This window comes from Phragmites australis, chromosome 5 (genome assembly GCF_958298935.1).
Source record: "Phragmites australis chromosome 5, lpPhrAust1.1, whole genome shotgun sequence".
Taxonomy (NCBI): domain Eukaryota; kingdom Viridiplantae; phylum Streptophyta; class Magnoliopsida; order Poales; family Poaceae; genus Phragmites; species Phragmites australis.
The window spans coordinates 28,847,027-28,967,677 of record NC_084925.1 but is presented as its reverse complement, the minus strand read 5'-3'; the positions used below and the strand labels follow the sequence as shown (position 1 = coordinate 28,967,677).

Sequence of the window (120,651 nt, the reverse complement as noted above, 5' to 3'; positions counted from 1 at the left end):
CAGGAACCAACTCGTGCTTTATATAGTAGAGACTAGCTAACTGCCCATGCGTTGTAATAAAAATATAAATATTAAATACGGTAACAACAAACTCAAGGTATGGAGATGTGGATGCAGTACGGGTGCGTCCCCGAACGAATACGTCAGGAGTGATGTCATAGTTTGATTTCAGATGAGATCCAAGAAAGGAGGAGGAGATTATCCGCTAATTTCTCTTCTAATTTTTATTTACTTTTATTAGTAAAATAGCTCACATATCTGTATCCGATAACGAGGCGAGGAGGCTGGACGACGTGGGCTGATAGCAAAGTGGTTAAATTATTCAAATTTTAAGGGTTTTTATTAGATAAGATGAGAGTAGGGAAGAAGTGATGTGAGAACCAACTCTTGTTTTATATTTTAAGAAAAATTAGCTAAGTGCATGTGTGTTGCAACGAAAATATAAATATTGAACATGATAATATCAAGCACAAACTCGATGTATGGAGAAGTAGATGCGGCTAGGAGTGCCACCAAACAAATACGTCGGGAGTGATGGCATAGTTTGATTTCAGAAGGGATCCGAAAAAAGAGGAGATTATCCGCTAATTTCCCTCATATTTTCTTCATTTGTTTTCATTAGTAAAACGAGTCCAATATCTGTAGCCGGTAACGAGGCATGGAGGCTAGAGGATAAGAGTGGATGGTAAAAGAGGATAAATTATTCAAATTTTAGAGTTTTTATTAGATGAGAGAAGAGTAGATGGAAGAGATGACGCGTGAACCGACTCGTGTTTTATATAGTAGAAAATAGCTAAGTGCCAGTGGGTTGTAACGAAAATATAAATATTAGGCACGGTAACACCAAGTACAAACTAAGGTATGAAAATGTGGATACGATATAGGAGCACTGCCAAATGAATATATCAGGAACGATGTCGTAGTTTGATTTTAGATGAGATAAAGAAAAAAAGGAGATTATCAAGTTTTTTTCTCTTAATTTCTTTATTTATTTTTATTAGTAAAACGACTTCTATATCCATAGCCGGTAATGAGGCGAGAAAGTTAGAGGACGAGAGTGGATGGAAAAATAGGTAATGGGTAAATTATTCTAATTTTAGAGTTTTTTTATATTAAATAGAATAAAAATAGAGAGAAAATGTGACATGAGAACCGGCTCTTATTTTATTTTATGTAGCAAAGAAGAGACTTGCTTTTTTCATAAAACTGGAATTCTGCATTTTGAGAAAAACAAGTACGTCTGTTTTTTTAGGAAATCCAATCTAGAGAAAACTCATGGAACGGTCCAATGGAAAAAAAAAAGCTATCAAGTCGCGGTAGAGGCGCCCGCCGTTGAAGCATCAAGCATGCGCTCGTTGCATCCTTCCGGCGACGCCGGTAGCGGTTTCCACATTTCCCAACGTTACGTGATAATATTTGATGCTACAGTGATGATATAATATTACGTGAGCGGTGCTATTGCTATAATAATTAATGCTACAGTTTCCTTACTACAGTGTTCAACACTGTAATACTATTTATTATCTCATAGATTACTGTTCTATCTGACTTCACCAGGATTTGGACCCACATGTGGGTCCCGCATGTGCTGCTTGTGAGGGGAGAGACCGAGCGAGATCGCAGCAGGCTCGTCGGAGAGAGATCAAGATTATCTGCTTCTAACCTTTTTCCATTTTTATTTCTTTTTTGGCTGGGTGTTTTTGTCTTTTTAGAGTGGCACTTTCTCTTTTATTTAGTTCCACTTAGCTATATGTTTGTTTTTTTAATTCTTTTTCCTTTGTCTCTTCTTTTGCGATGGAGCTTTATGCTTGTATTTGCCTTTTATTTTCCCTTCTATTCTCCTTTTCTTAATTTAGCCTTTTTTTCTCTTCTTTCGACACAAATAAAATATAAAGCACAATTTTTTTTTCATCAGTCTAGTGGCCCTTTTTCATTGAATGAATCTAATGTTAGTTATATTCAATATTTTTAATGGTTGCAACAATTTTTATTAATTCAACATTTTTGTTAAATGTTTATTTGATTTTTTGGTAAGTGTAGATTCAATATTTTTTATTAATTCAATATTTTTGTTAAATGTGTTTGTTCAACATTTTTTGGTAAGTGTAGATTCAATTTTTTATTAATTCAACATTTTTTGTTAAATGTGTATTCAATATTTTTTGGTAAGTGTAGATCCAACATTTTTATAAGACTTGTTTATTGGTTGACCCGATATTTTTTTTTGAATTCTGACCATTTAATATTTCTTTTGTTGATTTCACATATTATCTAGACACCCACTGACTCATCATTTCTTTTTATTGATCAATGTTATTTTCTGAGACACATCGATTCAACATATTGTTTGTCGATTCGATTCACCATATTTTTTGTGAGACCTCCAAATTCAACATTACTTTTGTTTAGGGTTAAAAATTACCTACAGATTCAATATTTTTTGGGAATTGCTTCAAAGTTATATGGGCTTCTAGATTTTTAATTTTGCATTTTTTAACCGAATTTGAGAACTGCCTAGTGTATTAATAAGAAGAAAAACCCAACTGAGTGGGTTGCTCGATTAATTAAGAGAAAATCGAGCCAAACCACAATACAGCGACGTAAATAACATGGCTAAACTAGACCCAATGCACTATAGAAACGACCCAAAACTCTGGCAGACTACCTAGCTAAACTAAGTTGAAGATGATCCACAACGTTGTAGAGTAGAAGAAAGCTGGAACAAAACCGGCAACCACCTAAGAGCGTGGGGAAGGAAACTCACAGGAGATGCCTCCAAGGAGGGCACGACATCAAAGGCACCGCGGTCGCCCATTTCAAAAACTATAATTGGGTTTTTACTCAGAGAGTCTCCTGAAATAGACAGGAAACACCACAACACCGTCTCTAGAGAAAAAATGGCGCCTAAGGACGTTACCAGTGCTAGCATCGATCGGAAGCCGAACATAGCTCTCACCCGGTGCTCCCGCACCCACCAAGGTCGAAGGGGAGCCAAAATGTGGTCATGCCACGAGCATATGCTCAGTAGTAATGCCACAAAAAATTAGTCATAGGCTCCTAACCACCTCAAGTATTATAGAAATGTTTCTTAGAATTTCTAGGAATTATTTAGATGAAGAACAAAAATCCGAAAGTTAAATAAAAAATGCACACACACGTACAAACTATAGGTGGTTCCTGACCACCTAGCGGCCCAGCCTTCCTAGCACCGCGCACGCGCATGCAGGTCCACTTCCCGTGTCTACGCGATGCCGCCGCCCTATGCTGTTGCGAAGGCTTGGCTCCCCACCCACCGCAGCCACGCCTAGTCTCCACGTCGTCACCTCCGCTCGTCCTGACCGTGGGTAGCATTGGCAGACCAAAGGCTCGATGAACCTGGGCAGCTGCCTGGGCTCCGCCCCGGCTCGCACCTACACTTTAGTGTAGCCCAATAGAACAATTCCGATTTAGACTGAATAATTTTTGGACAAAGCCCATCCAAGCCGGCCTCTTGCCACCGCATCCCGCAGGCGGCAACCCTAGCCCAGCAGCCCGCAACGCCGCGCTCTCAGGTCTCAACTCCGCTCCGCATCTCCGTCGCCGATGTGCACACCGTCGCCGTCCGTCGCGGGGGCGAGGGGCCGACCAGCAGTCGCTGATCCAGGAGGCACTGAGCCACTGGGGCAGGAGCCCCATTCTGTCAGGCCATCACTGTGATGTGCCTCTACCGCCCGCCGCGCACATCATTGCCGCTCGCCTGTCCTTCCCTGCGGCTTGCACTTTCATCGTCCGTGCACGCGCATGCCAACCGGAAAGGAGGTGCCGTCCTGATTTCAGGAGGAGAAGGAGGCAAAGCGCCTACATCGGGTGCTCACCAACCGGGAGTCCGCGAAGCAGACGATCCTCTATTGTCAAGTGATCTCGACATGCTCCGCTAGCAACACTTCATTAGCAAGTTGCAAGTGTAGCAAATCCTATGATACGATCTCGATGTGATCTTTGTTTGGAGACTGACTCACATTTCCAGTTTTTTTTTTAACAGGAAGTTGTCCCTCAAAAATCAAAACTGTCAAGATGCTTCATGCTTGCTGATCAAATGGTATGCTGCATCGTTAAGATAGGACTAATTCACCAATTGTGATTTACTGATTTATGAATTGTACAACTGACTAACTGAGACAACAGATAGCTCACAGCTATCAATTGTGTTTTGTGAATTGTGCATTAGTAGCTGTAGATTCATTTATGCAAATGCTAAATGAGTGACTGAATTTGATTTATAATTTTTTTCCAGAGATGAGGAGATTCCTTGTTCAAACTGCAAGAAACAATACTGGTGCTAGCGGACGCGGTGAAAATCTGATAACTCAAGAAAGTGCACGTATACCACAAGGTGCAAAAAAAACTATGAATTTAATGCAGATGAAATTATAAGTGATCTTGCTCTTAGGAAGCAAATTTGTGAGTTTGCCCCTGAAATTTAAGACCAAGTTAGGAGGGCATATATATTGAAGGGTCCAACTCAACCCACTAATTGCATTTTTCTTCGACGCTTGCAAAGCATCAAGACTCAAAAAAGCAATTGCCTTGTAAATGTAGGCTTGTTTAGTTAGCATTTGCTTCATGTATATTTTATTATATACTTTTGAACATATTTTTCTTCTTTTGCAATTTTAATATTTAAATATTGCTTTATTAACTAGAGAATATTTTTATTCATAAAGTATTCCACTAAAAATCTATCCAGGCTCCCATAAATCTCTGGGACCGCCAGAGATGGGCAGCCTCCTATGTGCGTCGCTGAGCTGACTCCACCACCCTCCCTGCCTGTTCTCAGCAAGCATGTGGATGACAGAGAAGTAGGTGGTGCGGGGATACTCGGTCGGGCTGAACTGAGGTCATCGGGGGCGAGCGACAAGAATAAGATAGGAGAATGAAGAAGAAAGAGGTTCGCCTATTGTGGAATTGAATGAAGTTTCCATTTTGGGTGACCACTAGATGGGATTCTAGTGGTCGACCACTGTCAGTGACACAGGAACCAGAGGTCCCCAAGTCCCGAGGCCAGAACAGCAGAGTGCCATGTGGCGCCCTACCTCGGGGGTTACCTCCCCGAGGTCTGAAAAGACCAAGTCCCGGGAGAGGGTGCTCGGGGCCATGAACAGTGGTCCCCAAGTACCCGAGTTCTCCGATGATCCGAGAAGAGCCAAGTACCGGGAAGAGAGTGCTCGGGGCTGCGAACAATGGCCTCCGAGCACTAAAGTCCCCCGACGACGAGACAAGCCGAGTACTGGGAAGAGGGTGCCCGGGGCTGTGAACAGTGGCCCCCGAGCACCCGAGTCCCCCGAGGACCCAAGGGAACTCAGTTCTGGGAGAGAGTGCTCGGGGCCGCGAGCAGTGGCCCCCGAGCACTCGGTTCCCCAAGGACCCGAACAGTCAGTTCCGGGAGAGAGTGCTCGGGGCCGTGAACAGTGGCCCCCGAGCGCTCGGTTCCCCGAGGACCAAGAAAGGGTATATCTGGGAGAGAGTGCTCGGGGCAGCGAACAGTGGCCCCTAAGCACTCGGTTCCCCGAGGGCCTGAGAGGTCCTTCGCCGGTGGCCCCCATAGAGGCCCAACAGTGAGGTGTCAACCAGTGAAAGGCTCGATACTGCATTTAAGAGGGTGCGTGGCCTGTCACCTCCAACTGCTCCCCCACGCTTGCTGTCAGTCCCTGCCACGGCCTGGCAGGGAGGCGTGGGGACATTTAATGCACATGTCCCATCGCGCGACGTTCGGCGCGCCTAGGAATAACATCGCGAAGCCCAAGGCGCCCCGCCTGCTACCCTGCTGTGTCAGGCTTGCTCTAACCGGGCGGGCACGCCGGGCTGCTCGGTGGCTGCCCGGTGGGCCCTCCTCGCGGCGCCCGTTGAAGAACGGCATGATGACGAACAAGACCGGACGAGGGCGCGTTTTCAACCCACCCCGTCACCTCACGTAGCAGCCCATGATGGTTGCTTTCCATTTATGGCGCCTCAGAACTCGCGCCATCCTTTCTAGGCACGCCACCGTCCCGACGAGTATAAAGGCGGGGCGGGCTCCCAGGACCAGTGGGGACCAGATCGAATCCTCAGCAACCGACGACAAGCACAGAAGCTTAGATCGGCCGAAGAACAAGGAGCACGAAGCTCCAGACTAGACAAATGTTCTTGTAACTCAGCAGATACTCAAAGAGTCATTCTCTGAGCATTTATAGCATACACACAGGAGTAGGGTGTTACGCTCAGTGCGGCCCGAACCTGTCTAAAAATCCCCTGAGCATTTACTGCTTTCTGCATCCGATCTTTTCATTCCACCTGCATCTCATTTACGCCCATTTATTCCACCCACAAAACAGATTCAGAATCATCCCCCCAGCCGAATCTCGAAGGGGGTCTCTCTGGATCCCCGCTTGAGGAGTTCACCCTCCGACAACCACCGCCTAGCCCCCTGAATGATGGCAAAAGAAAGAGAGAGATAAATAGCGAATGAACTGTCTTGTTTTTGAAAGAGTACAAGGATTGGTTAATGTGGTCGATATATTGCATAGGGACTTGAGGGCCGAATATATAGAGCACATATGGTTTGTATATCAAGCAACGCTAGAGATAAGATGGAAACTAATCATATCCTACCATAACAACTGGATCCTTGTGTATCCTATACCATATACTTTAACATCCTTGCAGTCGCGGCGGGAATGTCGCAAACGATGAGACTGGAGAGGAAGACTAATGACATCCCCCATAGTCGAAACAGCACGATGCAGATGTTGTGACTGGGTTGAGTTGCTCATGCAGATGGTAGCCCTTTGTGCCGATGTCGAGGTAGCCGAGAACAAGGCAAGTAACCTTGGCTGAGGATGTCGTGCGTGAGATAGCTGTGGTAGACGTAGTCGAAGTCAGGGTTGCCGTGGTCGAGGGAGTCGCTCTTGAAGCCATGGACGCAAGGAGGCGCCAGGGAAGAAGAAGGTGACGCAGACGAGGCGATCGTTGAGAAGAGTTCGATGCTGAAGTCGACGTTGCTAAGGCCAGGAATGCATTGGGGATGAAAACATGCACCGGTTTGCCAGTACTAGGCGCGTGAAGGAAGGGAACCCAACCATACCCCAATGTTGGAGGGACCAGTAGAGAAGGCCTCAATGGTCTCAATGCGTAGAGCGGCGAGGAGGAGAAGGTGTCGATGCAGCCTACAGTTACCGGAGTAGATGAAGAGGTCGAGGAGTAGACTGCGACGTTGGCGACAAGGTTGTGCTGGCTGAAGACGGTATAGGGAGGCGGAACTAGTGGCCTAGAGCAGCGACACCAGTGTTTGAGAGAGCATGGCAACAATGCTCGAAGAAGACGACGAGGAACTCGAATAGCATGATGAAGACAAGGTGCACCAACGATTGAGGCGATGATACATTGAGAGAGGCGACGTCGGTCAACCAAAGTGTCGTAGCGTGTGGGGACGACGATGTAGGACGACTGCGAGAGCCTCCAGTCGGCTCGACCACGCTCGAGAGGGCGTGGCAGCGCTGCGGAGGCATAGATCATAGGCAACAACACTACTACCTGAAGGCGACGCAGCGGTAGCCCCGATACTCGGGTGGAGACATGCGTACTCATGGAGGACGGGGGCCACACCCGATCGGCTGGGATGAACCGCGCACGATCGGCTAATCAGACCGAGGGCGCACGAAGCGGTCGTAGCGGAGGTGTCCTGATTGGTGGAGGCGTGTCGATGGGTGGGGCAAACGGGAACAATTTCACATCACTATAGCGACTGTGGTACTTTAGTAGCCGTGAACAGTACTGGTGGAGTCAATGCCGATTTTAGTAGAGATACGAGGATGATGAGCGGCAGGTGATGCAAATTGATCTTGGATCAGAAAAACCAAAGAGAAACACCGATCAATGACCGACGAGAGAGAAAAACCTGATCAAGAGATCGAAAACGACTCTCTAGGGCATCCGATTAACACTATCGATGATGCGAACCCTTGGTACGGGCAGTGCTGCCCCCGACGGAGATCATGGAGATCGATTTCCCCGGGGGCACATGGTGTGAAAGCTGGCGACAACTAGGGTTTGTGGCCTAGGATCAGAACCTAAACTCGTGATACCATGAAAGAGTATGATGATTGGTTAATGTGGTCACTATATTGCATTGAGCCTTGATGGCCGAATATATAGAGTACATATGGCTTGGATATTAAGCAACCCTAGAGATAAGATGGAAACTAATCCTATTGTAGCATAACAAGAGGATCTTTGTGTATGTTATACCGTATACTCAAATAGTTTTGTTAGAAGTGATAAACAGACAAACATGGCTTATGCAAAACTAAATTTTCGCTTCACGTGACACAAACAAGTTGCTCTCAAAACCCAAATAATAGAATAGCCAACTAAAACTAGTTTTCCAAAAATTTCTAAAACTAATTTATATTTATGGAGATCCGAACAACCATTAAATTTGTTGACTAGCACTCCAAGTGACATGTGGAGCCCACAACGTGTTGTAGGCTTCATCTTCCTCTTTAGGTGTCACCATCTCTGCCCCTGCTCTCCACGCTATTTCCGACTCTTGGTGCACACCACCTCCATTATGAATCATGGCACCATCGTTTCCTGGCACCACAACCTTCACCACTGACTCTGGTGCGAGTAGAGATGGCCAAATGGGCCACTCGGGCTGGCCTGGCTCAACACAACCCAGCTACGTGAAGACCCAATTGGCCCAACTACTGTAGAGATCATGCCGTGTCGGCCTGCGTGCCACGCCATCGGCCCACGGCATGGCCCATCTGCCACCATGTTGTGTCGGGCCGATCCAGGAACTGTTGTGGCACGGTCGGCCTGATGGCCTAGAGGGCATGGCGGGGTGGCAGCGCAGGGGCGTGGCAGGGCGGCGCGGCAACATGGCAACAGGGCGGGGAGACCGGTGGTGGGGCGGCATGATGATGTGGCAGAGCGGGGTGGCTGGGTGAGGGGTGGGGAGGTCGGGGGCAGGGCGACCGGCGACGGGGCGGTCGGGCGGCGAGGCGGGGCGGGGCGGCCGACGGTCAGTGGGGATGCCAGGGGCGAGGCGACACAGCAATCGGATGGGGTGGCGAGATGGGGCAGCGAGCAACGGGATGGGGCAACTGGTGAGACGGCCAGGCGGGGTAGGTCATGCCCATGCCAGGTTGTGCCCATGCCGGCCCGTCTAAACGGGGTCGTGTCGTGCCAGCCCACCATGCCGAGGTGTCAGCCTAGGCACGGCCCAGCTAGCCGTGCCGTGCCAGTCTAGCCCACCTACCATCGGGCCATGCTGTGTTTGGGACGTGCCTCATGCCAACCCAATAGGCATGACCTAGTTGACCATATTTAGGTGCAAGAAACCCACCCTCTTCCATTTCGTCAAAAGAAGTAAAACTTCAAGTCAAAAGCTAGTTATTTTCAAAGCTTTCTCTACACTCATCTAATGATACAATGACTTGTCACACCATATGATATGGTAACTTGTTTTTCAAAGGGGCTTGTCTAGTTCAATCATCTCAAATCCTAGTCCTGGTATTTCTTGATGTCTTGGATCTTCTTCTAATCTATTAGATCTAGCTAAACTTAGTGCGTATAACCTATTTGGTAACTAACCTAAAGACATTATATCAAACTACTAAACCCAAACCTCTCTTCATAGTATGACCAAAGAAAATAAATCTATCTACACGAGTGATGTTCTCCATGATCACTTGTCTAAATAATATGTCGTTATATCTACATGAAGCTCTTTTTTGACCTTTATATTCACCCCTTCTAGGTGTTTAGAACTCCAAGTTTATCACATAACATCCATGAAACTAAACCTTTTGTATACTAGCAAAAATGTTAGTTACATTAGCTATGTTATCATTAATCATCAAAATCACACTGACCAAATGCTAAAGTCATTGATCTTTTAGCCAGCAACCCTCCCTCGTGAAAGTGTATCTAGGCCCCTATGTGAGTTTTGGCTTATTGATGACAAACGATTAAGAGACTAATGAGTTTGCTGAAGTTATGAACATGTTTTAAGTCTCATTGGTTAGGTTAAGTTAAGAGATGTTGGCGTCCCTAAAAAAGAAAAGAGAAGCGATGTGTAGTTGCTCAATAGACTTTAATTTATTTTATTTTGAATTTGAGTTAAGGATAGCCATAGTATCAAGAGGGATGCATGTTGATAGTCTTAAAGGTGTCTCAGTGCTCAAAATATCCTTTTAGAACCAAAAGTTGAGAGATACAATCACTCACGGACACCAGAAAATAGTTTTTGTTGTTTGAGCCCAGAGTCTCCGGGTGAACCCGGATACTCCGGACTCAGTTCAGTTGGTCGGAGTCTCCGGGTGAGACTCCGCCAGAGAGTCTCGGGTAAACCTTGTGTGCTTAACCCGGAGTCTCCGGGTTAGCCCGTATACTCCGGTGTTCTGTTTGTGGCCAGAGTCTCAGAGTGAGACTCCGCCAGAAAGTCTCGGGTAAGCCTTGTGTGCTTAACTCGGAGTCTCTGGGTTAGCCTGGATACTCCGGTGTTTTGTTCGTGGCCGGAGTCTCCGAGTGAGACTCTGTTAGAGAGTCTCGGGTAGGCCTTAAGTGTTTAACCCAGAGTCTCCGGGTTGGTCCGGATACTCCGGGTTCTAATGTCTTCGGACCCTCCGGGGAGGCTCCGGACAGTGTTTCTGCCTGAGTTATTGTGTGTTACCCGGAGTCTCTGGGTGAACCCGGATACTCTGGGTCAGTTCAAAATACACTGTAACGGCTAGTTTTTTTTGAAGTGAGCTATAAATACCCCACACCCCCCCTCTTGTGGTGCTGCTGAACCAACTCGTGGACAAATACATTCAAAGCCATTCAATAGCCCTCCTAACTCCTCTAGAGCTTTAATTTGTGCAAGATTTGGAGATTAGATTTTGGGAAGTGAGTTTGAGTGCTAGAAAGTAAAAATCCACTCTTGAGCACTTGAGGTCATCAACGAACTTTCAATTCGCATTCTTTTCTCTTGGAGCTTTGAGCTCCTAGACGGCAAGGCGTCACTCGGAGAGCACCCAAATTTGTGGAATGTCTCGGAAAGTTTGTATTACCCTCGTTGATTTGAGTAAGAGCCATCGCTTGATCTTTTGTGTCGCTTAGGAGAGGAAAGGGTTGGAAAAGACTCGGCTCTTTGTGAGCTCCTCAACGGAGATGTAGGCACCTCTTTGTGAAGTGGTCGAACTTCGGGAACAAATTCTTGTCCACTTTACTTTGTTGCTCATTTACTTGTTTTAGTTAATCTTTAGGGATTTTTCCGATCTACTTGTTTGTGTGCTTGTGACTGCAGGGTGTTGGTGATAAGGTATTTAGATCTCCTTTAGAACCTCTGATAACATATAGAATCACTTAGATTTACTCAACATTTCATTAGTTTCATTTTCCTGCATAATCCAGACTATCCGGATATGGCCGAAGTATCCGGATCTGTATAACCCAGAGTCTCCAGATTAACCCGGAATATCTGGATCCAGTAATCTGCTGCAAAGTTTTTAAATTTCAGAAATCGCCTATTCAACCCCCTCTAGGCGACATCTCGTACATTTCACCTCTTCCGTTTCGTCAAAAGCTAGTAAAACTTCAAGTTAAAAGATGGTGAAAATTGAGTTGAGAGTCGATGAAATTCGAGTTGAAAGTTGGTGAAATTCAAGTTGAAACTCGAGTTGAAAGTCGCCAAATACAAGCCGAAAGTTATTGAATCGAGAGAAGCGCTGCTGGCGTTGAGTAGAGCAAAGAAGGAAGAAGGAGAGGCTGTGTTGCACTCCCTGTGGGGGAAGGCAATGGCCACTAGCGTTAGTAGGGAGGAGGGAGGAGAGGCCATGTAGGGAGAAGCCCAACATTGTTCTAAGGAAAAACAAGAGGATGGGACCGTGCACTCATGTTTCCAAAGGCGGACCACCAAATAGAGGGCCCCCATATACCATGTAGGACCAACTACTATATGACTACCTCCGGAGCCCAAAAAAGAGACTCTAAGTAGCTATTTTGTTCTTGATGTTTTTATTTTTACTAGTAATTGTATATGTGTTTTACACATGTAGAATCAATTTAGGATATAACAATATATAAAATGTAAATATTAGACGTCTAGATATGAAAGGCAAATAATAAGATATTAAATATATTTTTTAAATATATGAAAGATAAATATTAGACGTTTAGATATGAAAGATAATTAATATGAGATTAAATGTATTTTTGGAAGGACAAACATAGAGAATTTTTATATGACGATCGTTTGATCAATTCGGATAGACGGCGGAGACGTTCGATTCTACCATAACTCATGCTATGTAGAAGTATAGATAATTTGCCACTCCAAAGCCCATAGGATAATTTACGAGATGTCACTGGATGTCCATTCCATCTCCTATTTTGGCTTGACGAAAACTTTGGCAGCACTAAATTGCCTAATGATCTTACTGATCCTATTGGAATCTTGGCTATCAGTTCAACTCGACATTCCTTCTCTAGCTGTTCTCAGGCAACCCGTTGCTTACAAGAGCAGCAACCAGCATTGATTCTTGCTTGCATTAGAGCCGGTTTGGAACAGGGGGGATGCTATAGGGTTTTTAGGATTTAGTCAAATTTGTACTGAATCCTAAGGATTTGGATCTTAATACCAACTTTCCAAACATACCTTTAGTGTTGGCCGGTCCCGACATTGTTCGTCTGCCTATTTTGTATCCCCAACCGGCTAGATTCACGGGCGATCAACCTAAACTAGGACTAATCTTTCGTCGGATCCAGCATTAGATCTGTCGATGCCTTCATGATTTACACCATGTTAGCTGCCAGCTTCTCTGCCACCATTCTACCATGCTAGTTGGCGTCCATTTGGAGGTGGACTCCTCCGGTGTACTGGACTCCGTCCTACTGGGCTACCAGCTCTAGATGGAGCGCTCCCTGCAACTTGCAAGCCGTTCCAGCCTGCTGCTGTGCTGGCTCTTCCAAATAGTGATAGATCCATAGTTAAATTTTAGAGAAGCTCAGCTTCTTCTTTATCTTTTCTCTTCTATTTTTTCTATTCTTTTTTCTTCACATCTTTATCTTCTTTCTTTCTTGCTCTTTCATGCTAAAAATTATAAGGAAACTAACAAAATTTGTTTCACTTGATTAGAAGCTTAGATGAATTAGTTATTGATTTTACAAGATTGAGATAATTTTTAGATTTTTTTTGAACGTCACTGAAAATTGAAAAAACTGCTCGATAAATTGAGTAAACCGAACGGTTACCGATAAAATCGAGCGGTTACCGACAATGCGAAAAATTCGAGAAAATTGCTCGATAAATCGTAAAAACCGCTCGGTAACCGGTCCAATTCGAACGGTTACCGAGCGAGTAAAATCACGATTTTTCCTCTAAATTTTAAATTTTTTCAAATAAATTTTATCTCATTTTTTTAAATTTTCATCCGGTAACCGTGAATTTTTTTATTACTGTCGGAGCTCAGTAATCGAGTTTCGGTCGGTACTAAAACCTTGTTAGCTGCCAGCTTCTCTGCCACCAGTCTACCATGCTAGTTGGCGTCCATTTGGAGGTGGACTCCTCTGGTGTACTGGACTCCGTCCTACTGCGCTATCAGCTCCAGATGGAGCGCTCCCTGCAACTCTGCAAGCCGTTCCAGCCTGCTGCTGTGCTGACTCTTCCAAATAGTGGTAGATCCATAGTTAAATTTTAGAGAAGCTCAACTTCTTATTTATCTTTTCTTGATTTTTTATGCTAAAAATTATAAGTGTTTCCGGGATAGGAGCTCAAGCCCTCTACCCCTGAATCCGCTCCTGCTTCCTCACAATTGCCACTTGCCACGCGTGTCAGCCTGGAGCCTCACTCCCTGATCGGAGCTGCGGCTCGAGTGGTCATAGTTGGCCGCTTGCCCACTTGCTACGGTGACTACCGACCACTCTCCCGCCTTGTTTACAGTTTAAACCTTCGTTTCGCAGTTTCCTCCTCGTTGTGAGATCCATGACAACGCGCATGCGATGAGAGGACGATGAGACTGTTCCGCCCGCCCAACGCATCTCACCATGGCAAGCCCGTGCTGTGCGGAAGAAGAACAGGAAAGAACAGACCCGACCCTTATCCGGTGGCTTTGACCCCTTCAAGGAATCACGGGCGACGACTAGGACGATGATACCTCTCGCTGTTCGAATCCAACGCATGTTGCTCTCCGTTTTCTCATCTGCTGCCACCTTGGCCCAGTATAGAGTTTCCCGCTGGTGGGGGAGGGGTCGGTCTTGGTCACATCTAAGCCAACCCCAATTTAAAGCATGCTTATTTTATTCTGATATACGGCAACATTGTGCCTAATTTTTCCAAACACACGGCCCACCTTTGGAGAGATTTGAATTTATCAGAGCCTAGGGGCCGTGTGCCATAGTCAGTTCAAAGGAAAGGAAAGGATTTGCAAGGATAGGAAATCGGAGGGGCGGCCTTCCTCTAACGGTTTCTTTAATATAACCATGTGAAGTGATATTATCACGAACACAACATATATTGAGATTTAGGTCCTTTGTTTCAGCTTCGATTCAGCTTCGAATTGTAGCTTTCAGTTTTTACAATCCAAAATTAAAATAAGTAGACAATTTTTTTCTATAGTTTTTATAATCCTCTTGTTGGATCGTGGGAACATAAGAAGCTAGTTTTTCTCAATTTTTTAAGATTGTAAAAATCTATTTTACTAAACTGCTCAACTTTTTATAACTCAATTTTTTACTATCAACATCTATAAATTACTTTTCAAAATTCCTAACTAAATCAATTACTATGTCACATACAGTTACCTCTGCTTCCCTCCCCCCTTGCCTGCCTACCTTTGCCGAAATGCGCGTGGCGGGTCGGATTTCCCCTTCCCCTCCCTCCCATGTGACCCACCTGACCACGCTCCTCTCGCTCCTCTTCCTCACATCACCACCCTCCCCACCTCTCCTCGCCTCCAAAAAAAGCACCGCACCAAAAGGGGAGGTCCGGAGACCACCCGCCTGCACACCGGGTTCGGCGCGGCGGTGCTGGTGGTAGTGGCGGCCTGACGGGGTCAGGAGATGTCTTCGCGGTCGTCGGTGTCCGTGGGCAGTGGCGGCGGGAGCAGCGCGCGGGGAGCCGGCGCGGGCGGCGCTGCGCTGCCGCTGGCCGTGCTGCTGCGTCGGGAGGTGGTCAGCGAGCGCACCGTGGCGGAGCGGCCGGAGCTGCATACGGGGCTCTTCAGCCAGGCCAAGAAGGGCGAGGACTTCACCTTTCTCAAGCCCGAATGCGAGCGCCTCCCCGGCGTCCCGTCCTCATCCTTCTCCGCCTTCGGCGTAAGCGCCTACCCTCCTGTCGCGATCGCGCCCCTGATCTGGCTTCACGTGGATCGGAGGCTTGGCTGGTCTTTAGGCGGGGTGGCGATGCGCGATCGGCTCGGATGCGCGAAATGTGCTGGGGTCGCGGGGGAATTTTTTGTCGCGTTTGGGGGGGGGGGGGGGGGCGATGAAGGTCTGATTTTGGGGGCGTATTCCCCTGTTCTTCATTTGGGAGATCGCATGGCAATCCTCTACGATTTATGACGACATGTTTGATCCAAGAACGCGCCCACGTTTCGTCTGGAAATCTGCGGTGCTACTTGGCAGAAGAAAGTGACCGACCTTGTTCCATGTGGCCACTTAAAAGTGATTACGATGGACAATGCATGCTTCAGCTTGCAGCAGTAATCGTCCCGAGTTTCTTACGAGTGTAATTTTGTTGCAGCTGTTTGATGGGCATAATGGGAACGGAGCCGCAATTTATACCAAGGAGAATCTCTTGAACAACATCTTGAGCGCAGTCCCTGCTGAGCTCAACAGGGAAGACTGGCTTGCTGCGCTTCCAAGAGCGTCGGTTGCAGCATTCGTCAAAACTGATAAAGATTTCCAGACCAAAGGTGCGTGATGTTACAACTGAAGCCACGTTGGCTTATCTTCCTGTGTTGTATGAATGAACTTGTCAAGGTGCTTTAGCTTGCCTGTTATCTTGTAGACAATATAAAGAGGTTTGACATTTCTGTTACTAAAGCCTTATAAAGAGATCTTTTAAGCACACGTTGAAAATTAGTGAAATATGAAGTCTGTCGTACCATGACTTCAGATGTTGTTTGTGTTCTATTCGTTGTTGCTAGTATCATATACTCATATATATACAACATATTAGTGACCCAAACCGTATTTATTTATTAGTAGATTCCTATGACCGGGATTACCATGTTATACTATCATATGTTTTACCATGGATTCCTATGACCGAAACCGTGTTTATTTCAACATATTTGATGTTTATACTTGGTACCTGACCCTGCTATGTCTATATGGTTGTCTGTTACAGCACGTTCTTCAGGGACAACTGTGACGTTTGTCATAATAGATGGATTGGTTGTTACTGTTGCTTCAGTTGGCGATTCCCGTTGTGTGCTAGAAGCTGAAGGTTCAATTTATCATTTATCTTCTGATCATCGATTTGATGCAAGTAAAGAGGAGTAAGATTGTTTTCTTCGTGATATACCCCTTCCCCTTTCTCATGGCTATCACTTTGCTCTTACAAGTTAATTTTTATGTGCAGGGTTGATCGTGTAACAGAAAGTGGAGGTGATGTTGGAAGGCTAAATGTTGTTGGTGGTGCCGAGGTTTGAAGTTTTCCCATTTTTGTCTTTTAAGCTAATTCTGTTTTGCGCTGAAGATTGATTTTGTTTTCGTTATTGCTTAAATTCATTGCATGAATATTCAATATGTCATTCAGGATCTAATTACTAAACATAATGTTGGGATGTACTTGATGCACTTCTAAAATTAAGTTGACAACTATTCTAGGTAGCATTCTAGTTGCATATGTATGTTTTATGCTTGCCTTCTGTTGTCACAAATATTCATATCATTAGGCTTTGCCATCTGTGTTAAATTAAGATACTTCCAAGTACTCTATTAGCTTTTGAATTTGATCTCAAGTGTTTGCTACCAGAGCCGCTAAATGGTAGATTTCAAACCTTGATTATTATATTTTACAGGGCTCACTGGCTTTTAGATTTGCGAGACATATTGTACCGAGGATTGCATTCATCATTCATTGTAGGAGTGGGAGGGAAGTAGAGTTTGTGTGCCATGTGGAAGGGGTGGTGGTGCAAGGGGTAGAGAGTGGGAAGAGGGAGAGGTGGTAGAGTGGCCCCCTTCAGATGGTAGGATAGGACAAGGGTTAGCAGTACGAGGGGGACATAGTTTTGGTTAAGTGTCTTTTGTAGTTTTTCCTTTCCACCTTCTTAACCCATTTTTCTTTTGCTTACCTCCAGATTGGCCCCCTTAGGTGTTGGCCTGGAGGTTTATGCCTATCAAGGTCAATTGGAGATCAAGATGTTGGTGAATTTATCGTTCCAGTTCCCCTCGTCAAGCAAGTAAAGGTATGTAACATCAGCTTCGCAGGAAATCTACTTAGTTTTCTTGGATTCTTGGTTTCTTGGTTTCCTCCCCATGGTCGGCGCCAATGTTAGGGAAAACTTCCCAACAAGAGAGAGAATAGAGTGGTGCTGAAATGAGCTTGGGAATTCATGACCCCCTTGGGGTCTTATATATATGAATGGGGAGGGAGTAAATCCCCCTTTTGCCCTTTATGGGATACATGATTTACAACACATGCCATTACATGGGTTGGTTGATTCCTTATATGGGCCTATTCCCGGGCTATTTGGGTTATCCCCCAACACTTATGTTCCCCCTTTCCCTTGTAAATCCTAGTGATAATAAAGTGATAGTTTCTCCAAGTCTCTTGCCTTGGTTTCATATGATAATCATATAACTAGTGTCATATTTTGCATTTGTTAAAACTTGTGTTTTCTTACAGTAACTATCTCTTCCCACACGACCAAAATTTTCTCTAGTTCCACATCTATACTAGCTCTGGTCTTGACAACCATATGCAGCATGAAGATTATATCTGTATTATACCACCTATGCAAAGTTATGTGCACTCATAGTTTCCATTGTTTCTCTTGTGAAAGTTACATCACCTGTATGAACTTATTGTGATTTCTTGGGTTCATTGGTATCCACCTTGCTTAGTTTATTGACAAGAGTTTTCGATCTGTCTTTTTTTGATAGTATCATTACTAGTTAGGTGATTTCATGTGAGGTATTATTCAGTATTCTGTCAATATCGTCAGCAGTTAAACGATCTGTCTCCTAATATGTGTAGCTATCTACTGCGGGAGGCCGACTTATTATTGCAAGTGATGGTGTTTGGGATGCCTTGTCTGCAGAAGCAGCTTTTAACTGTTCACGGGAACTTTCTCCAGAGCCTGCAGCTGAACAAATTGTTAAAGTAACACCCCCTCCTTCCCTCTCCGCAGCCTAACTCTTACGTGATATTCTTGTTTACATATTCGAAACCTTTTGCAGACAGCTGTGCAATCAAAAGGACTGAGGGATGATACCACCTGTATTGTTGTTGATATAATAGCAGAAAAATCCAACCCTTCCGTGCCAGTTCCTAAAAAGCAACCGGGAATTGGTGTCTTCAAAAATATGTTCCGTAAGAAAACATCATCCGACTCATCGTCCCATGCGGATAGAGAATATATGGACCCAGACATTGTGGAGGAAACATTTGAGGATGGGTGTGCGCTTCTTTCTAAACGGTTGGTTTCCTAATTTCATCTTGATAACTAAGTATTGTGCAATTTGTTAACAGATAGCGTTGAAGGTTTCCAATGAATCAATATATTAAGCGCCTGCTTCCAAAATGATAGAATCTATTGAAACTTTTTGTCATTCCTTAGAGAATTCATGGTAGATGGGACAGATATTTTCATTATAGCACAACCAAAAACATTTCTCAGGAGCCAACTAAACTAAGGATGGGAAAAATGGAACATAAACCATTTTTGGTATCATGGATGAATGCAATTTGTATCGATGCACACTACAAGGAATGTTAGATGGAGTATAAATTGGGCACAAATTGAGCCATATAGCCTAAAAGGCTACAGCATAACATTTGTGGCATTAGGAACTAACCTTCCATTCTATTCCATCCAGATGTCAAACAACTTGTTCATTCACTCTATTCACAAGAAAAAAAAAAGAATATTTTTTGTTCCATTGAAAGGCCACCAGATGATGGACACCTGATTTTCTTTTTCAAAAGTTTGCATCGGGACTGGTAAATATGATTTTGCAATTTTGTCATTGTTGAATGCAGGCTGGATTCTGAATATCCTGTTCGAAATATGTTCAAGCTCTTCATATGTGCCATTTGTCAAGTAGAGTTAAAGCCAAACCAAGGGATATCTGTACATGAAGATTCATCACAACCTGGGAGCTTGCGTCGCTGGGATGGTCCGTTCCTTTGCCAGAGCTGTCAGGAAAAGAAAGAAGCAATGGAGGGAAAGCGTCGTTCACGAGGTCTTATTTGCAGATCTGTTATTTATACTTGTTTATTTATGAAGCATCAAGCTGGTTTTTCTTATACTATTTACCCCCATTTCTTATTCTGCAGATTCTTCATCAAGAAACAGTGGGTCAAGCGAATAGTTGTCATATGTAGAGTTATCAGGTAACTACTGACCAACAACGCCCAGCGCCACCGATTTTGCAGCATTTTCCTTTGTCGTGGCCCTTCCTTGATCACATGGAATGTCTGGGAGTTTTGATCTAGAACTAGAACGAAGTATTGAATTGCCATTGGGGAGGTGGCTGCCGTTGAATAGCTCTTATCCCATGTGAGAAGCATGCCTTGTCTTGCAGCAAGGTTCTTGCACAGGAATGTAGGCAGCTTTACTCAGCCCTTTGACCTTGATGGCATATACAGGTCGAAAGATTTTCGGTGACAGAATTGTAGGGCATGCCTATTCTAAATTCAACTGCAATGCAAATTACTCATCGTATAGAGCTCTGACGAATAGCTATGGCTCTGTGATTCTGATTTCAGACTAGGTGAGTACTTCCCTGACACCAATGTAATTAGCATCTAAAGAAATTCTTTCAAACAGCTGTGATTCATCAGCAAGACATCTTTTGTTGTTATGTACAATATACAGAATCTTGCTAACAAGACAGATCTGTTAATTATTCTGCCTTGTGTCTATTGTTATTAACTCCATTGGTGTACCAATTGGAAGATAGAAACTGTACTAGTACCTGTAAATGCTAGACTGGACTCACTGGAGTTGTCACTGTGACCTTGTGTATAATTTTATTTTTTTGTGATAATGCTGGTATAGGAGGGATGGCAGTTTCTCCTGTCGGGTTGGGTCCCTGCGGATTTCAAACCCGACGGGGGGTGGGTTCGGGTGAAAAATCAGCCTTGCGGGGTTGTCGGGTCGGGGCCTCGTGAGGCTGTCGGGTTAGGGTCGGGGTTGGCTTTGCACATGTGGGTGCTCCACAGGCCCCGAAATCCTTCGTCCCACCTAAACCATCGGCGGCCTGGGGTCGAGCACGTCGAGTCTGGTGGCGTAGGTGGAGAGCGAAGGTGATGGAAGCTATAGCGTTCACTAAAGAAGGATGTGGCCATATAGCACTCTACCAACCGAGTATTGATTGACATATAGCACTCTACCAACCGAGCAAGAGTGGGACTGTCCTACTTTATCAACGGTTAGTCCCTGACAATAATTTTAGGTGTATCGGTTAATGCACGTGTGAATAATATTTACGATGTGCGTGTGTTTGTGATAAACTCAAGAATACTGGGGTTATTCAGGTTCAGGCCTCTCGTAGGATAACAACCCTACGTCATGTGTATTTTATTATCAGTGTTTGTAAATTGGTTACAGGTGAGTCTCCCTCTCAATGCTAGATCCGTTTTCCTCTTTATATACAAGAGAAGAAGAATTTACAAGTGGACTTTTTTTTCGTTGACCTATACCTAGCTAGATATACTTTTCTTAGGCCATCATCTCACGGAGCGCGCGTGCTGCACCTTACACCGGTGGTACTGTGGGGCATGTCCCATCCTCATGGACGTCTCCACTCTTATCTTACGTCGGTAGCCCTGCTTGACCTCACGTCGTGCACCGCGAGCTTATCTGCCAAGCCATCCCGTCCTAGCTTTCTGTGAGTTCACCTGCAAACTCGTCCACTTGTCTAATCATTATGCAGACCCTGTCCCATCTGTCGTGTGGTGCCAAATCGGTCTGCAACACCCCACTCTATAGCAATTAATACTACGGGACGGGGCACTACCCATCTGCGCCGGTCACGACTTTGTTCGTTGGAGGAGGTGCCTCGGGAAGAAAAACACTTGAGTAGATATCAATAAATGCGATTTAGACAGGCTATGTATGGACGTCTCACGATCAGCAAGAGCTGACCGCGGGATCACATTATATTGCAAGAAGGGCTGGTCACGCAAGCCTCGTGTTGGTCGTGCGAGTCTTGACCTGATCGCGCGATGGGCTAGGGTTCAGTAAATATCCCCCACCGATCGTCATATCCCTCGTGGAGCCCGTTAGTCAGAATGCCTTCTTACTCAATACCCCGACAATAGCTCCCAAGCTTTCCCGTAGTCGTGGTCAGGTCTGATCGCACCACTTGAGCCTCGAGGGAACATAGTCCACCCAAAGAGTGCATGATCGATATATGGCCTAGAGGGGGGGGGGGTGAATAGGCGCTTTTTCAAATATTATAATAGAACAACACAGTAGAAATAGATATCGGATATTCCGATATAAATATCGGATGTTCCTACTTAAACTGGAAGTTCCGATGTATACGATCAGAACTTCCGATATACCTGAAAAATGAACTTAGCTAGGTCTACGAGCAACAATAAGTTAAACTATGAAATGCTTGATGTAGCAGGGTATGATGCTATTCAATTTGAAGTAAAACTAGCAAGCATAGAGTCTAACTCAAGATAGCAAACGAATTGCTCAAAATTGCATAAGAGATAAGAAATAACCAAAGAGGGAGACACAACGAATTTGTTCCCGAAGTTTGGATCCTTGAGGAGATCCTACATCTTTGTTGAGGAGCTCGATCGCACTTAAGCCAGGTCTCTTTCAACCCTTTTCCTCGCGAGGCTGCACAAAGCACTCATCGGCTTCACTTGGTATTCCTTCCCTTTCGGAGGCAGAATCCAGGCTTCACAAACTCCTCACAGTGCACCATAAGTGAATCAGTGGCTCGTGAGTGACTCCTAGCTGTCTAGGAGATCTCAATCTCCAAGAGTAACAAATGCACACGAAGCAAAGCTTGGAGATTAAACCTAGTACTCAAAGATGAACTTGAAATCACTTTCACTAGATCTTTAACTCAAATCCCTTTCTCAAGATGTAGCACAAAGCAAGGAAGGGGAGAGGTAAACTTTAGGGCTCTAGAGAGGTGTTTTCTTGGCATGGCAGTAGCAGCGCGGAGAGGGTAAGGCAAAGGGGTATTTATAAGGTATCCTCCAAAAACTAGCCGTTATGTATTTTTCCAGCCCACATTGGAACTTCCGACCTTAAGATCGGAACTTTCGATCTATTCAAAGTAACAACTACGTCTTACTCTACACAAACCAAAACTGGAAATATACACACATCGAAACTTCCGACTAAATACATCGGAACTTCCGATTCAATAGAGAACTTCCCTAGCGCTCAAAATTTTAACACGCCGAACACTCCGATCAACATCAGAACTTATGATCCCAAACATCGAAACTTCCAATTCAACAAAACGTTTTAAAAACAAGTGTCAGTGTTGTGGATTGTGTCTCTCATTCTAAGGATTGACTTTGGGCATTAAGATCATGACAAAACTTTCAGCATTGCATTCATCTTAATAGTACGATATTCTTATACTCAAATTAAAGTAAAATGTTATAATTATACGAATAACCATGCACCGTCTTCTTTCTTCATTTTAGGGATCGCCAACGTCGTTTAGCTTTCATCATCGAGACTTTTACCTATTCAAATACTCATTGAATATATTAGTCCCTTAATTATTTGTCATCAATCATCAAAACCCACACAGGGGTCCTAGATGCACTTTCAATCTTCTCTTTTTGGTGATTGATGATAACATGATTAAAGCTTACAAAAGATTTTAAATGAAATTGTTTTTTTAATGCAAGGATATATGGTGAGCTCCCCCTAAAGATGTGCATTATATGAAATTTGTTTTTGAAAAACAAATGAACATCTTGAAAGGAAATTTTGTGAAAGCTCCCCCTGTATCTTTGCATTCGTGAGTGTGCAAGTGTGAACATGTGCGATATTGGCATAAGAGAGTATGAATATATAGAGCATGTCATCTCACATATATCAAAAGAAATTGCATATGACATGATAGCTTACACAATATAAAACATAATTAAACATACGACATATGACATAGCATCCACAACACATAAGAGTAGCATATTACATCATACTAGCACAATAAAGTTCATACAACATATTAAACAAGGTTCAATACATAAAATAAGTCCGACTAATAACGATGGAAAGGAAACAAAGATGTCATAAGATATGATTAAGCTTTTCTCTCCCCCTTTGGCATCAAGACACCAAAAAGAAGAAAGAAGCTAAGATAGTGGTCTACTCATCGTTGTCCTCCTCATCGCCATCATCTTCTCCATCGGACTCAGAAGTAGGAGCAGGAACTGTACTGAAAGGATCTTCTATCACATCCTCATCACTGTCCTCAACCTCAAAACCTTTTGGAGAGCAAGGTAGATGAATATCCAGGTGTCTATGGATCTCCTTGACTCTCCTAGTGAGCTTCTTTCTAACAGCCCTCTCCTTTTGAATTCTCACAGAAGTACTCTCACATAAGCAAAAGATGGATTTTAAGATCCAAAGGGTGAAGGAAGAAGAAGTGGACTCTAGTGGTGGTGACTCCGCACTCGAGGATGAACGAACACGCTTAATCACCTTTATTTGCAGCCTTGAGTGCTTCACTTCCTTGTGAAAAGAGAGGTTGGTGACTTTTTCAATCATAAACATGATATAAGGTGCATAGTCACATCCTCTCTTACAATCAAGAAAGGTAAAGTGAATCTCCTCCCAAATGAAGTTAAACACATCAAACTTTGTGTTACCCTTCATTTTTACAAGTAAGTTCCTGGTATAAGAAAGAATATTGTTGGTATCTCCATCTTTAGATGCAATTGTCTTCCTCACCATCCTGTTAAGATAAGCATAAAAAGGAAGAAGACCTTTTATTTTGCTAAGCTTGTATTCTTCATCCATATCATACATGAACTGCATCTCTTCTGTCTCCATGACATTTTCATTATGGATTTTTTCGGTGTTGCGATGATCATCTGTAGTGAAACCCAAAAGTCTAGCAAACGTTGAATATTTGATCTTGTACCATGTACCATTTGACATCCAATGGATAGTCCTTGCAGCATCATGATTAACATAATAGGTAGCATAAAACTAGGCAAACACTTCTTCACACCAAGGATATTCAAATGCCACGATACCTTTTAGATTATGAAACTCACAAGCTGCAATTAGTTCATTAAAGATGTCATTATCTTGGCTCTCCATGTAGCTCCAATCACTGCATACGAGATGTGGGATACTTCATGGGAAGAATCACTGACTCATAGTAATCCTGTTGAAGGAAGGTCAAAAAACGATTATCAGTGGAGAACCTGTCAAACTCAAAAGGATTTGATTCTCTTTGCTTCTTGACAACAGCGGATTTGCCTTTGTAGCTGATGCAATGCCTTGGGTGATTATTAGCTCTGTCAGGCATGTGCATCCTCAAGGGTCCCATCTCCTCTTGTGGCCCCATCGCAACATCTTCCTCAGTTTCTGCCTGAGCACTAGAGGTACCACCTCTTCTAGGTGGTAGAGAACCACCTCTACCAACATTAGCAGTTGGAGGGCTTTGCTCAATTGAGGGCATAGCTGGATTTGGATTTCTGCCCCTAACGACTGCTTGCTTTTTGTCCTTTCTTTGTCTTGAGCTTTTTGGTTGAGATGAATCGGTTCTAGCTTTGATTCTCCTCTCATAAACATGTCCATCTTCCATCACTGATCCTGAGATAGATAGGTATGCGTAAAGACTTGGGATCAAGTGAAAGAAGATCGGAAGAAAATCTAGACATTTGTGTTGAAATCAGTTAATATCAGAAGTTCCGACTGGATTAATCGGAAGTTCCGATGTCCCCGATCGGAAGTTCCGACTTTCACATTCCAGCACCAAAATCAAGATTTCTACGATTTTTACCAACAACTATGAGAGATGAGTATAGATCCAACATCTAAGGATAACATGTTGTACTTCCACCGAAGGGATTCACAAGAGACTTAAGATTTCAATAAACCCTAGAAGGGGACGAAGATACCTTGAGGGAGAGCAAACATCGGGGAAGAATGTCGATCCGAAGAGGAATCAGAGTCTCCGGCTGAGGAAGAACCCAAATCGGAAAAAGAATCGGAGGTTCCGATGGCCCGGAAGGTCCGGTCGCTGGTGGAGCGCAAGAACAAGGTGAGAGGCAATGGTGAAAGTGATAGAATGAAGAGGAAAACGTTTCACCGAGGGTAAATGGTGCTATTAACTTCCACACATCGGAAGTTCTGGTCATAGGATCGGAAGTTTCGATACGTGTAAATTTCTAGAAAGATTGAAGATCGAAAGTTCCGATATGTTGATTTTTCGAGGGAAGAATCTGGGAGTTTTAACTGATCGGATGTTCTGGTCTAAGACACTAGATAATCTGATATTTGCAAATTTCCAGCAAAACAGAGGTTTTTGAAGGAATTTGAAACTGAGATTCGGAAGGACTTTTAGAGAGGTTGACCAATCGAACACTTTGTATGTTTTTCCACTTGTGATCAGCGAACACAAAATCAATTAAAGCTATAATCACAAGCGGATCAACACGATCCAAAGATCAGAATGGATAAATTGGTATGAAGATGAACCAATAAATCCGACAAGCGATCAAAAGAGCAAATGGAACCAATAATGGTGAATTGACTTAGAGATTGGTCTTGTATGAATCCAAATATTGTACTAGGACCAAAATTCATTTAGAATGAGATCCCTTAGCACTAGATTCACATTTTGCGCATAAGTCACCCAAGGGTCACCTTTTTTTGCAAAAATATCAATTTATTCATGTCATGTGGTTTGTGTATGCTCATTGAGAGAACAACACGTTACCAAGACATGTTCACTATATTAGTTCAAATTCATAGGCAAATATGCAAACATTGTATGCAAGGAGTCAAGCCACGTTTCGATAATCTAGGATATTTAGTTTATTTCTCAACTCACAAAACCTATGCTCATCAAGGGGCTTGGTGAAGATATCCGCTAATTGTTTTTTCGTCCTTAAATGTTGTATGTCTATGTCTCCCTTTGTGGAGTGATCACGAAGGAAGTGGTGTCGGATATATATGTGCTTGGTTCGGGAATATTAGACGGGGTTATTGGCTATCTTGATTGCACTTTCATTGTCACACAAGAGAGACACTTTGTTCATAAAAATTTTATAATCTTTCAAAGTTTGCCTCATTCAAAGCAATTGTGCACAACAACTACTCGCGGAAACGTATTCCGCTTCGGCGGTGGATATGGCTACAGAGTTTTGTTTCTTGGAAGGCCACGACACTACAGACCTACCCAAGAATTGACATGTACCCAATGTGCTCTTTCTATCCACTTTACAACCCGCATAATCTGCATCAGAATATCCAATGAGATTAAAACTCAAACCTTTAGGATATCAAAGCCCTAGGATAGATGCATGAGCTAGATATTGAAGAATTCTCTTAACGACCACTAAGTGACACTCCTTCGGAGTGGTTTGAAATCTTACACGCATGCACACACTAAGCATAATATTGGGTTCAGATACACAAAGATAAAGCAATGAGCCTATCATGAAATGACATACCTATTGATCCTTGGGTTTACCATCATTGTTGAGGTCGAGATGGCCACTAGCTTGCATGGGAGTATGAATAGGCTTGGCGTTCTCCATGTTAAATCTCTTGAGCATATCCTTGATGTACTTGGTTTGACATATGAATGTGTCTTCCTTGAGTTGCTTGATTTGAAATCTTAGAAAGAACTTCAACTCTCCTATCATTGACATCTCGAACATCTTGGTCATCATTTTACTAAACTCATCACTAAAAGACTCGTTAGTAGAATCAAATAATGTCATCGACATATATTTGGCACATAAATATATCATTATCAAGCTTTTTAGTAAAGTGAGTAGTATCGACTTTTCCAATTTCAAAGCCATTCTTGACTAGAAAATCCTTAAGGCACTCATGCCATGCTCTAGGAGGTTGTTTAAGCCCATAGAGTGTCTTATGGAGTTTATAGACATGAGATGGGAATTTGGGACCCTCGAACACGAGAGGTTGTTCAACATATACCAATTTCGTGATGGTCCATTAAGAAATGCGCTCTTCATATCCATTTGATAAAACTTAAAATCATGGTGAGTAGCAAAAGCAAGTAATATACGGATTGACTCTAATCTAGCAACGAGGGCATATGTCTCACCAAAGTCCAAACCTTTAATTTGTGTGAAGTCTTGTGCAACTAGCCTTGCCTTGTTCCTTGTCATAATCCCCTTTTCATCTTGCTTGTCGCGGAACACCCATTTGGTGCCGATCACGTTTTGGTTGGGCCTTTCTCCCAGTAACCATACTTTGTTTCAGGTGAAGTTGTTCAACTCTTCTTGCATTGCCATCACCCAATCCGGATCTTCGAGTGCATATTCTACTTTAAAGGTTCCAAAGAGGATACAAAAGAGTAATATTCATAAAAATTAGCAACTTGAGATCTAGTAGAGATTTCCCTATTTATGTCACCAAGAATATTATCGGTGGGGTGATCTCTTTGCACGCTTTGATGAATTCTAGGGTGTGATACTTGTGATTGAGGTTCAACTTCATCTTCTTTATCTTGGTCAAGGCATGTGATTCTTCTTGATCTTGATTTGAGGTAGGAGGCTTCACTTGAATTGATAAAGATGATTGATTTGAATCTTCTTTAGGCTCTTGTGGTCTTATCTCACCAATCGTCATCCTCTTGATTGCTTCATATGGAATTTCTTCATCACTAAAATATTAGGATTAACTTGCTCTACTTGAGAGCCATTAGTTTCATCAAATGTTACATCACACGTGATTTCAATACAACCGGTGGTTTTGTTGAAAACACAATATACATAAGCATTTGATCCATATCCAAGTAAGAAACCTTCATCTACTTTAGAAGCGAATTTCGAAGATTTTGGCTTCTTGTTGAGAATAAAACATTTACTTCCGAAAATACGAAAATATGAGACATTTGGTTTGTTATCGGTAAGTAGCTCATATGATGTTTGCTTCAAGATCCGATGAAGATACAACCGGTTTGCTGCGTGACATGCGGTGTTGACGGCCTCCGTCCAAAAGCGATCGGAGATCTTGTATTCATCAAGCATGGTTCTTGCTATCTTAATGAGTGTGCAGTTCTTCCTTTTGACAATCCTATTTTATTGAGGGGAGTATGGTGCTGAAAATTCATGCTTGATTCCTTCCTTATCAAGAAATTCTTCCATTTGAGTGTTCTTGAATTCACTCTCATTGTCAATTCTAATTTTCTTGATCTTTAAGTTGAACTCATTTTGGGCTCTTTTGGCAAATTTCTTGAATGTTCGTTGAGTTTCACTCTTGCCATGCAAAAAGAACACAAAAGTGAAACGTAATCATCAACAATTACTAATTCATATTTGTTACTGCCAATTCTTATGTAAGCAATAGGACCAAAAAGATCCATATGAAGTAGTTCCAAAGGTTTTGTGGTCGTCATGATGTTCTTGGCGGGATGAAGTGCTCCAATTTGCTTTCTGGCTTGACATGCGCTACAAATCATCTCTTTCTCAAAGGAAACTTTGTTAGCCCTAAAATGTGCTCGCCCTTTAGAAGTTTGTTAAGATTCCTCATACTAGCATGGGCTAGCCTACGATGCCATAGCCACCCCATGCAAGATTTAGCCATCAAATAAATCTTAAGGCTTGCTTTATCCGATGAAAAATCTACAAGATAAAGCTTGCCCTTCATATGACCCTTGGAGACTATTAAGGAGTTATCTCTTCTAAAGACCATCACATCAACATCAGTAAATAAGCAGTTGAAACCCATTTCATATAATTAAGATACGAATAGCAAATTGTAGTTCAAGGATTTTACAAGCAAAACATTTGATATGAAAAAGTCGTTTGAGATTGCAATTTACCTAAACTCTTTACCTTTCCTTTGCCATTATCACCAAACACAATATTCTCATGTGATGATCTACTTGCATCAATTGATGAGAACATTAATTTCTCTCCAGTCATATGATTTGTGCAACCACTATCAATTACCCAACTTCTTCCACCGGAGGTATAGTCCTACAAGAATAGATCAATTTCTATTTTTAGATACTCACACTTGCTTGAGTCCTTTCAAGTTAGTCACAAGCACTTTTGGTACCCAAATGAATTTTTTAATAGAAACATGCTTATAACACCAACATACTTAGCAACAATTCTACCATCACTATTTTTTTAAGCACATATGATGCATCAAAAGTAGCTTGAGGTGCATGAATATGGTTTTGGATACCAAGGTTTCAACTTTCTTTCCCTTGGGAGGATAGTATCCAAGTCTTTCATGGTTAAAGTTGCTTCTTTGATAACCAAGATATTGCTTGAGGGTCTTACTACCCATGTGACACTTTAAAAGGCCATTGTGAAGGAGTTCCATAAGCTTCTCATTTTAGCTTGCTAATGCTTGCATAGATTTAGAGTTAGTAGCACAATCATTAATATCAATATCTTTGCATCTAGAATAATCAATGTTATTTGAGACACTAGTAGAACAAGATGCATCATTAGAAATAGAGGTGCTATCCTCAACAATTTCAAACTCAACTTTCAGGGATTTATGAACTCTATTTAAGCAATCAAATTTCTCTTGAAGTATTTCATTTGAATTATCAAGACTAGCATTTAGAGCTTTGGCTAACTCAAGCATTTTAGTCAATTTTTCATTTTTCTCCCTCTCTTTAGCAAGGTCCTTCTCGAGTTTAAGGTTTCTCTCTTTTTCAAAGATGAGCAATTCTTCTTGCTTCACGATAGTTTTCTCTTGACCTTCTATTATCTCAAGCAATTCACACAAGCTAGGTAAAGATGTTTTACTCAAATCATCTAGAAAGTCATCATCACTATCACTGCTACTACCATGATCACTAGTAACATCAATATTATACGATTTGGTAGTAGATGATACCTTGTGCCCTTTTTTCATAAGAGAAATGGGTGCATCGTCATTGCTTGAGTGATCAAATAGTGACTTGGTCGATGGAGTGGTTGCATAAGCAATAGTTGCAACACCTTCATCCTCATCGGAGTCGGTGTCTGAGTCGTTGGAATCCCACTCTTGACTAGTGTGAGCTTAACCTTTGTAGTTCTTCTTGTGATACTTGCTCTTGTCTTTCTTGTGGTATTTCTCTTTCTTCTCATTATCTTTCTTGTCCTTCTTGTTTGGACAATCGGCTATGAAGTGACCCGGTTCACCACACTCATAGCATCTTCTCAATGAATGTCTTCTCTCAGACTTGCCGAAAGCTTTTTTTCTACCATCCTTATTGTAACCACTCTTCTTGAGAAACTTGTTGAATCTTCTGACAAAGAGTGTCATGTCATCCTTTCCTTGGTGGTCTTCACTCTTATCTTCACTTGCGCTTGATTCAACTTTTTTTTTTTTTTTTGCTTTCAAGGTGAGATCTTGTTTCTTTGAGCTTGAGCCTTGGTTGGTGAGATCATAAACTTCCTTGGACTCTTGTTGCATCAACTCCTGTGTTAGAATTCTTCCAAGTACATCATGAGGTGTGAGATCATTGAAGTCTTGTCACTCCAGATGAGTGTCACTAACATGACATTTCTTGGAGTGATAGCTCGGAACATCCTCTTGATGATAAAGTTATTGGTCATCTTCTTGCACCCAAGCCCCTTGATCTCATTCACAAGGAGACTTAGGCAATTGTACATCTCACTCGGCGTCTCATCATCGCCCAAGACAAAACAATCCAACTTGCTCTTCAATAGCTCGATCTTGGACTCTCGAAAGCTTGAAGTGCCTTCATGAATATCATGGAGTGTGTCCTAAATTTCTTTGGCACTTTCAAGACCTTCTACCCGGTTGAACTCATCTCCACTCAATGCGCTAAATATTGCATTTACGGCTTGAACGTTCTTGTGTTCATTTTGATCATCTTCGGGGGTGAGCTTGTTTGGATCCTACACTGGATAGCCATTTTCCACTATACACCAAATAGAAGGGTTAATAGATTTCAAGTGCATTTTTATTTTATGCTTACATGCTGCATAATGAGTATCATCAAAGTAAGGTGCTCTACCAGATGACTTGAAATATATGAAGATGCATTTGGATACTCATATGGAATTTGAGCTACTTTCTCTTTCTCCGTCATCTTGAATTCTCCAAGCGGTTAAGCCTAATCTAGAGATTATGCTCTGATACCAATTGAAGGATCGAGATACGACCTAGAGGGGGTGAATAGGTATTTTTCAAATATTATATCAGAACAGCAGAGAGGAAATAGATATCGGATATTCCAATATAAATATCAGATGTTCTGACTTAAACCGGAAGTTTTGATGTATACGATCGGAACTTCCGATATGCCTGAAAAATGAATTTAGCTAGGTCTACGAGCAACAATAAGTTAAACTATGAAATGCTTGATGCAAGAGGGTATAATGCTATTCAATTTGAAGTAAAACTAGCAAGCATAAAGCCTAACTCAAGATAGCAAACAAATTGCTCGAAATTGCATAAGAGATAAGAAATAACCAAAGAGGGAGACGCAACAAATTTGTTCCTGAAGTTTGGATCCTTGAGGAGATCCTATATCTTTGTTGAGAAGCTCTGTCGCACTTGAGCTGGGTCTTTTTCAACCCTTTTCCTCGCGAGGTTGCACAAAGCACTCCTTAGCTCCACTTGGTATTCCTTCCCTTTCGGAGGCGGAATCCAGGCTTGACAAACTCCTCATGGCGCACCACAAGTGAATCGGTGGCTCGTGAGTGACTCCTAGCCGTCTAGGAGATCTCAATTTCCAAGATTAAGAAATGCACACGAAGCAAAGCTTGGAGATTAAAGCTAGTGCTCAAAGATGAACTTGAAATCACTTTCACTAGATCTCTCACTCAAATCCCTTTCTCAAGATGTAGCACAAAGCAAGGAAGAGGAGAGGTAAACTTTAGGGCTCTAGAGAGGTGTTTTCTTAGCAAGGCAGCGGCAGCACAGAGAGGGTAAGGCAAAGGGGTATTTATAAGGTATCCTCCAAAAACTAGCCGTTATGTACTTTTCCAGCCCACATCGGAACTTCCAACCTTAAGATCGGAACTTCCGATCTATTCAAAGTAATAGCTACGTCTTACTCAACCCAAACCGAAACTGGAAATATACACACATCGGAACTTCCGACTAAATACATCGAAACTTCCGATTCAACAGAGAACTTCCCGAGCGCTCAAAAGTTTAACACGTTGGACACTTCGATCAACATTGGAACTTTCTATCCAAAACATCGAAACTTCTGATTCAACATAACGTTTTAAAAACAAGTGTCCGTGTTGTGGATTGTGTCTCTTATTCTAAGGATTAACTTTGAGCACTAAGATCATGACAAAACTTTCAACATTGCATTTCTCTTAATACTACGATATTCCTATACTCAAATTAAACTAAAATACTATAACTATAGGAATAACCATGCACCGTCTTCTTTCTTCATTTTAGGGATCGTCGACGTCGTTTAGCTTTCATCATCGGGACTTTTACCTATTCAAATACTCATTAAATATATTAGTCCCTTAATTGTTTGTCATCAATCATCAAAACCCATATATGGGGTCTATATGCACTTTCAGAGAGTGGTCATCGATGCCTTTAACTTTCAGAGTTTGACTCTGAACTTTATGCCACATGGGGAGCTTAAGCGTCCTAAAAAAAAGCGAGTCTGGTGTTTTGAACTTACAAGTTATATTCCACACTCGTCCGAAATGTTATGAAAAATAGAGAAGCATGTCCGTCTCCGAGCAACCCTACACATAGAACTTGTGCAGCAGGGCGATGTTTCAAGAGTTGTGTAATTCACAGTCATCCTCCATGGCTAGCTTGACCGCAACAGGTCGGGTGACATCGACCAATCTGTAGGGTCCTTCCCACTTGTGGGAGAGTTTATTCCGACCGGCATTATTCTAAATTTGCATAAGGACAAGGTTGCTTACGACCAGTCTTCGCTCCCGCACCTTGTGGTTGTGATAGCGTCTGAAGCTTTGCTGATATCGGGCAGCTCAAATTAGAGCATGCTCACAGAACTCTTCGATCAGGTTTACATCATCCTCTCGCCGTGCCACTTGGTCGTCGTTCGAGTAGTTGGCCACTTAGGGCGATTGAAAGACGATCTCGAAGGGAAGCATTGCCTCTGTGCCAAAAACAAGGAAGAAAGGGGTTTTGGCCGTAGTCCTACTGGGAGTCATTCGTAGCGACTAGAGTATTGTGGGTAGTTCATCCATCCAGCATCTTGAATAGATTTTAAGTCGATCAAAGACCCGGGTTTCGATCCCTTTCAGTATCATCCCATTTGCCATTTTGATTCGTCTGTTGCTCTGTGGGTGTGCCACCGACGCATAGCAAACTTTGGTCCTGATCTCTTCACAGTAGTCCTGGAAAGCCTACTGGCGAACCAAGTCTAGTTGTTTATAATTATGTGATTTGGACTGCCAAATCGCACTACCAACCCCCGTATGAACTTAATTGTTACTGTGGCAGTGATCTTCCTGACAGGCTCAGCCTCTATCCACTTGGTGAATTTATCGATTGCCATGAATAAGAATTCAAAATCACCCAGGGCTTTAGGGAATGGCCCCACGATATCGAGCCCCCAGACAGTGAAAGGCCAAGAGAGTGGTATAATTTGCAGTGCTTGGGCTAGTAGGTTAGTATGTCAGTAATGTTACTGACATGACTCACACCATTTCACCAGCTCGCAAGCATCCTAGAGGGCATTAGGCCAATAAAATCCTTGCTAGAATGCTTTTTTGACCAAAGCACGGTACACGTGGCTACCACATATGCCTCCATGGATACAAGAGAGCACTGTGCTCCCCTCTTCTTGAGTGATGCATTTCAGTAAAAGGTCGTCGCTTCCCTGATGGTAAAGGCGTCCCTCTACCAGATAGTATCTGCGGGCTTGCCGTGAGACCTTTTCTACTAACGCATCATCGTCAGGGATTGCTCGATTATGAAGGTAGTTCGAGATCTGATCCATCTAGATCGTACTGAATCGAGCAGGGCAACCACATGATGACCACCTGAGGTCGATGGCACCGAAGGAGGCATTGCCTCCAAAGATGTTGCCTCTGGTGCGCTATTACCAAGTGGAGCATCCCCTTCACCTTGGCCCGAGACCGCGGTGGATGGTCGTGTGAGTCCTTCAAAGATTCTGACCGGGACAGGTTTGCGAGAAGAAGCTAGAAGGGCCAGCTCATTGGCTAGGAAGTTGTCCTTGCGAGGGACGTGCTTGACTTTGAAACCGAAAAAACATCACTCCAGTCTTCTCACTTTGGTGAGGTATGCCGCCATTGTCAGATTAGAGCATTGAAACTCCTTAAGCACTTGGTTAACAACCAATAGCAATTTCCCTATCACTAACAGGCATTTAATCTCAAGTGTGGAGGCTGCTCGTATTCCAGACAAGAGGCCCTCGTATTCTGCAATATTATTAGTGGCTAAAAAAATATAATTGAACTAAGTGCCCGAGGAGGTCGTCAGTTGGTAAGGCCAGGACCACTCTAGCCCCATCTCCCTTCAGTGTGAACAATCCATCAAAGTGCATGGTCTAGTGCTCGTCTGCCTCCGGTCGTTGTACCTGCTCGGGCTCAAAGGACGACCACTCGATCACAAAAATCGACCAGCGTCTGGGACTTGATAGCCGTTTAGGGGACGAACTGGAGATCGAACTCCCTGAGCTTACTGCCCACTTTACTGTTCTTCCTGTTGCATTCCTGTTTTGGAGAATTTCTCTAATCAGGAGAGAGAAGATTATCTTGATTTTGTAGGCCTGAAAGTAGTGTCTGACCTTGCGATAGGCCATTAGAATGGTGTATAGCAGCTTTTAATTCTATGAGTACCGAGCCTTCGCGTCGTGTAGGACCTCACTGACGTAGTACATTGGTCGTTGAAGACCTTCTCACTCGACAACCAGTGTCACGCTCGTGACCTGTGGGGTAGCTGTAACATAGAGCAAGAGCTCCTCATCTGGTCGAGGTGCAGTAAGTACAAGAGGAGAGGAGAGGTACATTTTTTAAATCTTGGAGGGTTGTTTCCACTTCTGGGGTCTACCGAAAGTGGTCGCTCTTCTTCAGTAGCTTGAAGAGCGGAAGCCCCATTTCTCTCAGCCTTGAGATAAACCTGCTCAAAGCTGCCACACATCTTATTAGTTTTTGGAATTCTTTTAGCCTGGTCGGGGATTTCATCCGGTTGATGGCTTTGATCTTGTCAGGGTTTGTCTCTATTCCTCGATTGGAAACAAGGAACCCAAGCAACTTCCCTGATGAGACTCCAAACATGCATTTCTCAAGGTTTAGCTTCATACGGTACTTCCGAAGGTTATCGAACGTTTCTTAGAGGCCTGCGACCAGGTCGTCCATGGTTCTACTCTTTATGACCACATCATCAACATACGCCTCGACGTTTCTACCGAGCTGTGGTCAGAGAATGAACTGAATACAACGCTGGTAAGTGGCACCGGTGCTTTTTAAACCAAAAGGCATTTGTACATAGCAGAAGACCCCGAAGGATGTCACAAAAGTAGTCTTCTCCTCATCTTCCCTATACATGATAATCTGGTGGTACCCTGAACGGGCATCTAAGAAGCTTAGAAGATCGCTGCCATTGGTTGATTCAACAAGCTAGTCGATCCAGGGTAGAGAGAAGAGATCTTTCAGGCACGTTTTATTGAGGTCGATGAAGTCAACGCACTTCCTCCACTTAACATTATTTTTTCAAACCATGACTGGGTTAGCCAGCCATTCTGGGTACTGTATTTCTTGGATGAAGCTTGCTTCTAGGAGCTTGTTGATCTCCTTACAAAGTGCTTCCTTTCAGTCGACTGCAAATCGACGTGCTTTTTGTTTGACTGGTAGTGAATTGATAATTTGTGCTCGATCATGTCCTTTTGACTCCGGGCATATCAGACAGACTCCATGAAAAGACGCCCGCGTTCACCTGGAGGAAAGTGATGAGCGCGAGTTCCTATTTGGGGTCCAGACCGGCTCCTATCTGGACCGTTCTAGTCGGGTCAGAATTGTCAAGGCATACTTCTTAAGCCACTCGTCCTGGCTCGCGACAACATGAACCTTCACTGGGCGAACACTAGGCGTAGAATTCTCTGGCTACGACCCGGGAGTTAGCTCGACCATGTCGAGGCTCCTCTTGTCGCAGTGTAGGGCCGTCTTTGCGCTGCCAAAGATGGTAATGGCCCCGGTTGGACTAGGGATCTTGATCGCCTCATACGCGTAGTGGGCGACATCCATGAATTGGGCCATCGTTGGTCGCCCCAGGATCGTGTTATAAGCGGTTCTGAAGTACGCCACATCAAATAGGATTTTTTTGGTCCTGAAGTTACTTGGCGAGCCAAAAGTGATGGAGCAGCTCAACCTGCCCCAAGGGCTTAGCCGGAGAGCCTGGGTAATCCTAAAGAAGGGGGAGGGAGATGGTTTCGACGCCCTCCTTGGGATTTGCAGGGCGTCTAGCACGTCGACGAAGAGAAGGTTGATGGAGCTCCCTCCATCGATCAGTATGCGACCCAGTCGGATGTTTTGAATGGTGAGTTCAACCACAATAGGGTAGCGACCAGGTCGATTGACACTCGTGGAGTGGTCGGCCTGACTGAAGGTAAGGGGCACCTCCGACCACTTCAGACGTGGGCTTATGCCTAGCATGGTCGCCCACACTTCCCGGACCACCGACTTGTATTCCTGTTCGAGGAATATGTCGCGGCGCTCACGAATATGTGGTGGACCATGTGATGAGCCTGCTGGTACCCTAGTGCCGATTGGTCAGTGTTGTGCCTGGATTTATGCTCTCCAAGCTCCTTGTTCATGATACCCCGTACGACCTTACACTCGGTCAGGTCGTGGGCATTTGTGTGGTGGATCAGGTAGTAGCCACGACCCTTCTTCCCTTCTTTTTTCTCGAAGCGCTGATGCGGTTGGCCGGTCTGCTCGACCACCATGACGTCGGACGGTCCTTCCTTGCGTTTGTTCTTCTTTTTCTCCTTCCGGCCAACCCCTTTGGAGGAGGCGGGCTTGTCAGAGGTCGATCGCGACCTGGTGTCAATCTGATGGTCTCGGGCCTTGGTGGCCCATGCGCACTTGTCTGTGAGCTCAAAAAGCTCAGTAGTATACTTCGGATTTCCTTGGTGGTCAGCTTCTCAACCATCTTTTGCTCTCTAACCCCTCTCTTAAATGCTATGACCATGGATTCACCCATGATCCTTGGAATGGTGTTTCGGCGCTCGGTGAAGCATTGGATGAAGTCTCGCAATGACTCACCTTGTCGCTGCCTGACTTGGTACAGGTCATCTTCGACCCCGAGTCCGGCATAGGTCCCTTGAAAGTTGGAGACAAACTGGTCGCATAGATCCTCCCAGGAGCGAACCGACTCGCGTGGGAGGTTCATAAGCTATAACTGGGCTAAATCGGTCAAGGCGGTCGAGAGATAGTCCCTAGCAATGATTTTGGGGTGTACCGGTTGATGAGCGTGTGAACAACGGTTGTGGTGTGCATGTGTTTGCGATGAACTCGAGAACATATATGTTATTTAGGTTCAGGCATCTCGAAGAATAACAACCCTACGTCCTGTGTATTTTATTATCAGTGTTTGTGAACTAGTTACATATGAGTTTCTCTCTAAATGCTAGACTCATTCTCCTCTTTATATACAAGAGAATGAGAACTTACAAGTGGGTTCTTTTCTGCTGATCCATACCTAGCTAGATATACTTTTCTCAGACCATCATCATGCGGAGCGTGTGATGCATCTTGCGCTGGTGGTACTACGGGGCCTGTCTCATCCTCTTGGACGCCTCCACTCTTACCTTACCTTGATAGCCCTGTATGTCCTCTCACCTGCACCACAAGCTTATCTGCCAAGCCGTTCTGTCCCAACTTTCTATGAGTCCACCTACAAACTCGTCCACTTGCCTGATCGTTCTGTAGACCCTACCCCATCTATTGTGTGGCAACAAGTCGGTCCGCAACACCCCACTCCATAGCAAGTAATGCTACGAGATGGGGTGATGTCCATCTACGCCGGTCACAACTTTGTTTGCTGAAGGAGATGTCTCGGGAAGAAAAATACTTGAGTAGATATCAATAAATACGATTTAGATAGGTTAGGTAGGGACGTCTCGTAACTAGCAAGGGCTGGTCGTGTGATCACATTATATCGCAAGGAGGTTGATTGCGTAAGCCTCGCGCTGGTCGTGTGAGTCTTGACCTGATTGCACGATGAGCTAGGCTTCAGAAAATACCCCCCACAGATCGTCATATTACTTGTGAGATCCGTTAGCTAGGATATTCTTACTCAATACTCCGACACACTCTTAATATCTTTTCTCAAAAGAAATAGGTGAAGAAGAAATGTCAAAGATTTATGGAATGATTGTAAATAAATCCCAGCCACTAAACACACCTTTTTCTCTTCTCTCAACCACAATAGAAAAATCTTTTCTAAAGGAGAAAGATAAAAAAAAAATCCAAAGCAGCAATATCCAGAACACCTGGACGCGCCACCAGAATGCAGCCATGATCACCTCCCCCCTCCTCCCCCTCTTCCCATCCTTCTCCCTCCTCCCCACCACCGCCGCCTGCCGCTCCCCTCCCACCACCTGCCTCGTCCCTTTCCAAAGAATCAGTCTCAGCCGCCGCTGCCGCCTGGCCGCCTCCGTGACGGAGAGGAGCAACAACGAAGAAGAAGCGGCCGGGAGCACGAACGGGTCCCTCCCGGGCCTGCCCTCCGTGGAAGAGGACGACGACGAGTTCTGCCCGGTGGACTGCGTGACGGAGTTCAAGACCGACGAGGAGTTCGCGCGGCACCTGGAGCGGTCCAAGGCCACGGGCGCGCTGGTGGTGGTGGACTTCTACCGGCCGTCGTGCGGCAGCTGCAAGTACGTCGAGAAGGGGTTCATGCGGCTCTGCAAGGGCTCCGGCGACGACGGCTCCCCCGTCGTCTTCCTCAAGCACAACGTCCGTATATATATACATTCAGCTCAGCTGGCCGCGCGTGATTGATTTTGTTTGACGTGCGGATTGAAAATACTACGCCGCGTGCAGGTGATTGATGAGTACGACGAGCAGTCGGAGGTGGCTGACCGGCTGCGCATCAAGATTGTGCCACTGTTCCATTTCTACAAGGATGGGATGCTGGTGGAGTCGTTCGCGACGAGGGACAAGGAGAGGATCATTGCTGCCATCCGGAAGTACACCTCGCCTGAGGCTGAGTGAGTCCTCTTCTCATCTGTTTGGAGCTGACAAGATATCTTCAGATATTCTCAAGACAGTATAGTTCTTTTCTGGATTTACCGTTTCAGGGGAAAAATCAATCCTTTTTCTGGATTTATACAAATTTTGCATTTCTACGGCTTGCAACCAGCCTTCAATTGAGCCCATAAACTTAGCAAAATCACATTGCCTAATCGACGTAATCGTAAAAAGATCGAGTGGCTCTGTGCTCCTCTGAATGGAATTGTACGTATTCTAGAGACTTTTAAGTTGTTCAAGATGACAGAAACCATATGTTCTTCGGAAAAGAACTAAAGCAACATAAATCCTCAAGATCTTTCTTATGGCCCGTTTGGTAGAGAGCTGCAGCTTCAAAAAAAATTTAAGTTAAGTATTCTTAACTTCAGAAATTCGTGGAGTTGGTGGAAACACCTAGTGTGTTTAGATAAACCATTTTATTTTTATTTTAATCTAAAAATAGAGACTTAAACTATTTTATTTCAATCTACAAACTCAAGATTCAATATGGAGCTGAGAGCTGAAGCCCTTAATACAATGAAGAACAGCTCTCGTTAATACAATACAATGACCATAGCTCTGGTGCGGGTTCCAGAAAAAGAAACAACATGAGTCCTGAAGCAGCACGATTGGTAAAGGATTTATGGATGGCTACAAATCGGACCCTTGAGCATAGAAGTACATCGTCTCGTAATAAAAAGTACTCAGTGTAGATCCTTGGCCCTTGGGTGTATAGAAGCAGCAACACATGATTACAAGTTGCGCCTGCAGCCAACAATTCGGGCTAACACTTTCATTCCATTGCAGAGAGGAGCTGAAGGAGTAGTTCCATTGGCGAGCAATAATGTCTTCAAGGTGCAGATATGGAGCTTGAGCAGAATTATTTGACGTCGCTACGCTTGTCCATGCATATGGGATGATAACTATTATAATCATAAGTGACGATTATGAACAAATGTACCATTTTCTGTAAAAATAGATGTACAATATCTGAACCATATATCATTTTTGCTACACCGTAGTTTAGATCCTAAGTAAAATCTGACATATTCGACAAAACTTTTTTTTTTTGGTCATATCATTGCTGCCAAGTAAGTTTTTTATTCATTCTTTTAAATACTCTATCTTTTGAGACAAACATACGAGGACGATGGTGCCAATCAGAAATAGAAGGCTATGATGGGCCGTGCGGATCTAGAGGGTAGTCTGGATTAGCTTAGGACTATTCTGGATTTTGGCCTAAAAATTTCTCAGCCCATTACAAACAAGAAAAATAACTTATTGAACATAGCCGATGCCCCGTACAGCATACAATACTCAGGCGGGCTACTCTGACCACTTAAAATACAAGTGGGCCATTGGCCAGATGGGTGCGCGGTGCTTACCAATTGCAGCCGAAAGGTGTCTATGCGGTCCCCACTTTAGTGTATCTCCAACGTATAGGATTGACTTCGGCCCTAACTTGCAACCGGCCCTAAGCTTGAGGGCGGTTCTTCTTTGACACGCACCCTTACGGCGGTGGCCGCCACGTTGCCCATTGGAAAGAGTTTATTTTATTTTTATATTTTTTATTAAAAATTTAAATAAATAGATTCTCTAAGAGGGCGGTTAGGGGTATTTTTTCTTCTAAAAATGTATTTTTTTTCATTTTTTTCTTTAAAAATGTAATTTTTGTGTAATTAAAGAAATAAAAAGGAAGGGGTGTAAGGAAATTAAGAATTTATTTGGAGTAGGTTATGTAATAGCCGGAGAATAAAAAATCAGTAATTAGTAGTCGCAATATTTTACGTGGGTATGGAGTGCGAACGAGGACAAATATAGTATTAAACAAAGGTTGAAAACATTACAATACACTGTAACCGCGACGACATGATGAGGAAACAAAGATGGCATGTACGGTTCGCACTAAGACCTACTTATTAGTACACTGATCCTAATCATAACATGCCTTAGGGAGGGGAAAGTATGTCGGGTTACATTAGGTAGTCTCTACTGCGTGCATCTAGGATACTTTCCTTTTCGGAGGGCATCGGGACCTGCCGCCTTAGCACGGCGGGCTCTCTCCCGCTTCCTTTCCCTCTCAGCCTCCCGAGCCTGAGCCACGGTACGATCGTGCGCCACCTTCCTCATGCGCTCTTCTTCTTCCCACTTGAGGCAAAGTTCCTCTTGCTGTTGCTCGTACTCCCGACGTGCGTACGCTTCCCTTCTCCACCTCATGTTCATATCGACCCACTGCTTCTGTGAGTCATTTTGCTCATTGTCGAGCCACTGAATAAAATCACAGAGCGGTGGAGGGGACTGAACAAATGGAACAAGATGAGCGGTTAGTAAAAGAGGGTGCGAAATCGGAAGAGATGAGGCGGATATTTGTTACCGTACCGGTCGATAACTAGTTGTTGCATGGCGAGGCTTGTCATACTCGTAGTTGGCACACATGAAGAAGCGCGGCCCACAGGTATATAAGATGTCCTGCGACTCGCGAAGCTTACAAAGGTCACCACAGAAGCACATTAGTGGTTTGAGACCTTTAGGTATGGTAGTCCCCCAATGTTTCTTTGGTGGACTTGATGGAGCTAAGGAAGACATTGCACTTGAGAGATATGAGAAATGAGCGATGCTTCAACGTAAGGAGGTTCGGCTATTTATAGTTGGGGGAGGCAGGAGCATTGGATTCGCTCGTGAAGAAAGGAGTGAGGGTAAGGGCGTAGCTGGTGGCAGGAGCATCGGATTCTATCTTGAAGAATGGGAAAGTTGTGTCATTGCTCATGGTCAGAGATTCCACATTTTTTTGTACCTGTGTTGTCATTTATTGATTGGAAAAAGCTGGGTAGTGTTGTCACATCTTGTTTAAAGCCTGCGGCAGGAGGCATGTGTTGTCAAGTCATGGTTAAAGTTTAGTGGTGTGGTCACTTCTTCATTGAATGTGTCTGAAAATGAAATGCATTTACGAAATGCTAAGTCGACCATACAAAGTAAACGTGTCTTAATACATAGGAGTACATCACGAAGCGAATATGCGTATGTTAGTTACATAAAATGTAAAATACTACGCATGCCTCCCTCGTTGCCATCGCCCGTGCGCCCCATCGTGGTCCCGATGCCGCTGGTTAACCCTCACATGACCCCTGGAGTAGGTGAGGGGGTCGGGTGGATCGACGTGTCTGGTAGGCCTAGTAGGGACCATCAGTGTCGAGGGCTCATCCTGCGTGGGCTGTGTCCGAAGGGGAGCACTGGAAACCTGGGACCGCTGGAGGACGTCGTAGTCAGGTGTGCCTCCGAAGAAGTCACGGATGATGTCGTATGCGGCGTCGGAGCCAGCCTCATCCTCCTGACTAGGGTAGGAGGACTGTGAAGGCTTCGCAGGCGTCCTTGTGTACTGGCTGGAGGGGCCTACGAACAAATAATCATGTTAGATACGAACAATATGGTATTGAAAGTAGTAGTAAAAAATGTATAATTGTACCTACGTGGTACGACAGTGCAGCAGAAGAAGGCCACGCTGACGTGCCGTAGTATGGCTCGTACGTTGCGGGCGGGGTCGGGCGTGGGGCCGCCGAAGACGGACCGGCCTTGTCACCGAAGTAACCTGAGCACAATATTAACTTATTTTGCTGAAAGTATTAAAAACTAGGATGAAGGGTGCCCGGAGTACCTGAGGGTGAACGCACAGGGCTCGATCTACGAGGCTGCGTCGAGACTTGTGCAGGCGGACCTAATGAATGTTTAATAATAATAAGTAAAAGGATATTGTTCAATATTATTCAAAAGTATAATTCGTACCATGTTGCTCCGAGCCTCCATGACGTGGTAGAAGGGGTCGTGTGGGTGCCGACACGGAAGAACGTCGGTGCACGTATGACGGTCGAGACGACTCGACGTGGACACCACTCGACCTAGGAGGCGGCCCTGCTACATCTGTGGTAGATCGGCAGGAGGTGAGCTTCAAGGCGCGTGTCGTCTTGTCGAGAACCCGTTTAATGAAGCTCGCAACATCCAACGCACTTAGGTGATGCCCTTGCCGGACGCGGTCCATGGCAGCAGCTGCATCCCTATTTACATCCATAAAGGATATCTGTCTACGGATACGAACAGAAGTGAACAATTATAGTATATGGTTATATTCGTTCAATATGGACTACGGACTTCAAAAAGTAACTTACTGCTAATGCGGCGTCCTCGTCCCAATGCACCGGGTATGCCTCCGTTGTCAACGCGATGTGAGGCCGAACATCCTCGGGGGTGTAGGTGACATGGGTCCGCATACGTGGTACATACCACCGTAGGTATTCCCTGAAGTTCCGCTCGCTGTGGGGACGAGCCTCCTTCACGACGTCCTGTAGCGTTTGGGCCCATGTTGCCACGTAAGGGCCCAAGCGCTTTGCCCAGAGGTTGCCAGCTGGCTGGCCTTTTCGCGTGTACCTGCATTGAAACTACGGTAAATGTAAGTCACAGTGAAACGAAGGTTGCTAAAACTGTAATTTTGCAAATGTACCTGTGGACTTGCACGGGGACGCTACGGATGTGGACGAGCGAAAATGCCTGGTGACGGCCAAACTGCCGCATGACGCGGTGCGGTGAGTACTCTTCGACGTAGATGTCGAAGACAAGGGGCGCCTTCGTGAGCCAGTACTCCTCGTCGCGGGTGCACAAGGGTGACAAACCCAACCCTGCACGCGCCTGCATGGACGGAATGCTGTATTGCTCCCATACCACATCGTCAGGACGTAGCCTGTCAAACTGGGTACGAAAATGCTCGTACGCGTTGCGAGGCTGCTCGTGCGCCCAGTATGGCTGAGTGACAAACATCAATACAAATATTTAGAGACAAACAGAATACGAAGGAAACTGTTAATGTAGAATACGTACCCGACGACGAGACCACATCGAGGCCATAGTAGGCGCGTCCTCGTCCGGCTTGCCGTACCATTCCTCTGGGTACGGGGAGCGGTCCACCACTGGCCTGCCTATGGAGAAATGCTCGTACGACCACAACTGAAGAAGAAGTGGACACCCGGTGAAAGTGGCTAGTGCATCCTTCTTCGTACATGCGTCGCAGAGCGCCCGATACGTCGCAGTAAGAACAGCGGATGCCCAGCTGAACTGCGGTACGTCCTCCGCATCAGTGTCCGCTATCGACCGGGCGTACGGCACAAGCGTCCTGGTAAGCAGGTGGCCTTGGCCACTAGTGAACATTACCCACCCAAACAACCAAAGCAGGAAGGCCTCCAAATGCCTCAAGACCGCATATGCGTTGGCGTGTGGGTGTATGTACGCCGGCTGCACATATGACTGTTGTCACAAAGGATCATTACGACATACTATATTAGTATTCGATAGGTTGTATGTTACCGTACCTGGAACTGTAGGATCCACTTCTTCGTTGGCCCTCGTGCATCGGATAAGAACTCAGGCACGTAGGGGGTGCGTCCGCCTTTCGCTCCACCGGGCCAAAGCGCTAATGCATGTCATTCATCCAGTCAGCCTGCATATCGATGACCCCAACCGCAGCTCCCGCGCAAGGAAGGCCTAAGAGGTAGGCAACATCCTGCAGTGTCGGGGTCATCTCGCCGCACGGGAGGTGGAACGTATGTGTCTCCGGCCTCCAACGGTTGACCAGTGCTACTATCAGCGACCGATCAAAGTAGAAACGACGGGCCGCAACCTCAGGGTTCTCTGTCGATCGGGCCTCGACCAACCGGCAAAGCGGTAGGAGTCCGGCCGCTGCCAACCTATAAGTGTTGCAGTATATCAATAATATGGAACAACAGCAGTGATATGGCAATTTCGTATCAAATTTTTGAAGTACCTGTGCTTCCATCGCTCATCTATCGTCAGCAGCTCTCCAGGGCCTCGTGGTCGAAACACTCCTAGCTTCGTCTGGTGCTCGGCGGATAAGAAACTGCGATGCTTCTAGTCCACGGCAGGGTCTAAAAGCTCGGGATTCGCAGGGTGAGCCATATCTGCATTTGAAAGATATGTACATTAATACATTGTTAAATAAATACAGTAACAATATACTTTGAATGCAAATTAACTATATGCGAACTTAACGAATATTAAAATGGTACAAAACAAGCACAACGCACATAAAACTCACCTAGACAACAGGTGCATCACCGCATGCATTTTTGGGACAATATTTATAAGTGTGACCTACTTCATTGCACTGACTGCATCACTTAATCCTAGGGCCAGCCTCGGATTCATCCATATCGTTGCGAATCCGACGAGTTTGTCTTCGGCCCGGTGCGTTCTTCATCTTTCCCAAATCAGGCACATATATTCTTGCAGGCCCTGGGTTACTTGTAAAAGTGTCAACAATGCCGTAACCATACAGCTCTTGGTTCCAGGTGTTGAGTATTTGATCTTTCATAAAATACTGTGACACATATTGCCTGGGAAGCATATGGTGCTCCGCGCACGCAGCTATGACGTGTGTACAAGGTTTGTGGAGTAATTGTGGCTTCTGACAACTACATATGCATGTCCCACTCCTTAGCACACACTCTTGAACATGCCGCTCACGTCTACCCCCCTCCGACCCTTATCCCGACACAGGACACTGAACCTGTGCCCTGCAGTGCCCTCTTGATTTGCGCGATGCATGTGGGCCTTCTTATTAGCCTTCTCCATGTACTCACATAGCATCCGCCCGTAAAGCATACGATTGTCCTCCATTACAACCTTAGCAGCTGCATACCGATCAATAAAGTACTTACAGGTCCCATGCAAAATGCTTTCTACAATTCCAACTAGTGGTAGGGACCTCATTCCTCGCATGACCCAGTTATAAACCTCTGCAAGGTTTGTAGTCATTACTCCATACCTTGCACCACCACTGTCGTACAATAGAGCCCATTTTTCATTCGGCTCATTGCGTATCCACTGTGAGAAACTCCTAATAGATGAGCCTGATCTCCTTACAATCTGCGGAGTATCGGTTAGGAGAGGACCGAGAGCTATTGGTTCATCACCGTTAGGTGCAGCCTCTGCAGTTTGTTTTAGAGTCAGTTCATCAAGTCTTGCCCATAATGCATTGAACTTACGTTGTTGGTTCTGACTGCACAACTTCTTGAAGAGCTTCATTAACTCTTTGCTTTAAACTGTCTGTAGAAGTTCGCACCCATATGGCGCATGCACCACCTGCTTTTGAAATCGAGCCACTGTGCTGCTACACCCCGTCGCACGCTACCATGTTGCATATCCAGCAAAGTCTGCAACAATCCTGCATGTCTATCATGAATGAGACACACATCTGGTCAGTCACGAACAATTGCATGTTTAACCCGCTATAGGAACCAATACCAGCTGTCCTTGTTCTCACTCTCCACAAAAGCAAACCCTAGTGGCAGGACTTGGTTGTTACCATCGACCCCTATTGCAGACAAAATCTGCCCTTTGTACTTCCCAGTCAGGAATGTTCCATCTAGGCATATGATGGGTCGGCAATATCTAAATGCTTTGATAGTTGCAGCGAATGCATAGAAAGCACGCTGCAACACTCTTTTCCCGCTGTACTCCACATCAGTAGAGGGGTAATGCTTGATATCATAGTAGCTGCCTGAATTTCTTGCACAAATTATGGCTAATTGACGAGGTATATTGTGATATGAATCTTCATATGTACCGAACCTCATCTCAATAGCCTTTTGTTTCGCCCTCCATACCTTCGCATAGTTTATTGTGTACTGGAACATTTGCTCAATAGCACGGATTATTGATCATAGCTCATACCTTAGGTTGTCCATAATCTCTCCGTACATAATATTTGCAATGAAAGCAGAAGACAGGTTTCGGTGGGCGAACTCTATTTTCTCAATGTGACAATTATGTTCCTTAACTATTGAGCATTGCCAGTAGTCTACCCATTTCACTCTGAATGCGTTCACCCGCCAAGGGCACTGAGGCACCAAGCACTTCACATCGTACTCTCTTTTACTTGATTTAACAACCTTGAATTGCCTACAAAGAGACAACGACCAGAATTTCACTGCATCAATAACTGCCTCTTTTGTAGGGTACATAGCACCCTGTGACATCTCATTCTCATGGTACTGCCACGGTGTCCGGTCAGTCTCGCTAACCACCAACTTCAAAAATTCATGATCCCGCCACTCTGCAGGAACTGGAGCATTACCCTCCTCATCAGACGAATCCCCATCGGCAAGGCCTTCCTCCAACTCTTCATCCTCCAAATCCATATCTTCAATGATGCTAGGGATGTGCTTCCCTTCATCAGCTACACCCATCGGTTGCAACTCTGGAACATCACCAACTTCCTCCCTGGACCCTACATTAGCCGCCTCTGACTCATCTTCCACTGCCTCACTTGGTCATGCTACTGCTTCTGTAGAGTTCACCTCATTTTGATCTTTCAGGTACGCCTCAGCTTACAAAATAAGCGACAGGCCACGTTCACAGCATATATCTACATACTGCCTCCAAGTTGATGTGGCTTCGATGGGAACAAGCTCACCAAAGTATTCATGACTAGCACGGTTCAGGACAGCTTTCAATTTCAGCTCATATTGCTGTGGATCCAGTTGGAAAAACCGCATGAGCCATTTGCACACACCCACAATAGTCCTCTCATTAGCTTTACTAAGCCCCTTCATGATATGACGAAATCCAGACAGATCTACACTGTTAGGACCGTACCTAATTTCACCCTCACCATAATATATCTGAAAAATTAATTCATCTGTCATCCCTAGAAACACCCGCAAACATAACCCATGTTAAGACAACAAACTATATTTCTGATTATCGGATAAAATAATTTCTAAATGCTACCCTAGGTTCGCAAATTATCATCTACTGTTGCCTCCTACGTCCACAGGTACAAATAATATACTAAAAATAATATACTACAAATAATATACTAAAAATAATATTCTATATTGAACTGCTATCGTACCATTTTCTAAATAAATTTGATAATTTTCTAAACCCTAGGTTATAAATGTCTAAAATCTATGTCATATACTACTACTGCACTAATTAACAACAATAAAAAGGAAAAAAAGACTTACCCGAAATTTTCATTCAAATCCGCGACCCAAATACAGCAGAGCTTCGCCGACCTCTCTTCCTCCCCTCTCTTCTCCTCTCTTCTCTCTCTCTTCTCCACTTTTCCTTTTTTCCGGATTTTTTTTGGCCTTTTTATAGCAGAGGGCGGCCGGGCGGGCACTGCGGCGCGGCGGGCGGGGAGGACCCCTTACCGCCCTCTCAGGGGGTGGTAAGGCGTCGGGCCGAGCAGGCAGGCCATACCCGCCCTCTGAGGGGGCGGTTAGGCCTACCGTTCTCTCAAGAAAGAGGACTGCAGGCGCCTAGTTTTGCAAATACATCTGTCAAGAATCTATTTATTTAAATTTTTTAAAAAATAAAAAAATAAAAAAAACTCCATTGGAAACGCCTTTAGCTAGGTTGGGAGCCTCAACACAAATGGGTTAGGAGAGAGTCCATAGATTTCAAGGCCTATACTAGATTGGGCCCAATCAGGGCCCAAACCATTGACAGAAACCGAGCATGGCTGGCGTCCGTCGTCGGCACAGACGAGAACGAGAGCAGCGAGATGCGGGGAGTCGGAGGCCCGTTGCTCACCATCGGGGATCTCCTCAGCGACCTCGCCGTCGACGGCGGCGACGACCCCCTCGCCGGAGGCGGAGAGGCGTCCCTCCCCTCCTCTCCCTTGGCGGCGCAGCAGGCGGAGGAAGCCGACCCTTCCGATCTCAGCCGGCTCTTCGAGGTTAGGGCTCGTTTCCTTCTTCCCTGTTCGTGAATTGGTTCCCATTCATTGGTTCATATATCCATCATATGCTGCGTGTATGCTTCTTGATCTTTATAGTTGAATAATCGAATTTTCCGTTCAGCAATTGATTTGTTTCCGTGAGTTGTCCATATGCTACTAAATCATTCTGAGTGAATGATTTGGCCGCGACAGATTCATCTCGATAAAACTACAAAAAAAAGAGCTCAGCTCAACTGAGATAGATGCAATTGCGGACGGACAGGTAGCCCGATGGCAAAACCTCTGTTGAGGCATCCAACGGACGCCGGGTAAAGGGGCCCTGGTCTAAAAAAATTAAAAAAAAAACTGAGATAGATGCAAGGCTTGATTAAGCTGGCTGGCTGTAGTTTAACTTTCACTTAGAATTTATTTCTCGTGCTTGGCTACTTCGACAACCATGTCTATCAGAGAAGATTTTAGTTGCGTTTCTGCAATTTCGTTGGGCACGAGTGCTTGCATTTCCTCGTATTTGCATTTTGCTCAATCCCCAGATTAAGTAGCAAATGCTTAATACAAATGAAAATGTCTCCTCACAAGTCATAAAAGCCTCTTCCGTTCACCGGTGTGGTGTTGCAATGTACCGTAGTTGTTGGCTGATTCACTGGACTTGGATCTCTCTCAACTCACAAACGCCATTAAATTTGATGATGAAATCAGGAACACTACAACAGTTTGATGAAGGCACTAGAAGAGAATGACCCTTCATGGCCATCGCTGATGCTGAAGGTGTGGTTCTTGCTTTCTTGTTTTCCTTCCATGCGCCGAGCAATTGTACCCTCTCTTGTCCCTGCAAACTAACAACGTTGTGGTTCCGTCTACCTCTAGCTGTGCGCGGCGTTGAAGACTGCAGATAAGCTGGTGAGCTGCGCGAACACGAATGCTGAACAGCTGCTGGAGAAGGTGAAGGCGCTGGAGGGCGTCCTTGAGAGGGGCGATTGCGCGGTGGCAGAGATTGTAGAAGGTCTCCAGAGGTCAGGCCTCGCCAAGGATCACGGGAGTTCCCAATCGAAATCGGCTAGCAAGTAGTGATGTAGTGGTGTGCTGCTGTTTGGTCGTGCAAATCTGGACTCCTGTCACTGATCCTGGGTATTGAGAATAGTTGTAACCGATCTTTTCTTTTTCTTGAATTCCTACAGAGAACACTCCGTGATCTGCTTACGCTTGTGTTTATCCTGTCACAGAGGAAGTGGGTAGAGGCAGGATTTCTAATACATTTTGCAAGTTTCTTCTTCATTCATTTAGCTTGGGAGATCTGTTCAGGTTTCGAATCAACTCAAAATTCAGAAGCGAAAAGACCTTAAAAAAAATACCTGTTCGGCATGCTTTATGAATTGTGAGAACAGGACCACCTTACTCTGTGTTCAGTGACCAGGCCATACTTCTTGAGCCCTATTTGAATGCAGAACTTCTTTCGAACCAACAAAATGGTGACTTCGTTAAAATTCCGTGTCATGATCCCGCTTGATCAACACACCAATCACAGAGAAATATATTGCTCAACCAAGTCCGGTTCACAGTATGGTGCAAGTAGAGACAGAGAGAAGCACAGATGGGGAAACTAGCAATCTAGATTGGGGTAGAAAGAGAAGGTGCTGGGAATGGGGAAAGGGATCGGAGCCGAGGAGGGAGTCTTGAGGAAGAAGAAGCTGTTCTGGTCGATGCCAGTTCTTCGATGCCTGTTCTCTGGACGGCGACGGCTCAGATACGTCTCTTGCTCCCAGCCGAGTGGCTACCCCTGGCCCATAGCAACCGAACAGTCCGTGACATTCCGCAGTAGTTCACATGATACATTTCAATTCCCGTAGAGTTTGGTACGTAGGGTATGTTTGATTTTGGTCCACGTCTGCCCTGCTAAAAGCTGTGCAAGCCAGTTATGTGGCTAAGGAAACAGACACCCACGAGTTCATCTACTAGACAATATGTGCCCCGAAACGTCGGAGGCTTTCTCCAGAAGCAAACTGTTTTGTAGAGTTGGGGATCCTATTTGGGATGAATAATTTCTCATGTTTCTATAGAAAGTAGACTGTTTCTCATGAAATTTTTCAACAAAACCTTAGACCATTTCCAATTGATTTCCGTCAGGACTCAGAATCTCTTCACAAATGAATTTTCGTTTTCTTCAATATTTTAACAATTTTCTTTCACGGTTTTCGTCACGAAAAGATTTTCAAGATCGTTCTCTTCAAAACGGAATTTTCTATTTTTCTTTTGAAGAGAAATTATTAAAAATAAGAAAAAAATAATAGTAACAAGAAATAGAATCAGAAACGTAACGAAACGAAAGAAAATATAGTTGGATGATCTTACCTTATAAAGCGCTGGCCCTAATGAGCAATCTAGAAAAACTACAGTCAAGCGTCATCAGCTGAAGCAAAATTACAATACAAAGACTAGCAAGGACTAGACTGAAAAAAACCATCCCATCTCTTCGCTCTCCCTTTCCCGGCACCTGAGTCGGAGAAGGTCACCGCTGCGGCGATGGACAACAACAGCCTATTGGCAGCGTGGCCGGTCGTGGGCCCTGGCATCGCCGGCGCCGTCTTCGGAGCCGGGTGGTGGTTCTGGGTCGACGCCGTCGTCTGCAGCGCCGCCGCCGTCCCGTTCCTCCACTACCTACCCGGTACGTGCGTCCTCCCCCCGCAAGATTCGCCCTGGTCGTTTCGCCTCCTTCACTCTGTGTGCCCCGAAAGTTAGGGTTTTTAACCGGCTCATGGGCTCTGGGTTCTGGCTTGATTAGGGTTCTTCGCCTCGTTCGCGGCGCTCATGTTCAACTGCGTGAATCGGGAGGACATCGGCGACAGTTACTACTCGCCCTACGACAACTCCGAGTGGAGGTGAGGGAAAAATTCTCGAACCCAACCGGGTTCTTGGTTTTACGGTGATTTCATCTGTATTACTGATGCAATTAATTCAACCATTTACTGGTTTAGCGGTTTGATTTGGCAAATTTGATGCTTGATTGTGCTAGTTGTGATGGCATTACGTGCTGCTGGCCTGTGCATATGTACCTACCTGCTGTGTAGCAAAGTTGCTTGGTTGTTGTAGCTTAGAAATTTTACGGTGATTTCATTTGTAACTGATGCTGTTAATTTGATGGTTTAGCAGTGGTTTAGCAGTTTGATTCGGCAAATTTGATGATAAATTTACACAGAAGATAAATACATTGAGTGGTTTAGCAGTTTGATTCGGCAAATTTGATGCTTGATTGTGCTAGTTGTGATGGCATTACTTGATGCTGGCCTGTGCATATGTATTTATCTTCTGTGTAGCAAAGTTGCTTGGTTGTTGTAGCTTAGAACTTGGTGAGCTATAGAATTAAATGTTTGCCGGCTTGATTGATAGAGAAAATGATTTTGGACTTTTACTTGTTATGATAAGAGCAGGGTCTTAGTCTCATTTGGTTTGTAATTTGAAGCGACAAGTACTTAAAATGGTCATAAACAGAAGCAATTGTATAGAGCTTGTGTTCTGTCAATTGAGATTCACTCTCGCACTTAGAAACAATTGAACCATGGTAAAATTATCCAGTGACGCCATTTTCCTATCACTGAATGAATCATACAGCCATGGAAATGGGGTGAGGGAAATTAACATATAAATGAAATCCCAACAGCAATCAGTTTCATCAGAAGGAAGAAGAGGAGGTTGATACAACCTTTTGTCTGATAGTTCCAACCCTTGTGCCAAATAAACTAAAATGTATAGGAAATAAATGGCACATTACCTTAATATTATTGCTACGAACAAATTATCAAAGGTTGAGCTTGTTTCTCTACATGTTTAGGCTTTAAAAGGTAGACTATCATTCATAAACTACTATGGCCAGTCATGATGTTCTCTCAAAATGTTTCTAAGCTTTTTTTTTTTTAACTTTCACTCTTTTTGCTATATGAGCCATATGACAATGGAATGTATTGAATTGCAGGGTGAAACTCTGGCTTTTTATTTCATATATGGTGTCTTTTGTCTCATTGGCTGGGTCAGTTGGTTTTTTGGTTCAAGACGCACTTACAGATACAGGACCGTCTGCATGGACTGGGACTGCTGGTGTCCTACAATGCGTCTTTGTGTTAGTGAGGTATTTACTCTTTCCTTATTTGACCCCTTTATCATTGGTCTCTTCCTCGCACCCTCCTTCTGCCATATATAATGTTGGTGACATATCTTGCAGTGGGTTGATCTACTGGACATGTCACTCTGAAGATTGACTTAAGAGGTATGGCCAAGAAAGATGAGGATTGTGAAGGTGGCTATGATATGAGCTTGTTGGCAGAAATGCAAATATGGTATCTTGGTCTATTGTTTTTCCCAAGCCCTGAAGTTTGGTATCTCTGTAAATATAAATATATAATCACATACCGCACTGCTTAAAATTAGTTTCAAGGTGTTGTTTTGGTGCAACAAAATTTGACGGATGACGACTAGTAAATAACTAAATATCTATCTATTTGTTCCTGTTGACCGATTTCTCATGCAAAATTCAGCTGTCTTATGGTCTTGTAAATCTCGAGTCCCATTTCAGTTATTATCCATCGTTAAGTGTGAGTGAGTTAATCAAACATCTGTTCTGTAAACCTGTTAATTCTGGGTTTTTGGAACCTGTATTCTCATAGAAGATTGGGAGTTGTGACTATTAAGGTCCTATATCACATCATATGTTTATGTCTAACCTAAATGCCAGTCTAGTCAGGATAATGCATCTTAGTTTAATCTTTACAGGTAGTACTTAGATTTAAATCCAGGTTGTTGTATGCAGAAACAGATGCGTTTCCTACCAAAATGGCACCAACAACCTTTGTAGAAACTGTTCGCTTGTTTAAAACATCTTTGACACATATGTATTCCAGTTATTGCCTTGCCTGGGTGTATGAGAGTGGACTTCTCTGAAAGGTATGCTGCACTGCCAGAAGGAATCTTTGTTTGCCTTACCTTGCACGTCCAGCACAGAGCAGAAGTCCAGTAAGAAAAGGACTCATGGCCAATACTGGAAGCTTCCTGGCTATCTGCCCACAGGTTTCTCGAGTTAGGGCAATGACATTTATGTGCTTATCAGTTGCCAATCATTTTCACTTACTTAATTCATGTGGGTAAGAAAGAGAAGATAAGTATCTGCCTTTTCTTCTTTTTCTTCACAAATTTCTATGCTTTGATGATTTAAACCGTCGAGAATAGCTTGATTATTAGTGCCTTCTTTGTTCCCGCAGGTGATAATTTTTCGTAACTATGCTGTGCTCTCTTATTTTTACTTGGCATGAAGATTTTTTTAATTTTGAGAATTCCTTTCCGTCGCTTCAAAGTGAGCTTCGTACCGTTTTCTTGCGAGTACTGATGTAACAAAAAAAACCATTCTCAAGAGGGAAACTAGGGTCTAGGATATCCAAATGCTAAGATGCCATTGCTTATTAACCTTCCAAAGTATAGTTTAGTTTTGGAAGTCGCTACTTCACCAAATGCTTCTACCTAAGGCTACGGAGCCCTCAAAACCGATCGGCATTCGTGTAGAGCTTGGATTTGATGCTATTGCATCCCTGTGCGTCACACTTCAGCAGAGTTTGGATTTGAGGCTATTGCATTTAAACATGGCTAAATGGGCCATTCGAACCGGCCCAGCACGGGCCTGACTCGGCACGGCCCGGCTACAGTACGGTCTGAACGATCCATCTACTGTAACGGGTCGTGCCGTGCCGGCCCGCGTGTCTCTCCCTCGGCCCACGGCATGGCCCGTCGGTGACCGTGCCGGGTCGGGTCGGTCCAGGAACGATTTCGACCCGACGGCCCGGTCGGCCCGGCGGGCCGAAATAGATAAAAAATATATAGAAAATGAAAATATATATAGAAAATATAAAAAATATATAGAAAATAGATAAAATATAAAAAATAGATAAAAATATCTATAAAATTAAATATATATATAATAGAAAATAACCGGGCATTTACGTGCCGGGCCGGATCGTGCCGGCCTGGGCTAGGTCGTGCCCGTGACGGCCTGACTCGACCAGGCCGTACCGTGCCAGCCCGTCGTGCCGCGCGCTCGGCCCAGGCACGACCCGTGACCTTGTGCCGTGCCTAGGCCGTACCTACAGTGCCGTGCCTCGGGTCGGCCCAGTAGACACGACCCATTTAGACGTCTTTAATTACATCCCTCTTTTCTTCATGTCAAATGTTTCTCTGCTTAGAGCATCTCAGGATAATAGTTAAATTGCACCATCTATATTTGCATATGGAGTGTCTTTTTAAAAAGATTTTCCTTTCATATCTCTTTGCACTTTAACAGACTATCTATATTTTATCCTTTATATTTTACTTTTTTATATTTTAATAATATTTTGTAACTAACTATATACTTGTAACAACTATATTTTTAACTGTTATTTGTAACGGCTATATTTTCGACAACTATATTTTTAACCGCTACAAGTTTACATAACTATCCATTGAAGCACCCTGTACATAGAAATGATGAACAATCCATAATAGGAAAATTACATTTCATGGAGTGAAAAACACGAGCAAAGCATAGATCATCATATCCAACATTTAAGCATTAGGAGATAAGTAATGTCCTAGGGAAAAAAAATCCAAAAATAGACAATAAATATCATCGTATTTATCAAAATAAATAATATATCGTTGTATTTGTAAATTTAACACTTGTATTCAGTACCTTAAACACCAAAAAATCAATTTCGGGACCTGAGGCATCGAAAACTTATGTATTCAGCACATGAGGTATCGAATATGGTACAGTTCATCGTATTCGGTACCTCATGTGTTAAAAACTCCCTGTATTCGGCACCTGAACCAGTGTCAAATACGATGAACAGTGCATGTATTCGGCATCTCAGGTGCCGAATACAGGTTGGCTGCTCACGTCACGTCAGGTCAGTGCTTTTGGTGCGCCCGGTCGCGTCGTGTCGTGTCATTTCACTTTTTTCGTTTTTTGAACCTACGCGCTATCGTGTTTTGCTATAAAATGCGAGCACGCTGTTGTGTTTCGCTATAAGGATCCGCAACGCGACCAGAGAACAGACAAGCAGCGCGAGCAAGGGAGGAGAGAAGAGGAGAATCAGCAACGCAGCCGTGGAGAGGAGAAGCAGCGCGAGGTGAGTAGAATCAACCCAAGATGAGGAGGAGCAGTAGTGCGATTTTTGAACCTACGCGATGTCATGTTTTGCTATGAAATGTGAGCGCGTTGCTATGTTTCGCTATAAGGATTCGCAGCGCGATCAGAGAGCAGATGAGCAGCACGAGTAAGGGAGGAGAGAAGAGGAGAATCAGCAACGCAGCCGTGGAGAGGAGAAGCAGCGCGAGGTGAGGAGTAGCAGCAGCAACGCGAGGAGAGGAGAATCAACCTAAGATGAGGAGGGGTAGTGGCACGAGTTACAGTATGTACTTAAATTATATATTTAATTAATACTTGCAGGAATAATAGTAATTAGAGTAGGTAGATTGTTTAATCTGTTAAATTACATTTGTATAATTATTTGCTTAGTTTGATTATATGAATTTGATTATTTGCTTAGTCAGTGTAACCGTAATTTGCGTGAATTTGTATAATAGTAATTAGCGTGAATTTGTAATAGTAATTATTTGTTTAGTTAGAGTAAATAGATTGTATAATAGTAATTACCATGAATTTGATTAGTCAGTGTAATTAGATTATTTAATTAGTTTAATAACATGATAGCCTAGTGGTGGTACTTTGTGCTAGTGGTGGCATAGGGTGGTAGCCTAATGCATGCATGTTCTCTGTAGGTGTAACTAGGGTGTCGGTGCAATGAGAGAAAAAAGAGAAAAAAAGGAAAAAGAAAGGGTAAAGGATAAAAAATAAATTTTAGAAAGATTAAAAAACTTAGGTTGGACAGAAAGATTTGATAAAATTGTAATGCATCAAAAAATTGTCAAAATGGATTTTTTTTAATTAATAGTGGTGTGCGCCTATTTAATTAGTATTTTAAAATAGTGGTGCGCAAAAGAACTCTTGCCCTTAGTTAAAAAAAAAAAGCTATGAAGTCAAATACAGTAATATTTTTATTGTCTTCTACTCACCGTAGACTAGTCCTTTCCTCACTTTAGCTCACTGAACATAAAGAAAACTATGAATAGATTAATAATGCATTATGAATAGGTTAATAGTGTATCGTCAAATATGAGCATTGAAATTTTGCTAGGAGCTATAAACATAGTAGTGCTCACCGTAAAAAGATGGCAATCATCCGGTTTGAGAGCGGCATGCTGATATTTCTGACTTCTGGAATAGTAAAATAGTGTAAAGAAACCTAGCAAAACTAGTTTCCAAAATAGTTTTGAAGTCAATGTATAATGACATTAATATTTAGTCAATATAACTTTCATATTATTTTAATTCAATATTCATGATTTAATTAGCATTGTTAATTGCTTAAATATTTAGCATTGTTAAGTATAGTACTATTTAATTTGCATTGTTAATTTATTTATTATTTATTAAGGGGTGTAATTAGTTGCGTATCGTAAATACATCTAAGTATTTATTTATTAGATGTACCTTTGTTTAGCAGATACAGTATGTCTTTTCATATTTATTACAGAGAATGTCCCGCAGTTTTGCACAGAAGGCTCGTAACAATTCAGAACTGTTAGCACATAGAGAGTTCGGTTGAGGTACCTAATGATCTGGATGGCCTAAAATCACATGTTATGAGCTTTTTGCATGTGAACCAGCAATCTCATATTGTTGTCCTAGAGGGTGTGCTATCACGACTTGTTCCAAATAGCTCGGTCATTGTCTATACATTATTCGAGATGAGAAGGAACAACGTATGAGCTTTATACTCACGTAAGTCATTGGTGGAGAATTTTGATATAGGGGTGTACGTAAACATAGTGTCACAACTGGTGTAAGGTGATGCAGTGACTACCGTGGAAGGATCAGGATAGCAGGTGATGTATAAAGAGGATGGAGAGTATGTCAATTTTGGTAGAGGGAGCTAGAGTGGGCCCTTCTTAGGTAGATGCAGAATGCATGGATGATGAAGTTGATGTGAGCGGGGATGAAGAAATTATTGACAACGATGATCCGGTGCCTGCGATCCAGTACTTTTGTGGTGCTAGGCTACTGGATTATGCCATTATTGAGTATAACACCTTATCTAATTGGGGATAACAGAATAGTGACATCCAGGTCGGGCAACAGTTTTGTAATAGGGGGAGGCTATCCACTTTATTAGCAACTATGTTGTAATGATAAGAAGGGACCACAAGTGCGTCCGGTCTAACCCTACAGAGTATGAGACCAGATGTATCAAGCACCCGAATTATCCTTACTTCATACGAGTACATATGCCGAAATATGATAACTATTTTATAATCAGTAGACGCACCCCACATACATGCAATGAAGAGGCTACTAGAAATGTGAGTCACGCAATTGATGCAAGGTTCATAGCCCAACTCTCCATCACTTTTGTTGGCACAAACATTTGTTTATCGCTAAAATCTATTATGGAGGAGGTGCAGACTAAGACGGGTATGCTGATCAATTGCCACACCGCATGGCGAGCGAAACAAAAGGCGTCGAAGATGCTATTTGAAAGCTTCGAGGGGTCTTACAACTATCCTCTGAGGCTACTGCAGAAGATTACCATGATGAATTCAGTGACTTAGTGGACCATGGCGGATGAACCGATCCAGCTAGAGGATGGGTCATGCAGCACCACTGACCGATACCTCATTAGGTTATTCTGATCCTTTAGATAATGCATCAAAGCTTTGAGACATTGCAGGTTGGTTGTATGTGTGGATGTCACATTTATGAGCGGCAAGTACCATGATACTCTCATTAAGGCGGATGCAAATAATCAGATCATTCCTCTCACCTTTGCAATAGTTAAGAGTGAGAACAATAATAGCTGGTTGTGGTTCCTCACTTTAGTGAGGACACGTGTCGTGGAAAATATGAAACAAGTTTGTATCATCTCAGACTGCAACAAGGGCCTTCTGCATACATTGGACGTGCTGCATGATAGCACAAATAACTCTATTGCATGGCTTAACGTGGAGAGAAGATGATGCATGCGACACTTTGGAGCGAACCTGTACACAAGGTATTGCAGCAAGTCTCTTGTAAAGAGATTCAAAGGGTTGTGTCTGTAGAACCAGTAGGCGAAGTTCAACGAGATACCAGTAGGCGAAGTTCAACGATATATGAAGATAGTTAAATAAGATCACTTGCAAGATGATGGCAGATCAGCAAGCACAGAAAGACCATCTGCGAACGCAAATGGTTGTGGGACAAACTATCGTTAGCCGTTCACGTGCTACGTTTAGCCAGTGGATAGCGGGGAAGCCGACGGAGCGTTAGGCCCTAATCCATGACACTTACAGTGCCTGGTTAGCACATATAATTTAAATGATCATATTGTACCATTTCTTATGCAAATAGGCCTTCTAAAATTATTATATCCCATGTTAGGTACACCATCATGACAACGAACATAGCGGAGGTGTTCAACAATATCTTAAAGGGAGTACAGGGCCTCCCATTGTGTGCCATCATTGAGCTTACATTCTATGAAACGGCAGACTACTTTCGAGACCGTGGTAATATTGCTATGAATTGCATCACGCGGTTTGCACTTAGGGTGGAGGAAATCATATCCAGAAGGAGGAACAAGGCACATGTTCATCGGACGAGGATTTACAACCTGACCAGCAATGAATTTGAGGTCATGTGCCGCTATATGTAGTATGCTTCAGGGTATAGCGCAGGGGACATCGTGCAGTAATGTTAACTTGGGCCTCACAAGGTGAAGTGGACATGCAATAAGCCAAAACTGTATCATATCCCGTGCTCGTGTGTCTTAGCCGCTTGTAGGGACATGTGTGGCAATGACATATCACAGTACGTAGCACCATACTTCACGATCAATGCATTGAGAAGTACATGACTTTCAAAGATGCGGTCTTTCAACATCGGAAGCAACTACAAAGCGATCAAGGGGCCTAAGTAGGTACCTTATCTCCGAGCACGATGCATGCATCCTAGAAGGTCTAGAGCCATGTGGCTGCAAGGTGATATGGATGAAGCAGATGTTGTTGACGGCCTACGCAAGTGCAAGCTTTGCAAACAACCTAGCCATAACAGGAGGACATGCTTGACCCGATAGTAAACTATCAAGCCACTATCGAACTGTAGTGTATTAGAGCTGTTGCATTTTAGTTTGTTGTTTGAAGTTATTCGCAGTCACAATTTGTATTCTAAATTGTTATTCACCTATTAGTTATACTACTTATTCTGTAATATATCGTTTGGTGCTAACATCATATACGATGTTTTTTTATTCAACCATGAAGCTTGTTATTCACCTATTTATTAAACCATGAAACTTGTAATATATTCTAATTTGTTATTCACAGACTTATTGAACCATGAAGGTTGTAATATATTCTAATTTATTATTCATCTACTTATTGAACCATGTAGCTTGAAATCATTGTCATGGCTCATGGTGGTCTTCTCAAGCTTCTTCAACAGCGGTACGATGAGAACCATAGGGAACAAATGATTTTCACAAGGCAGCAGGTACTACGATTATATGTGATTTTTAATTGTCGTGATAATTTTATACTAACTTAGTTTATGTATTGGATGACTTTTGCAGTTGCTTCTGTTGCGAGCCTAGAGTGTCCACACGATTAAGAAGTTAGACCCTCGATTCCACGAGTCACTCGCACGGGTAGGATTACTACCTTTCGCTCTCATGATGGCCGAAGCTCCTATGACGAGTGGTGGCAGGACACCTCTCCCGCCAATTGAGGAGCCACTGCTCACAAATCTCGTCGACCGGTGGCGTCCTGAGACGCGCACGTTTTACTTTCCTTTTGGCGAGATGGCTATAATATTGAGAGACGTGGCTATGCTGACCAGGTTGCCAATCAGGGGCACCCTGTTACTAGTTTCACGACTAGCAAAGGAGCAGTGGAAGGGTTACATTAAGGGCAGGTAATTATTTGTTATGTAACGCACTTCAAATATTGTAATGCTATTTAAGCTTCATTGACCATCTGCATCTTGTAGGTTTATTGTGCAATATGATAAGAAAGATATTGGCTTCTCCATGTCCTCGATTCATGGGCTACCACAGTTTGGTTCATACCTACCAGATACAGACGAGACTACAGTTTTATAGCACTATGAAGTGTACTTATACGTCATGCTGGAAGACATCTTATTCTTCAACACGGCAAGCGATTATGTCATCTCCTATATTATATGGTTAGCGAGTCAGCTCGCGTCACATCCTTATGAGCTAACATCTTACAGTTGGGGATCTGCTATGCTGTTTGCCACGTACAGAGGATTGTGTGATGCAACCTAGCGATCAAAAAAGAGGGGATCAGTTATAGGCTACCTATATCTCTTACAGCTATGGAGCTGAGAGTACCTCCCGGTTTGTCAGCCTTAGATGCTTAAGAGTTACTATCCAGTCCCCATCTCCGATAATATTGCAGATGACATGAGGTCTATGATGGAGTATCGGTGGATGCATGCCAGGCTGAGATGGAGTCAACAGCAAGACCATGGTAGCTACTCTCGGCTAATCAGTGATTTGGACGTCCTTAGTGCTGGTCTCGTAAAGTGGGATCCATAGCGTATGGAACGAGTGACCGAAATTGCGATTGAAGGACTCGTTGTATCATATTGTTGGCGTGACTCAGACTTATGGATGATCAAATACTTCTTGTTGTACATGAACAAAGTGGAAGCATATTCTCTTTAGAGTGTACAGAGGCAGTTTGGGTACCGACAGGTGGTGCCAATACGTACCCCACGAGACGTCGGTCGGGCGCACGAGTGTGTTATTGTAGGTAGAATTAGTACCTTTGGTGATCCATGTTAATAAATTATAACTATTTCGTTCATATACAGGAGGAGCACAAAGGGGGGTGGAGGCATATGGGACTAGGCATCAGTGAATGCCGATCACCTACAGAGGTGGATGGAGTCAGCCGTGGTGAATGTCGTTGTTCTTGCTGGACAATACGACAACACGATGAAGGGAAGGATGATCCCTTCAAGGAGAGCAACCTAATCCAAGTTGTGGCAAAATTGCATGTAAGACCCTTCTATTTTGTGTTAACCACTCCTCTCGAACATATAACCACCGAGGACCTTAGGGCTCTCTTGCACGAGCAGCGTCAAATGTATCTCAGGGTGTGCGAACTGGCCGATCATACTTCTATTCTAGGTTTCTCTAGGAGGCAAAGAACGATAGTGATGTTTTCCAACCAGTATTCATCTCATATTCAGGTTCGTATTTTTCTATGTGCTTATCCTACTTATCTTTTTTGCATTGATTCGAATGCTCCTTTTTTGCGTTAGGCGTTCTTGGAAGACACATAATTGATCAGAAAAGACATCACAAACTTCTTGGTGATGTATATACTCTTCGGTGGGGGTGTCATGCCTGGCTCGCGTAAAAGATGACAAGGGGCGTCATCTACTACTCATCCAGAAAATGACGAGGACGATGAGGATGATGATTTTATGCCCCTAATATCTTGACGTTACAGCAGCAATACAGAAGAAGGTTCAATGATCACTGCAAGAGGACGTTTACACACCACATCGAGATGGCATACAATCGATAAGGAAATAGTACGTGCTACTACCGTGATAGCTCAAAATGACAATGACGATGATTTCATGCCACAACAATCCCTCCTTTCGAGGCCTCCGTCTCCGGAGGACGTTGATGACCCTAAAAATGATAATGGATTTGCTGGTACCCATCTGTACAACTTCCCATTACTACCTCGGAGATGGCAACCATCTTACCCTGATAGCATTGACTCGCAAAACTTTCATTCTTTCACAAATTTGCGTCATCACTTTCCTCCGCCATCTTAAGATGGTCTAGATATTCAACATCTATGCTGTGTTCGTCAAGTCCGACATGATTGCTCAAGGTAAGGGTATAACTAGAATAGGTTTTCTAGTTTTGCCTGTCTCAAGGAGTTTGATTGGAGATCATGTTATAGGATCGATAACTGTATTATCATGAGGGACTATCGAAAGTGTTGCTCGATTATTATGTCGAGTGCTCAAACCATGTGCTTAGTGCGGGATGGGTTTGTCTTGAGAGTTTGCTTTAGGAGTCAGAGTATCTACAAGGTATTTTAGATATAACCCTTTGTGTTGTCAGCCTCAGTGGTGAAAAGTGGTTGTAGTCAAGCCTTGGTGGTTTTTGGCATGTTTCATGTGGTTCCTAATTTAATCTTGGAGGATTAAGCTTTAGACAATGGGTGGAAGTGTCCGAATCGGTTTTCGGAGTGTTCCTAGTTTTGATTAAATGTTTTTGAGATTATGAATTCAGTAAGGATGTGTAGCCCTTTGAATAAGCTTTTTGTAGAGTCTAAAATCTTCGAAATTGGACTCAAAATCAAAAGTTATCATCGTTTTCAGAGTGTGAGCTGTGCTGAAATCGGAAGTTCTAATGTGTAAGGTCGGAAGTTCCTATGTTAGTTAGAAATTCCGATATTTTAGGAATCCAGGGCTCTCAGTTTGCTAATTAGTTTATAATTGGAAGTTTTAATATTTTGGTCGGAAGTTCCGATCTAAATCGGACTGTCCAATATCCTCAGAGCCATAGGTTCTCGGTTGGGGTTGTTGCTAATTGGAAGTTTTGATCTAAGCATCAGAAGTTCCGATGTGTGCTAGGAAAATGTTGTAACAACTAGTTCCTGACCGTTGGAATTCTTGGGATCGGAAGTTCCAATCAGTACAGAATCTGCCCAACGGCTAGTTTTTTAGAGTGGGATATAAATACCCCTTAGCCTCATTTCATGGGGCTGGTTGCTTAGAAGGTTTTATGCTGCACTTGTGAGGTGTTTTGAACTTCATGTTCCACCTTGAGTGCTCCTCTTTCCTCTCTAATAAGATTTGGTGAAAATCAAGCCTTGGTGGCTTAGTGAGTAGAGAGATAGGTGTGTAAGGGGTGTGGTGTTTTGTTAGCCCACGGATTGCCGCATAAGTTGCATGTGTTTGAGCACTTGGTGTTGATCGTGCGCGAGTTTGGGAATTTGTTACTCTTGGATACCATCGTCTCCTAGATGGCTCGGTGATGGATTAACGGCGATCTCCTCAAGTGAAGATTGTGAGGAGGCTTGAAAGTGGTTGCGGAACTCACCATCTCCGGAGTGGAGAAAGAGTTGGCTATAGTGGAGACGAGGAGTGGATGTGTGTAACCTTATAAGGAAAAGGGCTGAAAAAGACCTAGCTCAAGTGTGATCGGGCCTCCTCAATGGAAACGTAGGATATCGGTGGATATCCAAACTTCAGTGACAGATCATTTATCTTCGAATTTCCTTACCCTTGTTCATTATTTCAATATCCATGCTTGTATTCTTGTTTGTATGTGCATAGAGTTAATTTTGTAATTCTGAAGTTTGCTGTTTTGAACTGATCGAAACTTCCGATTTGTCTTTTACAAATCGGAACTTTCGATGTACAGTAAAATCGGAACTTTCAATGAACAGTACAGGAATTTTTTATGAATATTGGTTTAAGGTGTTTGTGCACTAGTTGAGCCTAGCATATTTAGGTTTTACTTGTGAAAGATCTGTTAGTTTATTTTCATTGCAAGTTTAGACCAAAAAGTAAAAGGGACGAAGTTTTGTTAGCATGCATATTCACCCACTCTAGGCGACATCATTGTCCTTTCAATTAGTATCGGAGCTAAGTCTCTTTTAGGACTTTACCGCCTAGAGAGTAAAGATGTTGACTAGTAGATTAGTGCATATAGTTATACTCCCATTAGATGGATCAAATTATTTTGAGTGGAGTATCCGCATGTTTCGTAATTTTAGGACTGTGGGTTCTCAAATAGAGCGAGTTGTATATGCGAGCATTTATTCTCCTAGTGATAAACTCATATCATTTGATGAGGAAGAGAAATGCATACATCTCAATGCTCAAGCTACTAATGGTTTATTCAATGCTTTGAGCGAAAATGTATTTGACACGATCATGACACTTGAAGATGCTCATCTCATTTGGACAACGCTTAAAGAAAGATATGATAAGTGTAAATGGGATGAAGAAGGTCTTCTTTCGGAGATGTCATTTGGAGAGTGCTCTAATTCATCATCACATCATGAAGAGCACTAAATGACTTTCTCTTTTGTACAAGAGGATGTCACTTTGTCATCCATCTCACCAATTGAAAAATCCAAGCAAGTTAATAATATGGTGAGTGAGATTAGTAAGTGTCAAATTATCCCTTTGGAATTTAACAACACTTGCAATGAAATTTCTATACCAACTAGTGTTGTTAACTCTTGCATATCATCTAGTGCAAAAATGTCTATTTATGATGATGATATGATTCTTTATTCTCATAACGATGCATCTATTTTTATTAGTACTTGTGAGACTAATATTTTGAAGAAAATAGAAGTTTATGAGAGATAAAACTTAGGTGGAGAGGCTACAAAGAAAATCAAGAAGAAGGCTCCACCTAAGAGAAGATCAAAGACAAACAAGATTTGCTATACATGCCACCAATATGGACATTATAGCATAGATTCTCCTCAACGTGGAAGTGAAGCATCTACTTCATCAAGATGCTCATCCCCTTACTCTAATGCACAAATATGCCTTATGGCAAAAGGTAAAAACAAAGCGGTAAATGAGGCTAATCTTGATAATGCTAATAGTGATACTAGTAATAGTAATGAGCTTGATTTTGATCTTTTGAGCAAAAGTGGTATATCTAAAATGATCCAACTAATGAGCATAATAAAAGGTCAAGAGGAAAACCTCGAGAGGCAAGAGGAATACCTCATAGAGAAAATTGAAGAGCTTAAAGCCTTAAATAAGAAGCATAAAAAGCTTATAGAGTCTCATAGTTTTTTATCCAACCTTTATGAGAATCTTAAAATTAAACATGTTTCTCTAATTGATAAATTAGATGTTATGACTCTAGTGGATTTAGAAATGTCATGTCCTAATTGCAATGCTTTGTCTAAGGACAAATCTACTATTTCTTCTATTGACGATGCTTGTGCTTCTAACTATATTTCTCATGTAGCATCTTTGGAGAAAGAAATATTGAGCTAAGGGCTCAACTTGAAAAGCTAACTGGCAAGTATGTGAAACTGTAAGAAAATCATGACAAGCTTTTGTGCACTCATAAAAATATTGTAGCTTCTCATACCAAGCTAGAGATAGCTCACGAAGAAATTCTCACAAAGGTAAAATCATATGAGCCTCGTGTGGACAATAGCACTAATTTTTTGCATAATGTAGATTTAACATATACTAGTCCTAGAAATTCATCTTATGTAAATTCTATATCTAATGATGAATTATCCTTTATGTCTTGTTGCTCTAACAAAATTGTCTCCTCTAATTCTATTTCTGAAACTAACCTTATAGAGGAAATTAATGAACTCAAGGATCAAGTCAATTATTTGAAAAAAGATTTGACTTGGTGCTTCAAAGGGAAGACTACCCTTGATGAGATGCTAGTTGATCAAAGATATCTAAAGGATAAAAGTAAACTTGGATTCAATTTCAACAAGAAGAGAAAGTCTAATAATGACAAAAACAAGGGCCAAGGTCAAAAGAAGATCATCGCACCCATCACTTGCTTCAAGTGCAAGAAAGAGGGTCATCATGTTTGGAATTACCCTTTGAAGAAGAAGAAGAGATCCTTGATCAAGGAACAACAAGACAAAAGGTCTATGAAGGAAGAAGCTCCTTCGTCATCAAGAGATCAAGGAAGTTCTCATCAAGATGACAAACTACAAAAGAAGAGGCCCTAAGCTATTTCAAAATCACACAAGCAAAGGGGTCAAACTAATGGTTATCAAGGTGAGAAGCCTCAAGTGAGAAGAGACATTTATCTTCATCATATCCCTGAAGTATTCATTCTAAGCCTCACGTTGTCAATAAAAATTATTCGCTTAGGAATGATAAATTTGACAATGTGTTTGTCAAATTAATTGGTACTCAATGTGGCTTGAAGAATAAAAAGGCAATTTGGGTTACCAAACCTATTGTGACTAATGTCTTAGGACCCAATAATATTGGGGACCAAAAATCTCAAAATTGATCAATAGGTGAATTGGAGGGCATTGGAGACTTAACAAATTTTTTAAAGATTTATCTAATTGATTAAAGAGCCAAGTTACATGGAATTATGTTTATTATCTATCCAATGTCACTCTATGAAGGTAACTTTCTATCACAATACCTTAAATTCATATTCTTTATCATTGTGTTAGATTCATTATTCTGCACAATTTCTTGAACTTTTCAGGTATCAGAATATCCGATCTGTTTCAGGGCATAGAATACCTGATGTTTTACACATATCGAAGCATCCGATATCAAAATCGGAATATCCGACTAGTCTCGAGTAGCCCTGTACTTCTGGTAATTTACATACATCAGAATATCTAGTTTAAGTATCGGAACATCCGATATTGTCTTTTAAGCGGCTTTTAATCTGGTATTTTATACAGATTGGAACATCCGATTTAAAAATCGGAACTTTCTATGTGCCAAGAAACATTGAAGGTTCCTAGCCCTTTTGCATGTGTAGGTTTTGTATCCACGCTATGTTTTAGGGTCTATGCTTATCTTAGCATGTGTAGATTTTATTGCAATCTTACCGTGCCTACTCTTTTCATATCCATGAATGACTGCTTGCTACTGTGCTATAATTTATTTTTAGCACACCTAGTATTTCTTGCAACTAGTATGTGTAGGATGCATTGCACATTTATTTGTTGATTACGTGGTTTTAGAGCCTTATTCGATCTTACTCGTCTTTATTGAATTATATTAGGCTCTTTGGAGAAATTAATGGATTATCATTTAATGGGGAAGTATTATGCTTTGTGCATCTCAAATACCCACGACATGTGAATATTTGAGCAATACCATATAGAATTGATATAATTGTCTATCTAGCATCTATGTAGTATGTCAAGCTCATATAAAGCTCAATATCGTAAAATATCTATTAATTGATCCATATTTGGTTTTAAATTGAAACTTAAGATTCTTGGTACTTCTTTAGTGATCTATTTGATTTTAAGATATTATTTGAATCACTTTCTTACTCGGATACAATTAACTAAGATTTTTATGTGTTTGCTTGTGATAGTTGATTTTGTGAAGAATACTTTTGAAGCATGGTGCCTAATTCTTATGTTTCTTCTCATGCTTCTTTGAAAGAAAGTTGATCTATTCTATTTTGCAAATACCAACTTGTGATATCTCTATATACCATTATTTTCTTATAATTCATAGTGATATAAGTGGTAACATTTGTTGATCATCTTTCTTTCAGTTTTTAGCTTCTAAGTGATTTCTTTCTTTTTAAAAGATTTCATTTAACTCCAAAAGGCAAGGAAATGAGTTTATAAAAGTTTACTATCTCAATGCTTGAATCATTATATATATGTTTGCTTGAGATAAGTTTTTGAGCAAATATGCAATTTGTTTGCTCTATGCTTATTATCTTTGCTTAGTTCATTTGTTGAACTTTGTGAAGTGATCATTTATTGATCTTTTATCTTAGATGTAATTTGGACACCATTTATAATATTTATCTCTAAATTGATACCTTTTGCAATTCTACTTGATATCTTCTTAAATTAGTATCTCTTTGAAATATCTTTTGGCATATCTTTAAACTCCTTTGATCCATTGTATAGCATCATCTGCTCACATAGTTCATAATTAGATAAGTGTATTTAGTTTCACTCAAATTATGAGAAATATATATATCATGAGGATTTTACACTATACATGATCATGCACTAGCCTTCGATGATTCCTTTTGTGGGATAGAGCTAATATGAAATATACATATCATGAGGAGTTTACACTATATATGGTCATACACTAGCCTTTGATTATTCCTTTTGTGGGATAGAGCTAATGTGCTTTGGAGGAAAATTTTCTCTTTTTGGAAAAATCCTCCAAATTTCTTACCAAGTTGACGTCAATTGGGGGAGAATTTGTTTCGATGATTTCATTTTAGCATTGATGTCAATTGGAGGAGAATTTAGACTAGATGTTATATTTTATAAGAGAGATTTTATTATAGGGGAAAATTTACTTATGGAGGAGAATTTGTAATAGATGTTATGTTTGTAAAGAGGATGTCAAATGAGGGAGTGTTTAAAAGCAAAACCATGCAACTGTTTTTTTGGAAGTTGTTTGCTTTGCATTACATATACACTTTGATATATATATTCCCATGATTGTTTCATATGTATAAAGGAAACTCCATCCAAAATTTGAAATAGACAATATATGCAATGATATTCAAGATTCATTTACACATGTATAGATTGTGGGGGAGTTTACTACATACATATGTTTAGTTCTACTAATATCAAAACCTTTATGGTGTTTGATGCTAGTAAAGCTAGTTTTGCTAACCTCAAATGTCTTTCTGATGTGTGATGTTCCCCAAACTTGTTCTTAATATACATTTGATTTTTGGATTAGATGTATAGTAAGAACTTTAAATTTTAAAATATAACCATCTAGTGAGATCGTCATAAATTACCAAAATGGGAGAGATCGAAAATGCATCTAGACCTTAAGTGTGGTTTTGGTAATTAATGATAATACTTATGGACTGACAATGTTGTCGAGAATTGTTAGTAGGTTATTTCATATGTGATGCATGGAGGAGAGATATCCATCAAGATGAATGAGCTCTAAGTGATGCTCGGGTAAGTGATAACAATACCTATGGACTAACAATTATGTTGAAAATTATTATTAGGATTATTCTATGGGAGATGTATAAGAAATGAAGCATGGTTTCATTGAAGAATACCATGAGATCAAAAGAAATACATTGTTGTCATTGAGCTCTTAGTGATGCTCATGAGATGAATGAGAAGCTGAAGAAGATTAACAATAAGTAAAAAGGCTAAGTTACTTGTGGAGATCAAGTAAAGGTATAATATTATCAATTAGGTTTTATGGACTAACCCATGTGTTTTGTGCTTGAGGGTGAGTTGGGTTTAGATTTCATAAGAAGGCACGAGTTGAATTGAGATATTGAACATACCAAGTCAGAAGAGCAAAATCAAGACAAGCTTAGAGCATCTCCAACCAAACCCTCAACTCACCCCTCATCCTATTTTTTAGGAAAAAAACGCTCGAACGTCTCTCCAACCGATCCCTCATCGGCCTCCTCATCTTTGAGGGATCCCCATTTCACCTCCGTCGACCCTCAGATTTAGGAACCGCTGTCGACTCCCTATCCGTCAACGACCTCTCCTTCCCGTCGCTCCCTCCCGCCACGGACATTTCCGGCGACGACGCGGCTTGCCCCGCACCAGCTCCTCCCTTGGCCACCCGCTCCGCCGCCCCCTGGGCCACCCGCCCCCGCCCCCGTCTCCGCCCCTCCCAAGCCGCCCCAGCAGAAGCAGCAGGAGGAAGAGAAGGAGCAGGAGGAGGCGGCGTCGTTCGTGTTTCCGGAGCCCGTGCAGGTGGGCGAGGTCACGCAGTGCTCACTCGGCCCTGTAGTCGCAGAACCTTGTCCGGCTGGCTGTTGCCTGGGAGCAAGCGGTCGAGATCCATCCCCAACCCCAAGGTGAGCTTGCTGCCCCTCCGGTTCCTGTTCTTGCTCGGTTTGGTACTCCTTGTTCGCAATCCGCCGACACGGTCGCAATTCGTCGTTGACGATTCGCCGCCGGCGAACTTGGCTTCTCCGCCGACGACCTCCATCCCCCCCCCCCGGCGCTTCCATCTTATCTCCTCACCCACCTCCCTGCTGCCCCTCTCCATGCTGCTCTCTCTCTCTCTCTCTCTGCCCACCCTCTCTCACACTCGGCTGAGCACAACCGGAGCAACAACAACAACACTTCCCTCCTCCCTGCGCAGATCCACCACAAAGGAGATGCCAGAACCTCCTCTTCCCAGCCCCCATCTCCCTCATTCTCCCTCCTGGTCTCTTCCTTTTTCTTTCTCGGCTGCAAGGAGCAGCAGCTGGTCCTTTCTTCCTCCTTTCTTCTATCGGCCAAGCACAGAACAGCAGAGCAAGATGATGGTCCTTCTTGAAAAAGATTAGCAGTACCGCATGTTATTTGAGCCTTAATTCAGTACCATCATTATTTCCTATCTTCATGCTATCGTTTTTCCCTGTGCTTTCAGGCGCTCCTCTTCTTGGATCTACTGAAGCAGTTAGAGCTGTTATTTCTGAAGCAACTTTTGGTCTTCTAGTCAGCGAGGTCAGTCTTTCTATATGAATTTCATTTTATCCCAAAAATTCTCATCATCGGGTGCCCTGATCTGCTATTGCAAGTTTCATTTTCCCCCTTTTCCCTACAACATAGTTAGTGTTGAGTTTATGGTTTTGCAGTTGACAATTCTGTTTTGTAATGATCAATAGTTTCAGTGAACCTGCTACCCAATCTTTATATGAAAATTGTGCTTTTACTCAATCATGAAAAGAGTATGCCATGTATATCATGTAGCCGCGCCGTGCCCCTCCTGCTACCCCACAGACGACTTGAGATCATATATCAATTTCGCATCTGCTTATTTATTTATGCTCCCAAATAATCTTGTCTTTGTTCCCCGGTGAATGTGCTAGATCCATTGAAAAACTTCCTGATGGAAATGTATTTTTTTTCAAGATTAATCCGGCTGTCAGAGAAAGAATCACAGGAGTAATAAAGCAAGAATTCCTTACGAAGGAATTGTAAATGTGATCGAGGCAAAGGTACTAATCCTAAACTTTGCTCATGGTAAAAATGCAATTATACATGTTCATAATAAAAAGTGTGTACATTTCAGTCTTATCGTCCACTACGGTGACAATGGAAAGTTTTCCTAAACTCAATGCTTTGGGGGAAAAAAGAAAAAAGGAGAAAAGGCTGCTGATGGAGTGTTCCTAAGAAGATTTCTAAGTTAGCAGTCAGTGTATTCAGATTAGCTTCATCGTCCAAATGAGATGACCTTGCCAAAACATAGTGCAAAATAATGATCAAATATTTTATTTGGAGGGGAAAAAATATATGCAATTTAAATAAGCATTTCTTACATGATTCCTAACTCCAGTATAGACACATATCCTGTCTAATATAACAAACAAGGTACCATATTCCACCATTAAACAACTAAGGACAATATTCGGAAGATATCTGGCTGGTTACTTATGAACTGAAGCAAACACACGTCTAAGTCTCAAGACTATGCTATTTAATTGAAACAACTACACATACTTACACCCGGGTTGTTCCCCAGTGTTCATGAGCAGATCCATAATTAGTTTATTTTGCAATGCTAGAAATTAGTTTCATGGTTCAATTTGTGTTATGTAGGTGCAGGTTATAACAATGGATGGTTTTTTGGAATTGATGAGTGAACAAAATATTGAAGACAATGGACCGTATTGGGATGATAGTCAATTTGTAAGCCCACATGAGGAGAAACAACTGCCACATGTAGAAGCTGGTGCATCCCAAAAAGCAAAAAAGGCTAGATCAAAAAATTTCAGTGTAAAAGAAGACAACATGTTGGTGTCGGCATGGCTAGAAGTTAGTTTGGATGCTATACAAGGGAATGAACAATCCCGTGCTACGTATTGGCAAATAATTACTGATTATTTTCACAAGAACAAGGACTTTGCATCTGATCGTAATTCCAATTCTCTCCAGCACCGTTGGTCTATCATACTAGAAGGTGTTAACCGGTTTTGTGGATGTTATGTCCAAATTCAAAACAGGAGGCAAAGCGGCGTGACAGAACAAGATAAGGTATAATGTTCTTTTCTTTATTTGATTGTCATTTCATATGTTGGTGCAAGTCTAATAAGGCGTATTTATATGTCTAGGTAATGCATGCATGTGAATTGTATAAGTCAAAAGACCCGAAGGGCAGATCGTTCGGATTGTTGCATTGTTGGAATATCTTGCAGCACGAGCAAAAGTGGAAGGATAGGTGCGTTCAGAAAAAACAGAAGACATCCAGCACTGGAAGTCTGTCGTCCACTCCTGAGACCAACGAGAGTCATCTAGAGGATGATGGGGAGGGTCATACTTCAGAGCCTGTGGTTAGGCCAGGAGGTAGGAAGGCGGAGAAAGAGCGACAACGGCGAGGTAAAAATCCTGTCTCTCATGGAGATAATCTTTACATGGAAGCATTGGAAAACATGTGGGCTAAGAAGAAAGAGGCAGAAGCCCTGAAAGAGGTTGCAAAAAAAGAGCGCTATGATGAGAGACTTGCACTTGAGAAGAAAAAGATTGAACTGAAGGAACAAGATATTGCGTTAAGGAGAAGGATTGAAGATGATAAGGTGATGAATATGGATCTTAGTGGTATGAGTGAGCGACAACGACAATACTATACGAGTTTGCAGGATGAGATCATCGCTCGGTGGTTTGGCACAGGCTCGGGTTGAGCTACTTCATATATGGAACTTTAAGTATTTTGTTGGCACTTTAAATATGTTGTATGAACTTTAAGTATGTTGTATGAACTTTAAGTATGTTGTACGAACTCTATGTTAGTTGTATGGACTATCTATGTCAGTTGTATGGACTATCTATGTTTGTTGTATGGACTATCTATGTTAGTTGTTGTGTGATGAAAAAACTGCATATATTACCATACATTATTACAACAGCATACATAATAGGTACTGACTACATTATTACAAGTGCATACATAATTAAAACATTACATGATAGGTACCGACTATATTGGTACAACTACATACACTATACCCCTCCATATTTTTCCCACAGGTGCTCGACTAGATCATCACGAAGCTGTGAGTGAGTTTCCCTGTTAGTAATGGCTAGATGAGTTCGAAGAAACGCTTGCAGTTCAGCCGTATGACGATGGGAAGCTGTCACAACTTCTCCCATCCCATCGAAATGGTGGTCACCTTCTGCATCTCGCTCATCTTCAACGATCATATTATGCATGATGATACAAGCTGTCATGATTTGTCCTAGTGTGTCTTGATCCCAAAATCTTGCTGGCCCACGAACAATGGCAAAACGAGATTGCAGAACTCCAAATGCTCGTTCCACCTCCTTCCTCACCGCTGCTTGTACTTTCGTAAAATATTTCCTCTTATTCCCTTGTGGAGATGGTATTGGCTTAACAAATATGGCCCATTGAGGATATATGCCATCTGCAAGGTAATACCCCATTGTATAATTATGACCATTAATGGTGTAGTTCACTTCTGGAGCGTGCCCTTCAGCTAGATTTGCAAATAGGTGAGAACGGTGCAGAACATTAATATCATTGTGAGATCCTGGTAAACCAAAGAAGGCATGCCAAATCCAAAGATCATGTGAAGCAACGGCTTCTAGAATAATGGTGGGCTCGTGAACATGACCTGTAAATTGACCTTGCCATGCTGCAGGGCAATTCTTCCACTTTCAATGCATGCAATCTATGCTCCCAAGCATACCGGGAAAACCCTTTTGCTCTCCAATTGCAAGTAATCTAGCTGTATCATTATCATTTGGGGATCTCAGGTACTCATCACCGAAGATTTTAACAATAGCTTTCACAAACCTTTTAAGACTCTCTATAGCAGTACTTTCTGCAATCCGAATATAATCATCAGTAGCATCTGCTGCTACTCCATAACTTAGCATCCTAAATGCTGCGGTTATCTTCTGCAAAGGAGATAACCCAAGACGTTTGATTCTATCTCTTTTCTGCACAAAATAATCATCATGTTGTTCTACAGCTTGCAGTATGCGAAGAAATAGAGAACGAGACATTCTAAACCTGAAGAAAGTAATAAGAATCAGCCGAACCCAAGAGGATGCACAAAAATGACGAACAAACAAAAACAGATCATTTACAAACCTGCGATGAAAGAAAGTTGGACCGTAGGTAGGAGCATCTGAAAAGTAGTCTTCGTATAGCCTCCAATGCCCGGCTTCTCTGTTGCGGTTGATATACTGACGTCCAGGCACAGAACCCCCAGGTCGTGCAGCATTCAAAAGCGCATATTGAGTGTGTGCTTGGTGTAGTGTAGCAAGAATGAGTTCGTCGTCATCATCCTCTGACGACGACGATGAATCTACCAGAAAATGATGACTCATTTCGATCAGAGAGGGAACTACAAGGGAGTGGGACTTGTGAATGGCAACAGGGGACTGGCCGGGTTTATATAGAGTTGGAAGTAGCCGTTAGAAAAAACTAGCCGTTTGAAAAAAGTAGCCGTTGGAAAAATATAGCCGTTGGACAAAAGAGTAGCCGTTGGGAAAAAATAGCCGTTGGAAAAAATAGCCGTTGAAAAAAAACCGTTGAAAAAAAGTAGTCGTTGCAAAAAATAGCCGTTGGAAAAAAAACCGTTAGAAATATAGCCGTTACAATTAATTTGGTAGTTAAAGGATAGTATTAAAATATGGGTGAGTGAAATATAGGAGGTCAGATTTAAGGGGTCGGTTGGAGCGCACAGAGAAATAGGGGGTCAGTCTGGATAGGGAGAACCCCTATATGAAGATATAAGGGGTCAATTTTAGGGGGTCGGATGGAGATGCTCTTAGTGGACAACTTGTGTGTTTGATGCTTGTGGTTCATGCCTAAATGGTGTAACCGGATGAAGATGATGAAAAGAGATAAGCTTCCATGCTTCGTGCATGAGAAGCAATCAAGTAAACTTCATCAAGCTTTCAGAAGATCAAATAAATATCAAAATGGGAGCGAGGGTGATCATTGTCATGAAGAGAAGAGAGTTGATGATGAGCCTTGAAGAGCTATGAGAAGAGTCGAGGCTTGGACGATGTGTTCGTCAAGCCCGACAGGATTGCTTAAGCCAAAGGTATAACTAGAATAGGTTTTATAGTTTTGCTTGTCTCAAGGAGTTTGGTGGGAGACCGGGTTATAGGATCGATAGTCGTACTATCAAGAGAGACTACCGAAAGTGTTGCTCGATTGTTGTGTTGAGTGCTCAAACCATATGCTTAGTGCGGGATGGGTTTGTGTTGAGAGTTTGCTTTAGGAGTCTAGAATATTTAAAAGGTGTTTTAGATCTAACCCTTTGTGTTGTTGGAATTAGTGGTGAAAAGTGGTTATAGCCAAGCCTTAGTGGTGTTTGGTATGTTCCATGCGGTTTCTAGTTTAATCTTAGGGGATTAAGCTTTGGACAATGTGTGGAAGTGTCTGAATCAGTCTTCAGAGTGTTCCTAGCTTTGATTAAATCTGCTTGAGATCATGAATTCAATTGGGATGTGTAGCCCTCTGAATAAGCTTTCTGTAGAATCTAAAATCATCGAAATCGGACTCAGAATCAAAAGTTGTCGTTGTTTTCAGAGTGTCAGTTGTGCTGAAATCGCAAGATACTATGTGTAAGGTCAGAAGTTCCGATGTCAGTCAGAAATTCTGATGTTTTAGGAATCTGGGGCTCTCGATTTGCTAATTAGTTTATAATCAGAAGTTATGATATTTGGGCCATAAGTTTCGATCTAAATCAGACTGTTTGATATCCTCAAAGCCTTAGGTTTCCAGTAGGAGTTGTTGCTAATCGGAAGTTCCGATCTAAGCATCAGAAGTTCCGATATGTGCTGGGAAAAATACTGTAACGGCTAGTTTCTAATCGTTGGGATTCTTGGGATCAGAAGTTCCGATCGAGCGATCAGAAGTTTCAGTTATTATAGAATCTGCTCAATGACTAGTTTTTCAGAGTGGGGTATAAATACCCATTAGCCTCATTTCGTAGGGCTGGTTGCTTGGAAGGCTTTGTGCTGCTCTTATGAGGTATTTTGAACCTGGTGTTCCACCTTGAGTGCTTTCCTTCCCTCTCTAACAAGATATGTTAAAAATCAAGCCTCAGTGGCTTTGGGAGGAGAGAGAGAGGTGTGTAAGGGGTGTGGTGCTTTGGTAGCCCACGGATTGCCGTATAGGTTGTGTGTGTTTGAGCACAAGGTATTGATCATGCATGAGTTTGGGACTTTGTTACTCTTGGAGACCACCATCTCCTAGACGGCTCGGTAGTGGATTACCGGCAATCTCCTCAAGTGAAGATTGTGAGCAGGCTCGGAAGTGGTTGCAGAACTCACCATCTCCGGAGTAGAGGAAGAGTTGATCATAGTGGAGATGAGGAGTGCATGTGTGCAACCTCGTGAGGAAAAGGGTTGAAAAAAATCCCATCTCAAGTGTGACCAAGCTTTCTCAATAGAGACGTAGGATATCGGTGGATATCCGAACTTCGGTAGCAAATCATTTATCTCTGTATTTCCTTACTCTTGTGTATTACTTTGATATCCATGCTTGTATGCTTGTTTGTATGTGCATAGAGTCAATTTTGTAATTATGAAATCTTTTGTTTTGAACTGATCGGAACTTTCGATTTGAAAAATCGGAACTTCTGATGAGTAGTAGCAAAACTTCTGATGAACAGTAATTTTAGAATTTCATATTAGAGTTATCTTGCTTGATTTGATTAATCTTTGTCTCACGTTAAGATTGTAAGCTTCATATTAGTTTAGGTTGTTTATGCACTAGTTAAGTCTAGCATATTTAGATTTTTCACATGAAAAATCCATTACTTTATTTCTGCTGCAAGTTTAGGCCAAATAGTAAAAAGAGCGAAGTTTTGTTAAAACGCCTATTCACCCCCCTCCCTCTATACGACATCATTGTCCTTTCACTAACATTAATTGCAACTCAAAAATCAACAATGTGATTGTATAAACCGTTCAATCTTGGATTGTGCTTGCTTTAGGATGAATGCTTAAAGTAGTCTTCGACTTTGGATTAAGATCAAAGGGATAGATTTTACTTCTACATACACTCAAAATCAACAGCTTTCATAGGTAATGCTTTTATAGGATTCTATACCTCCATGCAGAGGCAACAATAACTCATTATTGAACTTTTGCAGAATAAAATGACCATACTAAGCAACAGCTTTCACAGGGAATCCTATACTCCAGCTCCTAGCCAAGCCCATGTGCTCAGTCCATGCACCAGCCCCAAGCCACCATAATTAACTCCACTCTCATTCATGGATAGACTACATCGATGTGCTTCTATAGCAACCCTTGTAGGCTTCGCGAGTCTTAAGACATCTTCTACACCTATGACATATGCTTCTTCATGTGTGACAACTATCAATACGACAAGCCTTGACATGGACCATACAAGTACCCATCGGTATAGTGACGTATATCACTAATATGGCACTTTTCATACGATTTCATGCATTGTCTTACTAATCTACCATCTCGTTTTATTTGTCCAGTATCCTCCACCTATCTATGACTTCATAGAATAGCTAGATATGGAGCAAAATGCGCACCAGAAGCGGTGGGTCAATATGAGCATACGATGGAGGAAGGAAGTGTACGAATGCCAGGAGTACGAGTAACAGCAGAAGGAACTACGACTCAAGCGTCAGAAGGAGGAGCGTATGAGGAAGGCAACCAAGGAGCGCGTCGTGGCAGAGGCACACGAAGCAGAGAGGGAAAGGAAACAGAAAATGGGCCGTCGCGCTAAAGCGGAGGGCACCGATGCCCTACAAAAGGGCAAATATCCTAAATGCACTTAGTAGAGAGCATCTATTGTAACTCGATCTATTTTTATTCCCTAATGCATATTTGGTTTAGCAGTGGCACCCTATTAAGTTAGTCTTTAGGTGTACCGTACATGCAACGTTTGTTGTCGTCATCTCTTTATGGTTAGGGTCCATTCGCACAGTGACGAAAAACCTCATATCGCATGTAATGTTTATCAGCATATGTAACGTCTATACCAAGTTATATAATAATCGTACTTCACAACTATTATTGTTCGACAAATTAGATTTTGTATCCTCATGACGTTACTTTCCTAAAAAGTTACCTACACAAATACATTAAATGAATAATAAAATGTCAATAAAATTAAGTTGAAACAAATTTACACATACTCATTCATCCAGTTCCTTTCTTTATCTATTTGCTCGTACCCTGATAAAACTAAATTGTACTATAAAACATTTCCGCTCGCATTTTATAGCGAAACACGGCAACACGTGGGTTAAAAAATGACAAAAGCGAAACGACGCGACTGAGCGCACTGAAAGCACCAACCCGCCACAGCGTGAGCAGCCAGCCTGTATTTGACACCTGAGGTGCCGAATACGGCACTGTTTATCATATCCAGCACCTGAATACAAGTAAACAGTGTCGTATTCGGCAGGAGCTGAATGTAGGAGTTTTCGGTGCCTTACATCCCGGAATCGATTTTTCTGTGTTTGAGGTGCCGAACACAGATGCTAAATTTGCAAATACACCAATATGTTATCTATTTTGGTAAATACGGTGGTGTTTGTTGCCTATTTTTGGATTTTTGCCAGTTTCCCTTAGGAGGTTGCATCTAGAAATACAACACTGGTATGAGGAGTATCTACAATTTATAGCTGGAAACTACAACAACTGATTACCAAAAGGATAACATAACGGGAAGCAGCATAAATAAATACTACCTCATGGGGAAACTCCGGGATGAAAACTCCTCTGCACCAGACCTTCTGGTGAGGCAAATTTTCCTAGGGTTTTTCAATTCAATCAATCTTTTTCTTGGCTGCGGTGGCTTCTTAATGTATTACATCTATGAGATCTACTAACATATATTCTTGACAAACATGTTAGTCTCAATAACTATATTGTCATTAATCATCAAAATCACAATCTTAGCCTAATAGGACCATTTTCTCTACAATCATTAATTACCAAAACCACACATAAGGGCTAGATGCACTTTCACCCTCGGCTGCTCAGCAGGTCCAGGACAGGAAGACGTGGAGTCACGGATGGTGGTGGTGTGTGCGGTGGCCCCTCGGTGGACAGCGGCGCTGTGGAGGCCCTCGGCACCAAGCAAGAACATTGGATCTGGGAGGGTGAGATGGGGACCTACTTCCGGTTGATGGCACGGCTCCATACCAGTCCTGTTGTGAGGTTGAGGGTGAGAGCTCCGGGATGGTGGCTAGAGCGAACAAGGGTTCGATGGTTGGGGGATGGTGTGGGGAAGAGGGCTGCCAAATTTGGCGTGAGAGAGGCTAGGGATGGAGGGCGTGTCGATATAGCCGGCGTGATGGAGGAACCACTAGAGCCCAGTTTTGGGGCATTTTGGCTAGAGGGCATGACGAAGGGTGTGATGAAAGAGCTGCTGGAAATGCTCTAACCTGATCAATTTAAATTGCAGATGCTCCTGATATATCGTATCGTATCATATGATATCTCAGCTACATGATGTGGCCCATGTAGAATCTTGAAAAGGAATTTGGGGCATGGCAATTGGCATGTGGCTGGCTGTATAGAATCAACTAGAATCTCGTCACATGCCCCGTCTTGAGCTCTTGGCTTTGGGAAAGAATAATTGGTTGTTAGGCTCGCAAATGAGATGCCAAGACCACGAGATTGTCTCATTGTATAGACCAGCTCATGCATCACTATCCACAAATCTGTATGCAAGTGATACACCACCTAGTGTTAAAAAACAACTCCACAAGTCTTAAAGTATTGGGTATTTAAGTTAGCAAGTGCTTCAACATGATAAATGGCCACCTCTTTCTTTTGAAATTCTCTCTTTTTTTGAGTCTTTTGAACATTCAAGTATTGGATTATTTGGGACGATGGGTGTGGGTAATGTTAATTTGCGAGTGCAAAATTCTTGTTAGGATAGTGAATGTGTGAGCATATAATCAACCTATCAGGTTTTAAATCCTAGTGGTTATGGCTTACACATATGCGAGTGCTTTCGATCAGTGGCGGATCTAGATCCATGAAGTGTGGGGGCTCTCCCTCTTCTTCATCTTCCTCCTCATCCTCTTGTTTCTCTTCTTTTTCTCCTCTATTTCTTCTTCCTTCTTCCTCTTCCATGCCCAAAATTTGAATAGAAGGCTTTGGCCGGGGGGGGGGGGGGGGGAGGGGCCGCTTTCTATTGTTTCATTTCTAGACACAAGATATATAGGAGCCACATTCGTGGGTGCAAGAGTGTGATGTGCGTGTGTGGTGGTGTTTGTATGTGTGTGTCATCTTATAATAGAAAACTGAGAGTGCAAAACTAGTATTCAACATGGTGTAAGAACGTGGTGAGCACAAAGCATTGAGGAAACTATTACCTTTGTTCTTTCTTGTTTTTAGGACATTGATATAGTTTCCAATGTATGTCTTTGACCATTAATTTTTAACTATTTGTTATAAAAAGTTATTGAAAATATATTCATTTGAAAGTATTTTGCATCACAAATATACTAATATCACTTCAATGTCACAAATTTTAATACTTTTGTGTATATTTATTGTCAAAGTTTCTAAAGTTTGACTGCACACATCCCTAAACATCATCTATTTGAGAACAAAGGGAGTAATAAAAATATTTAACAACTACAATTTGTAAGGACCGGTGACGAATTAAGAGTGGGTGAAATAGAGATTCTAAAGCTAATCGGCTCAAATCAACAAAATAAACCTAAAATCAATTTCTATGTAAATGTATTCTAGATTTATTTGGTGTGGCTACACTATAGCAATAAAATTTTACACCCTAGGTTCCAATCCTACAAACTATGTGTGAATATTCTAGAAAAGGTAAATGTGGAAAGTAAATGATACAATAAATAAGTGTGGAATGTAGATGAGATAGATAGCGTAAACTTGACACAACGACTTTTTCTAGTGGCATCGGTGAGTTGCCTCTCACCACTAGCCCATGTTGGAACCCCTCGTAAGGGCTAAGATCCCTGGTCGGATAACTTTATGGCTCTAGCCGTTAGAGCTCCCCACATACAAGTGGATCTCCAACTAGATGCACCCGGATGCTCATCTTCATCTTCACTAAGGTAGTGCTTCGCTGCTTTGACACAGGCCATTCCTCTCGCTTACAATACTTGCGGCCGCTCCACAATCTCGGTTGAGGGTCTCGCAAGACTCACTGTCGTCAAGCCGTTTAGGTGTATGCAAACACCAAGAGTAAAAAGTGTGGATCATTAATTTGATCGAACTCTAGGCCAATCACCTAGTTAGATGTACACTAGGCCTAAATTAGAACTAATTAAATCCTTAATCTTTTGCTAATTGTCTTGATCTTCAACTCCAAGTGACTCAAACTCTCTCTAATATGTGTGTATGCCTTGTAGTGGGAGTAAACAACCTCAAATGCTGGTGGATATTTATATAGCTTTTTTTTAAAGTGGAGACCCACACCCACACAGCTACAAAGGAGCTGAGCGAACGCCTCCAAGGGTGGATATTTATATAGTTAACCCCAAAAACTAACCATTCGGGAAATATGTCCAGAATTCTTAGTCATCGTATCATATATGGTGACCCCCTTTCCAACAGTATACAATTCGACTGTTGGAGCCTTGTTAGAACCCACCGCGTCATGTCGTGGCCTTCTCCAAAGCCTCACCGCATCATGAGGTGACCTCACTACATCATGCGATGACTAGGTTTCCAAGAGGATTGTCCAAATCAAACTTTCTAAAGTCTCAATCTTTGTGGCTTTTCTTCCTCGATGTCTTGTGTCTTCAACTTGATCTATTAGAGCTAGTCAAACCTAGTGTGTATCACCTATCAGATAACCAACTTAAGGACACTAAATCAAGCTGCTAAACTCAAACCCCTCTTTATAGTACAACTAAATAAAACAAATATGTCTACACAAGTGATGCTCTTAACACTATGATCAATTGTCTAAACAATATATTCTTATATTTTCATGTAGCTCTTCTTTTATCTTGATGTTCATCCCTTTGAGATGTTTGAAATTCCAAGTTCATCATATAGTATTTATGAGACTAAACTTTGTATCAGTACCATACAAATGCTCATCTCACATGGCTTGGAAGACTTCATCTCACACGGTTTCTGAGCCGTCACAGTGATATCATTAGAGATTACCACATATTATCTTCCACGGGTAAGTAATCATATAAGATAATTGCTATCTCCCATAGTTCGCAGCTGGAACCAGGGGAGGTGTGATGGATGCACAACAACAATTGGAGTGGTGGAGGAGCTTGTGGTGGCCAATGTAGCGAAAATAGCCTTTTTAGGCCATGATTATGATTTTGATGATTAATGATAATATAGTTAATGTGACTACCATGTTTATTAAGAATATATGTTAGTAGGTCTCATGGATGCAATACATTAAAAAGTCACTGCAGCCAGGACAAAGTTTGGTCGAACTGAGGAAGTCTCGGGAAGATCTGTCTCACCGGATGGTCCGGTGCTCTGGGTGTTGAACTCACCAGAGCAATTCTTTCAGAGAAGGGTATCGTGTTGAAGAATGAAGGCTAAGCCTCACCAGATAGTCCGGTGATCAAAGCATGGCAACACTGGAGTGTTTATGCCCAGAAGGCAGAATGGAACAACCCATCGGATAGCCCCATGATCAGAGTAAGATACACACCGGAGCATTTCCACCAGAGAAGGTTGCAACCATGGAAGATCAAAGATCAACACACCAGAAGGTCCGATGATGAAGCAATGCTACACTGGACAATGAATAGAGCAAACAGGCAGAACGAAGTTCAAGGCATCGGATAGTCCGATAATGAAGTGATGTGCATCGGATGCTAACACCGTAGCAATTTACACAGAGGGGATGCAGTTGGCTCGGATGGCTCAGGATAACTCATCGGATAGTCCGGTGGTGGAGATGAAGTATACACCGGAGTGTCTAGGGGTCACAGAGGCTTGAGTGGGGTTCCAACGGCTAGTTTGTGAGAGTGTACTCACCGAATGATCCGGTGTTAGTATTATTATTCTCACCGGATCATCCGGTGTTAATAACTTTTTTGAGTCATTGAGTTAATGGCTAGTGCACCGATTTGAGGCTATAAATACCCCTCCACTCAGTCATTTGAAGGTGTGGCATACTGCTGGAGTCTAGAGGAAGCTCCTACACACTTGAGAAGACATCCAAGCTACCAAAGTGCTTAAAGTGATTATCTAAGGTAATTAAGCATAAAATTAGAGAGTGTTTAGTGTTTATAGACCTAGAGTGAGTTGTAGCTAGGTACTGCAGCCTGAAGAAGGGACCAAGGAGTGATCCTAGCTTGTACCTCTTGATACGCCGGCACCTTAGAGTCTTGGTGACTCGCCGGTAAGCTTGTTGACCCTCTGTCTTGGTGTGGAGCAGCGACGAGAAACGTGCACGGGGATACGGAGACCCTTGCCTTGGTGGCTCAAGCTCCGAAGTGATCACGGTGGCAAGAAACCGAGAGAGAGACTAGTGATGAGACCTTGATTTGGTGGCTTGGTGGCTCATCCGGGTGGAGATCTTATCTTTATGACTTGGTGGCTCAAGAGCCATGACCGGGTGCTGATCGTGGACTAGAGGTGACATTTATTCCATCGATACTACGGGATAAAAATCCCTTATGCCGAGTTTATTGTCTCTATCTTATTTACGTTTCTGTATTTACATTCTTGCAATTTACCTTTTTAGATAGGTTGCAAGCATTTTGATTAGTAGAGTAGATTTACTAGATAAATCTAAAGCACATTTAGATAGCAATTGATATAGGTTTATCTTATATAGTTTTTAGAGTTGAATAGATTTTAAGTGTTATAATTTACCTTCTCTTAGAATATTACCGATCCCTTTAGCAAGGAGATAAAGGATAGAGAAAAATAGGGATGAATTGGTTTTTTTAGAGAGAGATGTGGCCGGTCAATGGGATTTAAATGTTGGCCGGTGCACGAGGCGAGGCACATTTATTTCTCATGGATGGGGTAGAGGAACAATGTGAAAGAAGCTTGGTCTTTTGTACCCACGATTCTAGGGAAAAATGCACAAACCCCCCCATAAGTCACTCCATTTTTGAGATTCACCCCCATAAGCAATTTTGTTGCAAAAACCCCCCCAACAGTAATTTAGATTTGCAAAAACCCCCCAGCAATTGTTTAATCCAGAAAATAGGTTTTTTTAATATAAAAAATATGTAAATTCGTTAATAATTTAGATAAAGGTTTTAAAAATGATTCCTTTGGTGAAATAAATAAAATGAAATGTTTTTAATTCTATCAATCTTATATATGTGTTTTTCAATGATAAAATAAATGTTTTAATTATGAGAAAAAATTAGAAAATCTAGAATAATGTTTTAATAGGTTTTCTATATTTTTAATTATGGAAAAATGGCAAATAATTAGAAAATAAAGGGAATTTTTAATTTTTCTAGGTTTTCTATGTTTTTAATTTTAGATAACACATAAGGCAAACATATAAGTTACAATGGTATAAAGAGAATCTTCTCTAATTTGTCCGGCCGGCCTACCCATTGGCATGGCACTTGGCCGCATTCCAGCGCTCGGCCTCTCTTCCGTAGATGCAAAGAGTTCGGCAAGATTTAGCATCAGTCTCCATTGATTTGTCGTTATTTGTGAACACAAATAATAAATAAAATTATATCCTTATTCCTCTAAGGGACATAATTAAAACATTTATTTTATCATTGAAAAACATATATATAAGATTAATAGAATTAAAAATATTTTATTTTATTTATTTCACCAAAGGAATCATTTTTAAAACCTTTATCTAAATTATTAAAGAATTTACATATTTTTTATATTAAAGAAAACCTATTTTCTGCATTAAACAATTGCTGGGGGGGCTTTTGCAAATCTAAATTACTGTTGGGGGGGTTTTTGCAACAAAAAGGCTTATGGGGGTGAATCTCAAAAATAGAGTGACTTATGGGGGGGTTTGTGCATATTTCCCACGATTCTAAGTATTCTATACAATTTAGCAGTGAACTGTCTCTAATATTATCTAGGATGCGTTCATACTATAACTGTCAGAGAGACTTAGCTATCTCTTACTATTCTAGTTGTATGGCTTATTTCACACTGCTTCTGATTAGGACATCTAGAGATAAAAAATGCACATATTTAAAGAAATCATGAAAGACATCAGGCCTCTCATATGAAGTTTTCGTTGGTAGTATATATTAGCAAACAATTTTAGTCTTATTGATTGTGTTGAAGTTAATCATTAAAATCATGTTAATATAATGCTTAGATAATCGATCTTTCACAATTTAAGCGAACGTATACCGTAATCAAAAGTGTCAAGAACGGAAATTTCATCTGGGAAATTCATTTATATAGTTGGTTTCAACCGCCCATTGCGATTCCATGACGTGTTAACGCAACATGGCACATTGCTGAATGGTGATGTCCAGAGGTGGTTAAATGGGCGATCCGGTCCGGCACGGCATGAGTCCATTGAAGCACGACCTGTTTAGGTATGTTAGCTAAATGAGTCGTGCTGACTCACGTGTCTCGACTCTAGCCCAGATATGGCTCACTTAAGATCGGATCGTGCCATACTGGTCTACGGCACGGTAGGCCCGATGACCCTTTTTGGTCTGTCAGTCTGTAAAAAATTAGAAAAAATCATAAAAACTTGCTTTCATCTGGAATCGAACACATGACCTTCTGCTCGAAAGTCAAACACACTATCATTGCACCACATATCTTATATGATATTAGATCTACATAAATTATATAAGATATTATAAAAATAGAAAAAGTTAAATGGGTCGTACCGTGCTAGCCCGTCGTACCACAGCTCCGGCCTACTCACGGCCCAAGCTGTCGTGCCGTGCCAACCTAGCCCGTTAGTCGTCGTGTCGTGGTGTGCCTAGTCCAAGCCGAAATGGTCGTGCCTCATGCCGACCCATTTAGCCCGGCACATTTGGCCACCTTTAGTGATGTCGCAGGCACACATTCGCTGCAGTTTGGACCGTGGTACTTCATGCATAAGACATCTCAAATCATATTTCCTTAATTTCATTTCTTTCCTAATTTCTCTCTGTTTCTTTGTTATTTATTTTTTTTTCATCTATAATAGTTTTCTTTTGAAAGGATTTGTAGAAGGAAATGAGAGAGAATCTCGGTATAAAGAGAATGATTTTTCTTCAAAAGAATTCGTAAAAGAAAAGTAGAGAGAATCTTGATGTAAAGGGGATGAGAGAATGCTTTTGTAAAAAAAAGCATAGAAGAAACCAATTAGAATGTAAAAAAATAAAATCCCTTTAGAAAAAAACGAGACTAAAAAAAACCGTTAGAAATAATCATACACTAATCATTTTCTTATGTGGTTATGCCTAATCAACCGAAGTCCCCTTTTTATAACGCATTTTTCCCCTCTCTACCTGGTGACGTTTGGTTGGCAAAATTTCTCAACCGTCTTGACTCCCATGTCGTCTTTCGCCAACCTTCTGTCCTTTCTACTGGTACGAATACGATTTTACACCTTGGACGTTTTTCTTTTTAGCTCTCAAAGTCTATAAATATTCTTTTTTTTACTTCTATATTTGTGTACAAAGATTGATTTCTCTTTTTCCCCCGCAAGGTCTCTAATGTTGAGCCCCAATTCCAGTTAAACTATTACATCCATGGCCTAACTTAACACGGATTAAAATTCTCTGATTTCGGACGGGTGAAATCACGAAAGAACAATATTTGTGAGAGGTGAATAGTAACACAACGGTAAATACTGTAGCTATTCTACTTTAGAAGAGGCACTGTAACAAGCACGGGAGACACTGTGGTGAGTTTTATTGTAGGACATGGTCCTATAGCACTCGGCATGTTCTATTCATTTTCAATTCAATGGCTCACCGCGAGTAAAGCGTCTCGCTGCAAAGTTAGAGTATCCAAATTCACTTAATACATCTGCCCAAGAAATGGTCCAATTCAGCGCCAGCACCTCGAGGCTAATGATTTCCCTTGCATCACATCACATAATTAAGGCAAATTTATCTATAAGATATTCAAATTATGTGGTTTTGTCCCTAAACACTTCAACTATAGAATTGTCATGTAGACAAAACCACAAAATTGAAGTGTTAACCAGACAAAATCAACATGTAAAATCAACCGATGCGGTGTCTAAAGACCAAACCATATAATTTAGAGGAACTTATGCTAAGTCAGTTGGCAAAGCTTCAAGGGTAAAGTCAGCCGGGATGCTTCCAAAGAAGATCGAGATGCTTGCCCCTTTTTTTAAAAAAAAACCCACACAAATTAGATATCCCGAGACAGATTTGCCTATAATTAACACAATTAATCATGAGGAGTTGTTTTAATTATATGATGTCATTTTACAACCATTACCTAGTACGTACAAGCTACTTTGGGTATTAAATTATACTCACGATCTCTCTAGTTTTTTTAAAGATAATTGGGTTCACATTTCAGTACGTGGCACATAATTTAATTTATTTTATGTTTTTTTACAAGGAGATACACCATCTCCTAGACCTAGTTAGTTGCCCTCAACTCACCTTACACGTCAGGACACCCGTCCAAATCCATAAATGAACCGGAAAAAATGATTTCGAAAACTCTCGTATCTTAACTGCACGGCAACATTTATATCTGATAAAGAAACTAAATAAAAGCGGTGAAGAAAAGAAAAGAAAAGAAGAAAATCCTTTCAAAAGTTGGAGAGAAGAGGAAGCCAACAAAGTGGCCATCACGCGCTCCAGTGCAGAGTTGCAGGCGACCAGGTTCGTCGTCCCCACTAGATCCGGCCGGTCGGCTCACCGCTCCGGTGACAGCCGCCTCGCACCAAATCTCCGTGCGCGTTTGGCCAAGCTCCACGGGAAGCTTGAATCTTTGCTGAGCTCGTCCGGAGCTGAGCCCTGGCTACTTGAGTTCAGGCTTGTTTCCTCATCTGAGGCCAAGATTCGAAGCGTCGGCCAGGGGAGGCGATGAAGGGGAAGGGCGGGGCGCTGGACAGGAGGTCCTCCGCCAGGTGGAGGGTGCTGCTGCTATGCGCATTCAGCTTCGGCCTCGGCATGCTCTTCACGGACCGGTGGGTCTTCCCCTCTCTGCAGGAAGCTTTGGATCTCGTCTTGCGCTTCGGGCTTTGAGGGTTTCTTACTTGGGCTAATGGCGGCTCGCCGGCTCGGTGCGGTGAAGAGTTGGATTTTGTGGTTCTTATCTCGTTTGAGATTTGGAGTTTGAAAAGGTTCTTGTTTTATCTAATCGCGTGTTGGGTGGTTAAAAATCTTGCCTTTTTTTTCTTATTTCTTTCCTGGTCTTTCTTCTACGAGCTTATGGCGACCTGGGTTGGTGGAAAGAACCTTTTTCTTTTGTTATAACGGGAGATCGCGTTTTGGTGTGCACTGGTGTAGGTGTCTTCCTCAATCTGTTCGTGCTTGCGTGGTTAGGTGATACCTAGTAAGTTCATTACTGTACTCCTCCTTATTTTGCCAAAAAAATATGCTGCGAAATTTGTTAATGGCATGAATGGAAATAAGGTTGAATTTCTACCATGTTTTCTTGACTTTTATTTTATTTTATCAAACACCCGTCTGAGATCTTACGAAAAACGCGATTCGGGCTCTATTTTTGTGGCAAAAATCGAAGAACCGAGTACTTCGAGCTTTTTATTACTAGCAAATAGCGAGCTTGGATTGGATCATCAGCAATCGCCTTCATTGGTAGAACGGTGTTTTTTTTTATTTGCATGATTTGTAGTTAGTTATCTATCAAAGAGTAGCATTTGTAGGTGAATGTTGATTTTGATCGCTGATTTAATGATGCTTCTCAAAATGGAACAACGATTTTTTGTCCTTGAATTCCTACTTGCTGATGGAGCAGGTATTTATTTTCATTTACTAAAGCTTGGGTTTGGAACAGTGCATAAGTGTCCTTAGGCATGCAATTTAATGTAGCTCCCCAACCTTCCAAAGTAGAAAATAAATACTTAAAACCCACTGGTTTTCATGAGACGGTTGCCACCTCTTGGGTGGCACCAGTGAGCGCTTCCTGCCCCCTAGAGCGCCTCTCTATTAAACTTAAGTGATTGGCCCGCGCCCTTCAATCATGGAGCCATTGCCAAGTTGGCCACGTCAAATCACAGTTGCAGTTGGCCAAGGAAATTCTTCACCGGTTAGAGATTGCTCAAGATTCTCATCCTCTTTCACCAGATGAGGACTGGCTAGCTTCCCTTGAAAAAACTATTGCATGACTTCGCTCCCGCATCACTTGGCTGAAAGAGGGAGATGCCAACACCTCTTTCTTTCACTTGTAGGCAAGCTTCCACAAGAGAAATTTTTTTATTGCCAAGCTTATGGATGGTGAACAGATTGTGATGGGTCAAGCTGATAAGCACAATGTGGTTTTCGATTTCTACAATAATCTTCTCGGCTCTGTTGAACAGAGACCTTCTGCTCTCAACCTTCCAAGCTTCTACCGGGATTCCTTGGATCTCTCCTCCCTGGATGAGCCATTCTTCGAGGATGAGGTATGGTCCACGGTGAAGCAACTGCCTCTTGACAAGGCTCCCGGTCCCGGCGGTTATACTTGATGTTTTTATCACTCTTGCTGGGGAGTGATCAAGTGGAATGTTATGGCTGCCTTGTTTGCTTTGCAACAGGGAGATGGACGTAAGATGGGGCTATTGAACTTGACATTTTTGACCCTACTACCAAAGAAAGTTGATGCCATTCAAGCCAAGGATTTTCGGCCTATAAGTTTAATTCAAAGCTTGGCTAAGCTGGTAGCAAAGATCATGGCTAATCGCTTGGGCCTAAGACTACCCACTTTGATATCTCCCAATCAAAGTGTGTTCGTACATGATCGATGCATACACGATAACTATGTCTTGGTGCAGCAAACAATGAAGCTTCTACATCGCCAGAAAGAACCTCGCCTCCTCCTCAAGCTTGATATTTCCAAGGCGTTTGATTCGTATCATGGTCATTCCTATTGGTGGTTCTGACACATTTGGGTTTTGGGCATTCCTGGTGCAACATTCTTTGCAAACTACTTTCAATAGCAACCACTAAGGTTCTTCTAAATGGAGAGCCAGGGGAGGTGATTAAGCATCATCGGGGGTTGCGCCAAGGAGACCCATTGCCTCCCATGCTTTTCATCATTGTGAGGGATGCCTTGAACGCATTAATTAGCAAGGCTTGTGAACTCGGTCTACTTCAACTTTTGGCTACAAGGGCACCGACACACCGTTTGTCTTTATATGCGGACGATGTCGTCCTCTTTCTAAGACCTGCTCCTACGGAGATTGATCTCATCAAGGAGATCCTTTCCCGCTTTGGTGATGCTGCAGGTTTGAGGACTAACTTACAAAAATGCTCGGTTGTTCCCATCTGATGTAGTGAGATAGAGCTTGAAGTGGTACAAACATCTATCCCATGTGCAGTTGCAAGCACCTATTTGGGCCTTCCAATCTCAGATAAGAAGCTGACCAAAGCCGAGCTATTACCGTTGATTGATAAGGTGGCAGACAAGATGCCAGGCTGGAAGGTCGCACTGATGAATAAAGCAGGTCGGATGATCTTAGTAAAAATAGTTCTCACGGCAATACCCATCTCCCAGCTGATCGCTATGGATCTACCCAAATGGGTCTTCCATGCAATTGACAAGAGGCGTCAGACATTTCTATGGAAAGGTCGTGAACAAGTGAATGGAGGTAACTGCCTAGTAGCTTGGGAGAAAGTTTGCAGGCCACTTGAGCTTGGAGGACTTGGAATACATAATCTGGAATTAACGGGTTGGGCACTAAGGATGAGGTGGCTTTGGTTGCAAAAAACACATCCTGATTGTTCCTAGGCAGGTCTCCAAATACTATCCCATAAAAATGTTGCAGCAATGCTTGCCATCTCAGTCACTACACAAGTTGGCAATGGAGTTAGCACTTTCTTTTGGACAGATAGGTGGCTCCATGGTCGGTCATTAATTGAGCTAGCGCCATCACTGGTGGCCACGGTGCCAAGGAAAGCGCTCTGACAGCGGATGGTGGCTCAAGCTCTACACGAGCGCAGTTGGGTGCGTGACATTCAGGGAGCTCTAACGGTTGAGGTAATAGTTGAGTACCTGCAATTATGGGACATTCTCGAGGAGTTTGAGCTGCGGCTTGAGGAACATGATCAGCATCTTTGGGTTCATTCGACTACTGGCCAGTTCTCTTCCAAATCAGCATACAAGGCCTACTTCTCAGGAGCAGTAGGCTTTGAACCTTGGAAGCGATTATGGCGATCATGGGCTCCGTTGCGCTGCAAATTTTTTCTACGGCTTGCAATCAGGAACCATTGTTGGACTGCACACCGTCTTGCTTGTCGTGGTTTGCACCGTCTTTCTTTACCTTCTGAACACAAAGCTTTGTAGGCACCTATAATGTAATCTTTATCCAGAGGAAGGAGGACCATCCAGAGAGTTTGTGATCAAGATGATGAATCAGTTCAGCACATTCTAACAAACTATATATTTGCAAGGGAGGTCTGGTTCCAACTTTTTAGCCGGATTGGCCTTCAACAGCTTACTTCAGGGCGGGCCGACATTGTCTTTGCAGCATGGTGGAGAAAGGCGCTGCGGAGGGTGGTCAAACAACATCACAAAGGTTTCAACTCCTTGGTTATCTTGGGGGCATGGTGGATTTGGAAGCATCGCAATGCATGTGTCTTCAATGGGGCTTCCCCAAGGGTCCAGGAGGTGCTACACGAGGTCTCGGGCAAAGGTCGCCTATGGTGTTTAGCTGGGGCCAAGGGTCTTAGTGCCCTTTGGCCGGGTTAGGATGGATCTTCTTAGTGGTTGTGTTCATATCTTTCAGTGGCGCATATGTGACTTCTTGATTAGTGTGAGTGGGGTGTAAGTTCCCTCCGTTAGGAGGGTTCTGTAACTAGACCATTACTCTTCTCTTTTAATACAAAGATACGCAGCTCTCTTGCATGTTCGAGAAAAAAATACCAAGTTGTATACTTTACTTGGAAGGTGCTGCAACACTGTAATAATTTACTGGTTTTGTGCATCATGGTGTGAATCCCATGATTCAAAGGCCGGGAGAGAGGTAGTTCGAAGTATTATATTTGAATAGAACATGAGCTTAGGACCGATTTGATTCAAGTTCAAATTTGAGTCTTCAAAAACCAATTTTTATGCTTTACATGTAAAAGAGGTATTGTTGGCCATATTATATCTGGATAGGAACTTGATCTAAGAGCTCATTTGGAGTCAAGATCAAATTTAAATTTTATGAGTCCGGTCGCTATTTTGAAAAGTAGACGAGCTGACATATACCTGAATGCTACTGCAAGGATTATTATGGTTTCTTGATTCTAACAGGTCTATTTGACTCGCACATTTTGTAATTGAATGTCAAAGTACCTGTCCTTTATCATTTTTCATTGGCTTTTCCAATTTTCCATGAGAAACCATTGTGGGATGGTTCTACAGGTTCTGGACAGCACCAGATACCAGTAATCATATCATGTCTCAACGCCTGAGGCAAGATCAAGAGCTGCAACTAGTATCAGAGGATTGCAGCACAAAGAGGGTGGGTCCCAAATAAATTTGTATATTTCAACATCAATTTCTGTTTTTGGTTAAAACATTCGAATCTAAATTTGGATTGCAGAAGCATGGAGAAGACAAGGATATCATGGGAGAGGTAACAAGAACCCATGAAGCCATACAGTGAGCTCCTTTGATTCAATATGTAGTTCAATTTAAGAATGCAACTGCGCTTGAGTTATTTGTATCTGAATTTTTTTCCTCGGAATTTGTTTCCTGGTTTTAGATTATTGGATAAGTCCATCTCAACGCTGCAGATGGAGCTTGCTGCGAAGCGGAGCACACTGGAGCAGCTCCGCTCTAGTGGCTCACAAGTAACCTCTGAAACTAGCCAACCAAGGAAAAAGGCATTTGTTGTCATTGGAGTCAACACTGCGTTCAGCAGCCGCAAGCGCCGTGATTCAGTCCGGGAGACATGGATGCCTCAAGGTGTGTAGTTGTTTTAGTACTTCGAACGAATAATAGCATGGGCATGTCTAATATATTTGGATAATTGATCAATTCATCATTTTTTTCTCAGTATGAAGCGAGTCATTCTGCAGTAATTAGCATCAAGTCTCTTTATTGAATTATCAGCTCTCTACTCTATTTCTACATATTGAATTCAAACCGCACCAGTTTTGAATTGTATACCGAAAGTAAGATTCTGTTTGAACTAGCTTAAACTTAATCGTTACAAGAAAATAAGCTGAAGCTGGACTGGAATGGCAATCTTATTCTTAGACTTCTACTTTGCTGTTCATCCATAGAGAAATCAAAGTTATTGGCCAGTAGGGGTAGCTTATGGACTTTATAATTTTGTAACATCTTATAAGCTAAGTTTTTCCCAAAAAAAAAAGGATTTCAGGTGCTTGAACACTATACTATTGAGTTTATAACTGCTCGTGTTCATCTGTAGCTGCTCATTTAAGGCCCCATTTGGAATGGAGGGGAAACGTAGGAGCAGTGGAGGTCTGTGTTCCAGAGGAAAAGAATTGCATGCGTGTGTTTGGAATGAAGGAACCGGCAATAAACTTTCCGGAGGAAAGGCAAGCGACCTGTACTTTTGGAGGAATGGAAAAATGAGTTCTGAGCTCAGGGAAAGCTTTCCCAAGCCACTCACGCGCTAATTACGCTTTGAGCACCCATCTTCTCTTCACTGTGATGCAAACAAGTACATAGAAAGGAAGAATAGCAAGCACCCCACAAATCATTTTGAGCAATATTAGCAAATCTATAGTCCGGATCCACTAAAAATGAAATAAGCATCAAGTTTAAAAAAAAATTCACCGCCCAGAAGAAAATAAACATCCAACAACCCACTGATTCCACTGCATCAACGCCTGCGAGCTTGATCTGAAACGCAACCACGTCCACATCCTTGCCGGCCTACGACTTCTCTCTTGCTCTGTGAAGGGAGCTTAGTCCAAGGCTCCGAGCGCTTGCCACCTCTCCGGCCGCTCCATCAACCAGTTGAAATGAGAGAGGGTTTGAGTGGGGTAGTGTGCGTGTGGAGAACGATGTTACTGTATCCATGGCAGATAGGATAGGATAACTGGATAAGAAGTTAAGAACGACAGTGGTGTGTGGTGAATCTGATGGACCATGGGCCCCACATGCAAAGGGTCAAATAAAATACAGCACCACCTGGAATCATATACATATGTTTGTTGATTTATCCATCACTAGTACTAAAAATGTTTTTATTTTTACTAGGTGTCTGATTCCTGTGTTACAGATTCCTGCAGTCCAAACGCTTGTTCCTACGTTTTTCCTGTGTTATCAATCCTCTGTTTTGCCACTGAGTTCCTATCTCATTTTTGTTTTTTCTCATTCCTCTGTTTTCTGTTTCTCCGTTCCAAACGGACCCAGTACGTGAACGTTGTATACGGTATCATCCTTGTGTAGATTTGTTAAACAATGAGAAGCAAATTTTTACTACATCCTAAGGTTATCACAGCCATCAAATTTTTACTAATGTTATCTTCTTGCTAATAGGTGAAAAGCTGCAACAATTAGAAGAACAGAAGGGAATAGTTATCCGCTTCACTATCGGTCACAGGTAAATGGATGGTTCTTGTACTCTTAGCTCATTTTTAATTTCATCATTGCTGTCATTGTATTTTCTCGTCGCATGCGCTTGTAATTGTATCAACTGGACATATTTCGTCTTTCATGGTAGAAATAGAATGGAACAATCCCTGATACTTGTTCTAATTTCTTTACTGCCAGTCTAGCATAGATACAAATCGTTGTGATTCAGACACATATTTCTGCCATGCTGACATACTGAACAGCGTAATAGTAATACTACAGCCATTGAACTATATGTAGTTCTAAATTATAATTGTCATCAACTTTTTGTACTGAGACGTGGAAGATATCATAGCCATATATAGCATTGTGCTCTTAGAAGCACCACAAAGGCTTGCTAAGAGCTGATCTTGGCATTAATCCGCGGAGTACCTCAAGTCCCTGAGTTCTGTAACTGCCACTGTAATCTGGTAGGTTTTTGTTTCATTTTACTGTATTAAGCCAACCAATGTCTTCTCATGGTTCCCCAGTTATGATAAAAAAATCCCCAATTCTCTGCTCTAGTCTGTTGAGGATCTGTTGTGCGATGACTGATTAAAGTGATGCAGCTTATTCAATTCACTGCCTCTTCTATAGATCCCCTCAGACATTATTTTCGAACTGTTACATTTATCTTCTAAATTTTGGATATAGAAACTAACATTTTTGGTTGTTGCACAGTGCTACATCCAATAGTATACTGGACAAAGCTATAGATTCAGAGGACGCTCAGCATCATGACTTTCTTAGACTGGTGAGCATGCACTCTTCAATATTGACATTCAACTGTACATTTCCGGCGCTAGCCCTGACCGTTTTGCTACATGTGGTTTATTTAATCATGCAGGACCACGTCGAGGGATATCATGAACTCTCAGCCAAGACAAAAATTTTCTTCTCGACAGCTGTCGGCATCTGGGATGCTGATTTCTACGTCAAGGTCGATGATGATGTGCATGTGAACTTAGGTATCTTTTCCTTAGACATTGTAAGTTTGTAACCTCTTGAAATTTTATGACTCAGTTCTGTCTATTGGTGCATGCATATGAAAAAAACAGGGATGCTTGCCACTACTCTTGCTCGGCATAAATCAAAACCAAGAACTTATATTGGCTGCATGAAGTCAGGCCAAGTTCTCGCTGACAAGTAATGCTAACTACACTGTCTTAGAATTTAAATTTAAATGCTATGCTAGCTTCAAGTACTAATAGATGCTTGCTTGAACTTGATCCATTCATATAGGAATGTGAAGTACCATGAACCTGAGTACTGGAAATTTGGGGAGGAAGGGAACAAATACTTCCGTCATGCTACTGGGCAGATATACGCCATTTCAAAAGATCTTGCGACTTATATTTCAATCAATCAGTATGTTTTATTAATGTTCATTCTATACAAAAGGGCACCTGGTCACAAAAGGAAAACTAATAATGTAAGTGATCTTTATCAGGCCTATCTTGCACAAATATGCAAATGAAGACGTATCGCTTGGATCATGGTTCATTGGTTTGGAAGTTAATCATATTGATGAAAGGAACATGTGCTGTGGCACTCCACCAGGTCTGCTTCCTCATATTGAACAATGGCTTCTTACATGCTTGTCTTCTACTTCTCCTGATTGTGAATGCAAACTCCACAGATTGTGAGTGGAAAGGGCAAGCTGGCAATGTTTGTGTTGCGTCTTTTGATTGGAGCTGCAGTGGCATATGCAAATCTGTCGAGAGGATCAAGGATGTACATGCACGTTGTGGCGAAGGAGATTCAGCAGTTTGGAGTGCTCTTATCTAGCGAATACCCTCCTCCGCCCGTAAATACTTGGTAATCTCTCATGGTGAACATCTACATAGGCAACTACTCAAGTGAACTCGACAAGACTGAGGATCATGCCCCGTCGGATATAATCTGGAATTGCAGAAAACGGGACGGTGCTGATGCTTACTTGGCTTGGCAATCTGGCAACACATGTAGCTTAGTGGATACTTGTTGAGATGTTTTGGTAGATGAACGTGCTGTCTATCACCGCTGGTGACTTTGGTTGGTGGTCTTAGAAGAGAGACGAAGTGGGGGGTTGCAACTGATGTTGGTTACTAGATCTTACATGTAGGGTGAGAGTTTCTCAGCTGATGCGTGCGGAAGTAGGGATCGTGTAATGTAGAAAACATTGTTTCATGCAATTTTTGACAATTCTCTCAGCGAGTTTATTTTGCTCATTCTGTCATTCGTGAAAAGGATGTATCATGCTGAAACATAAGATCGTTATACGGATGCGTTGGTTCAGCAACTCTTGATCCCAGAAGCAGTCAGTGTTTGGCTAGCATTGCATCCTGGGATTTATCAAATCACTATGTACCAGTGTTCTGGAAACCACAGCCGCCCTAGAAGTAGGGGTGGCAACGGGTTTGCCCCCCGCGGGTTTGGGCTGCCACACCTAACCCGAAACCGACTTCAAAAACCCGATCCGGTCTTGAAACAGATGTTAGGTGCAAAATGGCCCCCGCCCTCACCCCTGGCGGGGACCCGAGACCCGACAGGGACCCGAGTCACCCCCGGCCCACTCGCCCGTTTGGCCAACTCGCGCCTGCACCGCTCACGCCCGCCACACGCCGCTCGCTCCTGCGTCGCCACGTGTCTCGCCCTCCCGCGTCCCGTGCCCTCCCGTTGCCGCCATGCATCCCGACTCCCTCCCACTCCCGCGCTTTCTTGCGCTCGCGCCTGGTCTCCCGTTGCCGCCACACGTCTCGGCTCCCGCTCACTCCCGGCCCCTCCCGCACTCGGCGCTCTCCGGACCCGCGGGGGCAAAGGGAGCCCCAGCCTCGAACCCGATTCAGGTCGGGGCCCCGACCCGATAGCCCCGCAGGGCTATCTTCCTACCCAAACCCGCCCCGTTGGGTCGGGTCCCCGCGCGGGGGCCCAACCCATTAGGTCAAACTGCCATCCCTACCTGGAAACCAGAACTAGGGCAATTCCGGCCTTGTTTGAAACATAGGAATTTTGCAAGAGTTTCGTATGAATTCTGTAGAAATCGGGAAAAAAAAATTCCAGCTCCAAACCAGGCACAAAGCATCCCACTGGCCTGCTGCACCTGGCATATTTTTTTGGTTCAATCTAAGTTAATTTTAATTAAAATTAACTCACAAAATATGTCATTTATAGCTTCAAAATCTATATAGTGTAGAATCATTTTGAATTATAAACTTATTTGTATAATTTTTATTCACATATTTTTATAATTTAATTAAATATTAGTCAAAGTACAAAGTTTGACTTTTTTTAAAAAGTGCACCTACTATTTCTCAACTGAAGGAATAATTGAATACAAGGCAAAAGAATCACAAATCAGCACATGTGTAGAATGATCGAAGCAACTTCTGAGACCAATATGATCTTATTCACCTTTTCATATGAAAACTCATCTTATAAAAAAACGAAAGATAACCTGTGGGAAGCCTGGTATTTCAAAGGGCAGCACAGCCATGAGATTCCAGGATCGGACTTGCATGTGGTATTCCTGGGGGAATGAGAGGAAATCCTGAACTCTTTTCAATGTGCAAAAAAAATTGTTACAACTACCTGTGAACCATCCTCCTAAATCCCTAACTGTTGGACATGCAGCACTAGAAAAGCAAAATATCGCCTTGTTACAATCAAGACAAACTCATGCCAAAAAAGATCGCTATCTGTCCTCAGTATGGTAACATAACCAGCATCACTCGGATATCTGATTACGCATTGCATTTCGCAAACAACTCCTGTGGTCTCGCAATCTCTCATACCTGCTTTCTAAAGAATTTGCTAGATTTCCATTGTCTACAGCCCGTGGTCTTATGCTACTTCAGCTTCTCATTAGCTCTGCCCAAAAATACTGAGGAGAATGATCTGGACGTTAGCATTGGACTTCATAGACCAAAGCTTCTTTGCAAGCTCCTCACAGCCTTTTACCTACAGAAAATTGGAATTGGTGTCACAAAAAATGCTGGCAAATATTTTTAAATAATTAAATGTTGATGTCATGCTCAAACATCTGATTCCACTTTTGGTGAAATGGATAAACTGAACCATAATCACTGGAAAAGCAAAGATATTTGACAGATATTTAGGATGCAAAGAAAGGCTTACAGAGTCCGCAATCTCTTCCAAACCCAACGGTTCCACTACTTCATCTTCTCTCCAGCCAAGCGCTATCAGAAAAGACTTGTCTTCAGGAGGTGGTTCTGCTGGATGGTCCTCATCTCCTGATTCTGTGTCCTCTGATGATGACCTAGCTTCCTCATTGCCAGACTGGGTTCTATTGCACCCATCATCTGAATCTGCAGGTGCTGAGGACGAACCACTTTCTGCGCTGTCTGAGAGGGACAGCTGAAATTCTTCATCACCTGTGTCAGCAGGTTCAGATGATGAGTCAACTTCTCTCTTTTGTACTAGAAGCTGCAACAACCCATCTGCAACTTCTGGTTTCAAAGATGAAATATTTTCCTCGTTGTCAGATAGATGTCTCTGAGATCCCTCAGAAGAATTTGCCTCTCCACAGAAACAATTCCCATTCCCCATACATTTCATTCCAGATTGGACCAATGAGAAATCATTTCTAAGATTAAGAGAAGAATCCTGTTTCGCATCAACTAAGCTGGATGGGAATGGCTGACATCCTGACTCAAAGGCGGTGCTTGAACCATTTGAAGATTTGGTCCGCAGCATCTCAAAGAATCTAAGCTTATCTTTTGCATTTGATTTTCTATCACCACATGGACCTTGAAGAGGCAGAGGAAGTTCATGGGTGGCGATCTTAAACTTTTGGCTGACAACTGGCTTTTTCTGAGGCTCCATTGAAACCAAAGGAGTTGGAGGACTGAAAGGATTGCTATGACAGTCTTTGGAGGTGCATGCAGTACCATTTTGCTCTCGACTGAGGACTTGAAAACTTCCTGACTGAGAAAGCTTTGAAATATCCGTTTTAACTGGAGCTCGAACAGAACCGTTGGCAGACTGTATTTTTAATTGTTGTGCAGTCTTACTAGGACCGCTAGGATCTCCAGTCCTTGCAGTTTTTGTTTTCGAGGAACTTAGCACCTGGATAATGATTGAAATCGATTAGTTAAACACAGAAAGTACACTCAGTACTGGAAAACATCACTTAAAGATGAAACAAAAAATAATGGGGACATGGAAAATTCATATAGCATCTAGATATAGAAAAGGAAAGGGAGCGGTTTTTTGGATTTTTTTCTTCAAAAAGGTGTATATATGAATTGAACACACGACATTGTGTTGACAAAACCGGTTGAGATATTGAGCAACTTAACCAATATACAAGGTGGTTTCAGACAGGCATAGGACTGAAGTACTTTTGTGGCAAATATGTATGGATATATATTACTCATTGGTTATCGCTTGACGTTTGCAAAACTGTAAGTGCAGAATCAGTATGCAACACATGTACCTCTATAAAGTTCTTATCATTCTATTTTGGTTGTTTGCAATATGGAGAAAAGCATTCTTTGATAATACATCAGGAATGCTTAAACATGGAGATGCATGGAGAAACACGTATCGTTTTCTTGTCCAGCTCATTTGAGAACATGAGCCTAAATGTCATACGATTCACACAATACACTGCAGAATTCAATTCAAAACACTGAAACTAAGCCTTTCCCCATAAGAACATTAGATTCGTGGACTGGTCCACCAAATTAACTAACATTCTCATCTGAGAACATGAGCCTAAATGTTATACTATTTACACAATACACTGCAGAATTCAATTCAAAACACTGAACCTAAGCCTTACCCCATAAGAACATTAGATTCGTGGACTGGTCCACCAATTAACTGACATTACAAACAAATCCTTGAACATCATGAATTCATGTATATCCTTCATTAAATGTGTGCCCCCATAAGCTAGCCTAAAAAAATCAGCTAAAACAGATAAGCTATAGTTGATTAGCCACCATAATTTATAATATATAATAAGTATATATAGGATTTAGTTTGGCTGTCCATAATGCATTTATGGTCATGCCACAAACATACACGATACTGACGGAGTAAATGTTAATGTAGCACAGCCACATTCTACTTCTACCTCGAAAATATAGTTAGATCACTAGACCGCACTTCTGCCAAGCTAGCTACAGTATAAGCCATCTACTAGAAGCATCATAACATCGTGTACTGCACAGATAGTAGCCAAATATGTGGCTCTAATAGAAGAAAGAAAGGATTGTTACATTCTTGTATGTCAAGAGACAGATGGCAATTAGCATATGTCATACTATTTCAACTGGTGTAAATTGTGTCATAACATGTGCCAATAACAGGATACTCCAAGATCATCATCGTCTGCCTGATCCAACTTCGGTTATATACTTATATATCAGGCATGCAGGTACATTCGTCTCTGGGCGCTTGTACAAAAGGTGGAAAGCAAGGACTTTCTGGAGGCTAGGGCAGACAGGCTGGGTAGACTGATGGGAGAAATCTTCCACAAATCACATGGTTGTATCTGTGGTAGCAATAAACTCTTAAGTGGCTGATGGTAAAAGCAATAGTTGGGTCTTTTCTTAGGATGACGCAAAAGTGCTACTTGCAGTAGCTACTGAGGTTGCCTGCATCCTATGTCTTGAAACAGGCTTAGGTCCTTTCTCTCGTAAGTTGTTTGTCAGTTTTAAGTTTTTTTGGATACTTTTGTAAAGATTGAACTCCGCCTATGTTGTCTCGACATAGCCGGTCCCAAGCCCGGGTAAAGGAGGAGGGTTGTGATAGGCTTGGCGAGCCAACATAAAACTCAGCCACTCTTATGGAGATGAAACCCGAAAGAAAATCGTTGGGGCGTAACCCTCTTAGCGACGCGCCACATTGGAACCCGGATGTGGTGTTAAATGAGCAAGGGCCGAGCCGTCACCCCCTTGGTGGCGCGCCGTATCTTGATCTGGATACGGTGATAAGTGGGCAAGGATCGGGTCGTCGCATCCTTAGTGGCGCGCTACATCAGCGCCCGGGTGTAGTGAAAAATGAGCAAGGGTCTTCGCATTTGACTCGACGAGTGCGAAGGGTAAGGAAGCTAGCCGAGCCAAGTAGGATCCGCTTAGGTAGCTGGAACGTAGGGTCCCTGACGGGTAAGCTACGGGAGTTAGTTGATACAGCGGTGAGGAGACGGGCTAATATCCTATGCGTCCAAGAAACCAAATGGAAAGGACAGAAGGCGAAGGAGGTGGAGGATACCGGTTTCAAGCTGTGGTACACGGGGACAACTACAAATAAAAATGGAGTAGGCATCTTGATCGACAAGAGCCTCAAGTATGGAGTGGTAGACGTCAAGAGGCAAGGGGACCGGATTATCCTGGTCAAGCTGGTCGTTGGGGACTTAGTTCTCAATGTTATCAGCGCGTATGCCCCTCAAGTAGGCCACAATGAGAGCACCAAGAGGGAGTTCTGGGAAGGCCTGGAGGACATGGTTAGGAGTGTACCTATTGGCGAGAAGCTCTTCATAGGAGGAGACCTCAATGGCCACGTGGGTACATCTAACACAGGTTTCGAGGGGGTGCATGGGGGCTTTGGTTATGGAAGCAGGAATCAAGAAGGAGAGGATGTCTTAAGCTTTGCTCTAGCCTACGACATGATCGTAGCTAACACCCTCTTTAAAAAAAAGGGAATCCCATCTAGTGACCTTTAGTAGTGGCCGACACTCTAGCCAAATCGATTTCGTCCTCTCGAGAAGAGAAGACAGGCGTGCTTGCCTAGATTGTAAGGTGATATCTGGAGAGAGTGTTGTCCCTCAACATAAGCTTTTGGTGGCTGACTTCCGCTTCCGGATACGTGTCCAGCGGGATAAGCGCGCTAAAGTCGCTAGAACGAAGTGGTGGAAGCTCAGGGGGGAAGCGGCTCAAGCTTTCAAGGAGAGGGTAATTAAGGAGGGCTCTTGGGAGGAAGGAGGTGATGCAAACAATATGTGGATAAAGATGGCGACTTGCATTCGGAAGGTGGCTTCCGAGGAGTTTGGGGTGACGAGGGGAAGTAGAAGCGAAGCGAAAGATACCTGGTGGTGGAACGAGGATGTCCAGAAGGCTATCAAGGAGAAGAAAGAATGTTTCAAACGCCTACACTTGGACAGGAGTGTTGACAACGTAGAGAAGTACAAGGTGGCGAAGAAGACCGCAAAGCGAGCAGTGAGTGAAGCAAGAGGTCGGGCGTATGAGGACCTCTACCAGCGGTTAAACACGAAGGAAGGGGAAAGGGACATCTATAAGATGGCCAAGATCCATGAGAGGAAAACGAGGGATGTCAACCAAGTCAAATGCATCAAGGATGGGACAGATCGACTTCTGGTGAAGGAAGATGAGATTAAGAATAGATGGCGAGAGTACTTCGACCAGCTGTTCAATGGAGGAGGTGAGAGCTCTTCCATTGAGCTGGACGACTCCTTTGATGATGCCAACAGGTGTTTTGTACGAAGGATTCAGGAGTTTGAAGTCAAGGAGGCTTTAAAAAGGATGAAAGGAGGCAAGGCAATGGGCCCTGATGGTATCCCTATTGAGGTGTGGAGATACCTTGGAGACAGAGCAATTGTATGGCTAACTAAGCTTTTCAACCTCATTTTTTAGACAAACAAGATGCCCGAAGAATGGAGGCGGAGTATATTAGTACCAATCTTCAAGAATAAGAGGGATATTCAAAGTTGTACTAATTACCGTGGGATTAAGCTGATGAGCCATACGATGAAGCTATGGGAGAGAGTCATTGAACACCGCTTACGAAAAATGACAAGCGTGACCAAAAATCAGTTTGGTTTCATGCCTGGGAGGTCGACCATGGAAGCTATCTTCTTGGTACGACAACTTATGGAGAGATACAGGGAGCAAAAGAAGGACTTGCATATGGTGTTCATTGACTTAGAGAAGGCCTACGATAAGATACCGCGGAATGTTATGTGGTGGGCCTTGGAGAAGCACAAAGTCCCAACAAAGTATATTACCCTTATCAAGGATATGTACGATAATGTTGTGACAAGTGTTCGGACAAGCGATGGTGACACCAATGATTTTCCAATTAGAATAGGACTGCACCAAGGGTCAGCTTTGAGCCCTTATCTTTTTGCTTTGGTGATGGATGAGGTCACAAGGGATATACAAGGTGATATCCCATGGTGTATGCTCTTTGCAGATGATGTGGTGCTAGTCGACGATAGTCGAACGGGGGTAAATGGAAAGTTGGAGCTGTGGAGACAGACCTTGGAGTCGAAGGGTTTTAGGCTTAGTAGAACTAAAACTGAGTACATGAGGTGCGATTTTAGTACTACTAGGCACGAGGAGGATGAGGTTTGCCTTGACGGGTAGGTGATACCTCAGAAGGATACCTTTCGATATTTGGGGTCGATGCTGCAGAAGGATGGTGAAATCGATGAAGATGTGAGCCATCGAATCAAAGCCGGATGGATGAAGTGGCGCCAAGCTTCCGGCGTCCTCTGCGACAAGAGAGTACCACAGAAGCTAAAAGGCAGGTTCTATAGGACGGCAATTAGACCTGCGATGTTGTATGGTGCAGAATGTTGGCCAACTAAAAGGCGACATGTCCAACGGTTGAGTGTAGCGGAGATGCGCATGCTGAGATGGATGTGTGGCCACACAAGAAAGGATCGGGTTCGGAATGATGACATACGTGATAGAGTTGGTGTAGCACCAATTGAAGAGAAGCTTGTCCAACATCGTTTGAGATGGTTTGGGCATATACAACGCAGGCCCTCAGAAGCGCCTGTATATAGCGGAAGAATAAAGCGTGCGGATAATGTCAAGAGAGGTCGAGGTAGACCAAACTTGACATGGGAGGAGTCTGTAAAGAGGGATCTGAAAGACTGGAATATCATCAAAGAACTAGCCATGGACAGGGGTACGTGGAAGTTAGCTATCCACGTGCCAGAGCCATGACTAGACTTGCAAGATCTTATGGGTTTCATCTCTAGCCTACCCCAACTCGTTTGGGACTGAAAGGCTTTGTTGTTGTTGTTGTTGTTGTTTGTAAAGATTGGGTTTTTGAACGGCTCTTTGTTTTGGAGGCTGGGAGATATGGGTCTCCAACAATCCATTATCTAAATAAAACAGGATAGCCCAAAGTTTCTGTTGCTGAAACAAATTAGCCACTCAGATTATGAACAATGCTATATATGCAAGAATTATGGTGCAAAACCGAAAATGACTAAGTATAAGAATTCTTCACAAATTCATATGTTGCTAAAGTGTTTAAAGCTACAGGACCCAACAAACGTTTAAGTGATTATATTATTGTCCAAAGGCCAAAGAGTAAATCCTAAAAATGATGGAAGGCGTGTACAGGATTGAAGGCTTTAGATTAGGAACTTACAGAAGATTTGCTTGATGGAGGCGTCAGAGGTCTTAGAGCATATTGTCTTAAGGTTCTTTCTTCAATCTTCTGAGCCTCGATCGATAACTGTCATGAAAATGGTACAAGCATAAATTCAGAGCGCCAAATTTTGAATGACCAAGATCCAACAAAAAGCACATAAGCATGATATAGTGGCTCTTACCTGAGGCCCAATGGAAATTCTCAGAGGAACTTGCATTACTGTCTCCGCCATACTTAATGCACTCCCACTTTTTGGCACTGCTTCAGTCTGTTTACTAGGAGCAGTTTGTAGTACAGAAGACGCATCTGGGCTTTTCTTTGTATCATTTAACATAGGAATATCTGCTAGCACGGAGTTCCAGCCATCAGATGTATTTACCAGAGGTACATTCTGAATTGGAGTGCTGATACCAGGAGATGGGACTTTGCTTACGCCTTGCCTTCTATTCTTGTCCTCTGAACTAAGCGCTGGAAATTCTCGCTCAAAGGCTATCCCAATAGCATTGTTTCTTGAGGTACCGACAGCAGCAGTGCTGACAGAGGCACTGACAGCAGCAGTGCTGACAGAGGCACTGATAGCAGCATTGCTGACAGAGGCATGGACATCAGTATTGCTTTCAGAACTACTAATAATATCATTGCTTCTAGTAGAGGAACTAACATCAGCATTACTTCTACTACCATTATTCAGGCTAACTACTCCCTTACTCCATGTGTCTCCCTTCAAGCGGGTACGAGTCAACCTATCCCTTTCAGGTCTGCATGTGCTAAATGACTCGAAACCATCATGATCTGCAGCAACTGACCTACTCTCCCTATCACGGGAATTAAAATCCTTCCCCCGGTCCCTTTCCTTGTTCCTTCCAAAATTGGCATAGCCCCTTGACTTCCCTATTCCATCGTGGCCAGACTGCCGGGATCCATTCAAGCCTGAACTCCTCGGTGATGAAGACTGCCGGGAACTACGGTCACAGTCATGACCAGATGAATGATTACTTGATGAACCACCCTTACCTTTAAAGCATCCAAGAAAAAACTTGTCACTATAATAAATGATAGCTTTGCAACACAGAACAAAATGGCACTTATAGTTGATTGAGATGTATGACACTAAAATAGCTTACTGCAATCAGAAACCATTCCTCGTAATGTCAACAAATAGTTTCCGTGCAATTTAAATGTCATTTTAGTTATAACGTTTTGGTTTGCAAATACTCCGTCCGATTGCAAATATATGTCGTTTTAGACTTGTGCACAAGAATTAAGAAAGTAGATCAAATGACCTTATTGCCCTTTATTTATCCAGCATTGGAAAAGATAGCTCATTAATTTGTGAGAGTGGTAGCATTTAATGAATAAGGGCAAGAAGAGAACGAAAGAGAAAAAAGTGCATAGAAGTTCGAGAATGACTTATATTTAGAGAATAGTTGAGAAGGCTAAAACGACCTACATTTGCAATCAGAGGGAGTACATTTTATTTTACCTTTTTCTAGTCATATTTTTCACAAGAGAAAAACGATTAAATGCTGATTGGTAGTTGACATGTGTACCAATTGATAGATGCAAATATACGCCATGTAATAAGGCACTAACCCCTCCCTTGTTTTATGTGTGTTAGCTAAAAGCCTAAAACAGTTTCTTTTTTTTCCAAAGGCGGTATAAATATGATTCTTTTTCCCAATAATGTAGCAACAATTATAAATCATGTCCATCCAAGCAGTAAGACAGATATTAATTTCATCTAATCATTGGAGCAATCAATTTACACTACAAGACCATGTAAATCACAATCTATTTGTTTAGCACTTCCTTGGGACCAGCTCCAGGAAGAAACACACAAATTCCTGAATGATTCCCATAGTTGCTCCATCTCAACCATATGGTCCATCCAAGAAACCACATCCCAGTACAACAAATCTACATTCCCATCATCTAGAGCATTACATCTAGAAACCGCCTCTAAATTGCACAATCACAATCTAGAGCATTACATCTAGAAACCGCCTCTAAATTGCACAATCACAGTAGCAAGTTTAAAACTGCACTAATGAAGCACTGTTACCATGATCATCACAGTACATTAACAACACTAACCTAACCTCATATGAGGCAGTTTCCCACTAGCTAATGCATGTGAATCATCAGCACGAATCACAGCCATTAGACTGGTCATCCTACACAACCTCAAACCTAGCAATCCCAAATTCCCAATTATGTGATACATTACATGAACAGCACAGAGTCACAACCAGCAGCCTATAGAACTATAACAGTTAAAATTGGCAAGGCCAGTGGAGTTCACCTGCGCGGGAGGAGGCTGCAGCCCAGAGGCTTGCTGCGCCAGCGGCATTGACCGTGCCCAGAGGCTGCATCAGCCATTGTGGCTTAAATGCTGGAGTTTCCTGCCCCATGGCGGCAGGCACCAGTCACCATCCACCCACTGGCCGCGGTTGCAAGGCCGGGCCAGGGGCGGACCTGACGTAGGGCATGGGGGTTCAGTTGAACCTCCAAAATTGTCGCGGAGAGGGGAGAACGAACACTGCACCTGCCCGCGTCTCGGGTAGATTGCTCCTGCGCGCTGGAGAAGACGAATCTAATCGAACCACGGATGGAAATTAGATTAGATTATATTAGCAGGGTACTATGAAGCAAACGAATCCAGTCCAATACCAGTGAAGGGCGGGCGGGGAGGGGGGAGGGGGCGTCGCCTCCCGACGTGAGATGACCCCGGCGGGAGGAAGGAGGGCCCGACTTTGCCGCGTTCCGTCGGTCGCCTGCTGGCGGCGAGGCCGCCGATGGTGATGCGCAGCAAATTGCGGCGGCGGCGGCGCGGTAGAAGAAACCCGCCCGCTACGATTAAACCCCTTCAACTTCCAGAGGCCTAGGTCTTAGATTAGGGCCTCGTGCCACTCGCACCGCACGACGGGGAGCGCCTCCGCCCAGATTAAAACCCGAAGCAACCCAGGAAAAAAAAATCAGGCTGCAGGATGAAGACGGCGGCGGCGAGATTGATCGTGGGTGGTCGGATTGGCGGTTCCTCTTCCGCGAGTTGCCCTCGGCGAATTCGAGCGCCCGGCGGCTTGCGGTGCGGGGTGGGAAGGGGGCAAAGCGAACAAAAAGCAATTTGCGAAGAAAGGATTGCAGATATACTCTGGCGGTTTTATAGGATTGGGCGGCAGCAGCGAAGGTTGGATGGGTCACGACTCGCGATTGGTCTCTGTGGAGAAACGGATGCAACTCTACCTCTTCTTCTCGCCACCCCCCCCCCCCCCCTCCGCCTCCCTCCCTTTTTCGCCAAAAAAAAAAGCAGTGCAGGTGGATTTTTACGGTACCCCGTATAATTTCGACATTTTCCATGGTATTTTTTTTTGGAGAATCCCATGTGGTATCTTTTTGGTGTCAATAAATAAAACTATTATTGTATCAGTAGATATTAGATGCAAAAGTAAAATTCGGGTCCCATATAGAACCAGGAAAGTTCTTAACATTCATATAGTAGTTGAAATGTTTCATGGGAAAATTGTCGCCAAATTCGTTGTTTCTGTGGAGAGCCGTTCAAATGTTCTCGATTTATAATTTGTTTGGCAAAACTTTAGCTCCAAAAATTTATAAAGCTTCCGAAATTTTTGAAGCTAGAGTTGTGTGAAGATTGATGGTATTTGGTTAAGCCACATTGTTCTTATTTTAAATAAAAATAGATGTTTAAATTATATATTTTAATTCAACAAACTCCTAATCATATATAGATTTTAGAACTAGAGCTCTGCCAAATAGCCCATTAATTGATCCGCCGGTTGCTAACTAGGATGAAAGCTAGCACACACTTGGCTTTCGATACGCCACGTGCTAATTCACATTCTAATGATAGCTCACTAAGTCATTAAATCGATTAAAACAAACGTATACGACTCAAGACTGAGATTATTCAAGACTAGCCTAAGATCAACTTGCATATCATTTACAACACAAGCTTCAATTATAGACAATATCATAATGCAAGTTTTACGTATATTACAAATCTTAAAATTAATTTACAACCTGCAAGCCTCGGCATGAGGAACAATGACAACCGATTTGAACTATCAAGTAGATCAAAAGCTGAGCTAGAGATATAATTACACCAATTGTCTCATCTCTAGCATTAGATCAATCTAGATGTAACGGAAACTACTATAAAATAATAAAAGACAGATGATGTTTCTGCCCTAAGCACCATCGTAGAGTTGGACTCTACTCTTGCCTGTCGCCAACATCAGCATTGTAAAAGTATCTGAATACCTGCTCGTCGTCATAAAAAAACTTAATAATAGTATTATAAGTATGAAGGTACTCACAAAACTTATATAGTATGAATATATATATATACACACACACAAATGATATTCTATATCTTAGGTGTAGTGTATTATTCTACACCTACTGAATAAAATTTCAGTAGTAACTACTGAATCGCGTTTTACTACTGAAATTTTATTCAGTATATATAAAATAATACGCTACACCATAGGTGTAATATATATTCGACTTCAAAAATGATGCATTTGGTTAATAGCAAGGAATATACCATAAGATTAACCAACCCATAAAAGAACTTAACCTTTAATCTTGCATCAGCAACTTAGATATGAAGATCTAAGCTACTCATCAACTATTGACAACATCCATAACTCCCCTTTTTCCCGATAGGCAACTAATAGCATAGCTCACGTTTCTCATTCATAACCATAAGTCACATGCCAACAACATTACATCATGAGCTCATACCACATTACACAATATCATCATGTTGTACTACATTCAAATGTCAAAATACTAAACATGCTCAAAACGAGAGTGTAGCTATTTAAATTGTTCTTACACACCCACCCTGCAAGAGGGTACATACATCTTTACCCACACGATACGAGACCATTCAACTTGTGCAACCAACCTAGCTACACAAGGGGTACTCGTGGCAACTTTTTCCAAATAAGCTCCAACCATTTGAACATGTGTCTATTGGTGAGGAGGCCATCTAGGTCCACTCTCGAGCACCTCAGATGCCTCTACAAGCCTGCCCGCTCACACCATAAACCAACAATCCAAAGGATTACAACAAAATAAGATATTCGACTCATCTTACCATAATTAGGTATGTGGGTCTCCACTCCTGATCCATCCCTACCACTGTCGGTGTAAAGAATAAGGGTTGCCCTGTTAGGGGGTCCACACCGACAAATGCCAGCTAGTAGTTGATATTATGAAGACTGTGGCCCCACCGCGCGACCGGGCAGGGCTCGCGCGACTAGTCCCTTGATCATAGAAGGAAATCATATGACCAACCCTTACTGGTTGTAGGGCTAGTACTCACCTAACCAGTCTAATCTCATTTAATATCATCCACTCAAGTATTTTTCTTCCCTAGGCATCTCCTCTCGATGAGCAAAGTCATGGATGGAGTAGAGGTGTATGTAGGTGTAGCACCGTTCAGTGAATGGGATAGGGCCTGCAGGACAGACAGACAAGTGGGATGGTCTCACAGGAGAGCATGCGATGTGCAGTGACGGGACAACCTCACAGGTGAGCGTGCGATGCATGGTGATGGGACAAGGCGTATCGGTCGACCAGAGTGGGGCAAACCTACCTACCCTTCGTCATCATAGGCTAGGATCCGTCAATGTTAGGAAACTGCTTGTATGTACCTCTCTCCTCCTACTATATAAAGGGAGGAAGGTCGGGCTTGTAAGAAGAAAAAATGGATTCAGGAACAAGTTCATCCAAGTCGTAAGAAAATGCACAGGACGTAGGACTGTTACCCCACGGAAAGTCTGAACTTGGATAATTCCTTGTGTTCCTGAGTTTCCTTCGACACACAGACGCATATCCACCAGAAACGTTGATCACATAGGGGGTGCATTTTCGCATTTCGGTGAGTGTTGATAACTTGATTGGGCTACCCATGGGCGGATCTGTGGCGACCGTTGAGTCCTATTCTGAGGACCCAGGTTGTTGCGAGGTGTTCGTCATGGGGTACGACCCAAATGGGCCTAGTGTGCTCTAGGCATGGGACACCGAATCAAAGTCCGAGGGCATTGAGGCTCAATGTGAAGTCTGCATGACAGACCATGCAACAGGAGGCAGTAGAGGCCCTCATGTCCCGGGCACTATCAGTGAGCCCCAGGCCTTGCACTCAGAGGAAAATCAACCTGTCACCGAACAAGGAGGCGCTTCGATACAGCCCCATCAACTACAACGTCGTCTAAAGGAGCTCCCACATAGGGCGCAATCCTCAGTGGCATCATCACCTAGGTCATCACACCGCACAAACGTTGGGGGCTCCCATCTCAAGATATGTTGCTGCTCTACGTTCAGCATCTCGACTATAAGGCCATGACATCTGCACAGAATCTGCAGACCATATGAATGCTTCTTAACCACCCGTCAGTAGTAGTACCAGAGGGTTCACCAGTAGTGTCATGGCTGCACGACCTGACCCTCCTAGTTGAAACCGCCCAACGTTAAACCTTGGTGGCAAACACCGAGTACGTCGCTAGGACTGGTGAAGGTTATGATCGCCTTAGCAGGCCCCACGGTAGGAAAGATCTCGCGCTCCCTCCATGGTAGGGGCTGATTGGAGACCCCTATAGTGTCAGGATAGCTAACCTACCGACCTGCACGACTCTCTTCTCCAACGCAACCTCCGCGGTGTGATCCAGAGCTAGAGGGTCAACCGAGAACAAGAGGACTGCGCTCGACAAGAGCAGGACAAGGACAAGAAGCCCTACCACTTGCCTCCCGCTCGTAGGGAGGTGTCAGACTTCTCTATCTTATCACTGGTACCACGAGACTGTTAGCTCTCTCCCCAATCACGTGCAACTGCTCATCGGCGAGCAGCTCCCCATTATGGGACATGGTGCAACGCCTTATCATCCCAGCTAAGCACTACGTGAAAAAAGCTCATGGATGACGAGTAATAACCATCATGGCTAACAGGTCCCGCACCTATCACCCCAAACGTATCACTGATGACTAGTGATGGGTAATACCGTTACCTGTCACTAATGATATCATCGGTGACGGGTCATACTGTTACCCGTCACCTATGAGCCTCTCCCATGTGCTGGGGTGATAGACATAACTAACGGGTAATTTCTTCACCTATCACTTATGTTCTAACATGTGTCGGGTAACTAGGTTACCCGTCACTTATCTCTATCACCCATGTGCTGGGAGGAATACATAAGTGACAGGTAACTAGGTTACCCGCCACTTATGTGTATGTTACCTTGTGAGAATATCCTATTTCCAAGCTGCATCCTAGAGCGTAGCCAGGATTTAGCATCCGTTTTCTCCCTATAAACAACAGCAACACATCCAAATCTATATCGACAAACACGCATATAAGAATTCGCTTCATCACATAATCGCAAAGGTTACAAAGTTCCAATCAATTCATTACAGAATCACAAATGTTATAAAGTTTCAATCAACTCATATTACATATATAAGACCTCATAACCTAGGGATTATATAGTGGAAGTTTCACGATCACTTTATTGCTGCATTGAGTGTGGTGATCGTTTGACGCTCGCTCATGTTTCCAGGGTACTCCGGATACTCCTTGACGACATTATCAAACAAGTCCCTCTTAGCTTCATCACTGAGGTCTTCGAACTTAGTCGTTATCGACACCCTGTATCGAGCAATGAGGCCTGCGACCCTCAGGAATCTATTCAGGACCTTTTTCATCCATAGACAGCCCGTCAGTATTGATTCCCGTGACGGTAACATTGTCCGTTGACCACTGTGTTTGTGACCTTGCCTTTCAGGCTCGTGCACCGGTACCAGCTGTTTGGCTTGGAAACTACACTTCCGCCATCTAGAGAAAAAAACAAGGGAAGCTGACATAAACAAAAAAAATACTCCTCCATTCAACAAGTATAAAAAGCATTAACTCATATTAATACCTCTTTCGGCGGGAATGTATTCTTCATCACTTGCCTGACATCGGCTCTCTCGCATCGATGACGGGTCAGGGCTCGGGCTATGATACTGGCTTTAGCTGCTACCGGAGGAGGACGTCGGGTGCAGGCTTGTCTGCCCCATCTTGTGCCGAGGCGGACTCTAGTGCTAGCATCCTCTGTGCTTTTGGTTTCTTAGGGGTGATGGTCCTCTTCTTCCTCATGATTTCTTAGAGGAAAGAAAAGGAATCAAGGTTAAGGATTTTCTTAAATCTACTAGTCGAACTATCTCGATGGTAGTGCATAAAATAGTACTTAGCAAAACTATAGAATATAGATACATGTGAAGTTAACCGTGCATCCTCAACCTGTTGAATAAAAGTTTCCATGTATTTAAGCAATTAGTACTTGTGCCTAAAATGAAAGAAAAATGAAAGCAACCAAGGTGAGCAAGGCAGCATCAGTACATGCATTTTATTGCGATTCTATGGACTAGGACAAAGACTCAACCAGCAACATTTTTCATTTTAATGATGCATCAAGTCAAGGACATCTCCATTGATTTCTTGGTTCCCCAAGTACATGTGACATATATGTAGCAGCCCACTAGAGAAAGTCTTATAAGCTTTTGAGCTTAGCTTCATTATCTATTAAGAATTGATGGTTAGCTGAAGATGACAGTCATTCCATTTTAGTAATCATCATTTTCTGGCACTTGGAACTAGAAAGTGGGAGCCTTTTGGCGTGAAAAGTTGGTCATGATGATTAGAACTTTCGGCTCACTCATAGTGATCCACTAACCAAATGCAATCGAGATATTTTCTGGTTCTCGGATCACCAAAGACCATGGAATAGATCATCTCAAAAGCAATACAAAGATGCAACCTTTTTAGCTTAGAAAGTTGGTCATAATGACAAACTTTTAGATCTCCAAAACGCAATTTGTTTACTACTAAACCAATAAACTATAGTTGTACTAGATGTACGACGATTGATGCCTGATGTGCAGATCACAATGTCACATTGGTTAAGTAAAGTGTTGGCTGAAAAGTGGCCATGATGATAGCAAGTAGCAAGATTTGACATGGAAGCGATCTCGATGGAAATGGAGTACCTTTGGATGAGCCATAAAGTGTTGGAATCGGAGCCGGTGTCGTCGTAGAGCGGCCAAGGTGGGCAGATGGCCAGTGGCGGACCACGTCGGGGCGGGATCCGTGTGACGGCGGTGCTCCGAGTGCGGTGGGGCTCCGACGGGGGGGACGGGCGGTGCTCGGAGTGTGGTGGGGCTCCGACGGGATCCAGGTGACGGCAGTGCTCTGAGGGCGACGAGCTCGGGGGCGATAGAGGCAATGGGATCGGATGGCGACGATGATGATGGGCTCAGTGGCGACAGTGACCGACTCGGTGTAGGGCACGGGGAGGTGACAATGGGATCGTACGGCGGCGACAGCGATGGGCTCGGCGGAGATGGCGACTGACTCGATGGAGGGCATGGGGAGGCGGCGAACCCTAGCGTGCATGAGCAAAATGACTTAGGAAAAATGAGAGGAGTGCATGCAGGGATGACTCGGACTATATACATATAAGTCATAGGTGACTGGTGATTAATATCACCCGTCACTTATTGTAAGTAAAATGTGACGGGTTAAGAATATCACCTATCACCTTCTACTTCGACTCAGCCATGTACATATAAATCATAGGTGACGGGTTAAGAATATTACCCATCACCTATGACTTATATCACCCGTCACTTTTACTAAAAGATTTTGCAAATTTGACATTATTATTAAAATTTTGACATTAATATTACAAATTCAAATTTGACATTAATATTACAAAGTTGACATTAATATTATAAATTCAAATTTGATTACAAATTCAGATAACTTGAAACCTAAAATTCAGATTTGACATTAATATTACAAAGTCGACACTGAAATTCAAATTCATTGTTTTCGTGCTTTCTTGACATGGATCCTTCGTTATGGTCGAAGCGCAAGTATGGAGTTTTTTTGGTTGGCGAAAGGCGTGGCACGATTGCAGTAGAAAAAGGGGGAATTTCATCGAATTGATTGAACTCCTCCTCATCAACGATGTTTGCAACTCCGACGATGCGTCTTTTCCCAGCGAGAACCACATGACGTTTCTTCTTTGTTGTGTCAGTCACATAAAAGACTTGCCGAACATCTTTAGAGAGTACGAAGGGTTCAGACTTGTATCCGATATGTTTGAGATCAACGCTAGTAAATCCATACTTATCATTAGTGACGCCCTTTGCCCCATGTACCCAACGGCAAAGAAATAGGGCTACCTTGAATCCCATGTAGTTCAGCCCCCAGATCTTCTCTATTTGACCGTAGTATGCGCCCTTTTGCATGTCGTTGTCATAAGCTTCTATACGAACACCACTATTCTGGTATATGCCCTTCTCATCTTGGGCAACCGTGTAAAATGTGTATCCGTTTATATCATACCCTTGATATGTCATAATTTTGTATATAGGCCCGATGCCAATTTTTTTTTATCAAAGCACTTGTAGGAGTACTCAATTGTCTGATTCGATCTTGGAACCAAGTTGTGAATCTTCACATATGTTGCCTCGCAACCCAAGCTTTGATCTTCCCCAGATTCTCTTCAAGTAGCATCTGCTTGTGCTCATCGACATATGGGCACACTTCGCTCATCTGTTGCAGCACGAGGAAATGAGCTTGGTCATATGCCTTCAAATCAGGAGTAATCACCATTTCCCCAGAACCCCCACACCGGCGAGTCTCCCCTCATGGCGAGACTTAGGCACACCAATTGAGTTATTTGGGTCAATATAATTAGCAGACCACTCCAATGCATTTTCCGTCGCGTAACCCTGCACGATGCATCCCTCAGGAAAGGCTCGATTCCTTACATACGACTTTAGAACGCACATATATCTCTCATATGGAAACATGTGATGCAGGAACACTGAGCCAAGGTAGTGTATCTCCTTCACAAGATGAGTAGTGAGATGTACCATGATATAAAAAAGGATGGTAGAAAATACACCTCAAGAAGACACAGAGTCTCAAAGTGTCTTCTTTCTAGCTCCTCCAGCGAGTCTGGATCAAGCACCTTTTGTTCAATTGCATTAAAGAAAAAGCACAAGCTCAGGATAGCCTCACGAACCTTTATTGGGAGGATGTTCCTAATAGCTACCACAAGTAGTGATGTCATCATCATATGGAAATCATGGGACTTCATAATGGCAACATTCATTTTCAGCTCTTTAACTCGAAACAAGTCTTGCGATGTTGGATGAGTAACCGGAGGGAACTTTCACACTATGCAAGAACTCGCAGAATTCTTTTTTCTCCTTCTTGAAGAGAGTGATAGCTGCTGGGGGTAGGTATTTTCGTTTATCCGTATTATTGGCATGGAGCTCCGGTCTTAAACCCATTTCTTCAAGGTCAGCTCGTGTGTTCTCATGATCATTTCTTTTTCCCTTCATTTGGAGCAATGTACCGATCAGACTTTCTCAGATATTCTTTTTTACATGCATATTGTTGATAGAGTGGCGAACATCTAATTTTTCCAAATACTCTAGCTCAAATAGTATTGATTTTTTATTCCACATTCCTAATAGTTCGTCATCCTTGGAGGATTGTTTTCGCTTGTCAAGGACAATATTGATATTCTTAACCTAATTGCGGACATCTTCCCCGCTGAAATGCCTTGGAGGTAACACTTTCTCTCTTGTGCCATCGAACTGCTTGTCCATGTTTCGGTACGGGTGCTTCCTAGGAAAGAAACGTTGATGCCGCACGTACACTATTTTCTTTGAGTTGTTCAACCTGAAACTACATGTGTCATCTAAGCAATATGGGCAAGGTTCACCTTTTCTTTTGCTCTTACCTAACAAGTTACGAAGTGTTGGCAGATCATTGATGGTGACAAACAACATTGCGTGCAAGATAAAGTACTCTTGCTTGTACTGATCCCAAACCTCGACGCCTTCCGACTAAAGTTTCTTAAGATCATTGACTAAAGGCCTAAGGTACACATCAATATCGTTGCCAGGTTGTTTCGGTCCTGATATTAAGATCGACAACATAATGTATTTTCGCTTGTTACAAAGCTAGAGTGGAAGATTGTAGATCGACAATATAACAGGTCAGGTGCTATGTGAGGTACTCATGTTACCGAATAGATTCATACCATTTGTGCTCATAGCAAACCTAATATTTCTCAATTCTTCAACGAACCAACCAAATATGGAATCAACGATTCACCACTAAGTGAAATCCACCGGGTGCCGTATCATTGCGTCGTTCTTATGACCCTCCTTATGCCAACGCACCAATTGTGCCTCATTTCTGTTGGCAAACATACGCTTCAGATGGGGAATTATAGGAAAATACCACACTATTTTCCTAGGAACACCTTTACTTTTCTTTCCTCATCCCTATCACCACCGTCATTTCTACACTTATATCGATGAGTTTCACAAATGGGGCATTGATTCAGCTTTGCATACTCTCCACGAAACAAGATACAATCCTGCTTATATGCATGTATTTTTTCTATTTTCAGTCATAAAGGACAAATTATTTTTTTCGTGTCGTAGATGCCCTCGAGCACCAGGTTCCCCTCCGGTAGCATGTCCCTTAGCAAATCCAGCAATGCTTCAAAACTCTTGTCAGTCCAACCATAGGTTGCCTTCAGCTGTAGAAGCTTTAGGTTTCTAAATATCCACGTGTACTTCTCCTTACAATTGGGATAAAGGGGTATCTTGGAATCCTGCATAAAGTTCTGAAATTTAGCAAACTCACCATTGTTATACTCGTCGTACTGCTTAACATCCCACACCATCTGGTCAACATTCTCTACAAAATCCTCGATATCATTGTCATTGAAACCTAATATGTCCTCATCCCTGAGATCATGATCCATTTCACTGGGTGTAAGTCCTTGATCCACACTGTCGGCATGGAGGGCCCAATCCAACTCTCCCTTGTTAAGGCCCTCCTCGCCATGTTTGTTTCAACATATATAATTCTCTTTAAATCCACGCATGACCAATTGTGCATGAATATTGTCTGTTTTTGGAAACTTCTTATCATTCTTGCAATCATGACATGGACAATACATTGCTATTTTACCATGATCTTTCATATCCACCAAGGCAGCACTCATGAAATGCTTCACCCCGTTCAGGTACTTCGGACAAGTCCGGGTCTCAAGGTACATCTAACTTTCGTCCATCATCTATAATTAATGTAAAAATATTCATTCTTCATTAATAATTACCTTAATTTCATGGTTAAGCATGCAATTAAAAATTCCATACAAATACACTAGATCTGTGGCATCTCGCGGTAGATCGGGTAAATCTAGTATCAAATCTAACATAAATACAACTCACTTGTACTAATATTTTGGATAAAGATGCAAAATGGCCGATTACAACTCAAAGCACAACAAATCTACCAAATAGGTATTATAGGAGAAGGAAAGGAGGAGAAAAGGGGAGATGCAAACCTTGAAAGACCTAACACCAATTCAAACTTCAAATCAACAAGATATTAGAAAATCTCTGCCAAAGCCAATGAAAATCGCCAGTACTATGTGGGCGGAACTGTTGAGTAACTATTCGCCCACACAATGGCTAGCCAGGTGTTAAAATATATCTAAGTAATAGGTGACAGGTGATAATATACCCGTCATTTATTATTTGTTATAAGTGCCGGGTAATATTACGACTCGTCACTTATAACTGGCCCAGGGAGACACATCACCTTTGCCAAGTCATAAGTGATAGGTCGTAACATGACCCGTCACTTATGACTGGTGCAGGAAGACCCGTCACTTATGATCAAGTCATAAGTGACAGGTTTAGTTATTACCCGTCACTCATGTTATAGGTGATGGCTAATATTACAACCCATTACCTATTATCTGTTATCTATGATGGGTAAATATCTGGTCCCGACCTGAGGCAACATAAGTGATGGGTCGTGTAATGACCCGTCACATATGTGTCTCTCCTTTGTCCATTTTTCACGTAGTGTAAGAGAGGTGCGTTGGCTGGATAAATTTCGACCAATCCTAGCCAAAAATTATGATGGCTTGACCAATCCCGAGGAGTTCATCCAGATCTATACCACCATGGTGTAGGCCGCGAGAGGCCATGAAAAAGTCATGGTTAACTATTTCCTGACCGCCTTGGCCGGTTTAGCTTGATCCTAGCTTATGAACCTCTCCTGTGGGTCAGTTTACTCCCGGGAGGACTTGTGCGACCAGTTTGTTGCCAACATCCAAGGGACTTACACCCGGCCAAGGGTCGAGGACGACCTATACCAGGTCAAGAAATGACAGGGCAAGTCACTGCGGGACTACATCCGGTGTTTCACCGAACACCAGAATACCATTCCAAGGATAACGAGTGAGTCCGTGGTCATAGCATTCTGGACGGGGTTTAGAGACTAGAGGATGGTCGAAAAGCTGGCCACAAAGGAAGTTTGGAGTACCACTGAGCTCTTTGAGCTCACAGATAAGTGCGTGTAGGATGGAGAGGCCCATGAGAGATAGAGCGGCCCAATGCCACAGTCGACCTCTGACCAGCCCGCCTCTTTCAAAGGGCTAGGTCGGAAGGA

General features: G+C 42.8%; 7 protein-coding genes and 1 pseudogene across 8 annotated transcripts; 6 read left to right on the top strand and 2 right to left on the bottom strand.

The window, feature by feature from the left end:
* Positions 1 to 14,854: 14,854 nt before the first annotated feature.
* LOC133919128 (probable protein phosphatase 2C 15) lies at positions 14,855 to 20,192 on the top strand. Its single transcript, XM_062363402.1, has 9 exons — positions 14,855 to 15,315; positions 15,743 to 15,914; positions 16,352 to 16,502; positions 16,586 to 16,649; positions 17,307 to 17,414; positions 18,206 to 18,331; positions 18,409 to 18,647; positions 19,211 to 19,413; positions 19,508 to 20,192. The coding sequence occupies exons 1-9, from the start codon at positions 15,061 to 15,063 to the stop codon at positions 19,540 to 19,542; spliced, it is 1,353 nt and encodes a 450-aa protein (XP_062219386.1). The 5' UTR covers positions 14,855 to 15,060; the 3' UTR covers positions 19,543 to 20,192.
* An 18,610-nt stretch (positions 20,193 to 38,802) lies between these two features.
* On the top strand, positions 38,803 to 40,576 carry LOC133919129 (thioredoxin-like 4, chloroplastic). Its single transcript, XM_062363403.1, has 3 exons — positions 38,803 to 39,289; positions 39,377 to 39,543; positions 40,370 to 40,576. Exons 1-3 carry the CDS (start codon positions 38,849 to 38,851, stop codon positions 40,386 to 40,388), a joined length of 627 nt encoding a protein of 208 aa, XP_062219387.1. The 5' UTR covers positions 38,803 to 38,848; the 3' UTR covers positions 40,389 to 40,576.
* Positions 40,577 to 48,969: 8,393 nt separating this feature from the next.
* LOC133919127 (uncharacterized) lies at positions 48,970 to 50,593 on the top strand. Its single transcript, XM_062363401.1, has 3 exons — positions 48,970 to 49,310; positions 50,010 to 50,078; positions 50,178 to 50,593. Exons 1-3 carry the CDS (start codon positions 49,137 to 49,139, stop codon positions 50,376 to 50,378), a joined length of 444 nt encoding a protein of 147 aa, XP_062219385.1. The 5' UTR covers positions 48,970 to 49,136; the 3' UTR covers positions 50,379 to 50,593.
* Positions 50,594 to 51,742: 1,149 nt separating this feature from the next.
* Positions 51,743 to 53,811, top strand: LOC133919126 (uncharacterized). Its single transcript, XM_062363400.1, has 4 exons — positions 51,743 to 51,972; positions 52,090 to 52,186; positions 53,278 to 53,430; positions 53,524 to 53,811. Exons 1-4 carry the CDS (start codon positions 51,831 to 51,833, stop codon positions 53,558 to 53,560), a joined length of 429 nt encoding a protein of 142 aa, XP_062219384.1. The 5' UTR covers positions 51,743 to 51,830; the 3' UTR covers positions 53,561 to 53,811.
* Positions 53,812 to 70,757: 16,946 nt separating this feature from the next.
* On the top strand, positions 70,758 to 73,935 carry LOC133917555 (uncharacterized). Of its 2 annotated transcripts, XM_062361436.1 has the most exons (5): positions 70,758 to 70,966; positions 71,527 to 71,603; positions 72,012 to 72,097; positions 72,699 to 73,133; positions 73,211 to 73,935. In XM_062361436.1, exons 4-5 carry the CDS (start codon positions 72,714 to 72,716, stop codon positions 73,775 to 73,777), a joined length of 987 nt encoding a protein of 328 aa, XP_062217420.1. In that variant the 5' UTR covers positions 70,758 to 70,966; positions 71,527 to 71,603; positions 72,012 to 72,097; positions 72,699 to 72,713; the 3' UTR covers positions 73,778 to 73,935. The 2 variants fall into 2 exon arrangements, with proteins under 2 accessions (XP_062217420.1, XP_062217421.1); XM_062361437.1 differs by lacking the exon at positions 71,527 to 71,603.
* Positions 73,936 to 74,023: 88 nt separating this feature from the next.
* Positions 74,024 to 74,993, bottom strand: LOC133917921 (uncharacterized; annotated as a pseudogene).
* A 13,777-nt stretch (positions 74,994 to 88,770) lies between these two features.
* Positions 88,771 to 97,918, top strand: LOC133919125 (beta-1,3-galactosyltransferase 7-like). Its single transcript, XM_062363399.1, has 11 exons — positions 88,771 to 89,175; positions 93,558 to 93,657; positions 93,739 to 93,797; positions 93,901 to 94,103; positions 95,652 to 95,715; positions 96,408 to 96,480; positions 96,574 to 96,694; positions 96,785 to 96,872; positions 96,969 to 97,094; positions 97,177 to 97,286; positions 97,366 to 97,918. Exons 1-11 carry the CDS (start codon positions 89,072 to 89,074, stop codon positions 97,512 to 97,514), a joined length of 1,197 nt encoding a protein of 398 aa, XP_062219383.1. The 5' UTR covers positions 88,771 to 89,071; the 3' UTR covers positions 97,515 to 97,918.
* A 1,245-nt stretch (positions 97,919 to 99,163) lies between these two features.
* LOC133919124 (flocculation protein FLO11-like) lies at positions 99,164 to 109,333 on the bottom strand. Its single transcript, XM_062363398.1, has 6 exons — positions 108,753 to 109,333; positions 108,385 to 108,675; positions 106,264 to 107,096; positions 106,080 to 106,166; positions 99,843 to 100,793; positions 99,164 to 99,665 (listed from the first exon to the last, which is right to left on the bottom strand). Exons 2-6 carry the CDS (start codon positions 108,491 to 108,493, stop codon positions 99,570 to 99,572), a joined length of 2,076 nt encoding a protein of 691 aa, XP_062219382.1. The 5' UTR covers positions 108,494 to 108,675; positions 108,753 to 109,333; the 3' UTR covers positions 99,164 to 99,569.
* Between the last annotated feature and the right edge of the window lie 11,318 nt (positions 109,334 to 120,651).

Excerpts from the sequence above, each read along its gene's own strand:
- LOC133919125 (XM_062363399.1), top strand. The coding sequence starts at position 89,072 with ATGAAGGGGAAGGGCGGGGCGCTGGACAGGAGGTCCTCCGCCAGGTGG. Across the intron at positions 93,798-93,900 it reads AGAACCCATGAAGCCATACA|ATTATTGGATAAGTCCATCT; the intron begins GTGAGCTCCTTT and ends TCCTGGTTTTAG. Across the intron at positions 97,095-97,176 it reads ACTTATATTTCAATCAATCA|GCCTATCTTGCACAAATATG; the intron begins GTATGTTTTATT and ends GATCTTTATCAG.
- LOC133919129 (XM_062363403.1), top strand. The coding sequence starts at position 38,849 with ATGATCACCTCCCCCCTCCTCCCCCTCTTCCCATCCTTCTCCCTCCTC. Across the intron at positions 39,290-39,376 it reads TCGTCTTCCTCAAGCACAAC|GTGATTGATGAGTACGACGA; the intron begins GTCCGTATATAT and ends CGCCGCGTGCAG.
- LOC133919126 (XM_062363400.1), top strand. The coding sequence starts at position 51,831 with ATGGACAACAACAGCCTATTGGCAGCGTGGCCGGTCGTGGGCCCTGGC. Across the intron at positions 52,187-53,277 it reads TACGACAACTCCGAGTGGAG|GGTGAAACTCTGGCTTTTTA; the intron begins GTGAGGGAAAAA and ends ATTGAATTGCAG. Across the intron at positions 53,431-53,523 it reads TGCGTCTTTGTGTTAGTGAG|TGGGTTGATCTACTGGACAT; the intron begins GTATTTACTCTT and ends CATATCTTGCAG.
- LOC133919128 (XM_062363402.1), top strand. The coding sequence starts at position 15,061 with ATGTCTTCGCGGTCGTCGGTGTCCGTGGGCAGTGGCGGCGGGAGCAGC. Across the intron at positions 16,650-17,306 it reads ATGTTGTTGGTGGTGCCGAG|ATTGGCCCCCTTAGGTGTTG; the intron begins GTTTGAAGTTTT and ends GCTTACCTCCAG. Across the intron at positions 19,414-19,507 it reads GGGAAAGCGTCGTTCACGAG|ATTCTTCATCAAGAAACAGT; the intron begins GTCTTATTTGCA and ends CTTATTCTGCAG.
- LOC133917555 (XM_062361437.1), top strand. The coding sequence starts at position 72,714 with ATGGATGGTTTTTTGGAATTGATGAGTGAACAAAATATTGAAGACAAT. Across the intron at positions 73,134-73,210 it reads GCGTGACAGAACAAGATAAG|GTAATGCATGCATGTGAATT; the intron begins GTATAATGTTCT and ends TTATATGTCTAG.
- LOC133919124 (XM_062363398.1), bottom strand. The coding sequence starts at position 108,493 with ATGGGGCAGGAAACTCCAGCATTTAAGCCACAATGGCTGATGCAGCCT. Across the intron at positions 106,167-106,263 it reads GAATTTCCATTGGGCCTCAG|TTATCGATCGAGGCTCAGAA; the intron begins GTAAGAGCCACT and ends TTTTCATGACAG. Across the intron at positions 99,666-99,842 it reads TGGAAGAGATTGCGGACTCT|GTAAAAGGCTGTGAGGAGCT; the intron begins GTAAGCCTTTCT and ends AATTTTCTGTAG.
- LOC133919127 (XM_062363401.1), top strand. The coding sequence starts at position 49,137 with ATGCGGGGAGTCGGAGGCCCGTTGCTCACCATCGGGGATCTCCTCAGC. Across the intron at positions 49,311-50,009 it reads ATCTCAGCCGGCTCTTCGAG|GAACACTACAACAGTTTGAT; the intron begins GTTAGGGCTCGT and ends TGATGAAATCAG. Across the intron at positions 50,079-50,177 it reads GGCCATCGCTGATGCTGAAG|CTGTGCGCGGCGTTGAAGAC; the intron begins GTGTGGTTCTTG and ends GTCTACCTCTAG.